Source organism: Procambarus clarkii, chromosome 88 (genome assembly GCF_040958095.1).
Source record: "Procambarus clarkii isolate CNS0578487 chromosome 88, FALCON_Pclarkii_2.0, whole genome shotgun sequence".
NCBI lineage: Eukaryota > Metazoa > Arthropoda > Malacostraca > Decapoda > Cambaridae > Procambarus > Procambarus clarkii.
Window position 1 is genome coordinate 1,015,044 of NC_091237.1, and position 144,179 is coordinate 1,159,222.

The following is a 144,179-nucleotide window of genomic DNA, read 5'->3' on the forward strand; positions in this document are numbered from 1 at the left end:
TTCATACTGAGCTGTGAACACCCCGCCGACGCTGCCACTCACCTCCTCATACCTGAGTCATCTTACATTTATATGACTTTTGTAGGAGTGTTGGATGTTTGTTTGTTTGTTTTGGAAGCAATATCTTTAAGAGTTTCTTTCAGAAAATTGATTTATCTCACCACACATCTCCCCTCTAACTCCCCCACACATCTCCCCTCTAACTCCCCCACACATCTCCCCTCTAATTCCCCCACACATCTCCCCTCTAACTCCCCCACACATCTCCCCTCTAACTCCCCCACACATCTCCCCTCTAATTCCCCCACACATCTCCCCTCTAACTCCCCCACACATGTCCCCTCTAACTCCCCCACACATCTCTCCTCTAACTCCCCCACACATCTCCCCTCAAACTCTCCCACACATCTCCCCTCTTACTCCCCCACACATCTCCCCTCTTACTCCCCCACACATCTCCCCTCTAACTCCCCCACACATCTCCCCTCTTACTCCCCCACACATATCCCCTCTTACTCCCCCACACATCTCCCCTCTTACTCCCCTACACATCTCCCCCTCTTACTCCCCCACACATCTCCCCTCTTACTCCCCCACACATCTCCCCTCTTACTCCCCCACACATCTCCCCTCTTACTCCCCCACACATCTCCCCTCTTACTCCCCCACACATCTCCCCTCTTACTCCCCTACACATCTCCCCTCTTACTCCCCCACACATCTCCCCTCTTACTCCCCCACACATCTCCCCTCTTACTCCCCCACACATCTCCCCTCTTACTCCCCCACACATCTCCCCTCTTACTCCCCCACACATCTCCCCTCTAACTCCCCCACACATCTTCCCTCTTACTCCCCCACACATCTCCCCTCTTACTCCCCCACACATCTCCCCTCTTACTCCCCACACATCTCCCCTCTTACTCCCCCACACATCTCCCCTCTAACTCCCCACACATCTCCCCTACTCCCACATCTCCCCTCTAACTCCCCCACACATCTCCCCTCTAACTCCCCCACATATCTCCCCTCTAACTCCCCCACACATCTCCCCTCTAACTCCCCCACACATCTCCCCTCTTACTCCCCCACACATCTCCCCTCTAACTCCCCCACACATCTCCCCTCTAACTCCCCCACACATCTCCCCTCTAACTCCCCCACACATCTCCCCTCTTACTCCCCCACACATCTCCCCTCTTACTCCCCCACACATCTCCCCTCTAACTCCCCCACACATCTCCCCTCTAACTCCCCCACACATCTCCCCTCTAACTCCCCCACACATCTCCCCTCTAACTCCCCCACACATCTCCCCTCTACCTCCCCCACACATTCGAAATTCTTCTTTCTATTATTCTTGGGTTCCCCCCTCCCCCCTGTCACACCCCCTCTACAGCCCCACCGTCACACATCCTCTACAGCCCCACCGTCATACCCCCTCTACAGCCCCACCGTCATACCCCCTCTACAGCCCCACCGTCATACCCCCTCTACAGCCCCACCGTCACACCCCTCTACAGCCCCACCGTCACACATCCTCTACAGCCCCACCGTCACACACCCTCTACAGCCCCACCGTCACACCCCTCTACAGCCCCACCGTCACACCCCTCTACAGCCCCAACATCACACACCCTCTACAGCCCCACCGTCACACCCCTCTACAGCCCCACCGTCACACCCCTCTACAGCCCCACCATCACACACCCTCTACAGCCCCACCGTCACACCCCTCTACAGCCCCACCGTCACACACCCTCTACAGCCCCACCGTCACACCCCCTCTACAGCCCCACCGTCACACACCCTCTACAGCCCCACCGTTACACACCCTCTACAGCCCCACCGTCACACCCCTCTACAGCCCCACCGTCACACACCCTCTACAGCCCCACCGTCACACCCCTCTACAGCCCCACCGTCACACACCCTCTACAGCCCCACCGTCACACCCCTCTACTGCCCCACCGTCACACACCCTCTACAGCCCCACCGTCACACCCCTCTACAGCCCCACCGTCACGCACCCTCTACAGCCCCACCGTCACACACCCTCTACAGCCCCACCATCACACACCCTCTACAGCCCCACCGTCACACCCCTCTACAGCCCCACCGTCACACACCCTCTACAGCCCAACCGTCACACACCCTCTACAGCCCCACCGTTACACCCCCTCTACAGCCCCACCATCACACACCCTCTACAGCCCCACCGTCACACCCCTCTACAGCCCCACCGTCACACACCCTCTACAGCCCCACTGTCACACCCCCTCTACAGCCCCACCGTCACACACCCTCTACAGCCCGACCGTCACACACCCTCTACAGCCCGACCGTCACACACCCTCTACAGCCCCACCGCAACACACCCTCTACAGCCCCACCGTCACACCCCCTCTACAGCCCCACCATCACACACCCTCTACAGCCCCACCGTCACACCCCCTCTACAGCCCCACCGTCAGACACCCTCTACAGCCCAACCGTCACTCCCCTCTACCGCCCAACCGTCACACCCCTCTACAGCCCCACCGTCACACACCCTCTACAGCCCCACCGTCACACACCCTCTACAGCCCAACCGTCACACAGCTCTACAGCCCCACCGTCACACCCCTCTACAGCCCCACCGTCACACACCCTCTACAGCCCCACCGTCACACACTCTCTACAGCCCCACCGTCACACACCCTCTACAGCCCCACCGTCACACACCCTCTACAGCCCCACCGTCACATACCCTCTACAGCCCCACCATCACACCCCCTGTACAGCCCCACCATCACACACCCTCTACAGCCCCACCGTCACACCCCTCTACAGCCCCACCGTCACACACCCTCTACAGCCCAACCGTCACACCCCTCTACAGCCCCACCGTCACACCCCTCTACAGCCCCACCGTCACACACCCTCTACAGCCCCACCGTCACACACCCTCTACAGCCCCACCGTCACACACCCTCTACAGCCCCACCGTCACACACCCTCTACAGCCCAACCGTCACTCCCCTCTACAGCCCCACCGTCACACCCCTCTACAGCCCCACCGTCACACACCCTCTACAGCCCCACCGTCACACACCCTCTACAGCCCAACCGTCACACCCCTCTACAGCCCCACCGTCACACCCCTCTACAGCCCCACCGTCACACACCCTGTACAGCCCCACCGTCATACACCCTCTACAGCCCAACCGTCACACCCCTCTACAGCCCCACCGTCACACCCCTCTACAGCCCCACCGTCACACACCCTCTACAGCCCCACCGTCACACACCCTCTACAGCCCCACCGTTACACCCCCTCTACAGCCCCACCATCACACACCCTCTACAGCCCCACCGTCACACCCCTCTACAGCCCCACCGTCACACACCCTCTACAGCCCCACCGTCACACCCCCTCTACAGCCCCACCGTCACACACCCTCTACAGCCCGACCGTCACACACCCTCTACAGCCCGACCGTCACACACCCTCTACAGCCCCACCGCAACACACCCTCTACAGCCCCACCGTCACACCCCCTCTACAGCCCCACCATCACACACCCTCTACAGCCCCACCGTCACACCCCCTCTACAGCCCCACCGTCACACACCCTCTACAGCCCAACCGTCACTCCCCTCTACAGCCCAACCGTCACACCCCTCTACAGCCCCACCGTCACACACCCTCTACAGCCCCACCGTCACACACCCTCTACAGCCCAACCGTCACACCCCTCTACAGCCCCACCGTCACACCCCTCTACAGCCCCAACGTCACACACCCTCTACAGCCCCACCGTCACACACCCTCTACAGCCCCACCGTCACACACCCTCTACAGCCCCACCGTCACACACCCTCTACAGCCCCACCGTCACACACCCTCTACAGCCCCACCGTCACACACCCTCAACAGCCCCACCGTCACACCCCCTCTACAGCCCCACCATCACACACCCTCTACAGCCCCACCGTCACACCCCTCTACAGCCCCATCGTCACACACCCTCAGTAGTGGGGATGGCTCCACACAGGGGAATTTTTTTTTTGGGAGAAAATTCCCCTGTGCGGGCCATTGTTTTCAGGATTCCCCTGTGCGGGCCATGGTTTCAGGATTCCCCTGTGCGGGCCAGGGGTTTTCAGGTGAATTTAGAAATTCATGTTTGTGAGCCAGGGTTTTTTCAGGCGAATTTGGACAGTCACAGATTTTAGAAGTAAGGATTTCTTATGAGAAAAAATAATTTCCAAGACATAGAAGTTTGTTAGGGGCTTATGGAACAAATTCAAGTAACATATGTAGCTCTTTAGGGTTTCCAGGAGAACTCTACGGACATATTTTACATGTTTTCAACTTACAAAATCGTCTATGTAATCCTTAGTTATTCATATAAATTTAGAAAATCACCTGTGTAAGTCAGGGTTTTCAAGTCTCGTACCTCACACCCCCCTCCCTCCCCCCTTACCTCGCAATCTCTCGCGTCACCTTTATTTACCTTACGCCCGGCCAGCCAGTCGGCTCTTAATCTTATCTTATCTTCATAATATCTGGACCGTCCCTCCTCTCTCTCTCTCTCTCCTTTCATTCAGTTCAGTTCAACTATTTTCCAACATCGTATGTTTGCTCCTTTTCATTAAGCAAGTCAGTTTTACACAAATAAATCATGTTAGTAAGCATGTTCTAGCTCACGTTCCCCCACCTTAGTCCCCTGTCGTATAATGAATACTATCATTCCAATCCCTCTAAAATTTAAAAATAATCATATTTCAAATGTAGTTCAATACAGTAATTTAGTTACCAAGCTCCAGCGCTTGTCCTCCGCCTTAGCTCTCTCTCGTATCTTCGTTAGTATCAGTCCAATTTCCCTGAAATTTTTACCCTCTGTATTTCAGGCACCATAAATAAGATCAAAACAGTTACCAAGTTCCAGCGCTTGTCCTCCGCCTTAGCTCTCTCTCGTATCTTCGTTAGTATCAGTCCAATTTCCCTGAAATTTCTACCCTCTGTATTTCAGGCACCGTAAATAAGATCAAAACAGTTACCAAGCTCCAGCGCTTGTCCTCCGCCTTAGTTCTCTTTCGTATCTTTGTAAATAAACCATCAATTTCCCTTAAATTTTTACCCTCTGTATTTCAGACACCGTAAATAAAATCAAGTCAGTTATCGAGCTCCAGCTCTCGTCCCCGCCTTAATTCTCTTTCGTATCTTTGTAAATAACCCATCAATTTCCCTAAAATTAAAAGCAGACATACTTCAAAGTTAGTAAATAAGATCAAGTCAGTTACTGAGCTCCAGCGCTCGTCCCCCACCCTCTTCCACCCTCAAGTCTTTGTAAATAAACCATCAATTTCCCCGAAATTTTTACCCTCTGTATTTCAGACATAGTAAATATGATGAAAACAATTATAAAACTCTAGCTCTTGTCCTCTGTCCAAGTTCACTCCTGTAAATTCATTACTATCAATCCAAATCCCCCTGAGATTTAAACACCCAACTACATTTTCAGACATAGTAAATAAAAACCAGTTCAGTTATCAAGTTTCAACTCTTGTGCCCCAGCTTAGTTCATTTGTGCAAGTTCTTTATTTCCAACTATATCACATGAGATTTAAGATCACCTTATTTTCTAACGTAGTAAAATTAATCAGGGCATTAACCAAACTCCATTCCCTCAGCCTTAGATCATCAGACATAAATATTTTCGATCAAGTCCGTCTCCAGCTTAACTCTTACCCTTTCCCTCCCTTACCTTCTCATCCCCAGCTTATCCAAACCTTCAATAATCGTACTGTATTTGCATATTTTCTCTATATTCACTGTGTTCTTCGTATTCTCATCCGTGTTCACTCCATGTTCTTCAAATGTTCACAGTCCCATTCAGTTCATATTTTCACAAGTATCTCCATTTTTTTATGTAATCTTTCTCTTAGTCTCATTATGTTCTCTACAAATTCTAGTCATATTTTCTATGTTTTCATATTCATCACATGTTCTCTTTACAACTTTTATACTCAATATTCAAGCTAACTTCCATATTTTGTGTTGTTTGTCAATATTCATGTTCCTCTACAAGTTCATGTTCCTCATAAGATCACTTCGTTTTTCACCTTCACTTACATGTTTTCTACATTCTTTTGTCATATTCGCCATGTTCTTCACAAGTCCATTGTTCATTCTTTGTAATCCCTATTCTCCTTATCATGTTTTCATGATCTCTGTAAGTTCATATTCCCAGCATGTTCACTGTATTCATCAACTTTTCTTACATGTGTTCTTTGCCATGTTCCCCATATGTTCTCTGGGTTTTCCCCCTTACATGTTATCTAACGTTCCTTAACTAAAAAAAATCTTTCACCAATCAACTAAAAACATAGTCACTTTCGTCATTTCTCAACTAAACTTATTATCCAGTCAACTAAAAATAGTCAGAAATAGCCTCGTTCAACACTGTTCTTAACTAAAACAACCTTTCTCTTAGCTAAAAATTGTCAAAGGAAACTTCTTTCAGCACTTTCTTAACAGCCGCTATGTTTCATCAAGAAAAAATTGTCAAAGGAAACTTTCCAAAACTGTTCATAACTAGCTTTTATCCATCGTCAATCAACTAAATAATAACTTTCATCATTTCTTAACTAACTAAACTTATTCCCCAGTCATCAGAAAATAGCCGTGTTCTTCATGTTTCATTGTCATTTCATAACTAAAATTATCCATCAATCAACAGAAAAAGTCATATTCATCATTTCGTAACAGTCATTATGTTTTCGTCAAGTAAGAAAATATAGTCAAAGATATCTATCATCGTCGTTCTTAACTTCCATTTATACTTTGTGGAGCACTAAAAATAGTCAAATGTAACTTTTTCAACACTTTCGTAACTAAAATTATATGTCGCTAAGTAAGAAAAATTGTCAAAGGAATCTTTCCAGCACTGTTCTTAACTAAACTTATTCCCCAGTCATCAGAAAATAACCGTGTTCTTCATGTTTTCATTGTCATTTCATAACTAAAATTATCCATCAATCAACAGAAAAAGCCATGTTCATCATGTTTTGTCTTTTTTTCCTTAACTAAAGTATTCATCAGTCAACTAAAAAATAGTTACTTCATCATGTTTCCTTGTCTTTTCTTACCTGAAATATCACTTCTCTCATTTAAAATAGTCAGGTGTAGCCTCTTTCCAACACTGTTCTTAACTAAAGTAACCTTTCACTTCGCTAGAATAGTCATATTCATCGTTGTTCCTAACTAAAATTATATGTCGTTAAGTAAGAAATATAGTCAAAGACACTCTTCGAGACATCAAGGACTTACTCAAAGACATCAAAGTTGCACTCAAAGACATCCTTTGAGACATCAAAGACTTCCTTTAAGACTTCAATGGGACTCTTCGAGATATCAAAGACACTCTCAAACACTCAAAAATTTACTTGCATCCTCAAAGTTATTCTCAGAGGCATAAAAGTCATTCTCAGAGATATCAAATTATTCTCGATGTCATCAAAAGTATTTTCTCGTTCATCAAAGTTAATCTCAGAGTTAACAAAGGTAATCTCTAACTCACTCTCGTACATCAAAGTTGTTTCAAAGACATCAAAGTTAATCTCAGAGTTATCCAAAGATATTCTCATGTCCACAAAAGTTATTCTGAGCTATCAAAGTTAATCTCAAACATCTCCGTTCATAAAAGTTATTCTCTAAGAGCTATCAAAAGTTATTCTCAGTCATCAAAGTTATTCCAAGAGACGTCAAAGTTAATCCAAGACATCATCTTTCATCAAAGACATTCTCCAATTCATCAATGTTGTTTCAAAGACATCAAAGTTAATCTCTAAGACATCAAGTTATTCTAAGAGCTATCAAAAGTTATTCTCAGTCATGATATGTTATTCTCTAACTCACTCACTTCCATTCATCAAAGACATTCTCTAAGCCCTCAAAGTTATTCTCTAAGACAACAAAGTCATTCCCGTAGTCATCAAAAAGTTATTCTTCGAAACATAAAATTTGCTCTGTAAGATATCTTCGTTCATCAAACTTATTCTCAGAGATATCTAAAGTTATTCTCAGAACAATCAAAAGTTATTCTAAGAGCTACCCAAAGCTATTCTCAGAGTCACCTTCGTTCGTCAGAGAAACTTTCCAAAACATCTTTGTTCATCAAACTTGTTTTCAAAGTCATCAAAAGTTAATCTAAGACATCTTTTTTCATCAAAGTTATTTTCAGAGACATCTAAAGTTATTATGTAAGACATAAAAGTTATTCTCAGAGACATCAAATGTTATTCTCGAAGTCATCAAAGATATTTTCAGAGGCATCTAAAGTTAATTTCTATGTTATAAAGTTATTCTCAGAGACATCTAAAGTTAATCTTGGTCATCAAAGTTGTTCTCCAAGACATCAAAGATGTTCTCAAAATCATAAAAGTTATTCCCAGAGCTATCAAAGTTATTCTCAAAGTCATCAAAGTTATTCAAAGAGCTAACAAAAGTTATTCTCTAAGTAACCTTTCGTTCATCAGAGAAGCTTTCTAAGACATCTTGGTCATCAAAGTTGTTCTCTAAGTCACCTTGGTTCATCAAAGAAACTCTCCTTCTTCCATCAAGTTATACTTTAAGACAACATTGTTGTTCTCTAAGACATCTTCAGGCGTAAAATTTCTCTCCAAATGTAACTAGTTCAGCTTTTCATATCAAACTTACACTTCTGTTAAATATATTTTCTTAGACATTTTACCTTTTAAACTGTTCTCTGAACTACACTGTTCAAACCTACGTAACCTATCCTCTCCACCCAATGTTACTTAGTTAACGTAACGTTCCTAAACCTAACTTTACCTATCCTAACATATCTTACCTTACCTTACCTATCTTACCTAACTTTACCTATCTTACCTAACTTAACCTGCATAACCTAACTTTACCTATGTTACCTTACCTTACCTACCTTTCCTAACTTATCCTGCTTAACCTATCTTACCTAACTTTACCTATGTTACCTTACCTTACCTACCTTTCCTAACTTAACCTGCTTAACCTATCTTACCTAACTTTACCTATCTTACCTAACTTTACCTATGTTACCTTACCTTACCTACCTTTCCTAACTTAACCTGCTTAACCTATCTTACCTAACTTTACCTATCTTACCTAACTTAACTTTCATAACCTAACTTTACCTATCCTAACATAACTTACCTTACCTTCCCTATCTTACCTAACTTTACCTATCCTAACATAACTTACCTTACCTTCCCTAACTTAACCTAACTTTACCTATCCTAACTTAACTTACCTTTCATAACCTAACTTTACCTATCCTAACATAACTTACCTTACCTTCCCTAACTTAACCTAACTTTACCTATCCTAACTTAACTTACCTAACTTATTCTGCTTAACATAACTTACCTTTCCTTCCCTATCTTACCTAACTTTACCTATCCTATCCTATCCTAACCTAACTTGTTTTACCTAACTTAATCTTACATTCCCAAACTGATGTATCCTAACTTATCTAGTCAAACCAGACATGATCTAACTTAAGTATTCCTTCTTGTCTTTGTGTTTCGTCAATCATTGTCTCATATTCTTTTACTCATTTCATTAGTTAATTTCTCAAATGGTCACTTATGCATTTCAAGTGCTATTTTGTTAGAGATTGGATATTTAAGCATTTCAAAGAATTATAATTTCTCAAATGGACGTTTTGCATTTCAAGTGCTATTTGTTAGAGATTGGATATTTAAGCATTTCAAAGGATTTTTGTTATATATGGGAACTTACTCGTTTCAAGGGCTAATTTCTCAAATGGTCATTTTTGCAGATCAAGGGTTATTTGTTAAAGTTCATCAAGTTGCCCATAAGTTGTATTTATTATGTTTGTTATCATATGTTCTTATTCCCCAACCCCTTAACCTAACCTCTTGTAATCTTAGTGTATTTAGTAGGTTCTATCTTATGTTCTTATTCCCCAACCCCTTAACCTAACCTCTTGTAATCTTAGTGTATTTAGTAGGTTCTATCTTATGTTCTTATTCCCCAACCCTTTAACCTAACCTTTCAGATGTAGTTTGTTGAATATATTATCCTTTTCCTAACCTTTCAGATGTAGTTTTGTTTCTCCTTTTTGTATATTTTTACCCAAACCTTCTTTCCTTCTTTACTTTGTTTTCACATATAAGTTCATTCTTTATCATAGTAATAATAAAATTACAATAGTAAAGAATCAGATCTACTAAGACTTGAAATTGAGAAACAAGAGCTCAAGGGAGTGAGAGCATGAAAGAAGAGCAAGGAGTAAGAGAGAGGGGGCGGAAGAAAATGGGACCAAAGAAGAGAGAATGAGAGAGAGAGTGTGGGCATGGGGGAACTAAGACTTGAATTTGAGAAAAAGAAAACTAAGTGAATGAGAGTGAGGGTGTGAGAATGGGAGCATTAAGACTTGAATTTGAGAAAAAGAAAAACTAAGTGAATGAGAGTGAGGGTGTGAGAATGGGGGCATTAAGACTTGAATTTGAGAAACAAGAGAGCATTTGAGCAAATGAGGGAGAGAGAGGGGGGAGGAAGAAAGAGAATAAGGGAGAGAGATAGAAAAGGAGGGTTAGAAGGAGTAGGAGAATCAAAGGAAAGAAGGTTAAGTGGGATGGTGGGTTTGGGTAAAAATATACAAAAAGGAGAAACAAAACTACATCTGAAAGGTTAGGAAAAGGATAATATATTCAACAAACTACATCTGAAAGGTTAGGTTAAAGGGTTGGGGAATAAGAACATAAGATAGAACCTACTAAATACACTAAGATTACAAGAGGTTAGGTTAAGGGGTTGGGGAATAAGAACATAAGATAGAACCTACTAAATACACTAAGATTACAAGAGGTTAGGTTAAGGGGTTGGGGAATAAGAACATATGATAACAAACATAATAAATACAACTTATGGGCAACTTGATGAACTTTAACAAATAACCCTTGATCTGCAAAAATGACCATTTGAGAAATTAGCCCTTGAAACGAGTAAGTTCCCATATATAACAAAAATCCTTTGAAATGCTTAAATATCCAATCTCTAACAAATAGCACTTGAAATGCAAAACGTCCATTTGAGAAATTATAATTCTTTGAAATGCTTAAATATCCAATCTCTAACAAAATAGCACTTGAAATGCATAAGTGACCATTTGAGAAATTAACTAATGAAATGAGTAAAAGAATATGAGACAATGATTGACGAAACACAAAGACAAGAAGGAATACTTAAGTTAGATCATGTCTGGTTTGACTAGATAAGTTAGGATACATCAGTTTGGGAATGTAAGATTAAGTTAGGTAAAGCAAGTTAGGTTAGGATAGGATAGGATAGGTAAAGTTAGGTAAGATAGGGAAGGAAAGGTAAGTTATGTTAAGCAGAATAAGTTAGGTAAGTTAAGTTAGGATAGGTAAAGTTAGGTTAAGTTAGGGAAGGTAAGGTAAGTTATGTTAGGATAGGTAAAGTTAGGTTATGAAAGGTAAGTTAAGTTAGGATAGGTAAAGTTAGGTTAAGTTAGGGAAGGTAAGGTAAGTTATGTTAGGATAGGTAAAGTTAGGTAAGATAGGGAAGGTAAGGTAAGTTATGTTAGGATAGGTAAAGTTAGGTTATGAAAGTTAAGTTAGGTAAGATAGGTAAAGTTAGGTAAGATAGGTTAAGCAGGTTAAGTTAGGAAAGGTAGGTAAGGTAAGGTAACATAGGTAAAGTTAGGTAAGATAGGTAAAGTTAGGTAAGATAGGTTAAGCAGGTTAAGTTAGGAAAGGTAGGTAAGGTAAGGTAACATAGGTAAAGTTAGGTAAGATAGGTTAAGCAGGATAAGTTAGGAAAGGTAGGTAAGGTAAGGTAACATAGGTAAAGTTAGGTTATGCAGGTTAAGTTAGGTAAGATAGGTAAAGTTAGGTAAGATAGGTAAGGTAAGGTAAGATATGTTAGGATAGGTAAAGTTAGGTTTAGGAACGTTACGTTAACTAAGTAACATTGGGTGGAGAGGATAGGTTACGTAGGTTTGAACAGTGTAGTTCAGAGAACAGTTTAAAAGGTAAAATGTCTAAGAAAATATATTTAACAGAAGTGTAAGTTTGATATGAAAAGCTGAACTAGTTACATTTGGAGAGAAATTTTACGCCTGAAGATGTCTTAGAGAACAACAATGTTGTCTTAAAGTATAACTTGATGGAAGAAGGAGAGTTTCTTTGATGAACCAAGGTGACTTAGAGAACAACTTTGATGACCAAGATGTCTTAGAAAGCTTCTCTGATGAACGAAAGGTTACTTAGAGAATAACTTTTGTTAGCTCTTTGAATAACTTTGATGACTTTGAGAATAACTTTGATAGCTCTGGGAATAACTTTTATGATTTTGAGAACATCTTTGATGTCTTGGAGAACAACTTTGATGACCAAGATTAACTTTAGATGTCTCTGAGAATAACTTTATAACATAGAAATTAACTTTAGATGCCTCTGAAAATATCTTTGATGACTTCGAGAATAACATTTGATGTCTCTGAGAATAACTTTTATGTCTTACATAATAACTTTAGATGTCTCTGAAAATAACTTTGATGAAAAAAGATGTCTTAGATTAACTTTTGATGACTTTGAAAACAAGTTTGATGAACAAAGATGTTTTGGAAAGTTTCTCTGACGAACGAAGGTGACTCTGAGAATAGCTTTGGGTAGCTCTTAGAATAACTTTTGATTGTTCTGAGAATAACTTTAGATATCTCTGAGAATAAGTTTGATGAACGAAGATATCTTACAGAGCAAATTTTATGTTTCGAAGAATAACTTTTTGATGACTACGGGAATGACTTTGTTGTCTTAGAGAATAACTTTGAGGGCTTAGAGAATGTCTTTGATGAATGGAAGTGAGTGAGTTAGAGAATAACATATCATGACTGAGAATAACTTTTGATAGCTCTTAGAATAACTTGATGTCTTAGAGATTAACTTTGATGTCTTTGAAACAACATTGATGAATTGGAGAATGTCTTTGATGAAAGATGATGTCTTGGATTAACTTTGACGTCTCTTGGAATAACTTTGATGACTGAGAATAACTTTTGATAGCTCTTAGAGAATAACTTTTATGAACGGAGATGTTTGAGATTAACTTTGATAGCTCAGAATAACTTTTGTGGACATGAGAATATCTTTGGATAACTCTGAGATTAACTTTGATGTCTTTGAAACAACTTTGATGTACGAGAGTGAGTTAGAGATTACCTTTGTTAACTCTGAGATTAACTTTGATGAACGAGAAAATACTTTTGATGACATCGAGAATAATTTGATATCTCTGAGAATGACTTTTATGCCTCTGAGAATAACTTTGAGGATGCAAGTAAATTTTTGAGTGTTTGAGAGTGTCTTTGATATCTCGAAGAGTCCCATTGAAGTCTTAAAGGAAGTCTTTGATGTCTCAAAGGATGTCTTTGAGTGCAACTTTGATGTCTTTGAGTAAGTCCTTGATGTCTCGAAGAGTGTCTTTGACTATATTTCTTACTTAACGACATATAATTTTAGTTAGGAACAACGATGAATATGACTATTCTAGCGAAGTGAAAGGTTACTTTAGTTAAGAACAGTGTTGGAAAGAGGCTACACCTGACTATTTTAAATGAGAGAAGTGATATTTCAGGTAAGAAAAGACAAGGAAACATGATGAAGTAACTATTTTTTAGTTGACTGATGAATACTTTAGTTAAGGAAAAAAAGACAAAACATGATGAACATGGCTTTTTCTGTTGATTGATGGATAATTTTAGTTATGAAATGACAATGAAAACATGAAGAACACGGTTATTTTCTGATGACTGGGGAATAAGTTTAGTTAAGAACAGTGCTGGAAAGATTCCTTTGACAATTTTTCTTACTTAGCGACATATAATTTTAGTTACGAAAGTGTTGAAAAAGTTACATTTGACTATTTTTAGTGCTCCACAAAGTATAAATGGAAGTTAAGAACGACGATGATAGATATCTTTGACTATATTTTCTTACTTGACGAAAACATAATGACTGTTACGAAATGATGAATATGACTTTTTCTGTTGATTGATGGATAATTTTAGTTATGAAATGACAATGAAACATGAAGAACACGGCTATTTTCTGATGACTGGGGAATAAGTTTAGTTAGTTAAGAAATGATGAAAGTTATTATTTAGTTGATTGACGATGGATAAAAGCTAGTTATGAACAGTTTTGGAAAGTTTCCTTTGACAATTTTTTCTTGATGAAACATAGCGGCTGTTAAGAAAGTGCTGAAAGAAGTTTCCTTTGACAATTTTTAGCTAAGAGAAAGGTTGTTTTAGTTAAGAACAGTGTTGAACGAGGCTATTTCTGACTATTTTTAGTTGACTGGATAATAAGTTTAGTTGAGAAATGACGAAAGTGACTATGTTTTTAGTTGATTGGTGAAAGATTTTTTTTAGTTAAGGAACGTTAGATAACATGTAAGGGGGAAAACCCAGAGAACATATGGGGAACATGGCAAAGAACACATGTAAGAAAAGTTGATGAATACAGTGAACATGCTGGGAATATGAACTTACAGAGATCATGAAAACATGATAAGGAGAATAGGGATTACAAAGAATGAACAATGGACTTGTGAAGAACATGGCGAATATGACAAAAGAATGTAGAAAACATGTAAGTGAAGGTGAAAAACGAAGTGATCTTATGAGGAACATGAACTTGTAGAGGAACATGAATATTGACAAACAACACAAAATATGGAAGTTAGCTTGAATATTGAGTATAAAAGTTGTAAAGAGAACATGTGATGAATATGAAAACATAGAAAATATGACTAGAATTTGTAGAGAACATAATGAGACTAAGAGAAAGATTACATAAAAAAATGGAGATACTTGTGAAAATATGAACTGAATGGGACTGTGAACATTTGAAGAACATGGAGTGAACACGGATGAGAATACGAAGAACACAGTGAATATAGAGAAAATATGCAAATACAGTACGATTATTGAAGGTTTGGATAAGCTGGGGATGAGAAGGTAAGGGAGGGAAAGGGTAAGAGTTAAGCTGGAGACGGACTTGATCGAAAATATTTATGTCTGATGATCTAAGGCTGAGGGAATGGAGTTTGGTTAATGCCCTGATTAATTTTACTACGTTAGAAAATAAGGTGATCTTAAATCTCATGTGATATAGTTGGAAATAAAGAACTTGCACAAATGAACTAAGCTGGGGCACAAGAGTTGAAACTTGATAACTGAACTGGTTTTTATTTACTATGTCTGAAAATGTAGTTGGGTGTTTAAATCTCAGGGGGATTTGGATTGATAGTAATGAATTTACAGGAGTGAACTTGGACAGAGGACAAGAGCTAGAGTTTTATAATTGTTTTCATCATATTTACTATGTCTGAAATACAGAGGGTAAAAATTTCGGGGAAATTGATGGTTTATTTACAAAGACTTGAGGGTGGAAGAGGGTGGGGGACGAGCGCTGGAGCTCAGTAACTGACTTGATCTTATTTACTAACTTTGAAGTATGTCTGCTTTTAATTTTAGGGAAATTGATGGGTTATTTACAAAGATACGAAAGAGAATTAAGGCGGGGACGAGAGCTGGAGCTCGATAACTGACTTGATTTTATTTACGGTGTCTGAAATACAGAGGGTAAAAATTTAAGGGAAATTGATGGTTTATTTACAAAGATACGAAAGAGAACTAAGGCGGAGGACAAGCGCTGGAGCTTGGTAACTGTTTTGATCTTATTTACGGTGCCTGAAATACAGAGGGTAGAAATTTCAGGGAAATTGGACTGATACTAACGAAGATACGAGAGAGAGCTAAGGCGGAGGACAAGCGCTGGAACTTGGTAACTGTTTTGATCTTATTTATGGTGCCTGAAATACAGAGGGTAAAAATTTCAGGGAAATTGGACTGATACTAACGAAGATACGAGAGAGAGCTAAGGCGGAGGACAAGCGCTGGAGCTTGGTAACTAAATTACTGTATTGAACTACATTTGAAATATGATTATTTTTAAATTTTAGAGGGATTGGAATGATAGTATTCATTATACGACAGGGGACTAAGGTGGGGGAACGTGAGCTAGAACATGCTTACTAACATGATTTATTTGTGTAAAACTGACTTGCTTAATGAAAAGGAGCAAACATACGATGTTGGAAAATAGTTGAACTGAACTGAATGAAAGGAGAGAGAGAGAGAGAGGAGGGACGGTCCAGATATTATGAAGATAAGATAAGATTAAGAGCCGACTGGCTGGCCGGGCGTAAGGTAAATAAAGGTGACGCGAGAGATTGCGAGGTAAGGGGGGAGGGAGGGGGGTGTGAGGTACGAGACTTGAAAACCCTGACTTACACAGGTGATTTTCTAAATTTATATGAATAACTAAGGATTACATAGACGATTTTGTAAGTTGAAAACATGTAAAATATGTCCGTAGAGTTCTCCTGGAAACCCTAAAGAGCTACATATGTTACTTGAATTTGTTCCATAAGCCCCTAACAAACTTCTATGTCTTGGAAATTATTTTTTCTCATAAGAAATCCTTACTTCTAAAATCTGTGACTGTCCAAATTCGCCTGAAAAAACCCTGGCTCACAAACATGAATTTCTAAATTCACCTGAAAACCCCTGGCCCGCACAGGGGAATCCTGAAACCATGGCCCGCACAGGGGAATCCTGAAAACAATGGCCCGCACAGGGGAATTTTCTCCCAAAAAAAAAATTCCCCTGTGTGGAGCCATCCCCACTACTACCCTCTACAGCCCAACCGTCACACCCCTCTACAGCCCCACCGTCACACCCCTTTACAGCCCCACCGTCACACACCCTCTACAGCCCCACCGTCACACACCCTCTACAGCCCCACCGTCACACACCCTCTACAGCCCCACCGTCACACACCCTCTACAGCCCCACCGTCACACACCCTCTACAGCCCAACCGTCACTCCCCTCTACAGCCCCACCGTCACACCCTTCTACAGCCCCACCGTCACACACCCTCTACAGCCCCACCGTCACACACCCTCTACAGCCCAACCGTCACACCCCTCTACAGCCCCACCGTCACACATCCTCTACAGCCCCACAGTCACACACCCTCTACAGCCCAACCGTCACACCCCTCTACAGCCCAACCGTCACACCCCTCTACAGCCCCACCGTCACACACCCTCTACAGCCCCACCGTCACACCCCTCTACAGCCCCACTGTCACACACCCTCTACAGCCCAACCGTCACACCCCTCTACAGCCCAACCGTCACACCCCTCTACAGCCCCACCGTCACACCCCTCTACAGCCCCACCGTCACACACCCTCTACAGCCCCACCGTCACACCCCTCTACAGCCCCACCGTCACACACCCTCTACAGCCCAACCGTCACACCCCTCTACAGCACCACCGTCACACCCCTCTACAGCCCCACCGTCACACACCCTCTACAGCCCCACCGTCACACACCCTCTACAGCCCCACCGTCACACACCCTCTACAGCCCCACCGTCACACACCCACTACAGCCCCACCGTCACACACCCTCTACAGCCCCACCGTCACACACCCTCTACAGCCCCACCGTCACACACCCTCTACAGCCCCACCGTCACACCCCTCTACAGCCCCACCGTCACACACCCTCTACAGCCCCACCGTCACACCCCTCTACAGCCCCACCGTCACACACCCTCTACAGCCCCACCGTCACACACCCTCTACAGCCCCACCGTCACACACCCTCTACAGCCCCACCGTCACACACCCTCTGCAGCCCCACCGTCACACACCCTCTACAGCCCCACCGTCACACACCCTCTACAGCCCCACCGTCACACACCCTCTACAGCCCCACCGTCACACACCCTCTACAGCCCCACCGTCACACACCCTCTACAGCCCCACATTAACCACTGGACGCATGCGGAAAAATACTTATATTTGACCCGACGCTATTTAAGTAATGTATATTCACGATAAGTTACAAGTGAAAAGACAGTTGTGGTTTGTTAATTCTGTAAGTTTGGTGCTACAGGTGACTCCTTGATGTTACGTGGGCGATGGTCCTGCAAGGAACGTACCCCATGGTACCCTTGTTATGGTACCCTTGACATGGTACCCTTGTCATGGTACCCTTGTCATGGTACCCTTGTCATGGTACCCTTGTCATGGTACCCTTGTCATGGTACCCTTGTCATGGTAAACTGGTATGATTGTGTCACCTAGTATTTATATGTATGAAACAAAATATGCATGTTAAACTATCCCGGGTAAAGGCCATATTATTACCTCTTATACATATACATAAATAAGATGAATATTATTGACCTCAAATGTCACTAATACATCGCAGACATCAATTTTTTCAACACCGTTTACTAATGTAATGATAGACAATATTTCAAGCGATGACCGAGTGACTTTAACTAATTTCACTAATACCCCAATGTAGCTAATATAATATATTAATACTTCAGTATTATTAAATGTAAGTGTAATCTGCATAAAGTTTTACTGCTAACTATAAATGAATGATTAAGATATTGTTTGAGAATGTTACACTGTCGACACCGTCACTGGAGTATAGAGTGGTAATTTCAGCGCCATCTATGGATCTGCACTCCAACTACCAGGTATTTGGTGCTACTCGGACAATGTCATCTGTTGGTGGTGGCGAAGCAGCGGTGAATGGTTCCGGTTTCCTGCCTCAGCCAGAATGTGAGGTCGATGATGACCTCTGGTGAGTGGCGTATCAAGATCAACGCCATCTAGGTTGTGGCTACAAGTCTCAGTGTCAATTCTCCGGTGGACGAGTGTTATCCCAGGGTTACCCAGTGTACTGTCCATCTGGCTTATGACGTTTTTATGTCCACAGAGGTGACATACGGAGGCGATTGAGCTGAGGAGGGCTAGTTTACCTTGGGCAGTCCACGAACTCTTGGCTTGGTCTTGAGAAGAGAACTAAGTGGCCGCCGTTGGATTAGAGCAGAGTGATAGCTGCTGATGAACGCAGTGTTGCATAGTCCGAAGTACCCGGGATTACGCTATGACAGTGATGTGTCTAGTGTGAAGTGCTCCTTGCAGTCTGCTAGAGGCTTCTGCCAGGGTGTTAGCTGCCCCTGTGTTAGTTTGAGACCCCTGTCAACGTGTTGCTGAAGCCCTCTGCTAGTGAGTAGCTGGAGAGTGACGGTGGGGTGTAGGCACATTGTGATACTGTGTGGGTGCACTGGCCCTTGTAGAAGGTTCAGTCGCCAGTGTTTGTCAGTACGAGTGGATAACGTGGACCTGCAATGTCTATATATATATGTATATATATATGTATATGTATATGTATATGTGCATGTGTATATATATATATATATATATATATATATATATATATATATATATATATATATAATATATATATATATATATATATATATATATATATATATATATATATATATATATATATATATATATATATATATATATATATATATAATATATATATTTTTTGTGAAGGGAATTGTGTATTGCTTTAACCCCCCCCCCCACTTATTTATTCATTGTGCTACTACTTGATACAGTCAGTTCTTCAAAGCGTACTTTGAAGAACTTGGGGCTAGATACAGCGAAAGAGGTCATAACAGCAAGAACCTGTTTACTGGCCCAAAGTGGCCGTAACAGAAAAGAACTGCCAAAAGATTCAATGCCAACGTCCTTATCGCCAGGGGCCAGCCACTACAACTCAGTAGGCCCAGGTGTCCTCCAGGTATGAGAGAATAAGATTAATTGTAATTGTGGGTGTATTCTGATTTCTTATTTTTTTTCTATTTAATCATAAAAGTATCACACGTTCCTAAAATGTTTACCGTTTCCTAAACATAGCAAATGTACTGTAAGTCACTATAAAAAAGACTATGCTTATTTGTTTAATATTTGGTAAATTCTTCTAACCTTAAATTACCCGAATTAAATAACCAACAGAAGGTTAGTTATCGCCTCTTTTTTATTTTGATTAAATAATTGTGAAAACTGCACTTTTTTCAGTATTAATTGTGATTGTTTATTACGTATTCACCAAGACGGCTAAGCAGGTGCCCATCTACTTGGAGTCAAAAAGTTGTCTGTTAATTATGTGTGTTTTAACATTTGGAGAACATATTAATATTCATTTGTTAAAATCTTTGCAGATTAAATTAGGTTTGAATTTTACCAAATTTAATGTGTGAAGTAAAGAATCTGTGGCATAGGTACCTCCCTCTCTTCTGTCATGTGAGGGATTCTAATCGTCCTATTGATTGTTTTTTTTCTAAAATAATCTCTACTGCCTTTAAATAGACGCCGTCTTGTTGACTCGGCTCTGATACACAACCTACCCAACATGAACCTTAGTCTTTGTTGCTGTTGACTCTTCCCTTTCACAGTACATACTCAAATGTTCTAGACTTTCTAACAAATCTAACATAAGCCTACCCTTCCTTTTTCTCTTACTTTTTCTCTCTTGTTTTCTCTTATGATCCCTTTCTTATTCCTATTATTACACCCTTTTTTACACCGTACCTTCCGTATCTTTTGCCTTGCTCTTATCTTCCTCTAAGATTTCCATCTCCTCACCTCTCTCTTGCCTACTTAATGCCCGCGCCTCCCTCGTCTCATCACAATCGACTTGATAATGGTCCAGGACGGACCGAAACGTCGTCGTCTCTTCAGTTTCTAGAGTGTGGTTTGGTTAAGAAAGAATCTGTGAATATAAATTCAGAGCTCAGGTGACCTGTCTCGTGCAAAAAACATTTAAATTATATTTCCTGACCATATAGTGTGTTCTTTGTTCTGAGAAAAGATCTGCGTAAAAATACAAATAAAAATTAGTTTTTGCTTCACTAATTGGAATTTACTTGCTCGTTTGCAAGCTCGAGTGCATTTTTTTCTAACATTTATATGTAGCAATGAAGGGAGTCTGTATAGTTTAATCTATTCATTAACTTTCAAGTTTTCTACATATACGGGTCACGAAATATTTTCGCTGCTAACATTTTGCAAAAACATGTTACATAACTTTGCGAATTTATGGTGGTAAGAACTTCCACTTTGCTCCATTTTATTGGATTTTTTTTAAGGAAAGGGCGGGGTAAAATAGTAAAGGAAAGACATGCATTGTCTCCCATTGTAGAATGGGACACAAGGCATTGACTTGTAGAATACTCAAACCAGGTACATCTGGTCTAAGCTGACGTCTGCTTGTACTGCATTACAAATAAGTAAAATCTGACTTTCACTAGATACACGGCATTGTCTATAAATCTGTTTACAACAGAGGACAGTGGACAGGAATTACAAATTAGTGGCGTGTACACCATTTGGGATTTGTCTTGAATTTTTGGATTTGTGGGGAATTTTGTTATACATAACGCCACATCCTGGCGATGTGTTCCCTCATTAGAAAACACAGTTTCGCAGCATCTTTGGTAGCAACATATTTCCTATGTGTTATGCAGGACATGTTTTCAATAATTTCCACTCTCAATATGGTAACTGATGGGATGTGTATCACTGTTCACTTATTTAGTCATGTGATAGAACCCAGTTTTTATATCTCCGTGAGCAAGCTATCTGGGGCAAGAGTAACTTGTCACCGTCGTCGCTATGATAAAATAATATGTGTTAGCCCTCCGTGGATGTGATTGACATGTATGAACTCCTCAAAACTTTTGTAATTTATTGTATTTTTTAATACTTATAGTATTATTATTGACTAGGTTATTTAAAATGAATATAAACAAATATATTGTAAAGAACACCTTCAGATCCATACTAGGCGCCTCCAGCATGTCCAACTCCTAAAATTGCCTATCCAGTGCTTCAAACTTTTCAGCGCGTTTAAGGATTCTAAGTTGTTGAAGTGACAATATGTTTTGGTCGCCAGCCTGTTGCCAAAATGTATCCCATAATTTGGGCTTATTTCTAGCAGTACGAGCTGCAACATTACTCAATTCGGGCAAAGGAAGGTACCATCCGGTACTCACCAAATGGTCCAAATAAAATACATATCTTAACACACAAATGATTGCACGTTTATAATTCTATCAGTCTACGTAAAATTACAGTACGGTAATTACATATGAAAAGTCACAATATCAGGATCAGACTGATATTTATCATATACAATACTGCATTCATTATCATATGATAGCAGATTCTGTTATCATATACTACTAGAATTCGATTAAAATTTAGAAGTATTTTTTGTAAATGACTTACAAAAACAGTAGTTGTGGTTCAATAGTAGTTTGTTCTTTGGGGAGGAAATTGTTGAGGAATTAGATTGTAGTATCCATTTTGGGTAACTATTTGAAATGCTCAGAGCCTGCCACATATCTTCTGTACGAAAGGTCTGTAGGTACAATGGTAAGTCACATATATTAACTTTGCTTCTATTTCGATATGCAACTCAATCCTAAAACTTGTCTAACAACTTACGTTAAGACTTCGACCAGAAATGCCAAGTTAGTGGTGAGTGCTTTATGTTGCATCTGATTAAGGGTTTTAGTGTTATTCTCCCCTCAGGTACTTAACTTGCAGTGTTGCACACCCATTAGCACCTTGAGTTGCAGTTTTTTACACTCCTTAGCTACTTGAGTTATAGTTGTACACACCCATTAATACCTTTAGCTGCAGTGTTATACACCCATTAACACACAGGTGTGGTGCGACCCTCTATAGACAAGATTGTTTCTTAGCAATTTGCAAAGCAGCTTTGACATGTTTCGTTTCATAAATTTTCACCCCAAATATTGTAACTAACGAGCTGTTTATTAATGTTTTCCTCTGTAGCGTAACAGAAGGATATGACTGAAGCGTCAGACAGCCACCAGATGGGTTCATCTCAGGCCAGAGGATTTCCATCAACTCCAAGTCGATCACGTTTACACACCTGCTCTTTTGTTGTGAGGTTCTATCAAATGTTTCAACAATATTCAGAAATATTACCTATGTTTCTTCATCACAATCGAGACTCTTGTTCCATTTTGCGGTCAATTGTAGTGCCTTATCTGATGTGTTTCTATTATTTAAAAAAGTAAATTCTTTGTTACTCATTAAAAGTTCTACCAATGGTTTTATTAGCGTCTCAAAAAAACTTGTTTATAATTCATTTCCGTTGAATTTAGATTGCCCGGTTTTCTATGGGCATTCTTCCTGATTAGTGTCCAGGTCTGATGGTCAATACACTCGTAGAGTAAAGCTACAAGTAGACGTGCACATAATTTCAGGTTGTAGGGACCTATACATTCTCGTCCTCGGGTCTTCAACACATTCGCTACAACTTCTGTTGCTTTCTCTTGTGTGATGTTACAGTAAGATATGGACGAATTTCTAAGGTAAGACAGCAAAGAGAGGAGTCTGGGCTCTGTATGGTTGTACTAGGTGATTGGCTTCTCCTGGTAGTTACCTTACCTTGCGAAGTGAGAAGCGTGAGGGACAGCCTTCACCTGGCCTTGGAAGCCTCAGAAATAATAACAGTAAATTATTATCTGTATTATTATTTTGTATTTCTCTATACGGATTTTTTTTTTATCGTGTTACTAGATTGTTTCTACTGATTCTAATTTGAACAACTGGTTGGCATTACCGTCAAAGGTTGCATCGTGGAATCCTTTCCAAAGCTCCAAACAACAAAGAATGAAATAACTGGAATTTTTGTTCTAGTACTCGACGATCATAACTACATTATTCAGCCATGGAATGAGGACTTTACCCATTGTTTTCTTTTTAATCCAAAGACACCACGATTCAGATAACGATCACGAGGGCACTGACAACCCCCCTTCCTTGTTGAGTCAGGACAGCGAATACGTCTTCATTAGGGACAGGTCAAATCAGAGACCCACGTTGTAGATTAGAGCCCTGAGTCTGTAGGTCTCTGTAGGAGGAAGAATGTTTGATACTGATTATGGGTTTGGGTTGTAATGTTGTGGTCTCGAGGGTCGGTTCCTGAGGCCTGGTACTGTGATCACGGTGTCATCTGATATTTATTGGTTGACAACTATAATTTGATTTGAGATTAGATTTTAAGTGTGTTTTCTTGGAGGTTATTTAAATAAATTGTACACGCTTGAGTGTGTGTCCTTGATTGACACTTTTTGCCTTTTTTTCTTCATTATATTGAATCTTATGAGCGCGTGAGTTTGTGCATCTGAGTGTGTGTGTGTGTGTACTCACCTAGTTGTGCTTGCGGGAGTTGAGCTCTGGCTCTTTGGTCCCGCCTCTCAACCGTCAATCAACAGGTGAACAGATTCCTGAGCCTACTGGGCTCTATCATATCTACACTTGAAACTGTGTATGGAGTCAGCCTCCACCACATCACTTCCTAATGCATTCCATTTGTCAACCACTCGGACACTAAAAATGTTCTTTCTAATATCTCTGTGGATCATTTGGGCACTCAGTTTCCACCTGTGTCCCCTTATGCGTGTTCCCCTTGTGTTAAATAGACTGTCTTTATCTACCCTATCAATTCCCTTCAGAATCTTGAATGTGGTGATCATGTCCCCCTTTACTCTTCCGTCTTCGAGCCAAGTGAGGTTTAATTCCCGTAGTCTCTCCTCGTAGCTCATACCTCTCAGCTCGGGTACTAGTCTGGTGGCAAACCTTTGAACCTTTTCCAGTTTAGACTTATGCTTGACTGGATATGGACTCCATGCTGGGGCTGCATACTCCAGGATTGACCTGACATATGTGGTATACAAAGTTCTGAATGATTCTTTACACAAGTTTCTGAATGCCGTTCGTATGTTGGCCAGCCTGGCATATGCCGCTGATGTTATCCTCTTGATATGTGCTGAAGGAGACAGGTCTGGCGTGATATCAACCCCCAAGTCTTTTTCCTTCTCTGACTCCTGAAGAATTTCCTCTCCCAGATGATACCTTGTATCTGGCCTCCTGCACCCTACACCTATCTTCATTACATTACATTTGGTTGGGTTAAACTCTAACAACCATTTGTTCGACCATTCCTTCAGCTTGTCTAGGTCTTCTTGAAACCTCAAACAGTCCTCTTCTGTTTTAATCCTTCTCATAATTTTAGCATCGTCCGCAAACATTGAGATAATGAATCTATACCCTCCGGGAGATCATTTACATATATCAGAAACAAGATAGGACCGAGTACAGAGCCCTGTGGGATTCCACTGGTGACTTCACGCCAATTGGAGGTCTCACCCCTCACCGTAACTCTCTGCTTCCTATTGCTTAGATACTCCCTTATCCACTGGAGCACCTTACCAGCTACACCTGCCTGTCTCTCCAGCTTATGTACCAGCCTCTTATGCTGTATTATAGGCTGTGGGTTGTTGGTGTTGTTGTCGTTGATCCTTCTCTACGGACAACCCAACCCAGAACTCGGCAGAGTGCTTTTACTTCACTAGGAGATCACACTAGGCGTTTCTGGCTCTTGGAGAGGGGCTCGACGTCACACGTTTAGGGGATGCGGCTCCAACACTTAGCTTCGTTGTCACGTGCACACACCCACTCGAGCCGCTGTGACTCCCCACTCTCTCCTTAGGTGATATGATCTCGATCCCCCTTTGACTTATTAATATTACCTTCTACCCTGTCCACAGCAGTGGTTCTTGGTTCTTTCTCTCTCTCTCTCTCCTTCTTTACTACCTCCTGGGAAGCCTCACTAGGACAAGGGCAAACACCAGCAAATTGGGATACATTTACTGGACGAAGCACATACACAATACATACACACATATAATAATAATGAATCCTATACTCTATAATATTACAATCAGGTTGCACTCCAACACCATCAGAACTCTGTCATCAGCTTATCAAGTGGTATCCTATCTCCTGGTTCACCACCTGATACTATCAACCACCTCAAGTTGATCAAGTCTACATAAACTGTTGCACCATCAGCAAGATAATATATATATAGAAAATCAGCACTTGAATGCAATAACATATATCAGTATAAATGTTCATTGATACACAACAATGATCAATCGATCACTCTATCAGTCCTAGAATGCATACATCTGTAGGTAATCCAGCCTACGACTGCAACTCTGAACTTCAGTATAAAAAAAACTCCTTGGCATAAGAATGCAAACAACCACTCACCTCTCACTGCGTCTTGCACACTAATGACAACCAAACACTATCAACTCCCTACAAGTAATCCACCAGAACTTCCCTTCCACCTCTGGAAGTTCACTACCCTAATATCTTTAGGTTCTTCCGGGCTTCACTACCAGGATCCTCTGCAGCTCCTCCAGGCTGCTATCATGAAGTTTTCTTGAGCAACTAAGGTGCTTCACCCTTCTGCTAGGTTCCTCCACAGCTCTCTTGGTTGCTACACCATGAAGTTTCCTCGAGCAACTATGGTGCTTCTCCACCTCTACAGAAGCACGTGACACTCCTCTTCATTGCTTCTCCTCACAGCTCGAGGTCCTCTGCTTCACTACCTTGGAGTCTCGTCAATTACCTCATCCAGGCTGGCTTCGAAGTCCTCAGCAACTTCTTCCCCAAAGACAAACCTGCAACCCATCGACACTCCAATAAAATGTTCCCCTTTAACACATAAACAAAAATATTCACACAATATGTTTGTCTCCAACCTCTATCTGTCCTCTATATACAGTGAGAGTGGACTCCCCCGTTTTGGGCGGGTCCATACTCCACCTCGCCTGGCGGCGGTCCTCACTCGCTGGGAGGGTCTTCCTCGGTCAGGAGCCAGGCTCCCTCAGTCGCCCGCCAGCGCTCAGAGGGGATGGACGTCGCTCCGTGTTCTTCCCTCTCCACTCTCTTATTTCAGGCCTTCTGCCTTATTAAAACATGTCTAACTTATAAATAAACATCGCTACTGTCGCTGGGCACACGACCAACTACAAGCAATCACTATGAACTGGCGTATATCGTGCATACCACAGATTAACTGGTCAAGGGCTCTTTCCCTCTGACGGCGTCTGGTCAGGGCGCTCCACACAGCCCACGAAAATGCCTCTGAGCAGCTTATTGAACTCTGCTCGTCGACCAGGACTTGAGACCACAACGTTCCCAGCTCGGTTCCACAGCTGGCACGTCTACACACTTCTCTTCTCTTCGAGATATATCACTAGGGGTTCCCTTCTGGCGGGAGCTCACGGAGCGCGGCTTTCCCCTGCGATGTCTGGCACTCAAGTGAGGTCAAGGTCCTCCGGAAGCGAGCCTCACGCCTCCAGCAAAATGTCCACATCTCCTAGCCAGTCATTTATCTGTTTTCTCCTTCATTGCCCATAATCTCAAACTGTTGTACATATCCAAGCAACTATTTTACATATGGGTTATTACCTCAATATTTGCTAGACCTTCTAATCAGGTCAGGCTTGACGAATAACTCTCAAGGAGGGAGACTCGTTTCTCCTGCAGGCTGAGATCATAACAGCTGGCACACACACACACACTTATGTGTGTGTGTGTGTGTGTGTGTGTGTGTGTGCGTGTGTGTGTGTGTGTGTGTGCGTGTGTGTGTGTGTGTGTGTGTGTGTGCGTGTGCGTGTGCGTGTGCGTGTGCGTGTGCGTGTGCGTGTGCGTGTGCGTGTGTGTGTGTGTGTGTATTCACCTAATTGTATTCACCTAGTTGAGCTTGCGGGGGTTGAGCTCTGTTCTTTCGGCCCGCCTCTCAACTGTCAATCAACTATTTCTTCTATTACTATTTTTTTCACAACACACACACAGACTCACCCCAGGAAGCAGCCTGAAACAGCTGACTAACTCTCAGGTACCTATTTACTGCTAAGTAACAGGGGTATAGGGTGAAAGAAACTCTGCCCAATGTTTCTCGCCCGCGCCCGGGATCGAACCCGGGAACACAGGATCACAAGTCCAGCGTGGTGTCCGCTCGGCCGGCCGGCCCCCAACCCCTGTGTGTGTACTCACCAATTTGTGCTTGCCGGAGTTGAGCTTTGGCTCTCTTGTCCCGCCTCTCAACTGTCAGTTCAGGTTCCTGAGCCTACTGGGCTCTATCATATCTACATGTGAAACTGTGTATAGAGTCAGCCTCCACCACATCACTGCCTAATGGATTCCATCCGTTAACTACTCTGACACTGAAAAAGTTCCTTCTAACGTCCCGGTGGCTCATGTGGGTACCCAGTTTCCACCTGTGTCCTCTTGTTCGCTTACCACTAGTGTTGTGTAGTTAAACCTTGTTTACCCGGTCGATTCCCCTGAGGATTTTGTAGGTTGTGATCATGTCTTCCTTTACTTGTCAGTCTTCCAGTGTCATATGATGCATTTCCCGCAGCCTTTCCTCGTAACTCATGCCTCTTAGTTCTGGAACTAGTCTAGTGGCATACCGTTGAACTTTTTCCAGCTTCGTCTTGTGCTTGACAAGGTACGGGCTCCATGCTGGGGCCGCATACTCCAGGATTGGTCCTACATATGTGGTGTACAAGATTCTGAATGATTCCTTACACAGGTTCCTGAACGCTGTTTTGATGTTAGCCAGCCTCGCATATGCCGCAGACGTTATTCTCTTTATGTGGGCTTCAGGAGACAGGTTTGGTGTGATATCAACTACATCTTTCTCTCTGTCCGTTGCATTAGGTACTCATCTCCTATTCTTTATCCTGTGTCTGGCCTCCTGTTTCAGCCGCCTAATTTCATTACTTTGCATTTACTCGGGTTGAACTTCAACAGCCATTTGTTGGACCATTCACTCAGTCTGTCTAGGTCATCTTGTAGCCTCTTACTATTATCCTCTGTTTCAATCCTCCTCATAATTTTTGCATCGTCAGCAAACATTGAGAGAAACAAGTCTATACCCTCTGGAAGATCATTTATTTATATCAGAAATAGTATAGATCCAAGACTGACCCCTGCGGGACTTCACTTGTAACGTCTCGCCAATCTGAGACCACACCTCTCACACTGACTCGTTGTCTCTTGCTTCTTAGGTACTCCTTTATCCAATGGAGTACCTTCCCTTTCACTCCAGCCTGCATCTCCAGCTTTTTTACTAGCCTCTTGTGTGGCACTGTGTCAAAGGCTTTCTGACAATCAAAAAATATGCAGTCTGCCCACCATTCTCTTTCTTGCCTTATTTTTGTTCCCTGGTCGTAGAATTCAAGTAACCCTGTGAGGCAGGACCTGCCATCCCTGAGCCCATGTTTATGCTGTGTTACAAAGTTCTTTCGCTCTAGATGCTCCACTAGCTTTCTTCGCACAATCTTCTCCATCAGCTTGCAAAGTATGCAGGTTAGGGACACTGGCCTGTAGTTCAGTGCCTCCTGTCTATCCCTTTTCTTGTATATCTGGACTACTTCAGCTGCTTTTCAAATTTCTGGCAGTTCCCCTGTTGCCAGTGATTTGTTATACACTATGGAGAGTGGCAGGCACAGTTCTTCTGCTCCTTCTTTTAGTATCCAAGGGAAGATTCCATCTGGGTCTATAGCCTTTGTTGCATCCAACTCTAGTGAACACTTCCTTACTTCCCCGCTGGAAAACTCAAATTCTTCCAGTGGTTCCTTGTTAACTATTCCCTCTCTTATCTCTGGAATTTCTCCTTGCTCTAAGGTGAAGACCTCCTGGAAGTTCTTATTCAGTTCCTCATACACTTCCTTGTCGTTTGTAGTGTGTGTGTGTGCGTGTGTATGTGTGTGTGTGTACTCACCTAATTGTACTCACCGAATTGTGTACTCTGACACTGAAAAAAATCTTTCTAACGTCTCTGTGGCTCATCTGGGTACTAAGTTTCCACCTGTGTCCCCTTGTTCGTGTCCCACCCATGCTGAAGAGTTTGTCTTTGTCCACCCTGTCAATTCCCCTGAGAATTTTGTTGTCATGTCTCCCCCTTACTCTTCTGTCTTCCTGGGAGGTGAGTTTCAGCTCTTTTAGCCTTTCCTCGTAGCTCATACCTCTCAGTACCGGGACGAGTCTCGTGTCATACCGCTGAATCTTCTCTAACTTTGTTTTGTGTTTAACTAGGTATGGACTCCAAGCTGGAGCTGCATATTCCATGATTGGTCTGACATAAGTGGTATACAGGGTCCTGAACGATTCCTTACATAAGTTTCTAATGGCAGTTCTTATGTTGACCAGTCCAGCATATGCTGCTGAGGATATCCTTTTGATGTTGGCTTCTGCGGACAGGTTCGGTGTGATATCGACCCCAGATCGTTCTCTCTGACTCTTGAAGGATTTCACGTCCCAGATGGTACCTTGTGTTCAGCCTTCTGCTCCCTTCGCCTAATTTCATTACTTTGCACTTTCCTGAGTTGAACTTTAGTAGCCATTTTCTACACCATTCCTCCAGCTTGTCCAGGTCGTCCTGTAGTCTCTGTCTATCATCATCTGTCTTGATTCTTCTCATAATTTTTGCATCATCGGCAAATATTGAGAGGAATGAGTCTATACCCTTCTGAAAGATCGTTTACATATATATTAGAAACAGGATGGGTCCAAGTTCAGAGTCCCGTGGGACTCCGCTGGTGACATATCGCCACTCTGATGTCTCCCCCTTCACAGTTACTCGCTGTTTCCTGTTGCTTAGATACTCCCTTATCCACTGGAGCACCTTACCTTTTACTTCTGCCTGTTGCTCCAACTTTCTTAACTGCCTTTTATGGGGTACTGAGTCAAAAGCTTTTTGACATTTTTGAAGAAAATGCAGTCGGCCCACCCTTTTCTTTCTTCCCTAATTTTTGTTACTTGGTCATAGAATTCTATTAAACCTATGAGGCACGAATTACCATCACTGAATCCATGCTGGTGGTGTGTTACAAAGCTATTTCCCTCCAGATGCCTTTTGCTTCACGATCTACGAGCGATGCCTCCCTACGAGCCTTCTTCTCACGATCTTCTCCATCACCTTGCATGGTATACAAGCTAGGGAAACTGGCCTGTAGTTCAGTGCCTCTATCCTATCACCCAGTTTGTATATTGAGACTACATTAGCTGTCTTTCAGGTTTCTGGTAGGTCTCCTGTTTCCAGTGACTTGTTATACACAAATAAAGATTGGCACACTTAGTGCTTCTGCACCTCTTTTAGTATCCACGGTGATATTCCGTCAGGCCAAACAGCCTTTGTCACATTCATCTCCATCAGATTTCTTTTGATCTCATCACTGGTGAAGTAAAAAGCCTCCAAGGTTATTTGGCTTGCCTCTTCATTCAGCGAAGGGGCTTCTCCTTGTTCTTTTGTGAAGACCTCCTGGAATCTCTTGTTGAGTTCTTTACACACCTCTTTGTCATTCTCAGTGTATCTATTCTCCCCTTTTCTCAGTTTCATCACTTGTTCCTTCACCACTGTTTCCTCCTGATGTGGCTGTGGAGCAGCTTTAGTTGGGTCTTAGCTTTACTCGCAATGTCATTTTCATACTGTCACTCTGCTTCTCTCCTTACCCAGAGGTACTCCTTTCTTGCCCTCTGGTATCTCTCCCTGCTCTCTGGTGTTCTGTTATTCCTGTAGTTTCTCCATGTTCTTTTACTCAATTGCTTCGCTACCTTACATTCCAAGTTGAACCATGGATTCTTCGGTTGCTTTTCGTTTTTCTTCTTTTAGACCTAGGATAAATCTATCTGCAGCTTTCTGGCATTTCTGGGTGACATAGTCCATTATATCCTTTACATTCCTCTCTCTCAGTTCTGTTTCCCATGGTATTCTCCTGAGGAAGTTCCTCATCTCATCATATTTTCCTCTTCGGTAATTCAGTCTTTTTCCCTACCGATCCCATCCTTGGATAGGTTATCCCTACCTCCACCAGATACTCAAATGTCAATACACTGTGGTCACTCATTCCTATGGGGGATTCAAATTTGACTTTTCTTATTTCTAACTCATTAAAGGTGAATATCAGGTCGAGTCTAGCTGGTTCGTCATTGCCTATCATTTTTGTCGGTTCCCTGACATGTTGGCTCAGAAAGATCCTTCTTGCCACTCCCAAGAGTATAGCTCTCCATGTATCTGCACCTCCATGTGGGTCCCCATTTTCCCAGTCTCTCTTTCCATGGTTGAAATCGCCCATGATTAGGAGTTTGGAGCTATTCTTGCAGGCAACTGAAGCAGCTCTCTCTATTATATTATTGGTTGCCATGTTGTTCCAATCAAATTCCAGTCTGGAATTTCTGTCATCTAGTGGAGGGTTGTAAATGACTGCCACTATTATCTTAGGTCCCCCCATTGTCATAGTCCTTGTTATGTAATCTCTGAATCCGTCACAGCCCGGAGTTTCCATCTCATCAAAGCTCCAGTCCTTCCTTATCAGCAGGGCCACTCCTCCTCCTCCTCCTCTCCCTTCCCTTTCTTTACTTACTATATAGTAGTCCTTTGGAAACACAGCATCTTTAATGACCCTTGACAATTTTGTTTCAGTGAGTCCTATTATTTCTGGGTTTTCTTCCTGCACCCTTTCCGCCAGTTCACTTGCTTTATTGGTAACCCCATCGATGTTTGAGTACATTAACTTGAAACTCACTTTCCTGTGTGTGTACTCACCTAGTTATGCTTGCGGGGGTTGAGCTCTATCTCCTTGGTCCCGCCTATCAACTGTCAATCAACTGCAGATACAGATCATATCTTCATTAAAACTGAGTATGGAGTAAGTCTCCACCATATCACTGCCTAATGCATTCCATCTGTTAACTACTCTGACACTGAAAAAGTTCTTTCTAACGTCCCTATGGCTCATTTGGGTACTCAGGTTCCACCTGTGTCCCCTTGTTCGCGTACCATCAATGTTAAAACAGTTTATCTTTATCTACCCTGTCAATTCCTCTGAGAATTTTGTAGGTAGTGATCATGTCTCCCCGTTACTCTTCTGTCTTCCAGTGTCGTGAGGTGCATTTCCCGCAGCCTTTCCTCGTAGTTCATGCCTCTTAGTTCTAGAACAAGCCTAGTGGCATACCTCTGAACTTTTTCTAGCTTCGTCTTGTGCTTGACGAGGTACGGGCTCCATGCTGTTGCCGCATACTCCAGGATTGGTCTTACATATATAGTATACAAGGTTCTGAATGATACCTTACACAGGTTCCTGAAGACAGTGATGATGTTAGCCAGCCTCGCATACACTGTAGTTGTTATACTTTTGATATTGGCTTCAGGAAACAGGTTTGGTGTGATATGAACTCCAAGATCTTTCTCTCTGTTCGTTTCATGAAGGACTTCCTCCCCCATTTGGTATCCTGTGCCTGGCCTCCTGTTTCCACTGCCTAGTTTCATTACCTTACATTTAATCGGGTTGAACCTTAATAGCCATTTGTTGGATCATTCATTCAATCTGTCTAGGTCATCTTGTAGTCTCATACTATTATCCTACGTCTTAAGTCTCCTCATAATTTTTTTTATCGTCAGCAAACAATGAGAGGAATGATTATATACCACCTGGATGATCATTTACATATAAAAAACAGTATGGGTCCAAGGACTGAACCCTGCGGGACTCCACTGGTGACGTCTCGCCAATCTGAGGGCTCACTCCGCACTGTGACTCGCGGTCTTCTGTTACTTAGGTACTCCCTTATCCAATGGAGTACCTTCCCTTTCACTCCTGCCTGCATCTCTAGCTTTCGCACTAGTCTCTTGGTGTGGAACTGTGTCAAAGGCTTTCTGGCAATCCAAAAATATGCAGTCTGCCAACCCCTCTCTTCTTGTCTGATGCTTGTTGCCTGATCGTAGAATTCAATTAATCCTGTGGGGCATGACTTGCCATCCCTGAAGCCATGTTGGTGTTGTGACACAAAGTTCTATCGCTCCAGATGTTCCACTAGCTTTTTTAGCACAATTTTCTCCATTAAACTTGCATAGTATGCAAGTTAGGGACACTGGCCTGTAGTTCAATGCCTCCTGTCTATCCCCCCTTCTTGTATATCGGGACTACGTTCGCCGTCCTCCAAATGTTTTTCAGTTCACCTGTTACCAGTTATTTGTTATGCACCATGTAGAGTGGCAGGCACCGTGCTTCTTCTCTTTCCTTTAGTATCCATGGCGATATTCCATCCGGGCCCATAGCCTTTGCCACATTCAACTCTAGCAAAAGCTTCCTTACTTTCCCCGCTGGTAATCTCAAATTCCTCTAGTGGTGCCTGGTTAACTACTCCTTCCCTTATCTCTGGAACTTCTTCTTGCTCCAGTGTGAAGACTTCCTGGAATTTCTTATTGAGTTCCTCGCACACTTCTTTGTCGTTTGTAGTGAATCTGTCTGCCCCTATCCTCAGTTTCATTACCTGTTCCTTCACTGTTGTCTTTCTCCTGATGTGGCTGTGTAGCAATTTGGGTTGAGTCTTAGCCTTGCTTGCAATGTCCTTTTCATATTGCCCTTCTGCCTCTCTTTTTAACACTAGCGTATTCATTCCTGGCTCTCTGGTATCCTTCTTGGCTCTCAGGTGTCCTGTTATTTCTATAGTTTCTCCATTGCCCTTTCACTTACTTGCTTAGCTAGCTTACATCTATGATTAAATCATGGGTTTCTCATCTGTATTAAATTTTTTACTTTTTGGGCGGGATAAACTGTGTACTCACCTAGTTGTGCTTGCGGGGGTTGAAGCTCTGGTTTCTTTGGTTTCCGCCTCTCAACCGTCAATCAAAAAGGTGTACAGGTTCCTGAGCCTATTGGGCTCTATCATATCTACACTTGAAACTGTGTATGGAGTCAGCCTCCACCACATTGCTTCCTAATGCATTCCATTTGTCAACCACTCTGACACTAAAAAAGTTCTTTCTAATATCTCTGTGGCTCATTTGGGCATTCAGTTTCTACCTGTGTCCCCTAGTGCGTGTGCCCTTTGTGTTAAATAGCCTGTCTTTATCAACCCTGTCGATTCCCTTGAGAATCTTGAATGTGGTGATCATGTCCCACCTAACTCTTCTGTCTTCCAACGAAGTGAGGTTCAATTCCCGTAGTCTCTCCTCGTAGCTCATACCTCTCAGCTCGGGTACTAGTCTGGTGGCAAACCTTTGAACCTTTTCCAGTTTAGTCTTATGCTTGACTAGATATGGACTCCATGCTGTAGCCGCATACTCCAGGATTGGTCTGACATATGTGGTATATAATGTTCTGAAAGATTCCTTACACAAGTTTCTAATGGCCGTTCTTATGTTAGCCAACCTGGCATATGCTGCTGATGTTATCCTCTTGATATGAGCTTCAGGGGACAGGTCTGGCGTGATATCAACCCCCAGGTCTTTCTCTCTCTCTCTCTCTGCCTCTTGAAGTATTTCATCTCCCAAGTGATACCTTGTGTCTGGTCTCCTGCTTCCTACCCCTATCTTCATTACATTACATTTGCTTGGGTTAAACTCTAACATCCATTTGTTCGACCATTCCTGCAGCTTGTCCAGGTCTTCTTGAAGCCTCAAGCTGTCGTCCTCTGTCTTAATCCTTCTCATAATTTTGGCGTCGTCAGCAAACATTGAGAGGAATGAGTCTATACCCTCTGGGAGATCATTTACGTATATCAGAAACAGGATAGGTCCAAGCACAGAGCCCTGTGGGACTCCACTGGTGACTTCACGCCATTCTGAGGTCTCACCCCTCACTATAACTCTCTGCTTCCTATTGCTTAGGTACTCGCTTATCCACTGGAGCGCCCTACCAGTTACTCCTGCCTGTTTCTCCAGCTTATGCATCAACCTTTTATGGAGTACTGTGTCAAAGGCTTTCCGACAGTCCAAAAAAATGCAGTCCGCCCATCCTTCTTTTCTTGCTTAATCTTTGTCACCTGATCATAGAATTCTATCAAGCCTGTAAGGCAAGATTTACCCTCCCTGAACCCATGTTGATGGGTTGTCACGAAGTCTCTTCTCTCCAGATGTGTTACTAGGTTTTTTCTCACAATCTTCTCCATCACCTTGCATGGTATACAAGTTAAGGACACTGGCCTGTAGTTCAGTGCCTCTTGTCTGTCACCCTTTTTAAATATTGGTACTACATTAGCAGTTTCCATACTTCTGGTAGGTCTCCCGTTTCCAGTGACCTACTATACACTATGGAGAGTGGCAAGCAAAGTGCTCCTGCACACTCTTTCAATACCCATGGTGAGATTCCATCTGGCCCAACAGCTTTTCTCACATCCAGCTCCAATAGGTGCTTCTTGACCTCATCTCTTGTAATTTCGAACCTTTTCAAGGTCACCTGGTTTGCTGCCACCTCTCCTAGCGCCGTGACTTCTCCCTGTTCTATTGCAAAGACCTCCTGGAACCTTTTGTTCAGTTCTTCACACACCTCTTTGTCATTCTCTGTGTACCTGTCTTCGCCCACCCTAAGTTTCATCACCTGTTCCTTCACTGTTGTCTTCCTCCTGATGTGACTGTGTAGTAGCTTTGGTTCGGTCTTATCTTTATTAGCTATATCATTTTCATACCTTTTCTCAGCTGCTCTTCTCACACTAACATACTCGTTCCTGGTTCTCTGGTATCTCTTTCTACTCTCTGGTGTTCTGTTATTACGGAAGTTCCTCCATGCCCTTTTGTTCAGCTCCTTTGCTTTCATATTTCCCTATTAAACCACGGATTCTTCCCTTGCTTCTCTGTTTTTTCCTGTTGGGCTGGGACAAACCTACTTACAGCCTCCTGACATTTTTGGGTGACATAGTCCATCATGTCTTGTACGGACTTGGTTCCGAGTTCTGTGTCCCAATGTATATCCCATAGGAATTTATTCATCTCCTCATAGTTTCCCTTTCGGTACGCTAGCCCTTTGTTTCCCAGTTTTTTTTGGGGGTGATAATTCCTAGCTCAACCAGGTACTCAAAGCTCAATACGCTATGATCACTCATTCCCAAGGGGGCTTCCAACTTAACTTCCCTTATATCCGACTCATTTAGGGTAAATATCAGATCAAGCAAGGCTCGTTCATCCTCTCCTCTCGTTCTTGTCGGTCCCTTGACGTGTTGACTTAGAAAGTTTCTTGTTGCCACATCCAGCAGCTTAGCTCTCCATGTGTCTGGGCCTCCATGTGGGTCTCTGTTCCCCAATCTATCTTTCCATGGTTGAAGTCTCCCATGATTAGTAGCCTGGATCTGTTCCTGCTAGCCACAGCAGCTGCTCTCTCTATTATATTGATGGTGGCCAAGTTGTTTCTATCATATTCCTGTCTGGGTCTTCTGACATTCGGTGGGGGTTATATATGACTACTACTATAATTTTCTGTCCTCCAGTTGCTATGGTGCCTGATATGTAGTCACTGAAACCTTCACAGTTCTGAATTACCATCTCTTCGAAACTCCAACCTTCTCTTAGTAGCAAAGCTACACCACCTCCTCCTCTCCCTTCTCTCTCTTTCCTCACTACATAGTAGCCCTGTGGAAACACTGCGTTTGTTATGGTGTTTGTTAGCTTTGTTACTGTGAGTGCTATTATGTCTGGGTTTTCTTCTAGTGCCCATTCTCCGAGTTCACTTGTTTTATTTGTAATTCCATCTATGTTAGTGTACATTGCCTTGAAGCTCACTTTCTTCAGTTCCTTTTCTTGTCCCTTTCTTGGCGAGCATTCTGCTGGTGTGGGAAGCTTTTCAGTGGGTGAGATGATATGTGAGGTGGTTTGCAGGGTTTCAGGGGAGTTTGGGGTGAGGGGTGGGGGTTTCATGGAAGGTGGGACAGGTAGAGTGTGGGTTAAGGAGATAGGAGGGACATGGAGGATACGGGGTGAGGGGGAGGAGGAGAGAAAGGGAGGGTATGGGATGAAGGGGGAGGGGGGACATGTGGGAATGAGGAAGGGATGACAGGGTAAGAATGGGGTGGGGGGGGGGAGGGAGGGTTGGGTGGGGGCAGGTAGGGTGAGCGGAAGGGAGGGTTTCTATGCAGAGGGGGGTGGTGGGGTTGCCCTCCCCTCTGGTGTTGCTGGGATGCTGGTTTTGGGTTCCCCTGTTGTCTCTGGGACTGTTGTGTTGGGGGCTGTGATTTCCTGGTTTGCTTCTCCCTCCCTGCTCTTCCTCCTTGCCTCTGCTGCCCTGGCTCTCTCCTCCTTCGTCCTGTCCCTCTGCAGGAATACTTTCTTGTATCCCTCCACATGCTGCAGTCGACTCTTCCTTTCGAGAATATCCTCCTTCATGGTTTCGTTTGTAAACACCACCTTTACAAGTCGGTTTCTGTCCTTGTTGTACCAGCCCAACCTGAAAACCTTCTCAATGTTTCGTTCAGCCCCTTCCATCTGTAACCCCTTCAGTAGCCCCTGTACTGCCACTCTATCCTTGCTATTCCATTCTTGCCTGTTGGATCCTTCCTGTTCTTTGATGCCTACAACTACCACTGATCTTTTTCCCTCCAGCAGCTGAGTGGTGCACCTTGCTGCTTCCTGTGAGGTGTCTGTGTGGTTGTGTGTACTCACCTAGTTGTGTTTGCGGGGGTTGAGCTCTGGCTCTTTGGTCCCGCCTCTCAACCGTCAATCAACAGGTGTACGGATTCCTGAGCCTATCGGGCTCTGTCATATCTACACTTGAAACTGTGTATGGAGTCAGCCTCCACCACATCACCCCCTAATGCATTCCATTTGTCAACCACTCTGACACTAAAAAAGTTCTTTCTAATATCTCTGTGGTCATTTGGGCACTCAGTTTCCACCTGTGTCCCCTTGTGCGTGTTCCCCTTGTGTTAAATAGACTGTCTTTATCTACCCTATCAATTCCCTTCAGAATCTTGAATGTGGTGATCATGTCCCCCCTAACTCTTCTGTCTTCCAGCGAAGTGAGGTTTAATTCCCGTAGTCTCTCCTCGTACCTCATACCTCTCAGCTCGGGTACTAGTCTGGTGGCAAACCTTTGAACCTTTTCCAGTTTAGTCTTATCCTTGACTAGATATGGACTCCATGCTGGGGCTGCATACTCCAGGATTGGCCTGACATATGTGGTATACAAAGTTCTGAATGATTCTTTACACAAGTTTCTGAATGCCGTTCGTATGTTGGCCAGCCTGGCATATGCCGCTGATGTTATCCGCTTGATATGTGCTGCAGGAGACAGGACTGGCGTGATATCAACCCCAAGTCTTTTTCCTTCTCTGACTCCTGAAGAATTTCCTCTCCCAGATGATACCTTGTATCTGGCCTCCTGCTCCCTACACCTATCTTCATTACATTACATTTGGTTGGGTTAAACTCTAACAACCATTTGTTCGACCATTCCTTCAGCTTGTCCAGGTCTTCTTGAAGCCTCAAACAGTCCTCTTCTGTTTTAATCCTTCTCATAATTTTAGCATCGTCCGCAAACATTGAGAGAAATGAATCGATACCCTCCGGGAGATCATTTACATATATCAGAAACAAGATAGGACCGAGTACAGAGCCCTGTGGGACTCCACTGGTGACTTCACACCATCGGAGGTCTCACCCCTCATCGTAACTCTCTGCTTCCTATTGCTTAGATACTCCCTTATCCACTGGAGCACCTTACCAGCTACACCTGCCTGTCTCTCCAGCTTATGTACCAGTCTTATGCGGTACTGTGTCAAAGGCTTTCCGACAATCCAAGAAAATGCAGTCCGCCCAGCCCTCTCTTTCTTGCTTAATCTGTGTCACCTGATCGTAGAATTCTATCAAGCCTGTAAGGCAAGATTTACCCTCCCTGAACCCATGTTGGCGATTTGTCACGAAGTCCCTTCTCTCCAGATGTGTTACCAGGTTTTTTCTCACGATCTTCTCCATCACCTTGCATGGTATACAAGTCAAAGACACTGGCCTGTAGTTCAGTGCCTCTTGTCAGTCGCCCTTTTTGCATATTGGGACCACATTCGCCTTCTTCCATATTTCTGGTAGGTCTCCTGTCTCTAGTGACTTACTATACACTATGGAGAGTGGCAAGCAAAGTGCCTCTGCACACTCTTTCAGTACCCATGGTGAGATCCCTTCTGGACCAACAGCCTTTCTAACATCCAGATCCAGCAGGTGTCTCTTGACCTCCTCTCTCGTAATTTCGAACTCCTCCAAGGCCGCCTGGTTTACCTCCCTTTCTCCTAGCACAGTGACCTCACCCTGTTCTATTGTGAAGACCTCCTGGAACCTCTTGTTGAGTTCCTCACACACCTCTCTGTCATTCTCTGTATACCTGTCCTCGCCTGTTCTAAGTTTCAATACCTGTTCTTTCACTGTTGTTTTCCTTCTGATGTGACTGTGGAGTAGCTTTGGTTCGGTCTTGGCTTTGTTTGCTATATCATTTTCAAAATTTTTCTCTGCTTCTCTTCTCACCCTGACGTACTCATTCCTGGTTCTCTGGTATCTCTCTCTGCTTTCTGGTGTTCTGTTATTCCGGAAGTTCCTCCACGCCTTTTTGTTCAGTTTCTTCGCTTCCATACATGCTCTATTATACCATGATTCTTCTGTTGCTTCTCGGATTTTTCCCTTTGGGCCGGGATGAACCTGTTTACTGCCTCCTGACACTTTTGGGTAACATAGTCCATCATACCCTGTACAGACTTGTCTCTGAGGTCTGTGTCCCAAGGTATTTCACTTAGGAAACTTCTCATCTGTTCATAATTCCCCTTTCGGTATGCCAGCCTTTTGATTCCTAGTTCTTTTTGGGGGGAGATAAGTCCTAGCTCTACCAGGTACTCAAAGTTCAATACACTGTGGTCACTCATTCCCAAGGGCGCTTCCATCTTAACTTCCCTTATATCCCAGTCATTTAGGGTAAATATCAAATCAAGCATCGCTGGTTCATCTTCTCCTCTCATTCTTGTTGGTTCTTTGGTGTGCTGGCTTAGAAAGTTTCTTGTTGCCACGTCCAGCAGCTTAGCTCTCCATGTTTCTGGTCCTCCATGCGGGTCTCTGTTCTTCCAATCTATCTTCCCATGGTTGAAGTCTCCCATAATTAGTAGGCCAGATCCATTCCTGCTAGCAACAGAAGCTGCTCTTTCTATTATGTTAATGGTGGCCATGTTGTTTCTATCATATTCCTGTCTAGGTCTTCTGTCATTTGGTGGTGGATTATATATGACTGCGACTATAATTTTTTTCTCCATTTGTTACAGTACCTGCTATGTAGTCACTGAAACCTTCACAGCCCTGAATATCCATCTCCTCAAAATCCCAGCCTTTTCTTACCAGCAGAGCTACACCACCCTCACCTCTTCCTTCCCTCTCTTTCCTCATAACATAATAGTCCTGTGAGAACACTGCATTTGTTATTGTTTTCGTGATCTTTGTTTCTGTGAGGGCTATTATGTCTGGGTTTTCCTCTAGTACCAGTTCTCCAAGCTCATTTGCTTTATTTGTAATTCCATCTATGTTAGTGTACATCGCTTTGAGGCTCACTTTCTTCTGTCCCTTCTCAAATCGCCTCCTTGGTGAGTGTTCTGCTGGTGGGGGAGGCTGTTCCATGGGTGTGACAACCTGTGAGGTGGCTAACAGGGTCTCAGAGGATACTGGGATGAGGAGCGGGGGATCCACTGAAGGGGGAGGGACAGGGAGGGTATGGGGTGAAAGGGGAGGGAGGACGGGAAGGAAAGGGGGGAGGGAGGACTCGGGAGGAGGGGAGGGGTAGAAGGGTGGGGATTGGGTGTGGGGGGAGGGAGATTTGGCTGAACATTTGAGTGGGGGCAGGGAGGGTTTGGGGTAGAGGGGTTTTGTATGCAGAGGAGGGAGGCGGGGTTGTCCTCCCTTCTGGTGTTACTGGGTAGCTGGTTGTGGGTTCCCCCCTCGCCTCTGGGGGTGTTGTGTTGGGAGTTGTGACTTCCTGGTTTTCCCCTCTCGCCCTGCGCCTCTTCCTTGCTTCTGCCGCCACGGCTCTCTCCTCCCTTGTCATGTCTCTCTGGAGGAATACATTTTTGAATTTTCCCACGTTTTTCAGGGAGCTCTTCCTTGATAGGATCTTCTCCTTTGTGTTCTCGTTTGCAAACACTATCTTTATCATTCGGTCTCGGTCTTTGTTGTACCAGCCTAGCCTGAAAACCTTCTCAATGCTATGCTCAGCCCCTTCCATGTCTAGTGCCTTTAGTACTTCATTCACTGCTGCTTTGTCCTTGTCATTCCACTCTGTCCTATTAGATCCTTCCTGTCCTTAATACCCACAGCAACCACTGATCTGTTCCTTTCCAGCAGTTGGCTAGTGGAGCGTGCCGCCTCCTGCGAGGTGGCTGCTTTCATGACCACCTCCATCACTGCAGTCATTACTTCAGAGTTATTTTTTTTTAGTATTTCCGCAAATGTTGCTTTTATTGTGGCATTCTCATCCAAAAAACTATTACCACCTTCTCCCTGGAAGGTTTTCTGATTCTCAGCCTCGATACCATTCTCTTTGAGGGCTCTAATCTCCTCCTTTGCTGCTGTCAGCTCTCTTTTCAGGTTGCTTATTTCGTTCTTCATTTCCTGCATCATTTCTTGCATCTCACTCTTGATGTCCTCCAGAAACTGGGCGAACATTTCCTTCATCTCGTCACCTTGGCTCTTTCCTGTTCCCCTGGTACCTCTGGCTGCCATGCTTGACCCTGTTGGGATGGGGGAGGGAGAGAGAGAGAGAGAGGAAGAGAGAGAGCAGGAGAGAGATAGTGGGAGTGGGAGAGAGGGAGTGGGAGAGAGGGAGAGTGGGGAGGGGAAGAGTGTGTATATGGGCGATGCGGGGGACTGGGGGTGGGGGGGGGGCGGAGATGGCGACTAGGTCAGGTCAGATGGTGGGGTCAAGAGGGGGGGGATAGTAAGGTCCTGATCCCAGGTGTTAACGCCTTTTCCCCTGACTGAACAATTATGTGTGTGTGTGTGTGTGTGTGTGCACGTGTGTGTGTGTGTGTGTCTGTTTTAGCGTGTGCACACTTGTGTACTCACCTAGTTGTACTCACCTAGTTGTGTTTGTGGGGGTTGAGCTCTGGCTCTTTGGTCCCGCCTCTCAACTGTCAATCAACAGGTGTACAGATTCCTGAGCCTATCGGGCTCTGTCATATCTACACTTGAAACTGTGTATGGAGTCAGCCTCCACCACATCACCCCCTAATGCATTCCATAAAGTGTGTGCATGTATACGTACGTGGGCGGGCGTGCTTGTATGTGTCAAGATATCCCTTATGCGTTACCTCTGCCTAAATGAGCCACTCTGAGATTTTTAAATATATATGATATCCTGAACAAGAATTTGATAATCTTTTCCCTCAATCTGTACACCTGATTAATTGACCAGAGAGGGGGTACATACCAGTCTCCTCCCGCTCACACAACCAGATGAGTAAGGGCGATGTATGATAAAGTTGGTTATCCGTCGTTGTCTCCCACTAGGTGATTCACTAAGTGCTGGTAGATTGATGAGGTCGGTTCTTCTCTGTCTACACAAAGCTCTGGAGTCAGTCACTGTATCGTTATGTGACAGTTCACTAATTCACTGTACCACTGATCACACTCACCACTCAACAGCACAATCAGGTAGTTCCACGGCGGGGCGTCCCACTCGGTCAGGTCACACACTTATATGCACGGTCAGGTCACACACTTATATGCACGGTCAGGTCACACACTTATATGCACCGGTGATGCCCTAGCTCCACTTTTGGTTTCTTCGCCAAATCTTCGCACTATCGCTAGCGATATGACTATGCTATGTTGCACCCTACTAGCTACACACTGCGAGAGGCCAAATACTATGATCTAGCCTCTATACTCCTTCAATGTCCCGAGAAATTGACGAATTTCCGCGGACCTCACTAATCGCGTGTGTCTCCTACCGTCTCCCGCGTGTGTGTGTGTGTGTGTGTGTGTGTGTGTGTGTGTGTTTATAGTGTGTGTGTGTGTGTGTGTGTGTGTGTGTGTGTGTGTGTACTCACCTATTTGTACTCACCTATTTGTGCTTGCGGGGGTTGAGCTTTGGCTCTTTGGTCCTGCCTCTCAACTGTCAATCAACTGGTGTACAGATTCCTGAGCCTACTGGGCTCTATCATATCTACATTTAAAACTGTGTATGGAGTCAGCCTCCACCACATCACTGCCTAGTGCATTCCATCCGTTAACTACTCTGACACTGAAAAAGTTCCTTCTAACGTCTCTGTGGCTCATGTGGGTACTCAGTTTCCACCTGTGTCCCCTTGTTCGCGTCCCACCAGTGTTGAATAGTTTATCCTTGTTTACCTGGTCGATTCCTCTGAGGAATTTGTAGGTTGTGATCATGTCTCCCCTTACTCTTCTGTCTTCCAGTGTCGTAAGGTGCATTTCCCGCAACCTCTCCTCGTAACTCATGCCTCATAGTTCTGGAACTAGTCTAGTAGCATACCTTTGGACTTTTTCCAGCTTCGTCTTGTGCTTGACAAGGTACGGGCTCCATGCTGGGGCCGCATACTCCAGGATTTCTCTTACATATGTGGTGTACAAGATTCTGAATGATTCCTTACACAGGTTCCTGAACGCTGTTCTGATGTTAGCCAGCCTCGCATATGCCGCAGACGTTATTCTTTTTATGTGGGCTTCAGGAGACAGGTTTGGTGTGATATCAACTCCTAGATCTTTCTCTCTGTTCGTTTCATTAAGTACTTCATCTCCTATTCTGTATCCTGTGTTTGGCCACCTATTTCCACCACCTAGTTTCATTACTTTGCATTTACACGGGTTGAACTTCTACAGCCATTTGTTGGACCATTCACTCAGTCTGTCTAGATCATCTTGTAGCCTCCTACTATCGTCCTCAGTTTCAATCCTTCTCATAATTTTTGCATCATCGGCAAACATTGAGAGAAACGATTCTATACCCTCTGGAAGATTATTTACATATATCAGAAACAGTATAGGTCCAAGGACTGACCCCTGCGGTACTCCACTCGTAACGTCTCGCCAATCTGAGACCTCACCCCTCACACTGACTCGTTGTCTCCTGTTACTTAGGTACTCCTGTATCCAACGGAGTACCTTCCCTTTCACTCCAGCCTGCATCTCCAGTTTTTTCACTAGCCTCTTGTGTGGCACTGTGTCAAAGGCTTTCTGACAATCCAAAAATATGCAGTCTGCCCACCCTTCTCTTTCTTGCCTTATTTTTGTTGCCTGGTCGTAGAATTCAAGTAACCCTGTGAGGCAGGACCTGCCATCCCTGAATCCATGTTGATGCTGTGTTACAATGTTCTTTCGCTCCAGGTGCTCCACTAGCTTTCTTCGCATAATCTTCTCCATCATCTTGCATGGTTATCTTGAGTTATCTTGAGATGATTTCGGGGCTTTTTAGTGTCCCCGCGGCCCGGTCCTCGACCAGGCCTCCACCCCCAGGAAGCAGCCCGTGACAGCTGACTAACACCCAGGTACCTATTTTACTGCTAGGTAACAGGGGCATAGGGTGAAAGAAACTCTGCCCATTGTTTCTCGCCGGCGCCCGGGATCGAACCCAGGACCACAGGATCACAAGTGGTATGCACGTTAGAGACACTGGTCTGTAATTCAGTGCCTCCTGTCTATCCCCTTTCTTGTATATCGGGACTATGTTAGCTGCTTTCCAAATTTCTGGCAGTTCCCCTGTTGCCAGTGATTTGTTATACACCATGGAGAGCGGGAGGCACAGTTCTTCTGCTCCTTCCTTTAGTATCCAAGGGGAGATTCCATCTGGGCCTATAGCCTTTGTCACATCCAATTCTAGTAAACACTTCCTTACTTCCCCGCTGGTAATCTCAAACTCTTCCAGTGGTTTCTGGTTAGCTATTCCCTCTCTTATCTCTGGGATTTCTCCTTGCTCTAAGGTGAAGACCTCTTGGAATTTCTTATTCAGTTCCTCACACACTTCCTTGTCGTTTGTAGTGAATCCTTCTGCCCCTATCCTTAATTTCATAACCTGTTCCTTTGCTGTTGTTTTTCTCCTGATGTGGCTATGCAGCAATTTAGGCTGAGTCTTTGCCTTGCTTGCGATGTCATTTTCGTATTGTCTTTCTGGCTCTCTTCTCATCCTAACATATTCATTCCTGGCATTCTGGTATCTTTCTCTGCTCTCCAGTGTCCTGTTATTCCTATAGTTTCTCCATGCCCTTTTACTTTGCTGGTTAGCTAGCCTACATCTCTGATTAAACCATGGGTTTCTCATCTTCATTTCACTGTTTTCCTTTTGGACTTGGACAAACTTCTTTGCTGCGTCCTTGCATTTTTGCGTGATGTATTCCATCATACCTTGGGCCGTCTTTTCCCTGAGCTCTGTTTCTCATGCTATATCTGCTAGGCATTTTCTTATCTCCTCATAGTTTCCCTTTCGGTATGCTAACCTTTTGGTTTCGGTATCCCTCCTCGAGTTCAATAACCCTTCTTCAATCAGGTACTCAAACACCAATACACTGTGGTCGCTCATTCCTACTGGGTCCTCAAAACTGATTTCTCTTATGTCAGAGTCGTTCAGGGTGAAAACCAAGTCGAGTCTCGCTGGTTCGTCATTTCCTCTCATCCTTGTGGGTTCACTAACATGCTGGGTTAAGAAGTTTCTAGTCGCCACCTCCAGTAGTTTGGCTCTCCACGTATCCTCGCCTCCATGCGGTTCCTTGTTCTCCCAATCAATCCTGCCGTGATTGAAGTCCCCCATGATGAGCAGGTGGGATCTATTTCTACAGGCAGAAGAGCCTGCCCTCTCAATTATAGTGTTAACTGCCATGTTGTTGCTTTCGTACTCTTGACTGGGTCTTCTGTCATTTGGTGGAGGATTATATATTACTGCTACTACTATCCTTGGTCCTTCTATTGTCATGGTGCCTGCTATGTAGTCTCTGAAACCCTCACAGCCCGGGATAGCCATCTCCTTAAAATTCCATTGCTTTCTCATGAGTAGGGCAACTCCTCCTCCCCTACCTTCCCTCTCTTTCCTTATTATTGTGTACTCCTGGGGAAACACGGCATTCGTTATGATTCCAGAGAGTTTTGTTTCAGTGAGTCCAATTACATCTGGGTTCACTTCTTGTGCTCTTTCCCTTAGTTCACTTGCCTTGCTTGTGATCCCATCTATGTTCGAGTACATTGCCCTGAAACTGACTCTCTTCTGCTTCTCCTCTGGGGGGGACCTGTGGGGTCTGGGATGAGCGGGAGCTGGGAGGATCTGGTATGGGGAGACTGGTGGAGGAAGGGCTTGGGGGGGTATTGGGGAGGGGGAGGGTAGGGGGAGTGGGTGAGGGGGGGAGGGGGAGGGTAGGGGGAGTGGGTGAGGGGGGAGCGTTGGGGGGTGGGTGAGAGGGGGAGGGTTGGGGGGTAGGGGGATGGGGGAGAAAGGGGGGGTTTGGGGGGCAATAAAGTGGGAAGGGCTTGGGGGGCGTTGGGGTAAAGGGAAGGCTGAGGTAATTGAGGAAGAGGGGAGGGTTTTGGGGAATGGTGGAGAGGGGAAAGCTTAGGGGGTGGGGGAGAGTGGGGAGCTTAGGGGGGTGGGGGAGAAGGGAGGTCCTGGGGGGAGGGGGGAGTGGGAGGAGGGGGGTGAGTGGGAGGAGAGGGGTGGGTGGGGGGAGGGTGCCTTAGGTGGGTACTTAGTGGGGGGCTGACAGGGGTTGGGGCAGGTAGGGTGTCTGTTGGGTGGAATGTGGGGGTGGTGCCGCACTCCCTGTGGCTAATGCACTGTTCGAGGAGGGTTCCCCATTCCCCTCTGGGATTGTAAGGATCGGGGGTGTGGCTCCCTGATTCCTCTCTCTCTCCAATCGCTCCTTCCTCGCGTCTGCTGTCTGCATTCTCTCTTCCCTTGTTATATCCCTCTGCAAGAATACTCTTTTGAACTTCTCTACACCTACTAGAGAGCACTTCCATTCTAATAGTTCCTCTTTCGCGATTTCGCTCATGAAAACCACCTTTATCATTCGGTCTCTGTCCTTGTTGTACTTTCCAAGCCTGAAAACCTTTTCAACATTTTGCTCAGCTCCCTCCATCCTTACCTCTTTAAGGATCTCTTTAATCATGTTTTTGTCCTTGTCTCTCCGCTCCTTTGGTCTGGTCCCTGTTTGCTCTTTAATGCCTGCTACTACTACTGCTCTATTTCTCTCTATCAGCCGGCTAGTACATCTAGCCGCTTCCTGAGAAGAAGCCACTTCCATGGCAACTTCCTTAACTGCAGACCTAGCTTCAGGGCTCGTTTTAAGTATTTCATCAAATGAGAGCTGAGGTGTAGAGGTCCCCTCCACAGTAGCATTCCTGTCTCCCTGAGCCACGGTTTGTGTCTGGTATTGTGGAGAAGTCTCCTTCAGGCTTCTTAAATCCTCCTTTGCTGCCCTTAGTTCATCCTGCAGGTTGGCAACTGTCTCCCTCATTACCTCAGTTCTTCACTGAATTCCTCCCACATTTGCTGGAATACTCTCTTCATCCAGGCTTCCTGTTCCACCCCTTCCTCTGAATTTGTTCCAGCCGCGATTGACATCCTGCGTGTGTAAGCCCGAGTTCGTGTCCCTTCCATGTTTTGCCCGAGAGAGAGAGAGAGAGGGAGAGAGAGAGAGAGAGAGAGAGAGAGAGAGAGAGAGAGAGAGAGAGAGAGAGAGAGAGAGGAGAAGAGAGAGAGGGAGAGAGAGGGAGAGAGAGAGAGAGGGAGAGAGAGGGAGAGAGAGAGAGAGAGAGAGAGAGAGAGAGAGAGAGAGAGAGAGAGAGAGAGAGAGAGAGAGAGAGAGAGAGAGAGAGAGAGAGAGAGAGAGAGAGAGAGAGAGAGGAGATAGAGAGAGAGGGAGAGAAAGAGAGAGAGAGAGAGAGAGAGAGAGAGAGAGAGAGAGAGAGAGAGAGAGAGAGAGAGAGAGAGAGAGAGATAGAGAGAGAGGAGAGAAAGAGAGAGAGAGAGAGAGAGAGAGAGAGAGAGAGAGAGAGAGAGAGAGAGAGAGAGAGAGAGAGAGAGAGGGAGAGGGAGAGGGAGAGAGAGAGAGAGAGAGGGGAGAGAGAGAGAGAGGGAGAGGGAGAGAGAGAGAGAGGGAGAGAGAGAGAGAGGGGGGGAGACAGAGAGAGGGGGGGGGGGGAGGGAGGTAGGTGTGTCTGAGTGTGTATTGAAGGGGGGGAGGAGGTGGGAGAGAGGGAAGGGATGGCGAGGGTGTGTGGGGGGAGTATAGAGGGACTGTTAAATGCATATGGTTGGGAGGCAGTGTGTTTACAGTATCTGCTCTGTTGGAGGGGGTGGGGGTTAGAGAGGGGGGGGAGAGTTGTCTCCGTGTAGGTAGAGCGGAGTGTTTTTCACACTTTAGTGTCAGAAAAGTAGTTCCCACATGAGCCGCACATTTCCCTTGATATTCGTTTCAGTTTGTTACCTTATATCCAAGACTAACTATTAAAAAGCAATAACACTGTACACCAATTGACTGACTGACTTTGTGAGAGGCTTTACCTTACCGCCAATTCCAAATCCCGCAGCACAAACAGGTGTTAAGTACTGTTGACAGTCGTGTGTAGGCCTGCTGTCTCCATCCACGCCGCTGCCAGGCGTAGGTCCCTCCAACTTGTCACTATATATCACCAGTATTCTGCTCCTTAATCCTCTTAGCACCGAAATAGTTCAATGCCCTACGTTTAAAATCACTGCTTCACTGTTTTATTCACTATTTGTTATGATCATCACTATCACATCTAGTTGTGTACACTCTGACCATCAGTGGCCCACGTGCTTGTCCTGGCACAGATGTCATACCCGTGATCTTGTCTAATATGCACTATCGGACACTATCCATAAGTTTTCTAGTTTCAAATGGTGTGTTGCACTTTGTATTATCACTGAACACCGAATTTCCCGTGTATCCCTCTGATGTCCCGAGATATAAAGCCTTATTGACGAGCGCGGCGCAACGGCGGCGCGGCACCCTCCCTCGTGTGTGTTTGTGTGTGTGTGTGTGTGTGTGTGTGTGTGTGTGTGTGTGTACTCACCTAATTGTACTCACCTAATTGTGCTTGCAGGGGGGTTGATCTCTGGCTCTTTGGTCCCGCCTCTCAACCGTCAATCAACAGGTGTACAGGTTCCTGAGCCTATTGGGCTCTATCATATCTACACTTGAAACTGTGTATGGAGTCAGCCTCCACCACATCACTTCCTAATGCATTCCATTTGTCAACCACTCTGACACCTAAAAAAGTTCTTTCTAATATCCCTGTGGCTCATTTGGGTACTCAGTTTCCACCTGTGTCCCTTAGTGCGTGTGGCCCTTGTGTTAAATAACCTGTCTTTATCTACCCTGTCGATTCCTCTTGAGAATCTTGAATGTGGTGATCATGTCCCCCCTAACTCTTCTGTCGTCCAACGAAGTGAGATTTAATTCCCGTAGTCTCTCCTCGCAGCTCATACCTCTCAGCTCGGGTACTAGTCTGGTGGCAAACCTTTGAACCTTTTCCAGTTTAGTCTTATGCTTGACTAGATATGGACTCCATGCTGAAGCCGCATTCTCCTGCCGTGTGTGTGTGTGTGTGTGTGTGTGTGTGTGTGTGTGTGTGTATTCACCTAGTTATGTTTGCGGAGGTTGAGCTTTGCTCTTTCGGCCCGCCTCTCAACTGTCAATCAACTGTTTACTAACTACTTTTTTTTCTCCACTCCACTCCACACAAGTAGTAGGGAGTACAGCTCACAGGCCCTTTTTTTTTTTTGGGGAGAGGACCCCTGTGAGATGTACAGCTCACAGGCCCTTTTTTTTCTGGGGGAAAAAAGGGCCTGTGGCATGTCATGGTTTTCAGGTGAATTTGGGAGTCACAGATTTGGAATTAGGGAATTCTTATAATGAAAAATAATGGCATACGAGTTTGTTAAAGTTCTTATGAGAAAAATAATTTCCGAGACATAGAAGTTTGTTAAGGCCTTATGGGACAAATTCAAGTAACGTATGTAGCTCTTTAGGGCTTCCAGGAGAACTCTACGGACATGTTTTACATGTTTTCAACTTACAAAATCGTCTATGTAAGCCTTAGTTATTCATATAAATTTAGAAAATCACCTGTGTAAGTCATGGTTTTCAGGGTTTCGTACATCACACCCCCCTCCCTCCCCCCTTACCTCGCAATCTCTCGCGTCACCTTTATTTACCTTACGCCGGCCAGCCAGTCGGCTCTTATCTTATCTTATCTTCTTCATAATATCTGGACCGTCCCTCCTCTCTCTCTCTCTCTCCTTTCATTCAGTTCAGTTCAACTATTTTCCAACATCGTATGTTTGCTCCTTTTCATTAAGCAAGTCAGTTTTACACAAATAAATCATGTTAGTAAGCATGTTCTAGCTCACGTTCCCCACCTTAGTCCCCTGTCGTATAATGAATACTATCATTCCAATCCCTCTAAAATTTAAAAATAATCATATTTCAAATGTAGTTCAATACAGTAATTTAGTTACCAAGCTCCAGCGCTTGTCCTCCGCCTTAGCTCTCTCTCGTATCTTCGTTAGTATCAGTCCAATTTCCCTGAAATTTTTACCCTCTGTATTTCAGGCACCATAAATAAGATCAAAACAGTTACCAAGCTCCAGCGCTTGTCCTCCGCCTTAGCTCTCTCTCGTATCTTCGTTAGTATCAGTCCAATTTCCTGAAATTTTTACCCTCTGTATTTCGGGCACCGTAAATAAGATCAAAACAGTTACCAAGCTCCAGCGCTTGTCCTCCGCCTTAGCTCTCTCTCGTATCTTCGTTAGTATCAGTCCAATTTCCCTGAAATTTCTACCCTCTGTATTTCAGGCACCGTAAATAAGATCAAAACAGTTACCAAGCTCCAGCGCTTGTCTCCGCCTTAGTTCTCTTTCGTATCTTTGTAAATAAACCATCAATTTCCCTTAAATTTTTACCCTCTGTATTTCAGACACCGTAAATAAAATCAAGTCAGTTATCGAGCTCCAGCTCGTCCCCGCCTTAATTCTCTTTCGTATCTTTGTAAATAACCCATCAATTTCCCTAAAATTAAAAGCAGACATACTTCAAAGTTAGTAAATAAGATCAAGTCAGTTACTGAGCTCCAGCTCTCGTCCCCACCCTCTTCCACCCTCAAGTCTTTGTAAATAAACCATCAATTTCCCCGAAATTTTTACCCTCTGTATTTCAGACATAGTAAATATGATGAAAACAATTATAAAACTCTAGCTCTTGTCCTCTGTCCAAGTTCACTCCTGTAAATTCATTACTATCAATCCAAATCCCCCTGAGATTTAAACACCCAACTACATTTTCAGACATAGTAAATAAAAACCAGTTCAGTTATCAAGTTTCAACTCTTGTGCCCCAGCTTAGTTCATTTGTACAAGTCTTTATTTTCCAACTAAATCACCATGATATTTAAGATCACCTTATTTCTAACGTAGTAAAATTAATCGGGGCATTAACCAAGCTACATTTCCTCAGCCTTAGATCATCAAACATAATTATATCCGACCAAGTTCCTCTCCTGCCTATCTGTTTATCAGAATAATTACATTACCCTCCCCTCCCCAACGTATCCAAACCTTCAATAATCGTACTGTATTTGCATATTTTCTCTATATTCAGCTATGTTCTTCACTTTTTGTCCATGTTTTCTGTGTTCACTCCATGTTCTTCAAATGTTCACAGTCCCATTCAGTTCTTATTTTCACAAGTATCTCCATTTTTTCTGTAATCTTTCTCTTAGTCTCATTACATTCTCTACAAATTCTAGTCATATTTCTATGTTTCCATGTTCATCACATGTTCTCTTTACAACTTTTATACTCAATATTCATGCTAACTTCCATATTTTTGTGTTCTTTGTCAATATTCATGTTCCTCTACAAGTTCATGTTCCTCACAAGATCACTTCGTTTTTCACCTTCACTTACATTTTCTACATTCTTTGTCATATTCTCCATGTTCTTCACAAGTCCATGTTCATTCTTTGTATTCCCTATTCTCCTTATCATGTTTTCATGTTCTCTGTAAGTTCATATTCCCAGCATGTTCACTGTATTCATCAACTTTTCTTACATGTGTTCTTTGCCATGTTCCCCATATGTTCTCTGGGTTTTTCCCCTTACATGTTATCTAACGTTCCTTAACTAAAAAAATCTTTCGCCAATCAACTGAAACATAGTCACTTTCCTCATTTCTCAACTAACTTATTATCCAATCAACCAAAAATTGTCAAAGGAATCTTTCCAACACTGTTCATAACTAAACTTATTCCCTAGTCATCAGAAAATAACCGTGTTCTTCATGTTTCATTGTCATTTCATAACTAAAAAATCTTTCGCCAATCAACTAAAACATAGTCACTTTCCTCATTTCTCAACTAAACTTATTATCCAGTCAACTAAAAATAGTCAGAAATAGCCTCGTTCAACACTGTTCTTAACTAAAACAACCTTTCTCTTAGCTAAAAATTGTCAAAGGAAACTTCTTTCAGCACTTTCTTAACAGCCGCTATGTTTCATCAAGAAAAATTGTCAAAGGAAACTTTCCAAAACTGTTCATAACTAGCTTTTATCCATCGTCAATCAACTAAAAATAATAACTTTCATCATTTCTTAACTAAACTTATTCCCCAGTCATCAGAAAATAACCATGTTCTTCATGTTTCATTGTCATTTCATAACTAAAATTATCCATCAATCAACAGAAAAAGCCATGTTCATCATGTTTTGTCTTTTGCTTAACTAAAATTATGTTTGTCAAATAAGAAAATATAGTCACAGATATCTATCATCGTCGTTCTTAACTTCCATTTATACTTTGTGGAGCACTAAAAATAGTCAAATGTAACTTTTTCAACACTTTCGTAACTAAAATTATATGTCGCTAAGTAAGAAAAATAGTCAAATGTAACTTTTTCAGCACTTTCGTAAAAATTATATGTCGTCAAGTACGAAAAATAGTCAAAGGTGCTCTCCGTGACACCAAAGTTACTCTTCGAGAAATCAAAGACACTCTTCAATACTTCAAGGACTTACTCAAAGATACCAAAGTTACACTCTAAGACATCCTTCGAGACATCAAAGACATCCTTTAAGACTTCAAGGGCACTCTTCGAGATATCAAAAGACACTCTCAAACACTCAAAATTTACTCGCATCCTCAAAGTTATTCTCAGAGTCATCAAAAAGTTAATCTCAGTCATCAAAATGCTATTCTCTAAGTAGCCTTTCGTTCATCAGAGAAACTTTCTAAGACATCTTCGTTCATTAAAGTTAATCTCAGAGGCATAAAAGTTATTCTCGGAGCTATCAAAATTAATCTCTAAAACAACAAAAGTTAATCTCTATCATCAAAGTTGATCTGCAAGATATCTTCGAGACATCAAGGTTACTTTTCATTACATCAAAGACGCATTCAAATACTACCCATGTTCTCAGAAGTCATTCTCTAAGCCATCAATGTTCTTCTCTAAGACATAAAAGTTATTCTCTATGCCATCAAAAGTTATTCTCTGAGCTAACAAAATACTACTCATGTTCTCAAAGATATTCTCCAATTCATCAATGTTGTTTCAAAGACATCAAAGTTAATCTCAGAGTTATCCAAAGACATTCTCAAAGTCATCTAAAGTTATTCTCTAAGACATCAAAGTTATTCTAAGAGTTATCAAAAGTTATTCTCAGTCATGTTATGTTATTCTCTAACTCACTTCCATTCATCAAAAGACATTCTCTAAGCCCTCAAAGTTATTCCCAGAGTCATCAAAAAGTTATTCTTCAAAACATAAAATTTGCTCTGTAAGATATCTTCGTTCATCAAACTTATTCTCAGAGATATCTAAAGTTATTCTCAGAACAATCAAAAGTTATTCTAAGACAACAAAGTCTTTCTCAGAGTCATCAAAGTTATTCTCAGAGTCACCTTTGTTATTCAAAGAAGCCTTCTGAGACATCCTCGTTCAACAAAAACTGTCCTCAGAGCCATCAAAAAGTTAAATACAGTCGTCAAAGTTATTCTCTAAGTATCTTTTCGTTCATCAGAGAAGCTTTCTAAGACATCTTTGTTCATCCAAGTTGTTCTCTAAGACATCAATCTTGTTCTCTAAGACATCAAAGATGTTCTCTAAATCATAAAAGTTAATCTCTAAGTTACCTTCGTTCATCAGAGAAACTTTCCAAAACATCTTCGTTCATCAAACTTGTTTTCAAAGTCATCAAATGTTATTCTCGAAGTCATCAAAGATATTTTCAGAGACATCTAAAGTTAATTTCTATGTTATAAAAGTTATTCTCAGAGACATCTAAAGTTAATCTTGGTCATCAAAGTTGTTCTCTAAACATCAATGTGTTCTCCAAGACATCAAAGATGTTCTCAAAATCATAAAAGTTATTCCCAGAGCTATCAAAGTGATCTCTAATTCATCTTCGTTCTCCAAAAAGTTGTTCTCTAAGACACCTTCGTTCATCAAAGAAACTCTCCTTCTTCCATCATGTTATTCTTTAAGACATCTTCAGTCATAAAATTTTCTCTCCAAAATGTAACTAGTTCAGCTTTTCGTACCAAACCTGCATTTCTGTTAAAATATATTTTCGCAGACACTTTACCCTAAAACTGTTCTCTGAACTATCCTAACTTAACTTACCTTACCTTACCTATCTTACCTAACTTTACCTATGTTACCTTACCTTACCTACCTTTCCTAACCTAACTTTACCTATGTTACCTTACCTTACCTACCTTTCCTAACCTAACTTTACCTATGTTACCTTACCTTACCTACCTTTCCTAACTTATCCTGCTTAACCTATCTTACCTAACTTTACCTATGTTACCTTACCTTACCTACCTTTCCTAACTTAACCTGCTTAACCTATCTTACCTAACTTTACCTATCTTACCTAACTTTACCTATGTTACCTTACCTTACCTACCTTTCCTAACTTAACCCGCTTAACCTATCTTACCTAACTTTACCTATCTTACCTAACTTAACTTTCATAACCTAACTTTACCTATCCTAACATAACTTACCTTACCTTCCCTATCTTACCTAACTTTACCTATCCTAACATAACTTACCTTACCTTCCCTAACTTAACCTAACTTTACCTATCCTAACTTAACTTACCTTTCATAACCTAACTTTACCTATCCTAACATAACTTACCTTACCTTCCCTAACTTAACCTAACTTTACCTATCCTAACTTAACTTACCTAACTTATTCTGCTTAACATAACTTACCTTACCTTCCCTATCTTACCTAACTTTACCTATCCTATCCTAACCTAACTTGTCTTACCTAACTTAATCTTACTTTCCCAAACTGATGTATCCTAACTTATCTAGTCCAACCAGACATGCTCTAACTTACATAAGTATTCCTTCTTGTCTTTTGTGTTTCGTCAATCATTGTCTCATATTCATTTACTCATTTCATTAGTTAATTTCTCAAATGGTCACTTATGGATTTCAAGTGCTATTTGTTATATATGGGCATTTACTCATTTCATTAGTTAATTTCTCAAATGGTCACTTATGCATTTCAAGTGCTATTTGTTAGAGATTGGATATTTAAGCATTTCAAAGGATTTTTGTTATATATGGGAACTTACTCATTTCAAGGGATAATTCTCAAATGGACGTTTTGCATTTCAAGTGTTATTTGTTTAAGATTGGGTGTTTAATCATTTCAAAGGTTTTCTTATATATGGGAACTTACTCGTTTCAAGGGCCAATTTCTCAAATGGTCATTTTTGCAGATCAAGGGTTATTTGTTAAAGTTCATCAAGTTGCCCATAAGTTGTATTTAGTAGGTTCTATCTTATGTTCTTATTCCCCAACCCTTAACCTAACCTCTTGTAATCTTAGTGTATTTAGTAGGTTCTATCTTATGTTCTTATTCCCCAACCCCTTAACCTAACCTCTTGTAATCTTAGTGTATTTAGTAGGTTCTATCTTATGTTCTTATTCCCCAACCCTTTAACCTAACCTTTCAGATGTAGTTTGTTGAATATATTATCCTTTTCCTAACCTTTCAGATGTAGTTTTGTTTCTCCTTTTTGTATATTTTTACCCAAACCTTCTTTCCTTCTTTACTTTGTTTTCACATATAAGTTCATTCTTTATCATAGTAATAATAAAAATTACAATAGTAAAGAATCAGATCTACTAAGACTTGAAATTGAGAAACAAGAGCTCAAGGGAGTGAGAGCATGAAAGAAGAGCAAGGAGTAAGAGAGAGGGGGCGGAAGAAAATGGGGCCAAAGAAGAGAGAATGAGAGAGAGTGTGGGCATGGGAGCACTAAGACTTGAATTGAGAAAAAGAAAAACTAAGTGAATGAGAATGAGGGTGTGAGAATGGGAGCAATAAGACTTGAATTTAAGAAAGAAGAGAGCATTTGAGCAAATGAGGGAGAGAGGGGAGGAAGAGAGAGAATAAGGGAGAGAGATAGAAAAGGAGGGTTAGAAGGAGTAGGAGAATCAAAGTAAAGAAGGAAAGATGGTTTGGGTAAAAAGGTTAGGAAAAGGATAATATATTCAACAAACTACATCTGAAAGGTTAGGTTAAAGGGTTGGGGAATAAGAACATAAGATAGAACCTACTAAATACACTAAGATTACAAGAGGTTAGGTTAAGGGGTTGGGGAATAAGAACATAAGATAGAACCTACTAAATACACTAAGATTACAAGAGGTTAGGTTAAGGGGTTGGGGAATAAGAACATAAGATAGAACCTACTAAATACAACTTATGGGCAACTTGATGAACTTTAACAAATAACCCTTGATCTGCAAAAATGACCATTTGAGAAATTGGCCCTTGAAACGAGTAAGTTCCCATATATAAGAAAAACCTTTGAAATGATTAAACACCCAATCTTAAACAAATAACACTTGAAATGCAAAACGTCCATTTGAGAAATTATCCCTTAAAATGAGTAAGTTCCCATATATAACAAAATCCTTTGAAATGCTTAAATATCCAATCTCTAACAAATAGCACTTGAAATGCATAAGTGACCATTTGAGAAATTAACTAATGAAATGAGTAAATGCCCATATATAACAAATAGCACTTGAAATCCATAAGTGACCATTTGAGAAATTAACTAATGAAATGAGTAAATGAATATGAGACAATGATTGACGAAACACAAAAGACAAGAAGGAATACTTATGTAAGTTAGAGCATGTCTGGTTGGACTAGATAAGTTAGGATACATCAGTTTGGGAAAGTAAGATTAAGTTAGGTAAGACAAGTTAGGTTAGGATAGGATAGGTAAAGTTAGGTAAGATAGGGAAGGTAAGGTAAGTTATGTTAAGCAGAATAAGTTAGGTAAGTTAAGTTAGGATAGGTAAAGTTAGGTTAAGTTAGGGAAGGTAAGGTAAGTTATGTTAGGATAGGTAAAGTTAGGTTATGAAAGGTAAGTTAAGTTAGGATAGGTAAAGTTAGGTTAAGTTAGGGAAGGTAAGGTAAGTTATGTTAGGATAGGTAAAGTTAGGTAAGATAGGGAAGGTAAGGTAAGTTATGTTAGGATAGGTAAAGTTAGGTTATGAAAGTTAAGTTAGGTAAGATAGGTAAAGTTAGGTAAGATAGGTTAAGCGGGTTAAGTTAGGAAAGGTAGGTAAGGTAAGGTAACATAGGTAAAGTTAGGTAAGATAGGTAAAGTTAGGTAAGATAGGTTAAGCAGGTTAAGTTAGGAAAGGTAGGTAAGGTAAGGTAACATAGGTAAAGTTAGGTAAGATAGGTTAAGCAGGATAAGTTAGGAAAGGTAGGTAAGGTAAGGTAACATAGGTAAAGTTAGGTTAGGAAAGGTAGGTAAGGTAAGGTAACATAGGTAAAGTTAGGTTAGGAAAGGTAGGTAAGGTAAGGTAACATAGGTAAAGTTAGGTAAGATAGGTAAGGTAAGGTAAGTTAAGTTAGGATAGTTCAGAGAACAGTTTTAGGGTAAAGTGTCTGCGAAAATATATTTTAACAGAAATGCAGGTTTGGTATGAAAAGCTGAACTAGTTACATTTTGGAGAGAAAATTTTATGACTGAAGATGTCTTAAAGAATAACATGATGGAAGAAGGAGAGTTTCTTTGATGAACGAAGGTGTCTTAGAGAACAACTTTTTGGAGAACGAAGATGAATTAGAGATCACTTTGATAGCTCTGGGAATAACTTTTATGATTTTGAGAACATCTTTGATGTCTTGGAGAACAACATCGATGTTTAGAGAACAACTTTGATGACCAAGATTAACTTTAGATGTCTCTGAGAATAACTTTTATAACATAGAAATTAACTTTAGATGTCTCTGAAAATATCTTTGATGACTTCGAGAATAACATTTGATGACTTTGAAAACAAGTTTGATGAACGAAGATGTTTTGGAAAGTTTCTCTGATGAACGAAGGTAACTTAGAGATTAACTTTTATGATTTAGAGAACATCTTTGATGTCTTAGAGAACAAGATTGATGTCTTAGAGAACAACTTGGATGAACAAAGATGTCTTAGAAAGCTTCTCTGATGAACGAAAAGATACTTAGAGAATAACTTTGACGACTGTATTTAACTTTTTGATGGCTCTGAGGACAGTTTTTGTTGAACGAGGATGTCTCAGAAGGCTTCTTTGAATAACAAAGGTGACTCTGAGAATAACTTTGATGACTCTGAGAAAGACTTTGTTGTCTTAGAATAACTTTTGATTGTTCTGAGAATAACTTTAGATATCTCTGAGAATAAGTTTGATGAACGAAGATATCTTACAGAGCAAATTTTATGTTTTGAAGAATAACTTTTTGATGACTCTGGGAATAACTTTGAGGGCTTAGAGAATGTCTTTTGATGAATGGAAGTGAGTTAGAGAATAACATAACATGACTGAGAATAACTTTTGATAACTCTTAGAATAACTTTGATGTCTTGAGAGAATAACTTTAGATGACTTTGAGAATGTCTTTGGATAACTCTGAGATTAACTTTGATGTCTTTGAAACAACATTGATGAATTGGAGAATATCTTTGAGAACATGAGTAGTATTTTGTTAGCTCAGAGAATAACTTTTGATGACATAGAGAATAACTTTTATGTCTTAGAGAAGAACATTGATGGCTTAGAGAATGACTTCTGAGAACATGGGTAGTATTTGAATGCGTCTTTGATGTAATGAAAAAGTAACCTTGATGTCTCGAAGATATCTTGCAGATCAACTTTGATGATAGAGATTAACTTTTGTTGTTTTAGAGATTAATTTTGATAGCTCCGAGAATAACTTTTATGCCTCTGAGATTAACTTAATGAACGAAGATGTCTTAGAAAGTTTCTCTGATGAACGAAAGGCTACTTAGAGAATAGCATTTTGATGACTGAGATTAACTTTTTGATGACTCTGAGAATAACTTTGAGGATGCGAGTAAATTTTGAGTGTTTGAGAGTGTCTTTTGATATCTCGAAGAGTGCCCTTGAAGTCTTAAAGGATGTCTTTGATGTCTCGAAGGATGTCTTAGAGTGTAACTTTGGTATCTTTGAGTAAGTCCTTGATGTATTGAAGAGTGTCTTTGATTTCTCGAAGAGTAACTTTGGTGTCACGGAGAGCACCTTTGACTATTTTTCGTACTTGACGACATATAATTTTTACGAAAGTGCTGAAAAAGTTACATTTGACTATTTTTCTTACTTAGCGACATATAATTTTAGTTACGAAAGTGTTGAAAAAGTTACATTTGACTATTTTTAGTGCTCCACAAAGTATAAATGGAAGTTAAGAACGACGATGATAGATATCTGTGACTATATTTTTCTTATTTGACAAAACATAATTTTAGTTAAGCAAAAAGACAAAACATGATGAACATGGCTTTTTCTGTTGATTGATGGATAATTTTAGTTATGAAATGACAATGAAACATGAAGAACATGGTTATTTTCTGATGACTGGGGAATAAGTTTAGTTAAGAAATGATGAAAGTTATTATTTTTAGTTGATTGACGATGGATAAAAGCTAGTTATGAACAGTTTTGGAAAGTTTCCTTTGACAATTTTTCTTGATGAAACATAGCGGCTGTTAAGAAAGTGCTGAAAGAAGTTTCCTTTGACAATTTTTAGCTAAGAGAAAGGTTGTTTTAGTTAAGAACAGTGTTGAACGAGGCTATTTCTGACTATTTTTAGTTGACTGGATAATAAGTTTAGTTGAGAAATGAGGAAAGTGACTATGTTTTAGTTGATTGGCGAAAGATTTTTTTAGTTATGAAATGACAATGAAACATGAAGAACACGGTTATTTTCTGATGACTAGGGAATAAGTTTAGTTATGAACAGTGTTGGAAAGATTCCTTTGACAATTTTTGGTTGATTGGATAATAAGTTAGTTGAGAAATGAGGAAAGTGACTATGTTTCAGTTGATTGGCGAAAGATTTTTTTAGTTAAGGAACGTTAGATAACATGTAAGGGGGAAAAACCCAGAGAACATATGGGGAACATGGCAAAGACACATGTAAGAAAAGTTGATGAATACAGTGAACATGCTGGGAATATGAACTTACAGAGAACATGAAAACATGATAAGGAGAATAGGGAATACAAAGAATGAACAATGGACTTGTGAAGAACATGGAGAATATGACAAAGAATGTAGAAAACATGTAAGTGAAGTGAAAAACGAAGTGATCTTGTGAGGAACATGAACTTGTAGAGGAACATGAATATTGACAAAGAACACAAAAATATGGAAGTTAGCATGAATATTGAGTATAAAAGTTGTAAAGAGAACATGTGATGAACATGGAAACATAGAAAATATGACTAGAATTTGTAGAGAATGTAATGAGACTAAGAGAAAGATTACAGAAAAAATGGAGATACTTGTGAAAATAAGAAACTGAATGGGACTGTGAACATTTGAAGAACATGGAGTGAACACAGAAAACATGGACAAAAAGTGAAGAACATAGCTGAATATAGAGAAAATATGCAAATACAGTACGATTATTGAAGGTTTGGATACGTTGGGGAGGGGAGGGTAATGTAATTATTCTGATAAACAGATAGGCAGGAGAGGAACTTGGTCGGATATAATTATGTTTGATGATCTAAGGCTGAGGAAATGTAGCTTGGTTAATGCCCCGATTAATTTTACTACGTTAGAAATAAGGTGATCTTAAATATCATGGTGATTTAGTTGGAAAATAAAGAACTTGTACAAATGAACTAAGCTGGGGCACAAGAGTTGAAACTTGATAACTGAACTGGTTTTATTTACTATGTCTGAAAATGTAGTTGGGTGTTTTAAATCTCAGGGGATTTGGATTGATAGTAATGAATTTACAGGAGTGAACTTGGACAGAGGACAAGAGCTAGAGTTTTATAATTGTTTTCATCATATTTACTATGTCTGAAATACAGAGGGTAAAAATTTCGGGGAAATTGATGGTTTATTTACAAAGACTTGAGGGTGGAAGAGGGTGGGGGACGAGAGCTGGAGCTCAGTAACTGACTTGATCTTATTTACTAACTTTGAAGTATGTCTGCTTTTAATTTTAGGGAAATTGATGGGTTATTTACAAAGATACGAAAGAGAATTAAGGCGGGGACGAGAGCTGGAGCTCGATAACTGACTTGATTTTATTTACGGTGTCTGAAATACAGAGGGTAAAAATTTAAGGAAAATTGATGGTTTATTTACAAAGATACGAAAGAGAACTAAGGCGGAGGACAAGCGCTGGAGCTTGGTAACTGTTTTGATCTTATTTACGGTGCCTGAAATACAGAGGGTAGAAATTTCAGGGAAATTGGACTGATACTAACGAAGATACGAGAGAGAGCTAAGGCGGAGGACAAGCGCTGGAGCTTGGTAACTGTTTTGATCTTATTTACGGTGCCCGAAATACAGAGGGTAAAAATTTCAGGGAAATTGGACTGATACTAACGAAGATACGAGAGAGAGCTAAGGCGGAGGACAAGCGCTGGAGCTTGGTAACTGTTTTTGATCTTATTTATGGTGCCTGAAATACAGAGGGTAAAAAATTTCAGGGAAATTGGACTGATACTAACGAAGATACGAGAGAGAGCTAAGGCGGAGGACAAGCGCTGGAGCTTGGTAACTAAATTACTGTATTGAACTACATTTGAAATATGATTATTTTTAAATTTTAGAGGGATTGGAATGATAGTATTCATTATACGACAGGGGACTAAGGTGGGGGAACGTGAGCTAGAACATGCTTACTAACATGATTTATTTGTGTAAAACTGACTTGCTTAATGAAAAGGAGCAAACATACGATGTTGGAAAATAGTTGAACTGAACTGAATGAAAGGAGAGAGGAGAGAGAGAGGAGGGACGGTCCAGATATTATGAAGAAGATAAGATAAGATAAGAGCCGACTGGCTGGCCGGGCGTAAGGTAATAAAGGTGACGCGAGAGATTGCGAGGTAAGGGGGGGGGGGGGGGGGGTGTGATGTACGAAACCCTGAAAACCATGACTTACACAGGTGATTTTCTAAATTTATATGAATAACTAAGGCTTACATAGACGATTTTGTAAGTTGAAAACATGTAAAACATGTCCGTAGAGTTCTCCTGGAAGCCCTAAAGAGCTACATACGTTACTTGAATTTGGTCCCATAAGGCCTTAACAAACTTCTATGTCTCGGAAATTATTTTTCTCATAAGAACTTTAACAAACTCGTATGCCATTATTTTTCATTATAAGAATTCCCTAATTCCAAATCTGTGACTCCCCAAATTCACCTGAAAACCATGACATGCCACAGGCCCTTTTTTCCCCCAGAAAAAAAAGGGCCTGTGAGCTGTACATCTCACAGGGGTCCTCTCCCAAAAAAAAAAAAAGGGCCTGTGAGCTGTACTCCCTACTACTCACACACACACACACACACACACACACACACACATTTCTTGACTGCCAAAAGGCCTTTGATACGGTACCGCACATGAGACTGCTATACAAACTTGAGAGGCAGGCAGGAGTAAGCGGAAAGGCCCTAGTATGGGTGAAGAACTACCTAACAGGAAGGAGCCAGAGGGTAATGGTAAGGGGCGAAAAGTCGGACTGGCGAACAGTAACAAGTGGAGTACCTCAAGGATCGGTGCTGGGACCAATCCTCTTTCTAATTTACGTAAATGATATGTTTACAGGAGTGGAATCATACATGTCAATGTTTGCAGATGACGCAAAATTAATGAGAAGAGTTGTGACAGACGAGGATTGTAGGATCCTCCAAGAGGACTTAAACAGGCTGCAGAGATGGTCAGGGAAATGGCTACTGGAGTTTAACACCAGTAAATGTAAAGTTATGGAAATGGGATCAGGTGACAGGAGACCAAAGGGACAGTACACAATGAAGGGGAACAGCCTACCTGTAACGATTCGAGAAAGAGACCTGGGAGTGGATGTGACACCTAATCTAACTCCTGAGGCACATATAAATAGGATAACGACAGCAGCGTACTCTACACTGGCGAAAATTAGAACTTCATTCAGAAACCTAAATGAGGAAGCTTTTAGGGCGCTTTACACTGCCTACGTGAGACCCGTCTTAGAGTATGCCGTGCCATCATGGAGCCCCCACCTGAAGAAACACATAAAGAAACTGGAGAAGGTTCAGAGGTTTGCGACGAGGCTTGTCCCAGAGCTACGAGGGATGGGATATGAAGAGCGGCTGAAGGAACTGAACCTTACGACACTAGAGAAAAGAAGGGAGAGAGGAGATATGATAGGGACATATAAAATACTCAGGGGAATTGACAAAGTGGAAATAGATGAAATGTTCACACGTAATAATAACAGAACGAGGGGACATGGGTGGAAACTGGAAACTCAGATGAGTCACAGAGATGTTAGGAAGTTTTCTTTTAGCGTGAGAGTAGTAGAAAAATGGAATGCACTTGGGGAACAGGTTGTGGAAGCAAATACTATTCATACTTTTAAAACTAGGTATGATAGGGAAATGGGACAGGAGTCATTGCTGTAAACAACCGATAGCTAGAAAGGCGGGATCCAAGAGTCAATGCTCGATCCTGCAAGCACATATAGGTGAGTACACACACACACACACACACACACACACACACACACACACACACACACACCAGGAAGTAGCCTGTGACAGCTGACTAACTCCCAATTACCTATTTACTGCTAGGTAACGGGGGCATTCAGGGTGAAAGAAACTGCCCATTTGTTCCTTGCCTGGTGCGGGAATCGAACCCGCGCCACAGAATTGCGAGTCCTGCGCGCTATCTACCAGGGCCCCCTGTGTGTGTGTGTGTGTGTACTCACCTATTTGTACTCACCTATTTGTGCTTGCGGGAGTTGAGCTTTGGCTCTTTGGTCCCGCCTCTCAACTGTCAATCAACTGGTGTACAGATTCCTGAGCCTACTGGGCTCTATCATATCTACATTTGAAACTGTGTATGGAGTCAGCCTCCACCACATCACTGCCTAATGCATTCAATCCGTTAACTACTCTGACACTGAAAAAGTTCCTTCTAACGTCTCTGTGGCTCATGTGGGTACTCAGTTTCCACCTGTGTCCCCTTGTTCGCGTCCCACCAGTGTTGAATAGTTCATCCTTGTTTATCCGGTCGATTCCTCTGAGGAATTTGTAGGTTGTGATCATGTCTCCCCTTACTCTTCTCTCTTCCAGTGTCGTAAGGTGCATTTCCCGCAGCCTTTCCTCGTAACTCATGCCTCTTAGTTCTGGGACCAGTCTAGTGGCATGCCTTTGGACTTTTTCCAGCTTCGTCTTGTGCTTGACAAGGTACGGGCTCCATGCTGGGGCCGCATACTCCAGGGTTGGTCTCCAGTTTCTGTATCCTGTGTCTGGCCTCCTCTTTCCACTGCCTAGTTTCATTACTTTGCATTTACTCGGGTTGAACTTCAACAGCCATTTGTTGGACCATTCACTCAGTCTGTCTAGGTCATCTTGTAGCCTCCTACTATCGTCCTCAGTTTCAATCCTCCTTATAATTTTTGCATCATCGGCAAACATTGAGAGAAACGATTCTATACCTTCTGGGAGATCATTTACATATATCAGAAACAGTATAGGTCCAAGGACTGACCCCTGCGGGGTCAGGTAACACACACACACACACACACACACACACACACACACACACACACACCAGGAAGTGTGTGTGTTTGTTATCATGTTGCTCTGCATGTTAAATTTGTTAATAACTATTATAACTGTTGTTTGCACGGTCTTAAGAACTTCATAAATGTTTCAGCCTCGTCATAAATTAAAATAATAAATCTCATAATTTTTAAGATAATCCGGCTCTGTGTAAATTTTATAAAATCACTGGTTACTAAAATACACACACACAGCTGACACTCATATTTATATACCATAAGAGAGAATATTCTCAAGAATTTACCTTCGGGCCGGTCAGATGCATGAGTTGGGCTCATTCTCAAGTGTCTCGCATTAGTGAGAAATATTAATATTCCACCTCATTTTCTTTCCCCTTCACATATCCTATCCCTCCACCTCCTTCTCCTCCTCCTCCTTTTCTCAACTTGGAATCCATTACATTATTAAAGTTATAATTACCTGAAGTTCTGCTATCCGGTATCAACTTGCTCCCCGGGATAATAATTAGCGCCGTGATGACATTATTAATGTGGTGAGGTGATTTTCTTGCGTTCTTGGGTCATGTTTTGAAAAGGTGTTGTGGTACGATTGAGTTTCAGTTATCATAAATACCGTAAAGGGTTCATGAGCTGCAAGTATTAACGTATGTCAGGTCGTATTACCCCACACACCAGCAAGAAGGACACCACGTCTCCAATGGATTTGTTTTAGCTTCCAACAAATCGCTGTAACAATGCAAGAAGAGACACGTGGTTTACTTATAGATAGGTAAAGAGATGTGACTGAGGGTCCTTTCACATAGCTCATCTCTGCATGGCCATATCAGGGGAGATACATCCAATAGGCAGATGAACGTATCTCAGCAGGTTTTATCCCTATATACTGTCTTCACATGATAATCAAAGCATTCTTCAAACTTTAGGAACACATACTGCTCATATACAGCCAAAACAAAAGCGCCGACCTCAAAAAAGTTGACGGAGACTACTCAGAAAACTTATAATAAATACATGACTAAACCTATTTATTTTGACGAACTTTTTGTAGCCACTCTGGCAATTAATGGCAAGTTGATAGCCATATAATTATCGCCATAGTCCAAATGTTGGTTTCTCAGTTGACTATTTGGTACATTTCTGTCATTAACGCAGAAACATTACAGGAACTTTTTAGCAATAATCGATGTCTTTAGGTAGCTTTAAATGAAAAACTCGATTTAGACAAAAGTTATGACTTTATATATATATATATATATATATATATATATATATATATATATATATGCGGAAAATCCACAGAGAAATATGAAATCTCTGTGGATTTTCCGCATAAAATGATCAGTGTTTTGTGATCGTCAATTGCATATATATATATATATATATATATATATATATATATATATATATATATATATATATATATATATATATATAGATATATATATATATATATATATATATATATATATATATATATATATATATATATATATATATATAGATATATATATATATATATATATATATATATATTATATATATATATATATATACATATATATATATATATATATATATATATATATATATATATATATATATATATTGGTGGTGGTACCCCCCTATATATATATATATATATATATATATATATATATATATATATATATATATATATATATATATATATATAATATATATATATATATAATATAATATAATATAATATAATATAATATAATATAAATGGAAATGTTCGTTTGTTCAAAATCGCTAATCTCCGAAAGTTCTTCACCGATTGCTTCGAAATTTTCACACAACATTCCATTCGCATCCGGCCAGGTTTTTATATACATACTATATAGATGTCCCCTCAGTGAAGGTTAAAAAACATGCTTTTTCTGAAAAACAGAGTTTTTCATGTGAGGGAAATCTTCGAAACCTCTTTACCGATTGCTTTGAAATTTTGACACAACATTGCATTCGAATAGGCGCGTCTTTTTATATATCTACTATATACATGCCTCACCTGTGACAGGTAAAAATATGCTTTGTTGTAAAAACAGCGCCATCTGTTGGACATATGAGCAACCCACGCTTTAATCTCCGAAGTTCTTCACTGATTGCTTTGAAATTTTGACACAACGTTGCATTCGAATAGGCGCATCTTTTTATATACCTACTATATATACCTACTACTACTATACCAGGTAAAAACATGCATTTTTGATAAACAGCGCCATCTATTGCACACAAAAGGAACATGCACGCAATACTAAATACGTCACGATTTCCATTTCAATGTTTCCGATTGCATTGATAAATTTTATTTTCATAGACTTCGATATATTTTATTTTTTATTTAATTATTTTGGGTGACATTATGTTGGAATTGAGCTGTGTTGTTTACCATACCATTCATTTCATAAGTATAAGTATAGATGCCACACCTGTGACAGGTAAAACTATGCCTTTCTTGAAAAACAGCGCCATCTGTTGCATGTAAGAGCAACATACATGCTATACTACATATGTTACAATTCCATTTCATTGTTTCTGATTGCATTGATAATTTGAGTTGTCATGATTTTTTTTTTATTTTAATTTTGATTTAATTATTTTGTGTGAATTGCATTGGAATTGAGCTGTGTTGTTTACCATACCGTTCATTTCGTGGGTATAGTTAATTTTTATTTTTTCATATTTTCATTTAATTTTCTAACTGTTTTTCTGATATTCCAGTGATAGGAACATCAGATCACTTGATGTTCCCAATTTTCTAATGGGAAAATCAGACCATTTAGGAAGGCATCGGACGAGGGAGTTTGGAATGGTGGGGACGAGTGCATGGGGGAATGGAGAAGGGTGGGTAGGACAAAAGGACAGGGGAGTGGGCATGGTGGGAAGAAGAGGGGATGGTGGAGTGGGGAATGGTGGGGAGGAAGAGGGGATGGTGGAGTGGGGAATGGTGGGGAGGAAGAGGGGATGGTGGAGTGGGGAATGGTGGGGAGGAAGAGGGGATGGTGGAGTGGGGAATGGTGAGGAGGACTGGAGGACAGAGAAGGTTGCTGTGGTTCAGCAACACACGTGCGTTGCTGAACCACAGCGCTGCTGTCACCATTATTACTATTATTTCCATAAATCCTTACATGTATCTCATGTATTGTAGTTTACTTTGAGTAAACTTTATTATTTTACCACTACTTTTGGTGTAACCTCCATCTCATTGAGCTTTGTGATTAATAACGTGATTATACTGTACTGTTACTGGCATGGCATAGCGAGAGACCCTGTACTGGCAACACGACATTTGATTTGAACACGGGTACTGGCATTCCCTAAAGAGTGACCCTGAGTTGGCAACATGATTGTACATTTGAATTCTAGTATTGGCAGCACATACTACGGTCCTAGGCTGCTGTATATATATTATATTCGAACTAACAGCGTTGCTGGGACGCTGAGAGAATTACCCAGCTGGCGACTAGAAGATAAGAGGTGGAAGTGAGGCTACGGCCGAACGTCCGGCAAATTCTCTGCCCGCATAGGTGGGCAGGCCCGGTGGGGGAGTCACATACTGCAGGATTGAGTTTAGTAGTGTGGGCTCGGCCTTCTCCTCTCCCCCTTGGGTCCAAGGTCAAATGGTGGCCGGTCTTGAGGCATGACTAGGAGAGCTCCCTGGAGGGTGATATGTGATACCCTAGTAGAGGGAGCGAAGACCCACGGCGTGGGGTTACAGGATCAGTAGCACGATCCCCCGCTGTTTAACTGTAACCTCATGTAACACAAGGCCAAGGTGAGCGCCGCGTGACAATTGGCCCTTTTTTTTATTTTATAGTAAATTGTGAATTGTATTTTCTAATTTTTGTCTGTAGGGATAACGTTCCTATCAACAATATCTTTCAGGACCCTTTCTTCCTTTTTATGAGCCATTGAAAAGAAGTTGGTGTAAAATAATCTAATAGGGGGTACAAGTGTTGTGTTGGTTGACTCTTCAAAAGTTGCATGGCGTTTCACCTTTCTTTTTATATCTTCAACAAAGCCGTTCCTTAACCTACCGAGTTCTTCATCGACTTGCTTCCATCCTGAGCTGTGGCTGAGAGCACGGTCGACGTAAGCGTTGACAACACTCCTCGTGTGTTTGTCTGGGCAGTCACTATAAGCATTGAGGCACATTCCTATGTTTGTTTCCTTAGTGAAAACTGCAGTGTGGAAGCCTCCATTCCCTTCTGTGACAGTTACATCAAGAAATGGCAGCTTCCCATTATTCTCCATCTCGTAAGTGAAACTCAACACAAAATTCTGCTCAAATGCCTCCTTCAGCTCCTGCAGATGTCTGGCATAAAGTACCTGTGTAAAAATGTCGTCAACATTCCTGCAGTATATGGCCGGTTTCAAGTCCATGTCAACTAAGACCCTCTGCTCGATGGTACCCATGTAGAAGTTCGCAAACAATTGACCTAGGGAAGAACCCATGGCGACCCCATCTACTTGCTTATACATGTGCCCATCTGGGCTCAAGAAGGGTGCCTCTTTAATGACGGCGTTGAAAAGTTTCCTTAGTATGTTTTCTGGTATTTCAAGAGGAGTGCAAGCCGATCCGACGATACACTCTGTCCGCTAACATTAGCAATGTATTGTGTGAGCATGAGCTGGGTTTGACCGCTAGTTATTGTGCAAAAAATCATGTAAATTCTGTTGTGCTTGAGTAGTCAATGGCACCATTAATCATGCTCCATCTCATTAGTGAGGTAAAATATGCTGTAAAATATCAATGAAAAATCATTAGATTTTTTATATTCTAGTCTTGATTCTAATCTAATCTAGATATTAGATTAGTCAACGTATATTTTTGAACAGGTTGAGCCAGTATTGACCTTGAAGAAATCTTTTAATAATTAGATTTTATTCAGTATAGATTTTTTCGTTTAGATTCCATATTGACTTTTCCCATATTGGAGAAGAATTGAACGTACTTTCCCAGAGTTTATCCATATATATATTTGTTTCAGTATCACATATTTGTACATTATTTAGTGTAATAAATAGTAAGAAAATATTGAAAAAAAATTACTTACAAGGGACAGGGTTAAAAATCTTTATCAGAAGCTAGAAATGGAACAGAGTACATTGCCAGGCGCCGTTGTTGCAGACACCGTTGTTCCAGGCGCCGTTGTTGCAGACACCGTTGTTCCAGGCGCCGTTGTTGCAGACACCGTTGTTGTAGACACCGTTGTTACAGACACCGTTGTTGCAGACACCGTTGTTCCAGGCGCCGTTGTTGCAGACACCGTTGTTGCAGACACCGTTGTTGCAGACACCGTTGTTCCAGGCGCCGTTGTTGCAGACACCGTTGTTCCAGGCGCCGTTGTTGCAGACACCGTTGTTGCAGATACCATTGTTGCAGACACCGTTGTTGCAGGCGCCGTTGTTCCAGGCGCCGTTGTTGCAGACACCGTTGTTGCAGACACCGTTGTTGCAGACGCCGTTGTTCCAGGCGCCGTTGTTCCAGACACCGTTGTTCCAGGCGCCGTTGTTGCAGACACCGTTGTTCCAGGCGCCGTTGTTGCAGACACCGTTGTTCCAGGCGCCGTTGTTGCAGACACCGTTGTTCCAGGCGCCGTTGTTGCAGACACCGTTGTTCCAGGCGCCGTTGTTGCAGACACCGTTGTTCCAGGCGCCGTTGTTGCAGACACCGTTGTTCCAGGCACCGTTGTTCCAGGCGCCGTTGTTCCAGGCGCCGTTGTTCCAGGCGCCGTTGTTCCAGGCGCCGTTGTTGCAGACACCGTTGTTCCAGGCGCCGTTGTTCCAGGCGCCGTTGTTGCAGACACCGTTATTCCAGGCGCCGTTGTTGCAGACACCGTTGTTCCAGGCGCCGTTGTTGCAGACACCGTTGTTCCAGGCGCCGTTGTTGCAGACACCGTTGTTCCAGCCGCCGTTGTTCCAGGCACCGTTGTTCCAGGCGCCGTTGTTGCAGACACCGTTGTTCCAGGCGCCGTTGTTGCAGACACCGTTGTTCCAGGCGCCGTTGTTGCAGACACCGTTGTTCCAGGCGCCGTTGTTCCAGACACCGTTGTTCCAGGCGCCGTTTTTGCAGACACCGTTGTTCCAGGCGCGGTTGTTCCAGACACTGTTGTTCCTGGCGCCGTTGTTGCAGACACCGTTGTTCCAGGCGCCGTTGTTGCAGACACCGTTGTTCCAGCCGCCGTTGTTCCAGGCACCGTTGTTCCAGGCGCCGTTGTTGCAGACACCGTTGTTGCAGGCACCGTTGTTCCAGGCACCGTTGTTCCAGGCGCCGTTGTTCCAGACACCGTTGTTCCAGGCGCCGTTGTTCCAGGCGCCGTTGTTCCAGGCGCCGTTGTTGCAGACACCGTTGTTCCAGGCGCCGTTGTTCCAGGCGCCGTTGTTGCAGACACCGTTATTCCAGGCGCCGTTGTTGCAGACACCGTTGTTCCAGGCGCCGTTGTTGCAGACACCGTTGTTCCAGGCGCCGTTGTTGCAGACACCGTTGTTCCAGCCGCCGTTGTTCCAGGCACCGTTGTTCCAGGCGCCGTTGTTGCAGACACCGTTGTTCCAGGCGCCGTTGTTGCAGACACCGTTGTTCCAGGCGCCGTTGTTGCAGACACCATTGTTCCAGGCGCCGTTGTTCCAGACACCGTTGTTCCAGGCGCCGTTTTTGCAGACACCGTTGTTCCAGGCGCGGTTGTTCCAGACACTGTTGTTCCAGGCGCCGTTGTTGCAGACACCGTTGTTCCAGGCGCCGTTGTTGCAGACACCGTTGTTCCAGCCGCCGTTGTTCCAGGCACCGTTGTTCCAGGCGCCGTTGTTGCAGACACCGTTGTTGCAGGCACCGTTGTTCCAGGCGCCGTTGTTGCAGACACCGTTGTTCCAGGCGCCGTTGTTGCAGACACCGTTGTTGCAGACGCCGTTGTTCCAGACACCGTTGTTCCAGGCGCCGTTGTTCCAGGCACCGTTGTTCCAGGCGCCGTTGTTCCAGACACCGTTGTTGCAGACGCCGTTGTTCCAGGCGCAGTTGTTCCAGGCGCCGTTGTTCCAGACAGAATGGCTCCATTGTCGTCAACGGGTCACTGGAACCACTTGTACGTTCCTTCACTCATTCACAAGTAAAGCTGACCAACCAGGTCTAACTCTTGGCCTTTAAGACTTCTTTCTCGTAAATTGTCATACATAATATACCACGCGGTATTATAAGATATATAATGAATGAAGGTTCAATCAAGTATGATCATTATATCATTGAGAATAATATGTCGACAAGGAGCTATGAAATATGAATATGAAAATATGAAAACAATATTCATATGGGATTTGAAAACAAGAAGCTGGGATATAAGAACAAGGAATTGGAAAATGTGGATATGGAATTGGGATATGAGGACAACGAGATAGGATATAAAACAAGGTGCTGATATATGAGAAATATATGATATATTAGGATAAAGCGCCAAGATATGAGTACATTAAGCTGGAACCTGTTGAAAAGTAGCCGGGGCATTTAAGACATGGCGCTGGAATATGAGGACAAGGAATTGAATTATGAGGATGGAACGTGATTATGAGGATTGGACAAAAGAACGGTGCCCAGCCTCATGTACCATGGGGGATCGAGCCCTGACCCTGCAAGTAGCGAGGCCGTCGTTGAATCCATTAAAAAGGATGTACTATATTGAACAATGGACACGGATAAACCTTCCGGAATAGGCATCGGTAAATTCCCGGAACCAAGAACGGAAATCAGACAAGTTCCTTCGCTGAATTACCGGCCACCTGCACTCAGAGAACTAGCAGCAAAACAGAATAACCTGACTGGCCAAGAAATCTAATCTCCCAGTTCAGTAGTCAGAGCAATAAAACATTCGACACCGGTCACAGAATAAAGTTAGAATTCATAATTACAACCACATAGGCCTTCTCATCCACCTTTATTTGGTCTAATCCTAAATATAATCAGATTATCGTGATCGTCTTGCATCATTTTATGTTGCAAATTATATTAACACTGACAATATCACGTCGACCATGAAAGACTAGTTTCAGCGCAAAAACATGACCAGATATTTCCTTATCAGCCAATATCATTGAAGATTATTATTAGACCACAGTGAGCAATGTCCACATTATTCACATTTACTCCTTGTTGAATCAATATATTTTCCCAGAAAGAGAATTACACGGGTCAAAATATACACACATGTATTACAATTGCATATATTCCAAGACTGAAGGGCAGGTGATGTCAGAAACACCTGCCAGCTCTAGTCGTAAGATAATTATTTAAATTGCAGTTACTCTTAACAATTTAATTCACGTACAAATTAATCATGCAGAGGGATGAATGGATACACAACCCGTGACTGGATGGGTGAGTGAGTTGAGGATGGGTGAGTGAGTTGAGGATGGGTGAGTGAGTTGAAGATGGGTGCAGATGATTGATTGATTATCAGATGTGTGAGTGGAAATAAACGTATATTAATTCGGGGTTGGAGTGGCAAGAATTTGGAGCAATATACATGCCATTCACATATACTCCAGAATGACAACCATTTCTTGAATATAAATGTTGACTATTAGTTGATTAGCTAGGTGGCTACGTAAACTAATGGTCCCTTGTCTATCTAGCTGGAGGAATGAATGACTAGCAAAGTGGATGGGTGGAGGAATCTAACTAGCTAGGAAGGTGGAGGAATGGTCAAATATCAAGCTGAGTGTGTGGAAGAATTATTGACTTGCTGGCTGGCTGGGTGGAGGAATGTTCAACTATGTAGCTGGCTGGCTGGGTGGAGGAATGTTCAACTATCTTGCTGGCTGGCTGGGTGGAGGAATGTTCAACTGTCTAGCTGGCTGGCTGGCTGGCTGGGTGGAGGAATGTCCAACTATCTAGCTGGCTGGCTGGGTGGAGGAATGTTCAACTATCTAGCTGGCTGGCTGGGTGGAGGAATGTTCAACTATCTTGCTGGCTGGCTGGGTGGAGGAATGTTCAACTGTCTAGCTGGCTGGCTGGGTGGCTGGGTGGAGGAATGTTCAACTATCTAGCTGGCTGGCTGGGTGGAGGAATGTTCAACTATCTTGCTGGCTGGCTGGGTGGAGGAATGTTCAACTGTCTAGCTGGCTGGCTGGCTGGCTGGGTGGAGGAATGTTCAACTATCTAGCTGGCTGGCTGGGTGGAGGAATGTTCAACTATCTTGCTGGCTGGCTGGGTGGAGGAATGTTCAACTGTCTAGCTGGCTGGCTGGGTGGCTAGGTGGAAGAATGTTCAACTATCTAGCTGGCTGGCTGGGTGGAGGAATGTTCAACAATCTTGCTGGCTGGCTGGGTGGAGGAATGTTCAACTGTCTAGCTGGCTGGCTGGCTGGCTGGCTGGGTGGAGGAATGTTCAACTATCTAGCTGGCTGGCTGGCTGGAGGAATGTTCAACTGTCTAGCTGGCTGGCTGGGTGGAGGAATGTTCAACTGTCTAGCTGGGTGGCTGGCAGGCTGGCTGGGTGGAGGAATGTTCAACTGTCTAGCTGGCTGGCTGCCTGGCTGGGTGGAGGAATGTTCAACTATCTAGCTGGCTGGCTGGCTGGGTGGAGGAATGTTCAACTATCTTGCTGGCTGGCTGGGTGGAGGAATGTTCAACTATCTTGCTGGCTGGCTGGGTGGAGGAATGTTCAACTATCTAGCTGGCTGGCTGGGTGGAGGAATGTTCAACTATCTAGCTGGCTGGCTGGGTGGAGGAATGTTCAACTGTCTAGCTGGCTGGCTGACTGGCTGGAGGAATGTTCAACTATCTAGCTGGCTGACTGGCTGGAGGAATGTTCAACTATCTAGCTGGCTGGCTGGCTGGGTGGAGGAATGTTCAACTATCTTGCTGGCTGGCTGGCTGGCTGGCTGGGTGGAGGAATGTTCAACTATCTAGCTGGCTGGCTGGGTGGAGGAATGTTCAACTATCTAGCTGGCTGGATGGATGGAGGAATGTTCAACTGTCTAGCTGGCTGGCTGACTGGCTGGAGGAATGTTCAACTATCTAGCTGGCTGACTGACTGGAGGAATGTTCAACTGTCTAGCTGGCTGGCTGGCTGGGTGGAGGAATGTTCAACTATCTAGCTGGCTGACTGGGTGGAGGAATGTTCAACTATCTAGCTGGCTGGCTGGCTGGGTGGAGGAATGTTCAACTATCTTGCTGGCTAGCTGGGTGGAGGAATGTTCAACTATCTAGCTGGCTGACTGGGTGGAGGAATGTTCAACTATCTAGCTGGCTGACTGGCTGGAGGAATGTTCAACTATCTAGCTGGCTGGCTGGGTGGAGGAATGTTCAACTATCTAGCTGGCTGACTGGGTGGAGGAATGTTCAACTATGTAGCTGGCTGACTGTGTGGAGGAATGTTCAACTATCTAGCTGGCTGGCTGGGTGGAGGAATGTTCAACTATCTAGCTGGCTGACTGGCTGGAGGAATGTTCAACTATCTAGCTGGCTGACTGGGTGGAGGAATGTTCAACTATCTAGCTGGCTGACTGGCTGGAGGAATGTTCAACTATGTAGCTGGCTGGCTGGGTGGAGGAATGTTCAACTATCTAGCTGGCTGACTGGGTGGAGGAATGTTCAACTATGTAGCTGGCTGACTGGGTGGAGGAATGTTCAACTATCTAGCTGGCTGGCTGGGTGGAGGAATGTTCAACTATCTAGCTGGCTGACTGGCTGGAGGAATGTTCAACTGTCTAGCTGGCTGGCTGGCTGGGTGGAGGAATGTTCAACTATCTAGCTGGCTGACTGGGTGGAGGAATGTTCAACTATCTTGCTGGCTGGCTGGCTGGGTGGAGGAATGTACAACTATCTTGCTGGTTGGCTGGGTGGAGGAATGTTCAACTATCTAGCTGACTGACTGGGTGGAGGAATGTTCAACTATCTAGCTGGCTGGTTGGCTGGGTGGAGGAATGTTCAACTATCTTGCTGGCTAGCTGGGTGGAGGAATGTTCAACTATCTAGCTGGCTGACTGGGTGGAGGAATGTTCAACTATCTAGCTGGCTGACTGGCTGGAGGAATGTTCAACTATCTAGCTGGCTGGCTGGGTGGAGGAATGTTCAACTATCTAGCTGGCTGACTGGGTGGAGGAATGTTCAACTATGTAGCTGGCTGACTGGGTGGAGGAATGTTCAACTATCTAGCTGGCTGGCTGGGTGGAGGAATGTTTAACTATGTAGCTGCCTGGCTGGGTGGAGGAATGTTCAACTGTCAAGCTGGCTGGCTGGGTGGAGGAATGTTCAACTATCTAGCTGGCTGGCTGGGTGGAGGAATGTTCAACTATCTAGCTGGCTGGCTGGCTGGGTGGAGGAATGTTCAACTGTCTAGCTGGCTGACTGGGTGGAGGAATGTTCAACTATCTAGCTGGCTGACTGGCTGGAGGAATGTTCAACTATCTAGCTGGCTGGCTGGGTGGAGGAATGTTCAACTATCTAGCTGGCTGACTGGGTGGAGGAATGTTCAACTATGTAGCTGGCTGACTGGGTGGAGGAATGTTCAACTATCTAGCTGGCTGGCTGGGTGGAGGAATGTTTAACTATGTAGCTGGCTGGCTGGGTGGAGGAATGTTCAACTGTCAAGCTGGCTGGCTGGGTGGAGGAATGTTCAACTATCTAGCTGGCTGGCTGGGTGGAGGAATGTTCAACTATCTAGCTGGCTGGCTGGCTGGGTGGAGGAATGTTCAACTGTCTAGCTGGCTGACTGGGTGGAGGAATGTTCAACTATGTAGCTGGCTGACTGGGTGGAGGAATGTTCAACTATCTAGCTGGCTGGCTGGGTGGAGGAATGTTCAACTATCTTGCTGGCTGGCTGGGTGGAGGAATGTTCAACTATCTAGCTGGCTGACTGGGTGGAGGAATGTTCAACTATCTAGCTGGCTGGCTGGCTGGGTGGAGGAATGTTCAACTATCTTGCTGGCTAGCTGGGTGGAGGAATGTTCAACTATCTAGCTGGCTGACTGGGTGGAGGAATGTTCAACTATCTAGCTGGCTGGCTGGGTGGAGGAATGTTCAACTATCTAGCTGGCTGACTGGGTGGAGGAATGTTCAACTATGTAGCTAGCTGACTGGGTGGAGGAATGTTCAACTATCTAGCTGGCTGGCTGGGTGGAGGAATGTTCAACTGTCTAGCTGGCTGGCTGGCTGGCTGGCTGGAGGAATGTTCAACTGTCTAGCTGGCTGGCTGGGTGGAGGAATGTTCAACTGTCTAGCTGGCTGGCTGGGTGGAGGAATGTTCAACTGTCTAGCTGGCTGGCTGGCTGGCTGGCTGGCTGGCTGGGTGGAGGAATGTTCAACTGTCTAGCTGGCTGGCTGGCTGGCTGGGTGGAGGAATGTTCAACTATCTAGCTGGCTGGCTGGCTGGGTGGAGGAATGTTCAACTATCTTGCTGGCTGGCTGGGTGGAGGAATGTTCAACTATCTTGCTGGCTGGCTGGGTGGAGGAATGTTCAACTATCTTGCTGGCTGGCTGGGTGGAGGAATGTTCAACTATCTAGCTGGCTGGCTGGGTGGAGGAATGTTACACTATCTAGCTGGCTGGCTGGGTGGAGGAATGTTCAACTCTCTAGCTGGCTGGCTGACTGGCTGGAGGAATGTTCAACTATCTAGCTGGCTGACTGGCTGGAGGAATGTTCAACTATCTTGCTGGCTGGCTGGGATGAGGAATGTTCAACTATCTTGCTGGCTGGCTGGCTGGGTGGAGGAATGTTCAACTATCTAGCTGGCTGGCTGGGTGGAGGAATGTTCTACTATCTAGCTGGCTGGCTGGGTGGAGGGATGTTCAACTGTCTAGCTGGCTGGCTGACTGGCTGGAGGAATGTTCAACTATCTAGCTGGCTGACTGGCTGGAGGAATGTTCAACTGTCTAGCTGGCTGGCTGGCTGGGTGGAGGAATGTTCAACTATCTAGCTGGCTGACTGGGTGGAGGAATGTTCAACTATCTTGCTGGCTGGCTGGCTGGGTGGAGGAATGTTCAACTATCTTGCTGACTGGCTGGGTGGAGGAATGTTCAACTATCTAGCTGGCTGACTGGGTGGAGGAATGTTCAACTATCTAGCTGGCTGGCTGGCTGGGTGGAGGAATGTTCAACTGTCTTGCTGGCTGGCTGGGTGGAGGAATGTTCAACTATCTAGCTGGCTGACTGGGTGGAGGAATGTTCAACTATCTAGCTGGCTGACTGGCTGGAGGAATGTTCAACTATCTAGCTGGCTGGCTGGGTGGAGGAATGTTCAACTATCTAGCTGGCTGCCTGGGTGGAGGAATGTTCAACTATCTTGCTGGCTGGCTGGCTGGCTGGCTGGGTGGAGGAATGTTCAACTATCTAGCTGGCTGGCTGGGTGGAGGAATGTTCAACTATCTAGCTGGCTGGCTGGATGGAGGAATGTTCAACTGTCTAGCTGGCTGGCTGACTGGCTGGAGGAATGTTCAACTAGCTAGCTGGCTGACTGGCTGGAGGAATGTTCAACTGTCTAGCTGGCTGGCTTGCTGGGTGGAGGAATGTTCAACTATCTACCTGGCTGACTGGGTGGAGGAATGTTCAACTATCTTGCTGGCTGGCTGGCTGGGTGGAGGAATGTACAACTATCTTGCTGGCTGGCTGGGTGGAGGAATGTTCAACTATCTAGCTGGCTGACTGGGTGGAGGAATGTTCAACTATCTAGCTGGCTGGCTGGCTGGGTGGAGGAATGTTCAACTATCTTGCTGGCTATCTGGGTGGAGGAATGTTCAACTATCTAGCTGGCTGACTGGGTGGAGGAATGTTCAACTATCTAGCTGGCTGACTGGCTGGAGGAATGTTCAACTATCTAGCTGGCTGGCTGGGTGGAGGAATGTTCAACTATCTAGCTGGCTGACTGGGTGGAGGAATGTTCAACTATGTAGCTGGCTGACTGGGTGGAGGAATGTTCAACTATCTAGCTGGCTGGCTGGGTGGAGGAATGTTCAACTATCTAGCTGGCTGACTGGCTGGAGGAATGTTCAACTGTCTAGCTGGCTGGCTGGCTGGGTGGAGGAATGTTCAACTATCTAGCTGGCTGACTGGGTGGAGGAATGTTCAACTATCTTGCTGGCTGGCTGGCTGGGTGGAGGAATGTACAACTATCTTGCTGGCTGGCTGGGTGGAGGAATGTTCAACTATCTAGCTGACTGACTGGGTGGAGGAATGTTCAACTATCTAGCTGGCTGGCTGGCTGGGTGGAGGAATGTTCAACTATCTTGCTGGCTAGCTGGGTGGAGGAATGTTCAACTATCTAGCTGGCTGACTGGGTGGAGGAATGTTCAACTATCTAGCTGGCTGACTGGCTGGTGGAATGTTCAACTATCTAGCTGGCTGGCTGGGTGGAGGAATGTTCAACTATCTAGCAGGCTGACTGGGTGGAGGAATGTTCAACTATGTAGCTGGCTGACTGGGTGGAGGAATGTTCAACTATCTAGCTGGCTGGCTGGGTGGAGGAATGTTTAACTATGTAGCTGGCTGGCTGGGTGGAGGAATGTTCAACTGTCTAGCTGGCTGGCTGGGTGGAGGAATGTTCAACTATCTAGCTGGCTGGCTGGGTGGAGGAATGTTCAACTATCTAGCTGGCTGGCTGGCTGGGTGGAGGAATGTTCAACTGTCTAGCTGGCTGACTGGGTGGAGGAATGTTCAACTATGTAGCTGGCTGACTGGGTGGAGGAATGTTCAACTATCTAGCTGGCTGGCTGGGTGGAGGAATGTTCAACTATCTTGCTGGCTGGCTGGGTGGAGGAATGTTCAACTATCTAGCTGGCTGACTGGGTGGAGGAATGTTCAACTATCTAGCTGGCTGGCTGGCTGGGTGGAGGAATGTTCAACTATCTTGCTGGCTAGCTGGGTGGAGGAATGTTCAACTATCTAGCTGGCTGACTGGGTGGAGGAATGTTCAACTATCTAGCTGGCTGGCTGGGTGGAGGAATGTTCAACTATCTAGCTGGCTGACTGGGTGGAGGAATGTTCAACTATGTAGCTGGCTGACTGGGTGGAGGAATGTTCAACTATCTAGCTGGCTGGCTGGGTGGAGGAATGTTCAACTGTCTAGCTGGCTGGCTGGCTGGCTGGCTGGAGGAATGTTCAACTGTCTAGCTGGCTGGCTGGGTGGAGGAATGTTCAACTGTCTAGCTGGCTGGCTGGGTGGAGGAATGTTCAACTGTCTAGCTGGCTGGCTGGCTGGCTGGCTGGCTGGCTGGGTGGAGGAATGTTCAACTGTCTAGCTGGCTGGCTGGCTGGCTGGGTGGAGGAATGTTCAACTATCTAGCTGGCTGGCTGGCTGGGTGGAGGAATGTTCAACTATCTTGCTGGCTGGCTGGGTGGAGGAATGTTCAACTATCTTGCTGGCTGGCTGGGTGGAGGAATGTTCAACTATCTAGCTGGCTGGCTGGGTGGAGGAATGTTACACTATCTAGCTGGCTGGCTGGTTGGAGGAATGTTCAACTCTCTAGCTGGCTGGCTGACTGGCTGGAGGAATGTTCAACTATCTAGCTGGCTGACTGGCTGGAGGAATGTTCAACTATCTTGCTGGCTGGCTGGGAGGAGGAATGTTCAACTATCTTGCAGGCTGGCTGGCTGGCTGGCTGGGTGGAGGAATGTTCAACTATCTAGCTGGCTGGCTGGGTGGAGGATTGTTCTACTATCTAGCTGGCTGGCTGGGTGGAGGAATGTTCAACTGTCTAGCTGGCTGGCTGACTGGCTGGAGGAATGTTCAACTATCTAGCTGGCTGACTGGCTGGAGGAATGTTCAACTGTCTAGCTGGCTGGCTGGCTGGGTGGAGGAATGTTCAACTATCTAGCTGGCTGACTGGGTGGAGGAATGTTCAACTATCTTGCTGGCTGGCTGGCTGGGTGGAGGAATGTTCAACTATCTTGCTGACTGGCTGGGTGGAGGAATGTTCAACTATCTAGCTGGCTGACTGGGTGGAGGAATGTTCAACTATCTAGCTGGCTGGCTGGCTGGGTGGAGGAATGTTCAACTGTCTTGCTGGCAGGCTGGGTGGAGGAATGTTCAACTATCTAGCTGGCTGGCTGGCTGGGTGGAGGAATGTTCAACTATCTTGCTGGCTAGCTGGGTGGAGGAATGTTCAACTATGTAGCTGGCTGACTGGGTGGAGTAATGTTCAACTATCTAGCTGGCTGGCTGGCTGGGTGGAGGAATGTTCAACTATCTAGCTGGCTGACTGGGTGGAGGAATGTTCAACTATGTAGCTGGCTGACTGGGTGGAGGAATGTTCAACTATCTAGCTGGCTGGCTGGGTGGAGGAATGTTCAACTGTCTAGCTGGCTGGCTGGCTGGCTGGAGGAATGTTCAACTGTCTAGCTGGCTGGCTGGGTGGAGGAATGTTCAACTGTCTAGCTGGCTGGCTGGGTGGAGGAATGTTCAACTGTCTAGCTGGCTGGCTGGCTGGCTGGGTGGCTGGCTGGGTGGAGGAATGTTCAACTGTCTAGCTGGCTGGCTGGCTGGCTGGGTGGAGGAATGTTCAACTATCTAGCTGGCTGGCTGGCTGGGTGGAGGAATGTTCAACTATCTTGCTGGCTGGCTGGGTGGAGGAATGTTCAACTATCTTGCTGGCTGGCTGGGTGGAGGAATGTTCAACTATCTAGCTGGCTGGCTGGGTGGAGGAATGTTACACTATCTAGCTGGCTGGCTGGGTGGAGGAATGTTCAACTCTCTAGCTGGCTGGCTGACTGGCTGGAGAAATGTTCAACTATCTAGCTGGCTGACTGGCTGGAGGAATGTTCAACTATCTTGCTGGCTGGCTGGGTGGAGGAATGTTCAACTATCTTGCTGGCTGGCTGGCTGGCTGGCTGGGTGGAGGAATGTTCAACTATCTAGCTGGCTGGCTGGGTGGAGGAATGTTCAACTATCTTGCTGGCTGGCTGGGTGGAGGAATGTTCAACTAACTAGCTGGCTGACTGGGTGGAGGAATGTTCAACTATCTAGCTGGCTGGCTGGCTGGGTGGAGGAATGTTCAACTATCTTGCTGGCTAGCTGGGTGGAGGAATGTTCAACTATCTAGCTGGCTGACTGGGTGGAGGAATGTTCAACTATCTAGCTGGCTGGCTGGGTGGAGGAATGTTCAACTATCTAGCTGGCTGACTGGGTGGAGGAATGTTCAACTATGTAGCTGGCTGACTGGGTGGAGGAATGTTCAACTATCTAGCTGGCTGGCTGGGTGGAGGAATGTTCAACTGTCTAGCTGGCTGGCTGGCTGGCTGGCTGGAGGAATGTTCAACTGTCTAGCTGGCTGGCTGGGTGGAGGAATGTTCAACTGTCTAGCTGGCTGGCTGGGTGGAGGAATGTTCAACTGTCTAGCTGGCTGGCTGGCTGGCTGGCTGGCTGGCTGGCTGGAGGAATGTTCAACTGTCTAGCTGACTGGCTGGCTGGCTGGGTGGAGGAATGTTCAACTATCTAGCTGGCTGGCTGGCTGGGTGGAGGAATGTTCAACTATCTTGCTGGCTGGCTGGGTGGAGGAATGTTCAACTATCTTGCTGGCTGGCTGGGTGGAGGAATGTTCAACTATCTAGCTGGCTGGCTGGGTGGAGGAATGTTACACTATCTAGCTGGCTGGCTGGGTGGAGGAATGTTCAACTCTCTAGCTGGCTGGCTGACTGGCTGGAGGAATGTTCAACTATCTAGCTGGCTGACTGGCTGGAGGAATGTTCAACTATCTTGCTGGCTGGCTGGGAGGAGGAATGTTCAACTATCTTGCTGGCTGGCTGGCTGGCTGGCTGGGTGGAGGAATGTTCAACTATCTAGCTGGCTGGCTGGGTGGAGGATTGTTCTACTATCTAGCTGGCTGGCTGGGTGGAGGAATGTTCAACTGTCTAGCTGGCTGGCTGACTGGCTGGAGGAATGTTCAACTATCTAGCTGGCTGACTGGCTGGAGGAATGTTCAACTGTCTAGCTGGCTGGCTGGCTGGGTGGAGGAATGTTCAACTATCTAGCTGGCTGACTGGGTGGAGGAATGTTCAACTATCTTGCTGGCTGGCTGGCTGGGTGGAGGAATGTTCAACTATCTTGCTGACTGGCTGGGTGGAGGAATGTTCAACTATCTAGCTGGCTGACTGGGTGGAGGAATGTTCAACTATCTAGCTGGCTGGCTGGCTGGGTAGAGGAATGTTCAACTGTCTTGCTGGCTGGCTGGGTGGAGGAATGTTCAACTATCTAGCTGGCTGGCTGGCTGGGTGGAGGAATGTTCAACTATCTTGCTGGCTAGCTGGGTGGAGGAATGTTCAACTATGTAGCTGGCTGACTGGGTGGAGTAATGTTCAACTATCTAGCTGGCTGGCTGGCTGGGTGGAGGAATGTTCAACTATCTAGCTGGCTGACTGGGTGGAGGAATGTTCAACTATGTAGCTGGCTGACTGGGTGGAGGAATGTTCAACTATCTAGCTGGCTGGCTGGGTGGAGGAATGTTCAACTGTCTAGCTGGCTGGCTGGCTGGCTGGCTGGAGGAATGTTCAACTGTCTAGCTGGCTGGCTGGGTGGAGGAATGTTCAACTGTCTAGCTGGCTGGCTGGGTGGAGGAATGTTCAACTGTCTAGCTGGCTGGCTGGCTGGCTGGGTGGCTGGCTGGGTGGAGGAATGTTCAACTGTCTAGCTGGCTGGCTGGCTGGCTGGGTGGAGGAATGTTCAACTATCTAGCTGGCTGGCTGGCTGGGTGGAGGAATGTTCAACTATCTTGCTGGCTGGCTGGGTGGAGGAATGTTCAACTATCTTGCTGGCTGGCTGGGTGGAGGAATGTTCAACTATCTAGCTGGCTGGCTGGGTGGAGGAATGTTATACTATCTAGCTGGCTGGCTGGGTGGAGGAATGTTCAACTCTCTAGCTGGCTGGCTGACTGGCTGGAGAAATGTTCAACTATCTAGCTGGCTGACTGGCTGGAGGAATGTTCAACTATCTTGCTGGCTGGCTGGGTGGAGGAATGTTCAACTATCTTGCTGGCTGGCTGGCTGGCTGGCTGGGTGGAGGAATGTTCAACTATCTAGCTGGCTGGCTGGGTGGAGGAATGTTCTACTATCTAGCTGGCTGGCTGGGTGGAGGAATGTTCAACTGTCTAGCTGGCTGGCTGACTGGCTGGCTGGAGGAATGTTCAACTATCTAGCTGGCTGACTGGCTGGAGGAATGTTCAACTGTCTAGCTGGCTGGCTGGCTGGGTGGAGGAATGTTCAACTATCTAGCTGGCTGACTGGGTGGAGGAATGTTCAACTATCTTGCTGGCTGGCTGGCTGGGTGGAGGAATGTTCAACTATCTTGCTGACTGGCTGGGTGGAGGAATGTTCAACTATCTAGCTGGCTGACTGGGTGGAGGAATGTTCAACTATCTAGCTGGCTGGCTGGCTGGGTGGAGGAATGTTCAACTGTCTTGCTGGCTGGCAGGGTGGGGGAATGTTCAACTATCTAGCTGGCTGACTGGGTGGAGGAATGTTCAACTATCTAGCTGGCTGACTGGCTGGAGGAATGTTCAACTATCTAGCTGGCTGGCTGGGTGGAGGAATGATCAACTATCTAGCTGGCTGGCTGGGTGGAGGAATGTTCAACTATGTAGATGGCTGACTGGGTGGAGTAATGTTCAACTATCTAGCTGGCTGGCTGGCTGGGTGGAGGAATGTTCAACTATCTAGCTGGCTGACTGGGTGGAGGAATGTTCAACTATCTGGCTGGCTGGCTGGGTGGAGGAATGTTCAACTATCTAGCTGGCTGACTGGGTGGAGGAATGTTCAACTACGTAGCTGGCTGGCTGGGTGGAGGAATGTTCAACTATCTAGCTGGCTGACTGGGTGGAGGAATGTTCAACTATCTAGCTGGCTGACTGGGTGGAGGAATGTTCAACTATCTAGCTGGCTGGGTGGAGGAATGTTCAACTGTCTAGCTGGCTGGCTGGGTGGAGGAATGTTCAACAATCTAGCTGGCTGACTGGGTGGAGGAATGATCAACTGTCTAGCTGGCTGGCTGGGTGGAGGAATGATCAACTATCTAGCTGGCTGGCTGGGTGGAGGAATGTTCAACTATCTAGCTGGCTGGCTGGCCGGAAGAATGTTCAACTATCTAGCTGGCTTTCTGGCTGGGTGGAGGAATGTTCAACTATCTAGCTGGTTGACTGGGTGGAGGAATGATCAACTGTTTAGCTGGCTGGCTGGGTGGAGGAATGATCAACTATCTAGCTGGCTGGCTGGCTGGGTGGAGGAATGTTCAACTATCTAGCTGGCTGGCTGGCTGGAGGAATGTTCAAATATCTAGCTGGCTGGGTGGCTGGGTGGAGGAATGTTCAACTATCTAGCTGGCTGGCAGGGTGGAGGATTGATCAACTATCTAGCTGGCTGGCTGGGTGGAGGAATGTTCAACTATCTAGCAGGCTGGGTGGCTGGCTGGAGGAATGTTCAACTATCTAGCTGGTTGGCTGGATGGAGGAATGTTCAACTATCTAGCTGGCTGGCTGGCTGGGTGGAGGAATGTTCAACTATCTAGCTGGCTGGCTGGCTGGAGGAATGTTCAACTATGTAGCTAGCTGACTGGGTGGAGGAATGTTTAACTATGTAGCTGGCTGGCTGGGTGGAGGAATGTTCAACTGTCTAGCTGGCTGGCTGGGTGGAGGAATGTTCAACTATCTAGCTGGCTGGCTGGGTGGAGGAATGTTCAACTATCTAGCTGGCTGGCTGGCTGGGTGGAGGAATGTTCAACTGTCTAGCTGGCTGGCTGGGTGGAGGAATGTTCAACTATCTAGCTGGCTGGCTGGGTGGAGGAATGTTCAACTATCTAGCTGGCTGGCTGGCTGGGTGGAGGAATGTTCAACTGTCTAGCTGGCTGACTGGGTGGGTGGAGGAATGATCAACTATCTAGCTGGCTGGCTGGGTGGAGGAATGTTCAACTATCTAGCTGGCTGGCTGGCTGGGTGGAGAAATGTTCAACTGTCTAGCTAGCTGGCTGGGTGGAGGAATGTTCAACTGTCTAGCTGGCTGGCTGGGTGGAGGAATGTTCAACTATCTAGCTGGCTTGCTGGGTGGAGAAATGTTCAACTATCTAGCTGGCTGGCTGGCTGGGTGGAGGAATGTTCAACTATGTAGCTGGCTGACTGGGTGGAGGAATGTTCAACTATGTAGCTGGCTGGCTGGGTGGAGGAATGTTCAACTGTCTAGCTGGCTGGCTGGTTGGAGGAATGTTCAACTATCTAGCTGGCTGGCTGGGTGGAGGAATGTTCAACTGTCTAGCTGACTGGCTGGGTGGAGGAATGTTCAACTATCTAGCTGGCTGGCTGGCTGGGTGGAGGAATGTTCAATAATCTAGCTGGCTGGCTGGCTGGAGGAATGTTCAACTATGTAGCTGGCTGGCTGGGTGGAGGAATGTTCAACTATCTAGCTGGCTGGCTGGGTGGAGGAATGTTCAACTATCTAGCTGGCTGGCTGGGTGGAGGAATGTTCAACTGTCTAGCTGGCTGGCTGGGTGGAGGAATGTTCAACTATCTAGCTGGCTGGCTGGGTGGAGGAATGTTCAACTATCTAGCTGGCTGGCTGGGTGGAGGAATGTTCAACTATCTAGCTGGCTGGCTGACTGGGTGGAGGAATGTTCAACTATCTAGCTGGCTGGCTGGCTGGAGGAATGTTCAACTATCTAGCTGGCTGGCTGGCTGGCTGGCTGGCTGGGTGGAGGAATGTTCAACTATCTAGCTGGCTGGCTGGCTGGCTGGCTGGCTGAAGGAATGTTCAACTATGTAGCTGGCTGACTGGGTGGAGGAATGTTCAACTATGTAGCTGGCTGACTGGGTGGAGGAATGTTCAACTATCTAGCTGGCTGACTGGGTGGAGGAATGTTCAACTATCTAGCTGGCTGGGTGGAGGAATGTTCAACTGTCAAGCTGGCAGGCTGGGTGGAGGAATGTTCAACTGTCTAGCTGGCTGGCTGGCTGGGTGGAGGAATGTTCAACTGTCTAGCTGGCTGGCTGGCTGGGTGGAGGAATGTTCAACTGTCTAGCTGGCTGGCTGGGTGGAGGAATGTTCAACTATCTAGCTGGCTGACTGGGTGGAGGAATGTTCAACTATGTAGCTGGCTGGCTGGGTGGAGGAATGTTCAACTATCTAGCTGGCTGACTGGGTGGAGGAATGTTCAACTATGTAGCTGGCTGGCGGGGTGGAGGAATGTTCAACTATCTAGCTGGCTGACTGGGTGGAGGAATGTTCAACTATCTAGCTGGCTGGGTGGAGGAATGTTCAACTGTCTAGCTGGCTGGCTGGGTGGAGGAATGTTCAACTATCTAGCTGGCTGACTGGGTGGAGGAATGATCAACTGTCTTGCTGGCTGGCTGGGTGGAGGAATGATCAACTATCTAGCTGGCTGGCTGGGTGGAGGAATGTTCAACTATCTAGCTGGCTGGCTGGCTGGAGGGATGTTCAACTATCTAGCTGGCTGGCTGGCTGGGTGGAGGAATGTTCAACTATCTAGGTGGCTGACTGGGTGGAGGAATGATCAACTGTATAGCTGGCTGGCTGGGTGGAGGAATGATCAACTATCTAGCTGGCTGGCTGGCTGGGTGGAGGAATGTTCAACTATCTAGCTGACTGGCTGGCTGGAGGAATGTTCAACTGTCTAGCTGGCTGGGTGGCTGGGTGGAGGAATGTTCAACTATCTAGCTGGCTGGCTGGGTGGAGGAATGATCAACTATCTAGCTGGCTGGCTGGGTGGAGGAATGTTCAACTATCTAGCTGGCTGGGTGGCTGGCTGGAGGAATGTTCAACTATCTAGCTGGTTGGCTGGATGGAGGAATGTTCAACTATCTAGCTGGCTGGCTGGCTGGGTGGAGGAATGTTCAACTATCTAGCTGGCTGGCTGGCTGGAGGAATGTTCAACTATGTTGCTGGCTGACTGGGTGGAGGAATGTTCAACTATGTAGCTGGCTGGCTGGGTGGAGAAATGTTCAACTGTCTAGCTGGCTGGCTGGCTGGGTGGAGGAATGTTCAACTGTCTAGCTGGCTGACTGGGTGGAGGAATGTTCAACTATCTAGCTGGCTGACTGGGTGGGTGGAGGAATGATCAACTATCTAGCTGGCTGGCTGGGTGGAGGAATGTTCAAGTGTCTAGCTGGCTGGCTGGCTGGGTGGAGGAATGTTCAACTGTCTAGCTGGATGGCTGGGTGGAGGAATGTTCAACTATCTAGCTGGCTGGCTGGGTTGGTGGAGGAATGTTCAACTGTCTAGCTGGCTGGCTGGGTGGAGGAATGTTCAACTGTCTAGCTGGCTGGCTGGGTGGAGGAATGTTCAACTATCTAGCTGGCTGGCTGGGTGGAGGAATGCTCAACTATCTAGCTGGCTGGCTGGCTGGGTGGAGGAATGTTCAACTATCTAGCTGGCTGGCTGGCTGGAGGAATGTTCAACTATGTAGCTGGCTGACTGGGTGGAGGCATGTTCAACTATGTAGCTGGCTGGCTGGGTGGAAGAATGTTCAACTGTCTAGCTGGCTGGCTGGGTGGAGGAATGTTCAACTATCTAGCTGGCTGGCTCGCTGGGTGGAGGAATGTTCAACTATCTAGCTGGCTGGCTGGCTGGAGGAATGTTCAACTATGTAGCTGGCTGACTGGGTGTAGGAATGTTCAACTATGTAGCTGGCTGGCTGGGTGGAGGAATGTTCAACTGTCTAGCTGGCTGGCTGGGTGGAGGAATGTTCAACTATCTAGCTGGCTGGCTGGGTGGAGGAATGTTCAACTATCTAGCTGGCTAGCTGGGTGGAGGAATGTTCAACTGTCTAGCTGGCTGGCTGGGTGGAGGAATGTTCAACTATCTAGCTGGCTGGCTGACTGGGTGGAGGAATGTTCAACTATCTATCTGGCTGGCTGGGTGGAGGAATGTTCAACTATCTAGCTGGCTGGCTGGCTGGGTGGAGGAATGATCAGCTGTCTAGCTGGCTGGCTGGGTGGAGGAATGTTCAACTGTCTAGCTGGCTGGCTGGCTGGCTGGAGGAATGTTCAACTATCTAGCTGGCTGGCTGGGTGGAGGAATGTTCAACTGTCTAGCTGGCTGGCTGGCTGGGTGGAGGAATGTTCAACTATCTAGCTGGCTGGCTGGGTGGAGGAATGATCAACTATCTAGCTGGCTGGCTGACTGGGTGGAGGAATGATTAACTATCTAGCTGTCTGGGTGGAGGAATGTTCAACAATCTAGCTGGCTGGCTGGCTGGCTGGGTGGAGGAATGTTCAACTATCTAGCTGGCTGGCTGGGTGGAGGAATGTTCAACTGTCTAGCTGGCTGGCTGGCTGGCTGGAGGAATGTTCAACTATCTAGCTGGCTGGCTGGGTGGAGGAATGATCAACTATCTAGCTGGCTGGCTGACTGGGTGGAGGAATGATTAACTATCTAGCTGGCTGGGTGGAGGAATGATCAACTATCTAGCTGGCTGGCTGACTGGGTGGAGGAATGATTAACTATCTAGCTGGCTGGGTGGAGGAATGTTCAACTATCTAGCTGGCTGGCTGGCTGGCTGGGTGGAGGAATGTTCAACTATCTAGCTGGCTGGCTGGGTGGAGGAATGTTCAACTGTCTAGCTGGCTGGCTGGCTGGCTGGAGGAATGTTCAACTATCTAGCTGGCTGGCTGGGTGGAGGAATGATCAACTATCTAGCTGGCTGGCTGACTGGGTGGAGGAATGATTAACTATCTAGCTGGCTGGGTGGAGGAATGTTCAACTATCTAGCTGGCTGGCTGGCTGGCTGGGTGGAGGAATGTTCAACGGTCTAGCTGGCTGGCTGGCTGGGTGGAGGAATGTTCAACTATCTAGCTGGCTGGCTGGGTGGAGGAATGATCAACTATCTAGCTGGCTGGCTGGGTGGAGGAATGTTCAACTATCTAGCTGGCTGGCTGGGTGGAGGAATGTTCAACTGTCTAGCTGGCTGGCTGGCTGGCTGGAGGAATGTTCAACTATCTAGCTGGCTGGCTGGGTGGAGGAATGATCAACTATCTAGCTGGCTGGCTGACTGGGTGGAGGAATGATTAACTATCTAGCTGGCTGGGTGGAGGAATGTTCAACTATCTAGCTGGCTGGCTGGCTGGCTGGGTGGAGGAATGTTCAACGGTCTAGCTGGCTGGCTGGCTGGGTGGAGGAATGTTCAACTATCTAGCTGGCTGGCTGGGTGGAGGAATGATCAACTATCTAGCTGGCTGGCTGGGTGGAGGAATGTTCAACTATCTAGCTGGCTGGCTGGGTGGAGGAATGATCAACTATCTAGCTGGCTGGCTGGGTGGATGAATGAATAATTTTAAAAAATGAATAAAACAAATATGTGCCTGAGGTCAACAACCAACTCATCACTGGTGTGGGCGTGCAACACTTACAGTGAGAGCTCATGCTGGAACACAATTTAAGGGACGTCACACGGTCCGTAATACTTCGTACTCTGAGATGAACATTTCAGAGGGCAACCATAGCACTCAATGATCTTTTCATTGACTTACTCACCTTCTCCTGGAACACGATGAGGTGGCGTTGTCCGCTAATTTTTTGTTCCCAGTGTTCCTTTTAGTGCTACTTATTGCATGGTTCAGACAGCAATAATGAACGATTCGGCCTTGCATGAATGATTGTCATGATTCCCTCGTATTCAAAAATATAATCTCACAATAGGTAATTATTGGTTAAAAGTTTATTATAATTGTGTGATAGATTACAGAGGTTCAACCGCAAATCTCCCATTCACTACACAAGGTTAACTTCACGGAAAAAAATATTGGCAAAGATGGTGGCATGTTTTGGGGATGTTATTCTATTAGTTGCAACCAAGAACATTGCTCAACAAGACCCAACAACTCCACACAGATAATTCCTATCATGATAAGTGATTGCAAGTTTTTGTGGAATGTCAAATTTTATTCTTATTCCATTTCAGTTTCTCGTATTCTCGTTGTTTTCTTTCTTACGAGAACATCGACCAGTAATTAATTCATTTGATAGACGTGATCTGATTATTCTCTGAATGTTGTCTGTATATAGCAATTATCGACAACACTCTACGGTTTCAAGTGTGTACGTCACATTATGGTACTTCACATCACAGAGTTAAGACCTTACTTAAGACGCCAGGTACACTAGTAAAAACACTTGCCCTTCAACCTCTTCACATCACTCAGCCCGACATAGCATGGCCCACTTTCTGCCACATAATTTACTGCTATATAAAAATAATTATATATGGACATTTGGCTTTGCCTAGCACAGCTCGCCTCTCAGTGTTAGCCGAGAGTTTCAACGGGAATACGTCCAGAGGATCCGGCCCCCCAACACATGAAGAGCATCAGGAAGGCTTAGCCGTGGCGGCCGCACGGCAGGAACACCAGCCAAGGAGGGCTGGGAGCGCGCCGGTGTTCACTACACAGCGACCAGACGCACACTGGCCCCTCTCTGGGTGCTGTAGGGACGCCTCCCTTCCCACCCTCCTACACACATCCCTCCCATCCACCTTGCTTGACACCTACCTTCCCTTCTCCTCCCTTGCTGGTCGCCAAAACACGAGGGTATATAAGACTGGTTGACAGAATGACGGAACATCTGTCAGTCACTCTGACTGGTATGTCAGAGTGACTCTGACACGACAGATCTATTGCCTTTCCATTCACTAATCTCACTGATTCTTCCTAATCATTCTATCACACATCTGGTATCAAATATTGAATATATATTTAATCGTTTATTTATTCATTTCCTATCTATTGCCAGGCTTATCCATACCTTCACCTATCCATTACCAAGATTAGCAATACCTTCACCTATCCCTTACGAAACTTATCCATCCCATTACCAATTCTTAAAAAGTTTTAATATTCTACAAATTACTCATTTATCCATCCAAACTTTCCAGTGCCAATCAATCTATCCCTCCAATCCCATTCACTACCTAATCGATATAGATATAGACATGCCTCTCACAGCTACTTGACCACTATGACAAAATCACTGAGGCATTAGAGGAAAAAATAATGCAGATGTCGTATACACAGATTTTGCAAAGGCATTCGACAAATGTGACCATGGAGGGGCCTCGTAGCCTGGTGGATAGTGCGCAGGACTCGTAATTCTGTGGCGCGGGTTCGATTCCCGCACGAGGCAGAAACAAATGGGCAAAAGTTTCTTTCACCCCTGAATGCCCCTGTTACCTAGCAGTAAATAGGTACCTGGGTGTTAGTCAGCTGTAACGAGCTGCTTCCTGGGGGTGGAGGCCTGGTCGAGGACCGGGCCGCGGGGACACTAAAGCCCCGAAATCATCTCAAGATAACCTCAAGATGGAGTGATTGCACACAAAATGAGGTCAATGGGTATAACTGGTAAAGTAGGACGCTGGATATTCAATTTCCTGTCGAACAGAACACAAAGAGTAACAGTCAATCAAGTAAAATCGAGTCCGAGTGCAGTTAACAGCTCTGTACCTCAAGGTACAGTCCTTGCACCACTGCTGTTCCTTATTCTCATATCAGATATAGACAAAAACACAAGTCACAGCTTCGTGTCATCCTTTGCAGAAGATACAAAAATCAGCATGAAAATTACCTCTGCTGAAGACATTGATAAACTATAAACAGATGTCAAGAAAGTTTTCGACTGGGCAGCAGAAAATAACATGATGTTTAACAGTGATAAATTCCAGGTACTCAGATACGGCAAAAATGAGGATCTTAAACATAATACAGGGTACAAAACACAATCGAATCTGCCCATAGTAGGAAAACCGCATGTCAAGGATTTGGGAATAATGATGTCCGACGACCTAACGTTCAGGGAGCATAACCAAGCAAGTATTGTGTCAGCCAGAAAAGTGATAGGATGGATTACGAGAACCTTCAAGTCCAGAGATCCCATCACAATGGTTGTATTCTTCAAATCACTTGTGTTGTCCCGTCTTGAGTACTGCTCAGTACTCACTTCCCCCTTCAGAGCAGGAACGATTGCTGAAATAGAGGGAATACAGAGAACATATACGGCACGCACAGACGCAATAAAGCACCTAAATTATTGGGATCGTCTCAAAGCTCTCCAAATGTACTCACTAGAAAGGAGACGAGAGAGATACCAAATAATGTACACATGGAAAATACTGGAGGGACAGGTCCCAAATCTACACAGTAAAATAACAACGTACTGAGGTGAACGATATGGAAGAAAATGCAGAATAGAACCAGTGAAGAGCAGAGGTGCCATGGGCACAATCAGAGAACACTGTATGAACATCAGAGGTCCACGGTTGTTCAGTGTCCTCCCAGCAAGCATCAGAAATATTGCAGGAACAACCGTGGACATCTTTTTTGTTTCCTTCAAGGAGTGCCGGACCAACCGGGCTGTGGTGGGTATGTGGGCCTGCGGGCCGCTCCAAGCAACAGCCTGGTGGACCAAACTTTCACAAGTCAAGTCTGGCCTCGGGCCGGGCTTGGGGAGTAGAAGAACTCCCAGAACCCCATCAACCAGGTATCAACCAGGTATCCTGTCCAGCCACTCGTCCATCCACCCATCCATGAACCAATACATCAGTCCATCTAGTCGCCTATCAATTAACTCAACCCATCCCCAGAACACACCCATTAATCATCAATCAAGAATTTGATTCACCCATCCACCAACTAGTATATCCATCCATTAACTAACCCACCCATCAACTCATTCGTTTGTCCATCCATCCACCAACCCATCCATCCCACACCCGCCCAGCACCACCTTCTAATTCTCTGATTTTATCGAGAGTTTTAATTATATACAATTATAGGCTTGAGCCAGACCGGGAGACGGCCTGGTTACCTTAAACACAATTATAGTAGTTGTGGTTATCTTGCCAACAATTATAGGCGTGGTCGTGGTTACCTGGCCAACAATTATAGGCGAGGTCGTGGTTACCTTGCCAACAATTATAGGCGAGGTCGTGGTTACCTTGCCAACAATTATAGGCGAGGTCGTGGTTACCTTGCCAACAATTATAGGCGTGGTCGTGGTTACCTTGCCAACAATTATAGGCGAGGTCGTGGTTACCTTGCCAACAATTATAGGCGAGGTCGTGGTTACCTTTCCAACAATTATAGGCGAGGTCGTGGTTACCTTGCCAACAATTATAGGCGAGGTCGTGGTTACCTTGCCAACAATTATAGGCGTGGTCGTGGTTACCTTGCCAACAATTATAGGCGAGGTCGTGGTTACCTTGCCAACAATTATAGGCGAGGTCGTGGTTACCTTGCCAACAATTATAGGCGAGGTCGTGGTTACCTTGCCAACAATTATAGGCGAGGTCGTGGTTACCTTGCCAACAATTATAGGCGAGGTCGTGGTTACCTTGCCAACAATTATAGGCGAGGTCGTGGTTACCTTGCCAACAATTATAGGCGAGGTCGTGGTTACCTTGCCAACAATTATAGGCGTGGTCGTGGTTACCTTGCCAACAATTATAGGCGAGGTCGTGGTTACCTGGCCAACAATTATAGGCGAGGTCGTGGTTACCTTGCCAACAATTATAGGCGAGGTCGTGGTTACCTTGCCAACAATTATAGGCGAGGTCGTGGTTACCTTGCCAACAATTATAGGCGAGGTCGTGGTTACCTTGCCAACAATTATAGGCGAGGTCGTGGTTACCTTGGCCAACAATTATAGGCGATGTCGTGGTTACCTTGCCAACAATTATAGGCGAGGTCGTGGTTACCTTGCCAACAATTATAGGCGAGGTCGTGGTTACCTTGCCAACAATTATAGGCGAGGTCGTGGTTACCTGGCCAACAATTATAGGCGAGGTCGTGGTTACCTGGCCAACAATTATAGGCGAGGTCGTGGTTACCTTGCCAACAATTATAGGCGAGGTCGTGGTTACCTGGCCAACAATTATAGGCGAGGTCGTGGTTACCTGGCCAACAATTATAGGCGAGGTCGTGGTTACCTGGCCAACAATTATAGGCGAGGTCGTGGTTACCTTACTAATAATGTCCTCTTCAGTATTATCTTACTGAAACCTCAGGAGAAAATTAATCTGGTTTTTGACATTCAGAATGTTGTGTGAGAACCTTGGCAGCGCTGTTCATTGTGTTCATGGCGTTCTTCACCTACACTGGCGTTATGTTCACCTACCACCCTTGTTAACGTTATGTTCACCTGCCTCCCTTGTTAACGTTATGTTCACCTGTCAACCTCACACACGACACAACCTCACACATGACACAACCTCACACACGACACAACCTCACACATGACACAACCTCACACACGACACAACCTCACACACGACACAACCTCACACACACACAACACAACCACCGCATGGGACCCGCATGGAGGCGAGGATACGTGGAGAGCCAAATTACTGGAGGTGGTGACTAAAAACTTCTTAACCCAGCATGTCAGAGAACCCATAAGGATGAGAGGAAATGACGAACCAGCGAGACTCGACCTGGCCTTCGCCCTGAATGACTCTGACATAAGAGAAATCAGTTTTGAGGACCCAGTAGGAATGAGCGACCACAGTGTATTGGTGTTTGAGTACCTGATTGAAGAAGGGTTATTGAACTCGAGGAGGGATACCGAAACCAAAAGGTTAGCATACCGAAAGGGAAACTATGAGGAGATGAGAAAATTCCTAACAGATATAGCATGGGAAACAGAGCTCAGGGAAAAGACGGATCAAGATATGATGGACTACATCACGCAAAAGTGCAAGGACGCAGCAAACAAGGTTGTCCAAGTCCAAAAGGAAAACAGTGAAATGAAGATGAGAAACCCATGGTTTAATCAGAGATGTAGGCTAGCTAACCAGCAAAGTAAAAGGGCATGGAGAAACTATAGGAATAACAGGACACTGGAGAGCAGAGAAAGATCCCAGAATGCCAGGAATGAATATGTCAGGATGAGAAGAGAGGCAGAAAGACAATACGAAAATGACATCGCAAGCAAGCCAAAAACTCAGCCTAAATTGCTGCATAGCCACATCAGGAGAAAAACAACAGTAAAGGAACAGGTTATGAAATTAAGGATAGGGGCGGAAGGATTCACTACAAACGACAAGGAAGTGTGTGAGGAACTGAATAAGAAATTCCAAGAGGTCTTCACCTTAGAGCAAGGAGAAATCCCAGAGATAAGAGAGGGAATAGCTAACCAGGAACCACTGGAAGAGTTTGAGATTACCAGCGGGGAAGTAAGGAAGTGTTTACTAGAGTTGGATGTGAAAAAGGCTATAGGCCCAGATGGAATCTCCCCTTGGATACTAAAGGAAGGAGCAGAAGAACTGTGCCTACCACTCTCCATAGTGTATAACAAATCTCTGGCAACAGGGGAACTGCCAGAAATTTGGAAAGCAGCTAACGTAGTCCCGATATACAAGAAAGGGGATAGACAGGAGGCACTGAATTACAGGCCAGTGTCCCTAACCTGCATACCATGCAAGCAGATGGAGAAGATTGTGCGAAGAAACCTAGTGAAGCACCTGGAGCGAAAGAACTTTGCAACACAGCACCAACATGGATTCAGGGATGGCAAGTCCTGCCTCAAAGGGTTACTTGAATTCTACGACCAGGCAACAAAAATAAGGCAAGAAAGAGAAGGGTAGGCAGACTGCATATTCTTGGATTGTCAGAAAGCCTTTGATACAGTGCCACACAAGAGGCTAGTGAAAAAGCTGGAGATGCAGGCTGGAGTGAAAGGGAAGGTACTCCGTTGAATACAGGAGTACCTAAGCAACAGGAGACAACGAGTCAGTGTGAGGGGTGAGGTCTCAGATTGGCGAGACGTTACGAGTGGAGTCCGGCAGGGGTCAGTCCTTGGACCTATACTGTTTCTGATATATGTAAATGATCTCCCAGAGGGTATAGAATCGTTTCTCTCAATGTTTGCCGATGATGCAAAAATTATGAGGAGGATTGAAACTGAGGACGATAGTAGGAGGCTACAAGATGACCTAGACAGACTGAGTGAATGGTCCAACAAATGCCTGTTGAAGTTCAACCCGAGTAAATGCAAAGTAATGAAACTAGGCAGTGGAAACAGGAGGCCAGACACAGGATACAGAATAGGAGATGAAGTACTTAATGAACCGGACAGAGAGAAAGATCTAGGAGTTGATATCACACCAAACCTGTCTCCTGAAGCCCACATAAATAGAATAACGTCTGCGGCATATGCGAGGCTGGCTAACATCAGAACGGCGTTCAGGAACCTGTGTAAGGAATCATTCAGAATCTTGTACACCACATATGTAAGACCAGTCCTGGAGTATGCGGCCCCAGCATGGAGCCCGTATCTTGTCAAGCACAAGACAAAGCTGGAAAAAGTTCAAAGGTATACGAATAGACTAGTCCCAGAACTAAGAGGCATGAGTTACGAGGAAAGGCTGCGGGAAATGCACCTTACGACACTGGAAGACAGAAGAGTAAGGGGAGACTATGATCACAACCTACAAAATCCTCAGAGAAATCGATCGGGTAAACAAGGACAAACTATTCAACACTGGTGGGACGCGAACAAGGGGACACAGGTGGAAACTGAGTACCCACATGAGCCACAGAGACGTTAGAAGGAACTTTTTCAGTGTCAGAGTAGTTAACGGATGGAATGCATTAGGCAGTGATGTGGTGGAGGCTGACTCCATACACAGTTTCAAATGTAGATATGATAGAGCCCAGTAAGCTCAGGAACCTGAACTGACAGTTGATTGACAGATGAGAGGCGGGACCAAAGAGCCAAAGCTCACCCCCGACAGCACAAATAGGTGAGTACAACCACACACACGACACAACATCACACACACGACACCACCTCACACACACCCACACACACGATACAACCTCACACACATGACACAACCACATACACGACACAACCTCACACACACGACACAACCCCACACACGACACAACCTCACACACATGACACAACCGCATACACGACACAACCTCACACACATGACACAACCACATACACGACACAACCTCACACACACGACACAACCTCACACCCGACAACACAACCTCACACATAACACAACCTACTGACACGACACAACCTTACTAACACGACACAACATCACACACACGACACAACCCCACACGCTACACATCCCCCCAACACACACGATGTAACGGGGGTGGGGGATATAGCTCTATCTTGTCCATTATTCCACCCCCCAGTTAACTAACGAGGCCGGGGGAAACAGCTCTCTCTAGTCCGTTATCCCGTCCTCAGTTAGCTAACTATTCTAGAGCACCTCCAGAGTTCCTAAGGCAACCTCTCTCGTTCAACACCTTGTAACCTATGGTATTCGACTACCTAGGTGCTAAGACTACAAGGCGCCGTCACTTGACCAGTTACCCGAAACTCTAGAGAGAACTCTAGAATACAGAATCATTGCCACAAACGTATAAGAGAAAACGAAAGGAAGAAATGAATAGTGAAGTAATTAGTGAGGGTTTGGGGTGAGAGGTAGGGAGGAGCGAGGAGGGTCATTAGTTGAAAGTGAGAGTTTAGAGAGGGGTGGAGGGAGAGGTGTAGATAGGTAGAAGTAGAAGAGTAGATAGTAGGAGTAGAAGAGTAGATAGTAGAAGACGAAATGCTGCCACCATCCATTCTAGACCATTACATACAAGACAAGGAATGGAACTTGTCTGTATCACAATATTCTCAAAAGATGTTATTACCATGTATCAACTCCATACATAGGGGACACAGTTAAAGGCAATTTAAATAATAAATTCAATTATATTTCACATACTAAGTATCATACTTTAAGCCATGTTCAAGATATATATAGGTAAAGTGAGTCATCCTCCAAGAATCTGGAGAACACTACAACTGACTGCCCCTGATCATCACACAACACTTGTAAAACACGACCAAGTCACCTTAATGTTCAACTCACCAAGTGTATGCCTATAGCTGGATAGAGGGGGGGGGGTCTATAGCTGATAGAGACTGTCCCGCCCTGCCGGCCGACAGCCTCCCTGCTAGGGCCGTCTCCTCTGCTCTGCTCCTCGTCTGCTGTTCTTCTCTTAATCCTTAATGCTCTCGAATCGATAGTTCTCCGAGTATATATTGGGAACCTAGTAGCTAACTCCGCCCACAAGTAGATAGCCTCCGGCTCTCTACCAAGCCACTCCTTAAACGTCGGCATGTTTGAAGGCTACCAGGCTCCAATTATACGATTAGTAGAAGTAAGGTGAAATTCGCATGATCTGACCACAGGTCACTTGGGGTCATTAACTATTAGAGGTGTGAAACTCAGGCCGACCAAGCTGGTGCCTTCCCAAATCCCTGTCTCTGACTCATATACTATATATATTTTAAATAAACTAAACCAAACACCTTACAGTGTTACATCGACACAACCCCACACACGACACAACCCCACACACGACACAACCTCACACACACGACACAACCTCACACACACTACACAACCTCACACACAACACAACCTTACTCACACGACAAAACCTCACACACACACACACACACGACACAACCTCACACACGAAACAACCCCACACACAAAACAATCTCACACATGACACAACCCCACACATGACACAACCTCACAGACGACACATCCTCAAACACGACACAGCTCCACACACGACACAACCCCACACACAACACAACCTCACACATACACGACACAACCTCACACACAAGACAACCTCACACACGACATAACCACACATACGACACAAGGCTACACATGACACAACCTCACGCACGACACATCTACATATACGACACAACCTCACACACGACACAACTCCACACACGACACAACCTCACACATGACACAACCTCACACATGACACAACTCCACACACGACACAACCTCACACATGACACAACCTCACACACGACACAACCTCACACACGACACAACTCCACACACGACACAACCTCACACATGACACAACCTCACACACGACACAACCTCACACATGACACAACCTCACACACGACACAACCTCACACACAACAAAACCTCACACACAACTCAACCTCACACACACGACACAACCTCACACACACGACACAACCTCACACACACGACACAACCTCACACACACGACACAACCTCACACACGACACAAGGCTACACATGACACAACCTCACACACGACACAACCTCACACCACCACCTGCCACACACCACCAGTACACCACACACCACCACCTGCCACACACCACCAGTACACCACACACCACCATCTGCCACACACCACCAGTACACCACACACCACCACCGGCCACACACCACCAGTACACCACACACCACCAGTACACCACACACCACCACCTGCCACACACCACCAGTACACCACACACCACCACCTGCCACACACCACCAGTACACCACACACCACCACCTGCCACACACCACCAGTACACCACACACCACCACCTGCCACACACCACCAGTACACCACACACCACCACCTGCCACACACCACCAGTACACCCCACACCACCACCTGCCACACACCACCAGTACACCACACACAACCACCTGCCACACACCACCAGTACACCACACACCACCACCGGCCACACACCACCAGTACACCACACACCACCACCTGCCACACACCACCAGTACACCACACACCACCACCGGCCACACACCACCAGTACACCACACACCACCACCTGCCACACACCACCAGTACACCACACACCACTACCTGCCACACACCACCAGTACACCACACACCACCACCTGCCACACACCACCAGTACACCACACACCACCACCTGCCACACACCACCAGTACACCACACACCACCACCTGCCACACACCACCAGTACACCACACACCACCACCTGCCACACACCACCAGTACACCACACACCACCATCTGCCACACACCACCAGTACACCCCACACCACCACCTGCCACACACCACCAGTACACCACACACAACCACCTGCCACACACCACCAGTACACCACACACCACCACCGGCCACACACCACCAGTACACCACACACCACCACCTGCCACACACCACCAGTACACCACACACCACCACCGGCCACACACCACCAGTACACCACACACCACCATCTGCCACACACCACCAGTACACCACACACAACCACCAGCCACACACCACCACCTGCCACACACCACCAGTACACCACACACCACCACCTGCCACACACCACCAGTACACCACACACCACCAACTGCCACACACCACCAGTACACCACACACCACCACCTGCCACACACCACCAGTACACCACACACAACCACCTGCCACACACCACCAGTACACCACACACAACCACCAGCCACACACCACCACCTGCCACACACCACCAGTACACCACACACCACCACCTGCCACACACCACCAGTACACCCCACACTACCACCTGCCACACACCACCAGTACACCACACACCACCACCTGCCACACACCACCACCTGCCACACACCACCAGTACACCACACACCACCACCTGCCACACACCACCACCTGCCACACACCACCAGTACACCACACACCACCACCTGCCACACACCACCACCTGCCACACACCACCACCTGCCACACACCACCAGTACACCACACACAACCACCAGCCACACACCACCAGTACACCCCACACCACCACCTGCCACACTCCACCAGTACACCCCACACCACCACCTGCCACACACCACCAGTACACCACACAACACCACCTGCCACACACCACCAGTACACCACACACCACCACCTGCCACACACCACCAGTACACCACACACAACCACCTGCCACACACCACCAGTACACCACACACCACCACCTGCCACACACCACCACATGCCACACACCACCACCTGCTACACACCACCAGTACACCACACACCACCACCTGCCACACACCACCACCTGCCACACACCACCAGTACACCACACACCACCACCTGCCACACACCACCACCTGCCACACACCACCACCTGCCACACACCACCAGTACACCACACACAACCACCAGCCACACACCACCAGTACACCCCACACCACCACCTGCCACACTCCACCAGTACACCCCACACCACCACCTGCCACACACCACCAGTACACCACACACCACCACCTGCCACACACCACCAGTACACCACACACCACCATCTGCCACACACCACCAGTACACCACACACCACCACCGGCCACACACCACCAGTACACCACACACCACCAGTACACCACACACCACCACCTGCCACACACCACCAGTACACCACACACCACCACCTGCCACACACCACCAGTACACCACACACCACCACCTGCCACACACCACCAGTACACCACACACCACCACCTGCCACACACCACCAGTACACCACACACCACCACCTGCCACACACCACCAGTACACCCCACACCACCACCTGCCACACACCACCAGTACACCACACACAACCACCTGCCACACACCACCAGTACACCACACACCACCACCGGCCACACACCACCAGTACACCACACACCACCACCTGCCACACACCACCAGTACACCACACACCACCACCGGCCACACACCACCAGTACACCACACACCACCACCTGCCACACACCACCAGTACACCACACACCACTACCTGCCACACACCACCAGTACACCACACACCACCACCTGCCACACACCACCAGTACACCACACACCACCACCTGCCACACACCACCAGTACACCACACACCACCACCTGCCACACACCACCAGTACACCACACACCACCACCTGCCACACACCACCAGTACACCACACACCACCATCTGCCACACACCACCAGTGCACCCCACACCACCACCTGCCACACACCACCAGTACACCACACACAACCACCTGCCACACACCACCAGTACACCACACACCACCACCGGCCACACACCACCAGTACACCACACACCACCACCTGCCACACACCACCAGTACACCATACACCACCACCGGCCACACACCACCAGTACACCACACACCACCACCTGCCACACACCACCAGTACACCACACACCACCACCTGCCACACACCACCAGTACACCACACACCACCACCTGCCACACACCACCAGTACACCACACACAACCACCTGCCACATACCACCAGTACACCACACACCACCACCTGCCACACACCACCAGTACACCACACACCACCACCTGCCACACACCACCAGTACACCACACACAACCACCTGCCACACACCACCAGTACACCACACACAACCACCTGCCACACACCACCAGTACACCACACACCACCACCTGCCACACACCACCAGTACACCACACACCACCACCTGCCACACACCACCAGTACACCACACACCACCACCGGCCACACACCACCAGTACACCACACACCACCATCTGCCACACACCACCAGTACACCACACACAACCACCAGCCACACACCACCACCTGCCACACACCACCAGTACACCACACACCACCACCTGCCACACACCACCAGTACACCACACACCACCACCTGCCACACACCACCAGTACACCACACACCACCACCTGCCACACACCACCAGTACACCACACACAACCACCTGCCACACACCACCAGTACACCACACACAACCACCAGCCACACACCACCACCTGCCACACACCACCAGTACACCACACACCACCACCTGCCACACACCACCAGTACACCCCACACTACCACCTGCCACACACCACCAGTACACCACACACCACCACCTGCCACACACCACCACCTGCCACACACCACCAGTACACCACACACCACCACCTGCCACACACCACCACCTGCCACACACCACCAGTACACCACACACCACCACCTGCCACACACCACCACCTGCCACACACCACCACCTGCCACACACCACCAGTACACCACACACAACCACCAGCCACACACCACCAGTACACCCCACACCACCACCTGCCACACTCCACCAGTACACCCCACACCACCACCTGCCACACACCACCAGTACACCACACACCACCACCTGCCACACACCACCAGTACACCACACACCACCACCTGCCACACACCACCAGTACACCACACACAACCACCTGCCACACACCACCAGTACACCACACACCACCACCTGCCACACACCACCACATGCCACACACCACCACCTGCTACACACCACCAGTACACCACACACCACCACCTGCCACACACCACCACCTGCCACACACCACCAGTACACCACACACCACCACCTGCCACACACCACCACCTGCCACACACCACCACCTGCCACACACCACCAGTACACCACACACAACCACCAGCCACACACCACCAGTACACCCCACACCACCACCTGCCACACTCCACCAGTACACCCCACACCACCACCTGCCACACACCACCAGTACACCACACACCACCACCTGCCACACACCACCAGTACACCACACACCACCACCTGCCACACACCACCAGTACACCACACACCACCACCTGCCACACACCACCAGTACACCTCACACCACCACCTGCCACACACCACCAGTACACCACACACCACCACCTGCCACACACCACCAGTACACCACACACCACCACCTGCCACACACCACCAGTACACCACACACCACCACCTGCCACACACCACCAGTACACCACACACAACCACCTGCCACACACCACCAGTACACCACACACCACCACCTGCCACACACCACCAGTACACCACACACCACCACCTGCCACACACCACCAGTACACCACACACCACCACCAGCCACACACCACCAGTACACCCCACACCACCACCTGCCACACACCACCAGTACACCACACACCACCACCTGCCACACACCACCAGTACACCACACACCACCACCTGCCACACACCACCAGTACACCACACACCACCACCTGCCACACACCACCAGTACACCACACACCACCACCTGCCACACACCACCAGTACACCCCACACTACCACCTACCACACACCACCAGTACACCACACACCACCACCTACCACACACCACCAGTACACCACACACCACCACCTGCCACACACCACCACCTGCCACACACCACCACCTGCCACACACCACCAGTACACCACACACAACCACCAGCCACACACCACCACTTGCCACACACCACCAGTACACCCCACACCACCACCTGCCACACACCACCACCTGCCACACACCACCACCGGCCACACACCACCAGTACACCACACACCACCACCTGCCACACACCACCAGTACACCACACACCACCACCTGCCACACACCACCAGTACACCCCACACCACCACCTGCCACACACCACCAGTACACCCCACACCACCACCTGCCACACACCACCAGTACACCACACCACCACCTGCCACACACCACCACCTGCCACACACCACCACCTGCCACACACCACCAGTACACCACACACAACCACCAGCCACACACCACCAGTACACCCCACACCACCACCTGCCACACTCCACCAGTACACCCCACACCACCACCTGCCACACACCACCAGTACACCACACACCACCACCTGCCACACACCACCAGTACACCACACACCACCACCTGCCACACACCACCAGTACACCACACACAACCACCTGCCACACACCACCAGTACACCACACACCACCACCTGCCACACACCACCACCTGCCACACACCACCACCTGCCACACACCACCAGTACACCACACACCACCACCTGCCACACACCACCACCTGCCACACACCACCAGTACACCACACACCACCACCTGCCACACACCACCACCTGCCACACACCACCACCTGCCACACACCACCAGTACACCACACACAACCACCAGCCACACACCACCAGTACACCCCACACCACCACCTGCCACACTCCACCAGTACACCCCACACCACCACCTGCCACACACCACCAGTACACCACACACCACCACCTGCCACACACCACCAGTACACCACACACCACCACCTGCCACACACCACCAGTACACCACACACCACCACCTGCCACACACCACCAGTACACCTCACACCACCACCTGCCACACACCACCAGTACACCACACACCACCACCTGCCACACACCACCAGTACACCACACACCACCACCTGCCACACACCACCAGTACACCACACACCACCACCTGCCACACACCACCAGTACACCACACACAACCACCTGCCACACACCACCAGTACACCACACACCACCACCTGCCACACACCACCAGTACACCACACACCACCACCTGCCACACACCACCAGTACACCACACACAACCACCAGCCACACACCACCAGTACACCCCACACCACCACCTGCCACACACCACCAGTACACCACACACCACCACCTGCCACACACCACCAGTACACCACACACCACCACCTGCCACACACCACCAGTACACCACACACCACCACCTGCCACACACCACCAGTACACCACACACCACCACCTGCCACACACCACCAGTACACCCCACACTACCACCTACCACACACCACCAGTACACCACACACCACCACCTACCACACACCACCAGTACACCACACACCACCACCTGCCACACACCACCACCTGCCACACACCACCACCTGCCACACACCACCAGTACACCACACACAACCACCAGCCACACACCACCACTTGCCACACACCACCAGTACACCCCACACCACCACCTGCCACACACCACCACCTGCCACACACCACCACCGGCCACACACCACCAGTACACCACACACCACCACCTGCCACACACCACCAGTACACCACACACCACCACCTGCCACACACCACCAGTACACCACACACCACCACCTGCCACACACCACCAGTACACCACACACCACCACCTGCCACACACCACCAGTACACCACACACAACCACCTGCCACACACCACCAGTACACCACACACCACCACCTGCCACACACCACCACCTGCCACACACCACCACCTGCCACACACCACCAGTACACCACACACCACCACCTGCCACACACCACCACCTGCCACACACCACCAGTACACCACACACCACCACCTGCCACACACCACCACCTGCCACACACCACCACCTGCCACACACCATCAGTACACCACACACAACCACCAGCCACACACCACCAGTACACCCCACACCACCACCTGCCACACTCCACCAGTACACCCCACACCACCACCTGCCACACACCACCAGTACACCACACACCACCACCTGCCACACACCACCAGTACACCACACACCACCACCTGCCACACACCACCAGTACACCACACACCACCACCTGCCACACACCACCAGTACACCTCACACCACCACCTGCCACACACCACCAGTACACCACACACCACCACCTGCCACACACCACCAGTACACCACACACCACCACCTGCCACACACCACCAGTACACCACACACCACCACCTGCCACACACCACCAGTACACCACACACAACCACCTGCCACACACCACCAGTACACCACACACCACCACCTGCCACACACCACCAGCACACCACACACCACCACCTGCCACACACCACCAGTACACCACACACAACCACCAGCCACACACCACCAGTACACCCCACACCACCACCTGCCACACACCACCAGTACACCACACACCACCACCTGCCACACACCACCAGTACACCACACACCACCACCTGCCACACACCACCAGTACACCACACACCACCACCTGCCACACACCACCAGTACACCACACACCACCACCTGCCACACACCACCAGTACACCCCACACTACCACCTACCACACACCACCAGTACACCACACACCACCACCTACCACACACCACCAGTACACCACACACCACCACCTGCCACACACCACCACCTGCCACACACCACCACCTGCCACACACCACCAGTACACCACACACAACCACCAGCCACACACCACCACTTGCCACACACCACCAGTACACCCCACACCACCACCTGCCACACACCACCACCTGCCACACACCACCACCGGCCACACACCACCAGTACACCACACACCACCACCTGCCACACACCACCAGTACACCACACACCACCACCTGCCACACACCACCAGTACACCCCACACCACCACCTGCCACACACCACCAGTACACCCCACACCACCACCTGCCACACACCACCAGTACACCACACACCACCACCTGCCACACACCACCACCTGCCACACACCACCAGTACACCCCACACCACCACCTGCCACACACCACCACCTGCCACACACCACCACCTGCCACACACCACCAGTACACCCCACACCACCACCTGCCACACACCACCAGTACACCCCACACCACCACTTGCCACACACCACCAGTACACCCCACACCACCACCTGCCACACACCACCACCTGCCACACACCACCACCTGCCACACACCACCAGTACACCACACACAACCACCTGCCACACACCACCAGTACACCCCACACCACCACCTGCCACACACCACCAGTACACCCCACACCACCACCTGCCACACACCACCAGTACACCCCACACCACCACCGGCCACACACCACCACCGGCCACACACCACCACCAGCCACACACCACCAGTACACCCCACACTACCACCTACCACACACCACCAGTACACCCCAAAACGCCATTACTAGTACACACCACACAATCCCCAAAAATGTTTAAATATGCTTAGGTCAGTGTCGATTTGGGTCACCATGTAGGTTTTCCACCCTGACTTGTGTCCAGCCTTACTCGAGGACAGGAATGCTATGGTCTCAGCTGCCCATACTCTACGTGAAAGGCATAGAACGCTACATAAAGAGTGGCAAACAAGATAATGAATTTGCAGGAAACTCAATTATTTTTTTTATACCAAGCCGAAAGAAATTTCAAAAGGGGATTTGGGATTCCATAGAAAATGTATGGAACTGGATGCCAGACCCACTTGCATACCAGAATTACAGATACAATTACACACCAAAAAGGAACTACAATTTCGACAGGCAACTGCCCTATAACAATCTGCACTGGTCAGAACAAACCCAATATGTCCACGCATAATGGACTTGCCAAAAAAGTCTCCCAGTCAAACTACCCCTAATAGAGTAATCCCTCATTCATCTTGGCCAACATGCAAGGACATAAAACAAGAACAAAAACCAAAGTACAATTCATATATGGCCTCCTCACTGAGTCAAATGCAGTATTTGGAGCTTTCACAGAAACCCCATGTAGGGGAATTGTTGGACAGTGAGATCTGAATACCAGGATATAATCTATACAGGAGTGATGGGATAATTAGGTCACATGGAGGAGTGGGTCTGAATATTTGAGATCTTGTATGCTCGGAGCTCCTTAATGCTACAAAAGAGGTGGTAGAGGTACTGGGAGTAAAAATAGAGAAAATAAACTGAGGTGTTATTCTAATATACAAATCACGAGCTGCAACGGCTTAGGAATTCGCAGAACAGATAAACAAAATAGAGAATAACCTTGATAATTTGGCGAACCCGATAATTGATATCGGGTTCGCCTGATATCTGGTAGGTAGACTTCCTAGGTGAGTTCACCTTGCCAAATCTAAGATGGAGAATAACAGTAATATTATACAAGGAAATTTATCAGGACACAACCAACCACAGAGTAGAGAACTGCTAAAATTTGTGACAAATTTTCACTCAACCAGTAGATATCAGAGCCAACGAGAAACGAAAATATTCTAGATCTGATTTTTGCAAACAATGACGACATAATCAGTGACATTGCGATATCAGATACCACATACTCAGATCACAAGCTCATTGAAGTGTAAACTACCGTCAATACTCAGAATACACTTAAAACAATGATCAATAGAGAGGGGTTATTCAATAAATTAAATTTTAATAATAAAAGGATAGACTAGGAGACAATACATAAGGGAACTTACAAACATTCCATGAGAAACTGTTTTAAATAATTCAAGTCATACAGAAGGAATAGAAAATGGGACTTGTGAAGCGTATAAAGTCAGTCTGGAACAGGTTCCTTTGAGGAATGCCAGGATGAGGTCGAACGTAGAAAGAGAACGCAGACGACACTATAAAAGAAGTAAACAAATCACGGAAATGCTTAAGCAGACACGACTTTCCCTACAAACAAGGAATAATTTAAATAAGGAGACTGAAGAAATCGAGCAGAAATTAAAACACTCATATCAGACTGAAGAATATACCATCAGAACATGAGCCTCCCTCCCACTACCACCATAACAACAGCCTCCCTCCCACTACCACCATAACAACAACAGCCTCCCTCCCACTACCACCATAACAACAACAGCCTCCCTCCCACTACCACCATAACACAACAGCCTCCCTCCCACTACCACCATAACAACAGCCTCCCTCCCACTACCACCATAACAACAACAGCCTCCCTCCCACTACCACCATAACAACAGCCTCCCTCCCACTACCACCATAACAACAACAGCCTCCCTCCCACTACCACCATAACAACAGCCTCCCTCCCACTACCACCATAACAACAACAGCCTCCCTCCCACTACCACCATAACAACAGCCTCCCTCCCACTACCACCATAACAACAACAGCCTCCCTCCCACTACCACCATAACAACAGCCTCCCTCCCACTACCACCATAACAACAACAGCCTCCCTCCCACTACCACCATAACAACAGCCTCCCTCCCACTACCACCATAACAACAACAGCCTCCCTCCCACTACCACCATAACAACAGCCTCCCTCCCACTACCACCATAACAACAACAGCCTCCCTCCCACTACCACCATAACACAACAGCCTCCCTCCCACTAACACCATAACACAACAGCCTCCCTCCCACTACCACCATAACACAACAGCCTCCCTCCCACTACCACCATAACACAACAGCCTCCCTCCCACTACCACCATAACACAACAGCCTCGCTCCCACTACCACCATAACAACAACAGCCTCCCTCCCACTACCACCATAACACAACAGCCTCCCTCCCACTACCACCATAACAACAACAGCCTCCCTCCCACTACCACCATAACAACAACAGCCTCCCTCCCACTACCACCATAACACAACAGCCTCCCTCCCACTACCACCATAACACAACAGCCTCGCTCCCACTACCACCATAACACAGCAGCCTCCCTCCCACTACCACCATAACACAACAGCCTCCCTCCCACTACCACCATAACACAGCAGCCTCCCTCCCACTACCACCATAACACAACAGCCTCCCTCCCACTACCACCATAACACAACAGCCTCCCTCCCACTACCACCATAACAACAACAGCCTCCCTCCCACTACCACCATAACACAACAGGCTCCCTCCCACTACCACCATAACACAGCAGCCTCCCTCCCACTACCACCATAACACAACAGCCTCCCTCCCACTACCACCATAACACAACAGCCTCCCTCCCACTACCACCATAACACAACAGCCTCCCTCCCACTACCACCATAACACAGCAGCCTCCCTCCCACTACCACCATAACACAACAGCCTCCCTCCCACTACCACCATAACACAACAGCCTCGCTCCCACTACCACCATAACAACAACAGCCTCCCTCCCACTACCACCATAACAACAACAGCCTCCCTCCCACTACCACCATAACAACAACAGCCTCCCTCCACTACCACCATAACAACAACAGCCTCCCTCCCACTACCACCATAACACAACAGCCTCCCTCCCACTACCACCATAACACAACAGCCTCCCTCCCACTACCACCATAACAACAACAGCCTCCCTCCCACTACCACCATAACAACAACAGCCTCCCTCCCACTACCACCATAACAACAACAGCCTCCCTCCCACTACCACCATAACAACAACAGCCTCCCTCCCACTACCACCATAACACAACAGCCTCCCTCCCACTACCACCATAACACAGCAGCCTCCCTCCCACTACCACCATAACACAACAGCCTCCCTCCCACTACCACCATAACAACAGCAGCCTCCCTCCCACTACCACCATAACACAACAGCCTCCCTCCCACTACCACCATAACAACAACAGCCTCCCTCCCACTACCACCATAACAACAACAGCCTCCCTCCCACTACCACCATAACAACAACAGCCTCCCTCCCACTACCACCATAACAACAACAGCCTCCCTCCCACTACCACCATAACACAACAGCCTCCCTCCCACTACCACCATAACAACAACAGCCTCCCTCCCACTACCACCATAACAACAACAGCCTCCCTCCCACTACCACCATAACAACAACAGCCTCCCTCCCACTACCACCATAACACAACAGCCTCCCTCCCACTACCACCATAACACAGCAGCCTCCCTCCCACTACCACCATAACACAACAGCCTCCCTCCCACTACCACCATAACAACAACAGCCTCCCTCCCACTACCACCATAACAACAACAGCCTCCCTCCCACTACCACCATAACTCAACAGCCTCCCTCCCACTACCACCATAACACAACAGCCTCCCTCCCACTACCACCATAACCAACAGCCTCCCTCCCACTACCACCATAACAACAACAGCCTCCCTCCCACTACCACCATAACAACAACAGCCTCCCTCCCACTACCACCATAACACAGCAGCCTCCCTCCCACTACCACCATAACACAACAGCCTCCCTCCCACTACCACCATAACAACAACAGCCTCCCTCCCACTACCACCATAACAACAACAGCCTCGCTCCCACTACCACCATAACACAACAGCCTCCCTCCCACTACCACCATAACAACAACAGCCTCCCTCCCACTACCACCATAACACAACACCCTCCCTCCCACTACCACCATAACACAACAGCCTCCCTCCCACTACCACCATAACAACAACAGCCTCCCTCCCACTACCACCATAACAACAACAACCTCCCTCCCACTACCACCATAACAACAACAGCCTCCCTCCCACTACCACCATAACACAACAGCCTCCCTCCCACTACCACCATAACACAACAGCCTCGCTCCCACTACCACCATAACACAGCAGCCTCCCTCCCACTACCACCATAACACAACAGCCTCCCTCCCACTACCACCATAACACAGCAGCCTCCCTCCCACTACCACCATAACACAACAGCCTCCCTCCCACTACCACCATAACACAACAGCCTCCCTCCCACTACCACCATAACAACAACAGCCTCCCTCCCACTACCACCATAACACAACAGGCTCCCTCCCACTACCACCATAACACAGCAGCCTCCCTCCCACTACCACCATAACACAACAGCCTCCCTCCCACTACCACCATAACACAACAGCCTCCCTCCCACTACCACCATAACACAACAGCCTCCCTCCCACTACCACCATAACACAGCAGCCTCCCTCCCACTACCACCATAACACAACAGCCTCCCTCCCACTACCACCATAACACAACAGCCTCGCTCCCACTACCACCATAACAACAACAGCCTCCCTCCCACTACCACCATAACACAACAGCCTCCCTCCCACTACCACCATAACAACAACAGCCTCCCTCCCACTACCACCATAACAACAACAGCCTCCCTCCCACTACCACCATAACACAACAGCCTCCCTCCCACTACCACCATAACACAACAGCCTCCCTCCCACTACCACCATAACAACAACAGCCTCCCTCCCACTACCACCATAACAACAACAGCCTCCCTCCCACTACCACCATAACAACAACAGCCTCCCTCCCACTACCACCATAACAACAACAGCCTCCCTCCCACTACCACCATAACACAACAGCCTCCCTCCCACTACCACCATAACACAAGCAGCCTCCCTCCCACTACCACCATAACACAACAGCCTCCCTCCCACTACCACCATAACAACAGCAGCCTCCCTCCCACTACCACCATAACACAACAGCCTCCCTCCCACTACCACCATAACAACAACAGCCTCCCTCCCACTACCACCATAACAACAACAGCCTCCCTCCCACTACCACCATAACAACAACAGCCTCCCTCCCACTACCACCATAACAACAACAGCCTCCCTCCCACTACCACCATAACAACAACAGCCTCCCTCCCACTACCACCATAACACAACAGCCTCCCTCCCACTACCACCATAACACAACAGCCTCCCTCCCACTACCACCATAACACAACAGCCTCCCTCCCACTACCACCATAACAACAACAGCCTCCCTCCCACTACCACCATAACAACAACAGCCTCCCTCCCACTACCACCATAACTCAACAGCCTCCCTCCCACTACCACCATAACAACAACAGCCTCCCTCCCACTACCACCATAACTCAACAGCCTCCCTCCCACTACCACCATAACAACAACAGCCTCCCTCCCACTACCACCATAACAACAACAGCCTCCCTCCCACTACCACCATAACACAGCAGCCTCCCTCCCACTACCACCATAACACAACAGCCTCCCTCCCACTACCACCATAACAACAACAGCCTCCCTCCCACTACCACCATAACAACAACAGCCTCGCTCCCACTACCACCATAACAACAACAGCCTCCCTCCCACTACCACCATAACACAACAGCCTCCCTCCCACTACCACCATAACACAACAGCCTCCCTCCCACTACCACCATAACAACAACAGCCTCCCTCCCACTACCACCATAACACAAGCAGCCTCCCTCCCACTACCACCATAACACAACAGCCTCCCTCCCACTACCACCATAACAACAACAGCCTCCCTCCCACTACCACCATAACAACAACAGCCTCCCTCCCACTACCACCATAACACAACAGCCTCCCTCCCACTACCACCATAACAACAACAGCCTCCCTCCCACTACCACCATAACACAACACCCTCCCTCCCACTACCACCATAACACAACAGCCTCCCTCCCACTACCACCATAACAACAACAGCCTCCCTCCCACTACCACCATAACAACAACAGCCTCCCTCCCACTACCACCATAACTCAACAGCCTCCCTCCCACTACCACCATAACACAACACCCTCCCTCCCACTACCACCATAACACAACAGCCTCCCTCCCACTACCACCATAACAACAACAGCCTCCCTCCCACTACCACCATAACACAACAGCCTCCCTCCCACTACCACCATAACACAACAGCCTCCCTCCCACTACCACCATAACAACAACAGCCTCCCTCCCACTACCACCATAACACAGCAGCCTCCCTCCCACTACCACCATAACACAACAGCCTCCCTCCCACTACCACCATAACAACAACAGCCTCCCTCCCACTACCACCATAACACAGCAGCCTCCCTCCCACTACCACCATAACACAACAGCCTCCCTCCCACTACCACCATAACAACAACAGCCTCCCTCCCACTACCACCATAACAACAACAGCCTCCCTCCCACTACCACCATAACAACAACAGCCTCCCTCCCACTACCACCATAACAACAACAGCCTCCCTCCCACTACCACCATAACACAACAGCCTCCCTCCCACTACCACCATAACACAGCAGCCTCCCTCCCACTACCACCATAACACAACAGCCTCCCTCCCACTACCACCATAACAACAACAGCCTCCCTCCCACTACCACCATAACAACAACAGCCTCCCTCCCACTACCACCATAACAACAACAGCCTCCCTCCCACTACCACCATAACAACAACAACCTCCCTCCCACTACCACCATAACAACAACAGCCTCCCTCCCACTACCACCATAACAACAACAGCCTCCCTCCCACTACCACCATAACACAACAGCCTCCCTCCCACTACCACCATAACAACAACAGCCTCCCTCCCACTACCACCATAACAACAACAGCCTCCCTCCCACTACCACCATAACAACAGCCTCCCTCCCACTACCACCATAACACAACAGCCTCCCTCCCACTACCACCATAACACAGCAGCCTCCCTCCCACTACCACCATAACAACAACAGCCTCCCTCCCACTACCACCATAACAACAACAGCCTCCCTCCCACTACCACCATAACACAACAGCCTCCCTCCCACTACCACCATAACACAACAGCCTCCCTCCCACTACCACCATAACACAACAGCCTCCCTCCCACTACCACCATAACAACAACAGCCTCCCTCCCACTACCACCATAACACAACAGCCTCCCTCCCACTACCACCATAACACAACAGCCTCCCTCCCACTACCACCATAACAACAACAGCCTCCCTCCCACTACCACCATAACTCAACAGCCTCCCTCCCACTACCACCATAACACAGCAGCCTCCCTCCCACTACCACCATAACACAACAGCCTCCCTCCCACTACCACCATAACAACAACAACCTCCCTCCCACTACCACCATAACAACAACAGCCTCCCTCCCACTACCACCATAACACAACAGCCTCCCTCCCACTACCACCATAACACAACAGCCTCCCCCCCACTACCACCATAACAACAACAGCCTCCCTCCCACTACCACCATAACAACAACAGCCTCCCTCCCACTACCACCATAACACAACAGCCTCCCTCCCACTACCACCATAACAACAACAGCCTCCCCTTCACTCTCACCTTTCCCCCACTCACTGTGCAAAGTATTCTTTGCACAGTGTCACTATCTCCTTCCAGCCTCCTCACAATTTTATCCAACATATTCACTATCTTCTCACAAAAGCTTTATAATCTCCCAGAAGCCAAATTGTTTTTTACCACACACACTATCACCATCTCACCCCAACACTCACTCTCCCTTTCATCACCGTCACAATATCCTGCCACACTTTTACAATATTCTCCCAAAACTCTCCCAAGGTCTTCCCAGACAACGACAATCTCATATCTACACCCTTACCATCTCCAACCCACACTCTCACTATCAAGTACCAACACTCTCATAACCTGCTTCCCACACCCCTCATAATCTCCTACCTACACTATTTCTCAAACTTTCTAATTCTCTCAGTCCTTGATAAATCTGACTTACCCAGAGACATTGTGCCTGCTGACGTTGTCACCCGCGGACGGTGACAACGTCCGGGACCTGACATTATAATACAGCAACAATGGAAACAGAAAGAAATTGTTACGTACCTTAAAGATTGGTGGAGTTGTATCACGTGATGAGCTGTTTATGTTGACTTACCTGAAGAGGTATGAAAACTAATTAGGAATTTTAAAGAATTTTTTCTTCATTAAACACCTAATATACCACATGAATAATGACATTCTAATCCATATATATAAGCAGCGAAGGTACGTGTAACATTTGAGCATCAAAATGATCTTACCAAGGTCGACAGCATTGGAGTACTTCGTCTCGGCGAAAGAGGGGGCTGGAGTACTCGTCATGAAGGACGAGGGGGCTGGAGTACTCGTCGTGAAGGACGCGGGGGCTGGAGTACTCGTCATGAAGGACAAGGGGGGCTGGAGTACTCGTCATGAAGGACAAGGGGGGCTGGAGTACTCGTAATGAAGGACGAGGGGGCTGGAGTACTCGTCATGAAGGACGAGGGGGCTGGAGTACTCGTCATGAAGGACGAGGGGGCTGGAGTACTCGTCATGAAGGACGAGGGGGCTGGAGTACTCGTCATGAAGGACGAGGGGGCTGGAGTACTCGTCATGAAGGGCGAGGGCGCTGGAGTACTCCTCATGAAGGACGAGGGCGCTGGAGTACTCGTCATGAAGCAGTTAAGTCGTCTAATATTTCCTGTAAAACACTAAACTATCCCGAGTCATCACTTCGCCCCGTACAACAGTAGCGCCGTTTTCTGTGCTGGTTTCTTCCACATAACACTGTGTAAACTACAGTCCACTTTTAGGACATTGTCCAGCCAGGATCTAATAATTACAGTACCTTTACCCTTTAAAGCACAACATTTGTACCGTACACAATCAGGCATGAACACTACAACGTTCAGTCCCAGTAAATCACTTTCACTAAACACTTGTTTCATCATAAACGGTAAATTTTTCACATAAACTTTTTTTTATTTCCGTCATTCTCAGCCTAACCCAGCCCAGCCCAGCCTAGCCCAGCACAGCACTCACTGACCACACATAATGAGTGAGAGCTCTGACGACCAGTCCTCAGGCGGTGGTGGGCCAACCGCGACTTTCACAATGACGCATTTATTAACTTGAACGCATAGGGTACTTAAAGTCAGCTTTTCTTAAATATTGTTGATCATAGAACTTGCTGAATAGGTAAGTCTAGGTTAGGTCATGTTGTGGTGTTTAGGATCTATTGGAAATTATTGAAGGAAGCATTTACAGGTGCGATTCAAACAACGAAACACTTTTCCAGTTTTGAGCTTATGTAAAGTGTTCCGAAAGTGTTCGAACGGCAAGAGTTGTGACTCTCTCTTTACATTCGTAAAGAGAGAGTTTACATGGCACTTCACGCACCTAACTAAGCAAAGAGTGAATATTTGTAGTATAAACAAATATTTCCTTCATAACAAAACCATCACGTCTAGAAACTAGTCACAACACGCCAACAACTTGTCAACATCATTCACTTGAACTCTCTAGAACTGAGTTCATAAACCACTTTTTTTCCAGCAGTAGTGTTTAAAATCACTTTGAACACTTTTCATGTTTCCGCAACACTCACTATAGTGCATCCGTACACAGCACTATACATATTCAACACTATACATACACAACACTATACATATACAACACTATATATACATAACAATATACATACACATCACTATTCATACAGCACAATATTCTGAACTAACGCAAGGAAGTAAAGGGATCAGAACGTGATTCTTTCAACCCGTCCTCGACTCAAGTCCATTACATTCAGCGGTCAACCCCACAGACGCATTCATAAATTTTAATATGCTGTTCATTCAAAACGGGAATTTCCTCAAGTATAAATTAATATTATAATATATTAGCATATTGTGCATATATAGGCATAAGTTAGGTTAGGTTAGGTGTTTAGGTTCTGTTGGCGATTATTTGTATTTGTAGTACGTGGGTGAAGCATTTATAGCGTTGTGATTCAAACAAAATTCGTCAGTGAAACACTTGTTCCGGATATGTTCGAACGTCAGCAGTTGTGAGTCGTGTGTAAACCGCTTTTCATTCATAAACAGGGGGTTTGGCGGGTGCATGGAATCACTTTTGGATCTTTGTTTGGAGGACGGGCTGAAGAATGTGTGTATGATTGAAAAACGGTTTACAAACGACTCACAACTGTTGACGTTCGAATACTTCCAGAGCTCCACTGACGAATTTTGTTCGAATCACAACGCTATAAATGCTTCACCCACGTACTACAAATACAAATAATCGCCAACAGAACCTAAACACCTAACCTAACCTAACCTATGCCTATATACTAATATATTATAATATTAATTTATACTTGAGGAAATTCCCGTTTTGAATGAACAGCATATTAAAATTTATGAATGCGTCCGTGGGGTCGACCGCTGGATGTAATGGACTTGAGTCGAGGACGGGTTACATTCTTGGAATCACTTTTGGGTCTTTGTTTGGAAGACGAGCTGCTAAAGACGCATTAATTAATTTTAACATTCTGTTCATTCAGAGCAAAATTTTTCTCAAATATCAATTATAAAAAGACCTGAACTGTTTACTTCCACGGGACATGTCACAGTCCGTCCTCATAAACAAAGACCAAAAACCAGCTCAAGCCAGCCATCAAACGCCCCCTTTACGAATGTAAAACACTTTACATAAGCTAAATACAGGAAAGGTGTATTGCTGTTCGAATCGCACCTGTAAATGCTTCACTCAATAAGTTCCAATAGATCCTAAACACCACAACATGACCTAACCTAGACTTACCTATTCAGCAAGTTCTATGATCAACAATATTTAAGAAAAGCTGACTTTAAGTACCCTATGCGTTCAAGTTAATAAATGCGTCATTGTGGGAGTCGCGGCTTGGCCCACCACCGCCTGAGGACGGGTCGTCAGAGCTCTCACTCATTATGTTTGGTCAGTGAGAGCAGTGCTGTGCTGTGCTGTGCTGTGCTGTGCTGTGCTGTGCTGTGCTGTGCTGTGCTGTGCTGTGCTGTGCTGTGCTGAAAATAACGGAAATGAAAAAAAGTTTATATGAAAAATTTACCGTTTATGATGAAACAAGTGTTTAGTGAAAGTGATTTACTGGGACTGAACGTTGTAGTGTTCATGCCTGATTGTGTACGGTACAAATGTTGTGCTTTAAAGGGTAAAGGTACTGTAGTTATTAGATCCTGGCCGGACAATGTCCTAAAAGTGGACTGTAGTTTACACAGTGTTATGTGGAAGAAACCAGCACAGAAAACGGCGCTACTGTTGTACGGGGCGAAGTGATGACTCGGGATAGTTTAGTGTTTTACAGGAAATATTAGACGACTTAACTGCTTCATGACGAGTACTCCAGCGCCCTCGTCCTTCATGAGGAGTACTCCAGCGCCCTCGCCCTTCATGACGAGTACTCCAGCCCCCTCGTCCTTCATGAGGAGTACTCCAGCGCCCTCGCCCTTCATGACGAGTACTCCAGCCCCCTCGTCCTTCATGACGAGTACTCCAGCGCCCTCGTCCTTCATGACGAGTACTCCAGCTCACTCATCCATCATGACGAGTACTCCAGCGCCTTGTCTATCACGACGAGTACTCCAGCGCCCTCGTCCTTCACGACGAGTACTCCAGCGCCCTCGTCCTTCATGACGAGTACTCCAGCCCCCTCGTCCTTCACGACGAGTACTCCAGCTCACTCATCCATCACGACGAGTACTCCAGCGCCCTCGCCCTTCACGACGAGTACTCCAGCCCCCTCGTCCTTCACAACGAGTACTCCAGCGCCCTCGTCCTTCACGACGAGTACTCCAGCCCCCTCGTCCTTCACGACGAGTACTCCAGCCCCCTCGTCCTTCACGACGAGTACTCCAGCGCCCTCGTCCTTCACGACGAGTACTCCAGCGCCCTCGTCTTTCACGACGAGTACTCCAGTTCCATCGTTCGTCGAGGCAAAGTACTCCAATCTTGTCGACCTTCAATTTAAGGTAAGATCACTTCGATACTCATATGTCACATAAACCTTCACTGTTTATATATGTGGATTGCAATCTGATTATTCATGTGGTATAGTAGGTGTTTAATGAATAAACTTAAAAAAAAATCCTAATTAGTTTTCATGCCTCTTCAGGTAAGTCAACATAAACAGCTCATCACGTGATACAACTCCACCAATCTTTAAGGTACGTAAAAAAATCTTTGTTTCCATTGTTGCTGTATTATAATGTCAGGTCCCGGACGTTGTCACCGTCCGCGGGTGACAACGTCAGCAGGCACAATGTCTCTGGGTAAGCCAGGTTTATCAGCGACAGAGGGGAGGGGTCGCCATGCGTTGAGTCCCAGGAATCGTAGGTGTGGGGGCAATAGGGGCCCAGGGTGAACGATTCTTGGGTTCCGTCTTCGGGTGTGCAATTATCAACACCGACGGAGGTATAGCAAACAAGAACGCTCCTTGTGGTTACAGTATTTGCTGGGGTCGAAAATGTGGCAAGCATCAAACTATGCTGTTTGAGACAGGATTCTTCATGAATATCTGATAGTAGCGACGGTGACGAGAGCAGAGGTGACTGTCACCGCTGCTGGGTGTAGTGACTGGTGAGGGTGTTGAGGAGAGCAGAGGTGACTGTCACCGCTGGTGGGTGTAGTGACTGGTGAGGGTGTTGAGGAGAGCAGAGGTGACTGGTGAGGGTGTTGAGGAGAGCAGAGGTGACTGTCACTGCTGGTGGGTGTAGTGACTGGTGAGGGTGTTGAGGAGAATTTCACTGCTTGTGGGTGTAGTGACTGCTAGAGGGTGTAGTGACTGGTGAGGGTGTTGAGGAGAGCAAAGGTGACTGTCACTGCTGGTGGGAGTAGTGACTGGTGAGGGTGTTATGGAGAGCAGCGGTGACTGTCGCTGCTGGTGGGAGATAAATTGGTTCCAACTACAATTTTTTTTCTGAATATGTGCGCATGTTGCGATGTTGATCCCTTTGTAAAAGTTGGAACATTAATCATGTGGAGTAAGCATAACAAATAGTGTGAGTTTGAGGATTCATCTATTAGTTTTTCGCCTCCTTAATTCTCGCAGTGATATTCTGAGGTTTAATGGTATTGATGTTGTAATAATGGTGTTTAATGGTGATGTGATAATAACTGAATGAGCTACGCTGAAAGTGAACAAAGCATTTTTATTGTTTTTAAAAGCCTTTGTTGACAATAATAATGATTGATGAAAAGTAGTGTTGACAATATGTGTATTGATATTATTTTATTTGTCTTATGGGTTTGTTGAAAGTCTACTGGATCCAAAACCGCCTGAGTGTCTTTTGTGTAAAAGCTCATTTTAAAATTAAATTATGAAGCCGTCAAGACGTGTATAGCGTATTATATAAAAAACTGCCGGAATGGACAAATCCATTAATTATTTATAATTGTTAACATAAAAAAAAACGAAAACTGTTATTTCTTTATTTAGAAAAGCACAACTTCAATGATTGCTGCACATGGAATTGCACAAATCATTGCAAAAACTGGAAGTGCACATAGAGGTATTGAAAAGGCATTTTAAATTCATTTGCAAACTTGTGTTGCATCAAGATTCATCAAGTATTCTAAAAACTTTACCAATGAACTCATGTAAATGAATCGATTCGGAGAAGAATTGATGAAATATCAGCTGATGTAAAAACCCAACTAGTTGAAAAAAATAACAGAGCAGACAGTTCTCAATTGAAATTGATAAATCAACGGTTAGTAATAGAAGAGCTGTTATTGAAGCTTTTGTTGCGTTTTGTAGATGAAGTTTGTAAAGTGTATGAAGAAATGGTGTCGTTGAATCTTTCAGAACCCTCACAACAGGATCATCTGTTTTTGAGGCTTTGAGATCTTGCTTCCAAGAAAAACAAACACACTTTGTAAACTTAGTTTCCTGTGCAAGTGGTCGTGCTCCATCCATGGTGGGACAGCATTAGGGATTTATTGCCCATTTTATAAACGCATGTCCTTGGATTCTTCCATTGTATTGTGCAATACTACACCTGCATATGAGACCTGCATGCACCCTGTCACTAATGGTAAACACCTGAAACACCTGCATACTGTAACACATGTAATGGTTGAGAAAGCAATACGATAAAAAATATAAGTTATTGTAGCCTGTTATGATCTCAGCCTGCAGGAGAAACGAGTCTCCCTTCTTGAGAGTTATTCAGCAAGCCTGACCTAACTAGAAGGTCTAGCAAATATTGAGGTGATAACCCATATGTAAAATGGCTGGTTGGATATGTATAACAGTTTGAGATTATGGGCAATGCAGAAGAAAATAGATAAATGACTGGCTAGGAGATGTGGACATTTTGCTGGAGGCGTGAGGCTCGCTTCCGGAGGACCTTGACCTCACTTGAGTGCCAGACATCGCAGGGGGTAGCCGCGCTCCGTTGAGCTCCCATCAGAAGGGAACCCCTAGTGATATATCTCGAAGAGAAGAGAAGTGTGTAGACGTGCCAGCTGTGGAACCGAGCTGGGAACGTTGTGGTCTCAAGTCCTGGTCGAAGAAGAGAGTATCAAGCCGGCCAGAGACATTATTGTGGGCCGTGGGAGCGCCCTGACCAGACGCCGTCAGAGGGAAAGCGCCCTCGACCAGCCGATCTGTGGTAAGCACGATATACGCCAGTTCATAGTGATCACTTGTAGTTGGTCGTGTGCCCAGCGACAGTAGCAATGTTTATTTATAAGTTAGACATGTTTTAATAAGGCAGAAGGCCTGAAATAGGAGAGTGAAGAGGGAGGAACACGGAGCGACGTCCGCCCCCTCTGAGCGCTGGCGGACGACTGAGGGAGCCTGGCTCCGGATGGAGGAAGACCCTCCCAGCGAGTGAGGACCGCCGCCAGGCGAGGTGGAGTATGGACCCGCCCAAAACGGGGGGAGTCCACTCTCACTGTATGTAGAGGACAGATAGAGGTTTGAGGCAAGCATATTGTGTGATTATTTTTTGTTCATGTGTTAAAGGGGAACATTTTATTGGAACGTCGATGGGTTGCAGGTTTGTCTTTGGGGAAGAAGTTGATGAGAACTTCGAAGCCAGCAGATGATGTAGCTGATGAGACTCCAAGGTAGTGGAGCAGAGGACCTCGAGCTGTGAGGAGAAGCAGCAGAGAAGAGGAGTGTCACGTGCTTCTGTAGAGGTGGAGAAGCACCATACTTGCTCGGGGAAACTTCATGGTGTAGCAGCCAAGAGAGCTGTGGAGGACCCTAGCAGAAGGGTGAAGCACCGTAGTTGCTCAAGGAAACTTCATGATAGCAGCCTGGAGGAGCTGCAGAGGATCCTGGTAGTGAAGCCCGGAAGAACCTAAGGATATTGGGGTAGTGAACTTCCAGAGGTGGAAGGGGAAGTTCTGGTGGATTACTTATAGGGAGTTGATAGTGTTTGGTTGTCATTAGCGTGCAAGACGCAGTGAGAGGTGAGTGACTGTTGGCATTCTTACGTCAAGGAGTTTTTTTATACTGAAGTATCAATGAACATTTATACTGGTATATGTTATTGCATTCAAATGCTGATTTTCTGTATATATATGTTATCTTGCTGATGGTGCAACAGTGTATGTAGACTTGATCAACTTGAGGAGGTGGATAGTATCAGGTGGTGAACCATGAGATAGGATACCACTTGATAAGCTGATAATAGAGTTCTGATGGTGTTGGAGTGCAACCTGATTGTGATATTATAGAGTATAGGATTCATTATTATTATATGTGTGTATGTATCGTGTATGTGCTTTGTCCAGTAAATGTATCCCAATTTGCTGGTGTTTGCCCTCGTCCTAGTGAGGCTTCCCAGGAGGTAGTAAAGAAGGAGAGAGAGAGAGAAAGAACCAAGAACCACTGCCGTGGACAGGGTAAAAGGTAATACTAATAAGTCAAAAAGGGGATTGAGGAGATCATATCACCTAGGGAGAGAGTGGGGAGTCACAGCGGCTCGAGTGGGTGTGTGCACGTGACAACGAGGCTAAATGTTGGAGCCGCATCCCCTAAACGTGTGACGTTGAGCCCCTCTCCAAGAGCCAGAAGCGCCAAGGGTGATCTCCTAGTATAAGCACTCTACCGAGTTGTGGGTTGGGTTGTCCGTAGAGAAGGATCAACGAAGACAACACCAACCAACCCACAGTCTATAATAAGCCTTATTAACATATACTCTAATAACCATATCCATAGTACGCTGGAGCTCTATGTTTATCTACCAATGTGTTTTACAGGCTTTCTCTTCCGTCCAGTACCACCTAGGCTGGACGGTAGAGAGACGGTTTCGCTTCATGCAGGCCGGTGTTCAATCCCCGACCGTCCAAGTGGTTGGGCACCATTCCTTTCTCCCATCCCTTTCCAAATCCCTATCCTGATCCCTTTCAAATGCTATTTAGTTGTAATAGCTTGGTGTTTTCTCCTGAGAGTTCCCTTACCGTCCTATGGTACATCGTCATCTCTAATAAACGCCTCTGTACTTATTCTCATACCAAAGTTCTGTCGAGCTCGCTTCGAGCTGTAAAGGAATAATTGGATATCTCATAAATCAAGATCTTATAAGTTATGAAGATTATTTAGTGTCGTTGAAAGAAAACTTGTATAGCCGATTTTCTTATGTGATCCACTGTATTTGAGCAGTGCTTTCAATTCTTCTCTTATAATCACAAGTGTTTTCTTGAATGAATGTTTGTGGTTAATTTACCTGTTAATGGCGCCACATATTCTTGCAACATACAGTTCATGAACGCATCCGGAGAATACGGATTCGCAAAGTTATTGTTTACTGGGGCAGAGTGCGGGCCTCAAACACCAGTATCACACAGTGCTCGTGGGATTCCTGATTCCGTCTTGACGAGCGACGTCTGGACACCTATTCCGCCTTGTGAGCCGCTCGAACACATTGGAACACATTACACTGTTTACCCGTAACGTCTCGAAAGCCATTACCGCCGCCAGGCAATCCTTTTTAACAGTCCGGCTTGTTAAGACTCTGTGGCGCACTTGCCGTCCAAGGTCACGGGGACGCTGACGAATTTTAACATGTTCTAGCTGGTTCCTCGGCCGAAGAGGCGATCTACGCCGGCCGGCTTGGACGAGCGATGCGGAGCGTTGGCATGTCTTGGTGATTCCTGCTCTGTCCTATGGGGCGAGGTGTGCGGCTCGCCCCTGTTTTATCTGAGGTCACTGGGAGGCGTTTTGCGATTTTGCCCTTTTTGGGAACAAGTTTAGGAGATGCCTTGTCATTCTTTAGCTCCCCAGTGGCTGTTACTAAGCAGGAACTACTTTGCTAGGAAGGAAGGAAGGAAGGAATTATTAGGAGAAAGCACCAAGCTGATAAGATTATTGTGGGAAAGCTTGACTAATGTAAATCATTTAAATTGATTCTATTTCCGATAGCTACGAAGGACCACCACTTTTTGTGAAATAGTGGAAAACTAGGTAGAACAAGTGGTTTGATATTAATTCCATGAACTAGTGTCCTATCTATGTTCTTAATTAATAATACATTGAATATAAAAGGGAGTGTATATTATGAGTCAAAATCACTCACCCAAAATGGGGGGTTACATGCCAAAAGATTAATATATCCCAAGCATGATTTCAGTGCTGCTTCTTCACTGAAGTAACTAAATGTAAATGAAAATTAAATGGACAATATAATAATAATTTGAGGCAAAAGTACCTTAAGATACTACAGTAATATGGTAAAATATTAAAATCAAATTAATGGGTTAGTAGTATTGATCTCATTAGGAGATTATTAAGGTAGCTAAGTTATTATGTCTTTACAAACAACAATTAACAGCTTAGCTGAGAAAATAAGAGTTGTGAAATCAGTTGTCACACTCCACTGACGACGTGTTGCGTCGGGGAAACTGTTGCACGTGAAGGTGGGAAGCCTAGCTCCTGGCGTGACGTGGACTCGGGAGCTGCAAGGTAATTACAATGTAGAAATCTTCTACATAAAGAAATACAGATACATCTAATAATAGGGAATTCTTCCTTATGTAATATAAACGATATATTTGACATTGTAGAATTCTTCTACAGACATTAATGTAATATATTCTTATATCAATTACGGAATACGGCTAGAGAATAAACGTTCTGGATTTTTGTTGTAAATAAATGGCCTAACGACAACTGGTCTAAATATTAAATGTGTACACAATAAACATGCAGATAATTAATAGTTGCCGGGACAAGTGTCCGTTGGTCGAGGGAAGGACTCCAACCCTCCGTCCTGAACTGCCGTTGCTAAGACGTCAACTACGGGCTGGAGTATTAATTAGTTCCAGGACACTGCCCTTATGTGCCGAAAGAACATGGCACCGCTCTTGTGGTTGTAGGAGCGAATAAAATGACACTAAGAAAGTTCCTTGCAATGACTCCTCTCTCTTGCACGCTGCTAACACACTGTTAATATGGCGTCACTAGTAGGAATTGCCTCCTTCCTCCCTGGCTGCCATACACATGCGCAGAACGCTCCAAAGTAGTCTAGAGCGTAAAGTGTTTTATTTACTTGTAATTAATTAGGGAAGTAAGGAATTGTAACAAGTACTGATGTCACAGATAATGTATTAAGATGCAATATTTTTTTGCATAATGCAAGTCAGCTTATTAAGACGGCATAAAAATAAGGGAAGGAATGTTATGTTGAATGGTTTTACATTGCAATATTTTCCACTCTAGTTGTTAATTCACCTAAATAAGTGAGTTCAGTAAGCAGTAATATTAATGTAATATATTCTTATATAAATTACGGAATACGGCTAGAGAATAAACGTTCTGGATTTTTGTAATATGTAATATGTAATATGATGTAATAATATGTAATATGTACAGCAGTAATATGCTGTATACTTAAAACAACTAAATAAACAATTATCCTTAATAAAGGGAAGTAATTAACTGGACTCGGTTTAGATTCAACTAAATGTGGAGATATTTCATGTTTCAACTTGCTGCTACCTCCCGGCGTCACGGAGACTGTAGGAAGGATCTGGTAAAATACTGCGTCACAATAGAAATATTCATTGGATTAATTCTACGAAATAGTAAGATTAGTAATTACTGTGATTAATACAATAAGGATGTATTATTATACAAAAATGTTGTATAAGTGTTGGATAATTTCCAACAACTATAAGGGGTCAGGATAAGGATTTGGGATGGGACGGGGGAGAAGGAATGGTGCCCAACCACTTGGACGGTCGGGGTACCTCGCTAGAAGCGCATCTCCTACAAGTGAAGGGATAAATTTGTTGCAGTTATCAAAAGTGAACAGTGCAGTAGTAAGAAATAGCTGTGATATGGGAAATGGTAAACGAGAGAACAGTGATGGAAAAAGTGATAGGAAATTGCAAAGAATACGTGTAAATAGGATATAAAATTTCAAATATGGAAATTACTACCTCAGTTTAAAACAATGTATTATTTTTTTCAGAAATATAATTATATAATAAATGAACGTAATTCCTTTGTGTGAGGCAAAGCCTCTTCATTTAGTTGACAGAATATCCAGATTTAAAATAAATTTTGGTAAGTGTTTATTAAATTTATTCTTCACTTTAATGAGTGGTATGGTGAGTATTCTTTCTTGTTCATTTGCAAGAATCATCGTGTTATATACCTCTAATAAATATGATTAGACAGAATACCAATTCACAGAACCCATGTTCATGGGTAGAGAGTAATGTGGTGTTTATTTGATACAACTTGATGTCATTATAATGTACCATTACAGCACCTTCAGAGATCTTTTCGAGAGTGTCTGATGCCTTCTTGCACCTGACATCACCTGACACGAGGATGTCGTAGGCTCTTGCTATAAACTTAGGCTCCCAGAAGTCATTGATTTCTACCTTCAGGTAATATAAGTTTTTGACTTCTTAAGCATTTCTTCAACTCTCTGGTACCTCAGGTCTTGCCTTCGTGTGACATTACCCATATTAACTACTAAACGCTCACAGCCACATGCACCATTACTGCAATTTTTCCAGGTTTCCAATTTGATGTGGTCCCATTTTACCCGTTTTGATCCTTATTGCTATTTACACGTTATCATTAACCATAGCTAAGACACAGTAAATCCTTTCTGGAAACTCATTTATATGGAGAAAAAAATATTATATGCTCTAATTCTGATCATTGTGGGTTATCGAAAATGGTTCATCCTTCTGATAACTCTTTATTATTGTCATTCATTTCATTCCTTACATGCATTCTAAACCACTTGAGTTCCTCTCTTCGTGTCTTCATTTTCCCTAACAAGTGAGCTAGTGTCACGTTGACCTGAGTTGCTTTAATTGGTCAAAATTACCACAAACTAAATATTTTTTTGCCTGCTTGAGTTGTTTTTAGGTATCATGATTCCACTAGATGTAGTCACCTAGTTGTTCTTGCAGGGGAGGAGCTCTAACTTTTTGGTCCCGCCTCTCAACAGTTAATTTACTGGTGTACAGATTTCTGAGCTTCTCGAGTTCTATCATATCTCCATTTGAAACTGTGTATGGAGTCAGCCTCCACCACATCACTGCCTAATGCATTCCATTTAGTAACTACTCTGACACTGAAAAAGTTCTTTCTAACGTCCCTGTGGCTCATATAGGTACTCAGTTTAAGTGTTGGGCTCCTCCCTAGAATGCCAATTTCTCATGAAATTAGTTTTTTCTGTCAAGTATGTGAACAAATGTATTGAACGAGTATTTGATTTTTGTTCAACTAATTTTAAGAATATGAAAAAAATCAGCGGAATCGAGGCAGAACTCTTCATTTCCTCCGAATTTGTGAGGGGGATGCAAAGAGTCCACCACGCCCCCTTCGGGTGGTGGGGGGAGGGGTGTGGCGGGCCGACGGCGACCTATCCCTTATATAATTCTCTTCACAGTCACCAGTTACCATGCTAAGTTTAAAGATATAGATAAAGTTTTCTATGCAGGATTGAAAGTCTCAATTGCACATGGTTGTATTTTAGTATAATCTCTATATGTTTTCTCTGTTTTCCCATGAACTTGCCTCGTAAATTGTATTTTCCTCTGTCTTTCAATATGTTCCTTAATCTTACTTGTTACATTAATCTATATTTATGGAAAACGAGCCGATGTTTCCATCTATATGTTAATTTAAATGGCGAGTCACTTTGTTCAATAGGGAGTTTCAATTTACCTTATCAATTATTCTGAATTCTACCTCTCAAGGCCATTCCAGGAAACACCAACTACCCAATTTATTTGGTCATAATTAAAAAATATATATATAGGAGGGAATATTTTTGTATCTGTTCGAAGTTGGAGGCCAGATGCTTAGGGCTAGCCCATCTAAACTTTGCAGGGTGATCAGTGATTGTATAGCGCGTGCCAAGGGGTGGTAGCTAGTTTGGGTTAACCTACCCCCCCCCCCCCCTCCCCGTGTTATTTAGGTAAGATTGACTCCTATTGCGACTAACAACAACTTGTTGTCTGAAATGTTTCATTTCCATAGAGTTTAATCACATATTTATACTGTTTTAAAATTAAATCAACATTGTCGACATTGATTCAACGTTATGTTCAGCATGTTTTGAGGTTGACAACCGCGACAACCTCGACAACTAGGTTGTCGTTCAGCAGGTTTTGACCACTGGGAGAAGAACAGAGGGAAAATAAAGGGAAAGGATTGAGGGAGAGACAATGAGAGAGAATGGGAGGTAGGGAACAGAGAGAGATGTGAGGGGATAATGAGAGGGACGGAGAATTGGAAGGAAGGAGATATAATTGGACGGAGAGAGAGAGAGAGAGAGAGACAGAGAGAGACAGACAGAGACAGACAGACACCAGGGCAATGTTGAGTAATCCATCTCTCTGTAAAAGAGAATGGTTGCCTCTTTCTCTGTCCACAGTTCAAGCCTCACACAACTTTACATGGTAATGGGTTATTTTATGGAGTATTTCACAGTGTGGTCGCGGTGGGCCTCCAGGTCCCCATGTAACAAACTCCTTCACTAACTATAGTGACCGACATATAGCCCTAAGTCCAGAGGATTAACTACACTCTAGCAACAACGCCTCTGACTTAAACTAATATAATAGGGAATAGCAAAGCTTAATGTACGCACTTAGCCTAATATACAAGAAAATACTAACACCTGGGAAAAACATTTAACCGGGGATTGAATTTAGGGGAAACAAAAATTAATCTCTAGAACAACGCAAATAAACGGAATTACTTTATAAATTTAATTATACTTAATTCAAAGATACACTCGACTTAATCTTATCATTGCTCCTACAGGCTCGCCGTACGGCACCTAGCCTAGAGGTCTCGACTATCTAGATTCCACAGAGCGACACGCAGCTTTCAGCAACAATTAAGACTAGAGACGACTCAACCTCCACTAAGTGTGCGATCACTTAGTTGTTGAATCGCTGTTAGGTAGGTTACTAGTCCGTCCCTCGGAGGCCACAACGCCCTTCATGGATTTACGTTTTTCCTAGCGTTTTGGGTCGTCTAATAACGCCCTCGGACTATCTCCTGGCGTCCCACAGATAAATCCGCCCAGACAGCGCACAAGGAACTGCTGTTGAGAGTATGGTGGCTCCCAACACCTCTGAATCAATTGCAATGGGTCGAGTACGGTACCCAGTCCAATCAACTCGGAGCGGTCTCCTTAGCCAATAAATCTTAACAGCCTAATCTTACTAACTAAACCTTAATCCTATCAGTCCGCATGACCCCAAGATTCGCCAATCCCCACTCAAACGCACTGTTGTGAGGCGCACGACTAATCCTGGCCCGCAGCTGTCTCCTTAGCATCCACACAAGTGTTCGAATGGCTAGACGCGTGAGCCTGTCAACAATTTCAAACAAAATTGTTGAAACCACCGCTGTGCACCATTGTAACACGGATGGGGGGGGGGTGTTCTCGAATGATCTCTCCTGCTTTTTACTCCCTCTACCCGTATTCTTACTTTTAGTTCTTTACCAAGGGACCCCAAAACTTTTACTAAAGCCCACTCCACGCCACGTGGTCCTAAGACGATTGACCGACTTAGGATTCTACAACCCGTATGACGTGACATACGCTTTGAGCAAAACCCTAGAGTCGCCTCCGCCGCCACCACCAGACCAGTAACACTGAGCAATGATCGAGGTCTGGATCGATCATGCTAATTAATCAACCTTGGGGCTTGATCCCCACTAGTAATATATACCCTTTGGATCTTAGTGTGGAATTAATTAAAAATCAACGGTAATGATGACTTCCGATTTGGTGTTAGAATCGGCGCCCAATTCAACTCGGCCACGTGGGAACCACGTGACAAGGACAAGTCCACATAAATATAACATACACATGGAAATAATGAAAGGACAAATTACTAACTAATTAATTTATTAAAAGAAAAACTAAAACAAAATCTAAAGATGTTAGCGCTCCCTATTTGAACACTCCCAAATTGACCAGATCGGCAATGAATTGACTATCCCTATAAAGAACCATAGCAACTATACCTCTACGTTGACCAGCTTGGGTGGAGTGCTGGTCTTGGGGGGAGAGGTGAGATGGTTGACCTCTCCCAGTTGATCTCGATCCCACACTGATCTCTCCTCGTCTGGTCTTCCCCAGACTAGAGCATTGTATCCTTCCGCATAGTCTAAGTTTTACCAAGTTACTAGCAAGGCTTAAGTTTAACAATTAACCTCTGTTTGTACTGAATTGATCCAGATTGGTTGAAATATTTTACTGAAGTTAAATTACACAAGCCTCTTAAGGAAGGGCTATTCCCAAATCTAAAATGGCTATTTAACCTTTGAGAAATTACTGAATGTGGGAACTCTGGTGACCTGTGACCGCCAGGTCACTCAAATTCTTCCGCGCCGAGGTCTAGTCATGGATAGTGACGTCACTGAAGGTGACTTAAACTCATTCTCCTAATAATTTGAATACTCTTGATATTATAACCAGGAATATTATACAATACAATTTGAATGCAAAATTAATAAAGGCTAATTTCTCTAAATAAGTGAATACTATAGAATGGTTCATTATACGAAGCTATGAACAAAGACGTCAGCAATTTTGTGACTCAGACTTGCTAATCCCCAGAGGAATGCGTGTTGTGAGGTCAGGTCCTTACACGACTTCTGGAACCTTCTGGATAATTCTTACAACAGCCTAGTTTGTTACACCCATAAGTTTCTGTATATGAAATATGAAGTCATAAGTCTACAAAGTTGAGCTCTTTTTAACATTAGTGTATTCAGACACTGACATGCCAAACGAATGTTCAGATAACAGATTTAAATTCTGGGAACAATCTTTATATCTTTATTATAGTGATGTACATAGTATACAGTGAACATTGTTACAGTGACTGGGGATACTTTCTCTACCCCGCGTGTGTGTGGGTGGAGACAGGGAGGGTGTGTGTGAGTGCGAGGCTAAATGGGCAGACTGTTTATAGTGGGAGAGTATATGTGTGGAAACACCTGAGAGGGTATGTTCGGTGGGGTGATGGGGTGCGTCGACGTTTCGAAACGTCGTCGCTTGTTAATTTTCCGTCGTGTGGTTTGGTCATCATGGGGGCGGGTATGTGTTTGGAGACAGGGAAGGGTGTGTGACGGAGAAAATAAAGAAGGGGATATGTGAGGGGTGCGGATCGGGAGGGTGTGCCTGGGGAAAACCTGTAAGGGTGTGAAGGGGTCCTGGGCACAGGGTCGACCCGGGCTCCGCCGGATACCATCTCCACTCACCTGTAATTTGTGTAATTTTCCTTTGCATATAAATGCCATTCCCGTCTTTGGTTTAAAAAACAATTGTACTGTATAAGCATTCAGGAGATGGAAGAAGTATTGTAATGGAAAACCAAGGAGCTTTCAATCTTCCTACGGTTGTAACTAGTGTCTCACAATCAGTAATCATTATTATCATTTCCAAAGTGGTGCCTTAGACGTTAAAATTTTCCTTGGCTACTTCTACATGTGTATTGTTTACTCACTAAATAATATCCCAAGACCAGTTTAGTGGCTTGCCTCTCTGCTCAACCTCTTCTACAATAAACGTCGCGTTTCGCTTGTATCCGTTAATTAAGGCCAAGAATTGTCGAAAAATAAAATGTAAGCGGCATGCGAAAGTTACGTATTGCCCTGTTTTCTGTTTTGGGTCCTCTGGTAGGTTAGAAGAGGGCACATTAAAGTGACTTTTTCTCGACGTTGGGGAAACCTTAGGAGGACAGCTGCTCTGCTAGGGTCAGGCATCACCACTATTATCATCTCTTATGCTCCGTTAGAGAAACAATTACATTAATTATTGATATACCTTTGTCTGAGATTACTTTTGCGATAACACTTCGTGGCAATTGATGAGGGGAAAAAGAAGACTTGGTCAGTGGACTAAAGGGTTAGGGTGAGGGGTTAGGGTGAAGCGTAAGGGTGAAGGGGAAGGGTGAGGGGAAGGAATGGAATGAAAATCGGAGTTGGAAGGAAAGAAGAACTATCAGGAGAAAGCGTCAAGCCGTTAAGGTTATATAGCACGTGGAAGGGGTTTGGAATGGGATGGGACGGGAAAAAGAAATGACGGCCAAGCATTTGAACAGTTGGGGATTGAACTCCGACCTGCATGAAGCGAGACCGTCGTTCTCCCGTCCAGCCCAAGTGGTTGGGCAGATTGATGAGTATTGGGGACTGATGAGGATGTGCAGGGGTGGAGATGGTGACGACATGCGAAGAAAGAGGAAAGGGAATATATAAAAGATGATGCAGTATGGAAAAGGAAAAGATGAGATTTATAGTTGAGTACGATGTTGGATGTCCTGGAAAGGTATATTATGTGTGAGGAGGAGGTAAGATACGTAGGGTGAAGGTAGTGGTGAAGGGTGAGGGAAGTGTAGGGTGAAGGGTGAGGAGGGGTAGAGTAGGGTGAAGGTAGTGGTGAAGGGTGACGGAAGTGTAGGGTGAAGGGTGAGGATAGTGTAGGGTGAAGGGTGAGGAGGGGTAGTGTAGGGTGAGGGTAGTGGGGAAGGGTGAGGGTAGTGTAGGGTGAAGGTAGTGGAGACGGGTGAGGGGGTAGTGTATGGTGAAGGTAGTGGGGAAGGGTGAGGGTAGTGGGGAAGGGTGAGGGTAGTGTAGGGTGAAGGGTGAGGGGGGGTAGTGTAGGGTGAGGGTAGTGGGGAAGGGTGAGGGTAGTGTAGGGTGAAGGGTGAGGGGGGGGAGTGTAGGGTGAGGGTAGTGTAGGGTGAAGGGTGAGGGGGTAGTGTAGGGTGAAGGGTGAGAGAAGTGTAGGGTGAAGGGTGAGGGGAGGTAGTGTAGGGTGAGGGTAGTGGGGAAGGGTGAGGGTAGTGTAGGGTGAAGGGTGAGGGGGTAGTGTAGGGTGAGGGTAGTGGGGAAGGGTGAGGGTAGTGTAGGGTGAAGGTAGTGGGGAAGGGTGAGGGGGTAGTATAGGGTGAAGGTAGTGGGGAAGGGTGAGGGTAGTGTAGGGTGAAGGGTGAGGGGGGGTAGTGTAGGGTGAGGGTAGTGGGGAAGGGTGAGGGTAGTGTAGGGTGAAGGTAGTGGGGAAGGGTGAAGGTAGTGGGGAAGGGTGAAGGTAGTGTAGGGTGAAGGTAGTGGGGAAGGGTGAAGGTAGTGGGGAAGGGTGAGGGGGTAGTGTAGGGTGAAGGGTGAGGGTAGTGTAGGGTGAAGGTAGTGGGGAAGGGTGAGGGTAGTGTAGGGTGAAGGTAGTGGGGAAGGGTGAGGGTAGTGTAGGGTGAAGGTAGTGGGGAAAGGTGAGGGTAGTGTAGGGTGAAGGTAGTGGGGAAGGGTGAGGGTAGTGTAGGGTGAAGGTAGTGGGGAAGGGTGAGGGTAGTGTAGGGTGAAGGTAGTGGGGAAGGGTGAGGGGGTAGTGTAGGGTGAAGGGTGATGGGGTAGTGTATGGTGAAGGTAGTGGGGAAGGGTGAGGGTAGTGGGGAAGGGTGAGGGTAGTGGGGAAGGGTGAGGGTAGTGGGGAAGGGTGAGGGTAGTGTAGGGTGAAGGTAATGGGGAAGAGTGAGAGTAAAGTAGTGTAGTGTGAAGAGTAGTGTGAGGAGAGGAGAGAGAGTAACTCTAGCCGGACATAGATGAGAAATGTACAGTTAAATGAGACTTATTATATACCGAAGATGAGGTGACATGAGTTTAAAAGATGAGGAGGAGAAGGTGCTTGTTGAGCAACCTGTGAGATGGAGTGATGAGGGAAGGGGAGTGTATGAGAGAAAGAGAAAATAGGTGAGAGGGGAAGGAAGGGTTGGAGGTGATGATAGTGTTATTATGGACAGTAATAGTATGGCAGGTGAAGTGGAACAGGACATAGAGGGCAATAGAGAAATGCTTTTTTTGGGACAGGCGGGAAGAGAATTAATAAAAAAAGAAATGGGAAGGTAAGGGTAAGTAAAGGAATGGCAAGAAATAAGAGGAATTAGGAAAGGAAAGAAAACAAACGATTTGAAAGGAATAAATAGGAAGAGAAAAGTAGGATAAGAAATTTAATGGTGGGAAGAGAAGGAAAGGAATAGGAAGCGCTCGGAATGCTCAACCCCCGCAAGCAAGACTAGTTGAGTAGACGAAGATAGGAGTAGAGGAGGGAAGGAAAGAGATGAGGAAAGGTAAGAGAGAAGCGTAGAGTAAGGAGAGGAAGGGGGGAAGAACGTTCCGGTGGGAACTTCGGAGAGTAAAAGAGGCAACAGTCTTCCCTTTGCACTGTTAGTTTGTGAGGTAGTGACTGTGAGGTAGTAGCTGTGAGGTAGTGACTGTGGTAGTGACTGTGAGGTAGTGACTGTGAGGTAGTGACTGTGAGGTAGTGACTGTGAGGTAGTGACTGTGAGGTAGTGACTGTGGTAGTGACTGTGAGGTAGTAGCTGTGAGGTAGTGACTGTGAGGTAGTGACTGTGAGGTAGTGACTGTGAGGTAGTAGCTGTGAGGTAGTGACTGTGGTAGTGACTGTGAGGTAGTGACTGTGAGGTAGTGACTGTGAGGTAGTGACTGTGAGGTAGTGACTGTGGTAGTGACTGTGAGGTAGTGACTGTGGTAGTGACTGTGAGGTAGTGACTGTGAGGTAGTGACTGTGAGGTAGTAGCTGTGAGGTAGTGACTGTGGTAGTGACTGTGAGGTAGTGACTGTGAGGTAGTGACTGTGAGGTAGTGACTGTGAGGTAGTGACTGTGAGGTAGTGACTGTGGTAGTGACTGTGAGGTAGTGACTGTGAGGTAGTGACTGTGAGGTAGTGACTGTGAGGTAGTGACTGTGAGGTAGTGACTGTGGTAGTGACTGTGAGGTAGTGACTGTGAGGTAGTGACTGTGAGGTAGTGACTGTGAGGTAGTGACTGTGGTAGTGACTGTGAGGTAGTGACTGTGAGGTAGTGACTGTGAGGTAGTGACTGTGAGGTAGTGACTGTGAGGTAGTGACTGTGAGGTAGTGACTGTGAGGTAGTGACTGTGAGGTAGTGGCTGTGAGGTAGTGACTGTGAGGTAGTGACTGTGAGGTAGTGACTGTGAGGTAGTGACTGTGAGGTAGTGACTGTGAGGTAGTGGCTGTGAGGTAGTGACTGTGAGGTAGTGACTGTGAGGTAGTGACTGTGAGGTAGTGGCTGTGAGGTAGTGACTGTGAGGTAGTGACTGTGAGGTAGTGACTGTGAGGTAGTGAGAGGAGATTGTGAGGTAGTGACTGTGAGGTAGAGGCTGTGAGGTAGTGGCTGTGAGGTAGTGACTGTGAGGTAGTGACTGTGAGGTAGTGACTGTGAGGTAGTGACTGTGAGGTAGTGACTGTGGTAGTGACTGTGGTAGTGACTGTGAGGTAGTGACTGTGAGGTAGAGGCTGTGAGGTAGTGACTGTGAGGTAGTGACTGTGAGGTAGTGACTGTGAGGTAGTGACTGTGAGGTAGTGACTGTGAGGTAGTGGCTGTGAGGTAGTGACTGTGAGGTAGTGACTGTGAGGTAGTGACTGTGAGGTAGTGACTGTGAGGTAGTGGCTGTGAGGTAGTGGCTGTGAGGTAGTGACTGTGAGGTAGTGACTGTGAGGTAGTGAGAGGAGATTGTGAGGTAGTGACTGTGAGGTAGAGGCTGTGAGGTAGTGGCTGTGAGGTAGTGACTGTGAGGTAGTGACTGTGAGGTAGTGACTGTGAGGTAGTGACTGTGAGGTAGTGACTGTGAGGTAGTGACTGTGAGGTAGTGACTGTGAGGTAGTGACTGTGGTAGTGACTGTGGTAGTGACTGTGAGGTAGTGACTGTGAGGTAGTGGGTGTGAGGTAGTGACTGTGAGGTAGTGACTGTGAGGTAGTGACTGTGAGGTAGTGACTGTGGTAGTGACTGTGAGGTAGTGGCTGTGAGGTAGTGACTGTGAGGTAGTGGCTGTGAGGTAGTGGCTGTGAGGTAGTGAGTGAAGATTGTGAGGTAGTGAGAGAAGATTGTGAGGTAGTGAGAGGAGATTGTGAGGTAGTGAGAGAAGATTGTAAGATAGTGAGAGGAGACTGTGAGGTAGTGAGAGAAGATTGTGAGGTAGTGAGAGGAGATTGTGAGGTAGTGAGAGGAGATTGTGAGGTAGTGAGAGAAGATTGTGAGGTAGTGAGAGAAGATTGTGAGGTAGTGACAGAAGATTGTGTGATAGTGTATGGAGTTTGTGAGGTAGCGAGAAGAGGTAGTGATAATGTTGGAAGGAGATTATGAGCATGGAGAATAATATAGCGAGATCTATTGGATGAGATTGTGAGATGTGGGAGAAAATTCTAAGGTGTGTGAAGAGATTTTGAGAATGCAGCAAGAAGATTGTGAGGACGTTGGTAGGAGATAGTGAGAGTATGAGTATGATATTATCTGTAGAAAGAGATTGTGAAAGTGTTGGGAGAGATTGAGAAAAGTTAGATGCGGGGTCGGGGAGGGGAGGGGTTAGGGGAGGGGTCGCCATGCGTTGAGTCCCAGGAATCGTAGGTGTGGGGGCAATAGGGGCCCAGGGTGAACGATTCTTGGGTTCCGTCTTCCTGTGTACTGGGTGTGTGGAAGCGCACTTTTTGGCTGAAATATTGTCCAGCAAGTGGTGTCAAGCTGCCTAGGGAACCAGAAGTAAACTGTCCGGTCAGTTCTCGTGGAGGACTGAGCCGGAGGTCATTGTAGACAGGTCTGGTGAAGACAGTACCTGAATTAGTGGCAAACAAGTGCCTTTTCTTTAAACATATAAGTGTAGAGTAAACAACTGTAAACTAGTTCCCAGAGACACATAATGTGGCACAATTAACACATTCGAAAATACGTCAGCACCAATCGGGTGTGCAATTATGAACACCGACGGAGGTATAGCAAACAAGAACGCCCCTTGTGGTTACAGTACTTGCTGGGGTCGACAATGTGGCAAGCATCAAACTATGCTGTTTGAGGCAGGATTCTTCATGAATATCTGATAGTAGCGACGGTGACGAGAGCAGAGGTGACTGTCACCGCTAGTGGGTGTAGTGACTGGTGAGGGTGTTGAGGAGAGCAGAGGTGACTGTCACCGCTGGTGGGTGTAGTGACTGGTGAGGGTGTTGAGGAGAGCAGAGGTGACTGTCACCGCTGGAGGGTGTAGTGACTGGTGAGGGTGTTGAGGAGAGCAGAGGTGACTGTCACCGCTGGAGGGTGTAGTGACTGGTGAGGGTGTTGAGGAGAGCAGAGGTGACTGTCACCGCTGGAGGGTGTAGTGACTGGTGAGGGTGTTGAGGAGAGCAGAGGTGACTGTCACCGCTGGTGGGTGTAGTGACTGGTGAGGGTGTTGAGGAGAGCAGAGGTGACTGTCACTGCTGGTGGGTGTAGTGACTGGTGAGGGTGTTGAGGAGAGCAAAGGTGACTGTCACTGCTGGTGGGTGTAGTGACTGGTGAGGGTGTTGAGGAGAGCAGAGGTGACTGTCACCGCTGGTGGGTGTAGTGACTGGTGAGGGTGTTAAGGAGAGCAGAGGTGACTGTCACCGCTGGTGGTGTAGTGACTGGTGAGGGTGTTGAGGAGAGCAGAGGTGACTGTCACTGCTGGAGGATGTAGTGACTGGTGAGGATGTTGAGGAGAACAGAGGTGACTGTCACTGCTGGTTGGTGTAGTGACTGGTGAGGGTGTTGAGGAGAGCAGAGGTGACTGTCACTGCTGGTGGTGTAGTGACTGGCGAGGTTGTTGAAGAGATCTGAGGTGACTGTCACTGCTGGAGGGTGTAGTGACTGGTGAGGGTGTTGAGGAAAGCAGAGGTGACTGTCACTGCTGGTGGGTGTAATGACTGCTGGAGGGTGTAGTGACTGGTGAGGGTGTTGAGGAGAGCAGAGGTGACTGTCACTTCTGGAGGGTGTAGTGACTGGTGAGGGTGTTGAGGCGAGCAGAGGTGACTGTCACTTCTGGAGGGTGTAGTGACTGGTGAGGGTGTTGAGGAGAGCAGAGGTGACTGTCACTTCTGGAGGGTGTAGTGACTGGTGAGGGTGTTGAGGAGAGCAGAGGTGACTGTCACTGCTGGAGGGTGTAGTGACTGGTGAGGGTGTTGAGTAGAGCAGAGGTGACTGTCACTGCTGGAGGGTGTAGTGACTGGTGAGGTTGTCGAGTTACTTGTATACGTCAGTGAGCAGTGAAGAACGTTCAATTTCATAATTCGGTGAGGAATGTCATGTAGTGTTGGTACGAACTCGCAGATGGAGTTGGTAAATTTAGAGTTAAAACTTGATGGAAAAAGTGGCGATATTTAAAACTTTAGACAGGATGGTGAGAACAAACTTATCTTTCTGGCCTCCGGTTGAAAAGATAAATTTAATTGAGGGCTTGGAGGTTAGTTCACGAGGGGATAGACAAATCCTTCGAGATACAGCATAATAAGAGGAAAATCTGAGGATTATAGGATAGAGGATTTTAGATCCGTGTCTTAAGGATATGGACTGCCTAGGGTTTGTGAGGATGGGAGTCGAGTTCTACCAGGTTTCAGTGCCGCAGAAATCGATATTTTTTTCTTGGGACGGGCGGAGCTCCGTGGATGGCGCAATAAACCGCCAATATCTGTTGCTGGAAAATTTCTAGAGAAAGCGAAAGAAATTTTCGTTACACTGTCTCTGGAGGAACGTAGAGATTACAGATGTTTAACACACAAGGTATTACGGATTTCCCACCATACACTCTAAAATTAACTGCTTAAATCCACGAAAAAATACGAGAATCGAATGTAACACTTTGTTATGTAGCAGAGGTTGCCAGACACGCTAGACGAAGGAGTGGGACCAACTGAAGTTATTAGTAAATTGAGAGCCGTTTCAGAAACATTTCGAGTCTGGGATCCGAAACCGGTTGAACAATAGAAAGCTCAAAACCTTGTTTGAAATGACGAGGATAATACACACGAAGGACAACGATCTGACGGTATGACAAGGCATCAGAGGCAACGGTTATCTAATGTACTGACCCCAACCCATGTTTCTTCTACCATATCTACTACACATTTATCTTCTTTATCTACTAAATATTTCTCTCTACCATATCTACTACATAATTCATTCTACCATATCTACTGTGGGAGCCGACCTGTGAGATTTATATTTATTTAATTTATATGAATATATATAGAATTTATATTTACGTTAATTTATATACTTCGATAGCAATTTGTATAATGATAAGTGGACTGTATTTCTGCAATAATCTCAATCTCACAAATCGATCCTCTACACATTAGGGGGGGTTTATGTTAATTGAATATATACGCAGCCAATCAAACTACAGTATTAACTACATACATTGAAAAGGTTCCTTATCTTATAGTACAGCAGGTTAGTCCACCAGGTATAACTAGGGTGTAGACACCAAATTATCCTCTTTGAGGTAGCTTCCATCACCCAGTAACTGGTGCACACAGTCTTGCTTCCTCGTCTTGACCTGTTAAAAGGGCGCTAGCTGTGAAGCCAGGTACCTATATATGACAAGCTATATCAGAGAAAACACTATACATGGAACAATAAAGACCTGGCTTAATTACCTTTAGTTTGAGGCTATGTCGTGCTCTAACGGGATCACCCTATATAATGACATTAATGGCCATAAATGAAAGATACATGGGTTTCGGAAAGAACACTTAACTTGAATTTGTAGACAGCGTGTTGGAGATGGTACACCTTTGGTTTCCATAACACTACGTCCAAGTAAAATTAACAGGAGCCGAATTTGCTCCCGTGAGCCTCTGGTCTAGTATCAACAACAATGGCTGCCCTCCTTCCTCCCTGACGCCTGGCTTACATTGTCCAGATTTCAGAAAGTGATAGAAGGGTCACATTTACTCTACTTTAATATTGATAATTAAGTTAATTTATATAAGATGTTTTTATAATGGTAAAGTCCAAAGACTAATGTATTTAAGAATAATTCCCAGCAGAATAGCTGGTGAATTATAATAGTATGTGGTGATGATATCCCGTTTTCTTTAGACGGTAATTCCACTACAAGTTACGTTTTCTATGGGTAACTTGTTTATACAATACAGCTATTATCTGTATGATTATTAAATGGTGTCGGATTTTCCGACATCTACTTCATATTTCTCTCACCTATACATATACACCACACACGGTATACTTCGCGAAGAGACGTATTAAACACTTAGGTGGGTTAGACAGACTGGTAAATGTTCACAATGAATACCTATAGAAAACGAGAACAAAAATGGAAGCTTGAGACTTAGATGAGTCACAAAGATGTTCGGAAGTTTACCTTTAAGTGTAATGGTAAAATGTAAATAACCGAAGGAACAGGTTGGAGAGGCATTCTTAATTTTAAAAGTAGATGTGATAGGAAAATAGGTCAGAAGACATTGTTTTAGCAACCGGTGACAGGGAAAAAAGGGTCCAAGAGCAAGAACTCGATTCTACAAGCCAAATAGGTGAGTACACACAAACACACACCAAAGCGCACACAGCCCCAGTGGAGCCAGCCGTGAAGGGAGGGTCGCGGGGTCACGCGCTAGTTAAACGTCAATATTTTTGGGTTAATTAAGGCTACAGTGACAGATTACAGATCTAGGAGTATCACAAAGCGTATAACCGCCGCGAATAGGAAAGAAAAATACAGTGCTATCACTAGAACTTTGTGTTAAGCAGTGAATTCACCAGACAGGCCACGTGGGAGGGCCAACGAGGCTTTGTTTACATATTGGGTCAAGTGATCAGTGGTACAGTATATTGGTGAACTGTAACACAACAGATGCACCGATACAGTGACTGACTCCAGAGATTTGTGTAAGATAGAGAAGAACCGCCATCATCAATCTATTGGATTAGTGAATCACTATGTGAGAGACGACGACGGATCACTTCATCATCCAGCCATCGTAATTATCCACCTGGTTGTGTGAGCGGGAGGCTGACGGGTAGGTACTCC

General features: G+C 45.7%; 1 protein-coding gene across 1 annotated transcript; it reads left to right on the forward strand.

Moving 5' to 3' along the window:
* Window positions 1–70,919: 70,919 nt before the first annotated feature.
* LOC138358986 (P-selectin glycoprotein ligand 1-like) lies at window positions 70,920–72,932 on the forward strand. Its single transcript, XM_069317475.1, has 2 exons — window positions 70,920–71,241; window positions 72,667–72,932. Exons 1-2 carry the CDS (start codon window positions 70,920–70,922, stop codon window positions 72,930–72,932), a joined length of 588 nt encoding a protein of 195 aa, XP_069173576.1.
* Window positions 72,933–144,179: the final 71,247 nt, after the last annotated feature.

Bases quoted from the DNA above. Each gene is read 5' to 3' on its own strand.
- LOC138358986 (XM_069317475.1), top strand. From the start codon at position 70,920: ATGGAACAGAGTACATTGCCAGGCGCCGTTGTTGCAGACACCGTTGTT. The intron at 71,242-72,666 runs GCGCCGTTGTTG...CCGTTGTTCCAG, and splicing joins TGCAGGCGCCGTTGTTCCAG to GCGCCGTTGTTGCAGACACC.